Here is a 143680-nt window from a genome sequence, read left to right on the forward strand (position 1 = left end):
GCTCTTAGGCACCTGGTGAAGAAGTCCACTGCCTTCCAGTGGCTACCCACACATCAAGCAAAGCGGCTCGAGTTAAAGGCGAAACTCACCACTGCTCCGGTACTAACGTTTTTTGTCCAGGAGAGGGAGACAAAAATCTCCATGACGCCAGCCAGGACGGCATCAGTGCGGTGCTCCTCCAGAAGGATGACTCCTCCTCCTGGGCTCCATTGGCTTATGTGTCAAGGGTCATGACTCCTACTGAACACAGGTAAGCTGTGGTTGAAAAAGAGTGCCTTGACCTCCTAACGGCCATTGTAAAGTTCCATGACTATGTCTACGGTCTACCAAACATCACAGGAGAGACTGACCACAGACCCTTGGTCCATATCATTCATAAGGCCTTGAATGACATGATGCCCAGACTTCAGCGCATTCTCCTTCCACTCCTCAGGTACCATTTTGAGTTAGTGTATACACAAGGCAAGGAGCTGATAATTGCGGATGCCCTGTCGCGCTCCATCACCTCGCCCTATGAACAGGTTGAATTCATCCGCCAAATTGAGGCACAGGTGCCAGCAACCTCCCGGCCTCAGATGAAAGAGTGGTCAACAATCGAGAAGGGACAGCCAATGACCCTCTTCTGTAGCGGGTAATGTATCACCTTGCAAATGGTTGGCAGAAAGGGCAATGCCCTCAGTTCTTTAATGTCAAGGACGACCTGACAGTCATGGAGGGGATCCTCCTCAAGCTACATCGTATCGTTATTCCTCGCAGCCTCTAGGCCTTAGTACTCAAACAAATCCACGAGGGACACTTCGGTGTCTGGAAATGGAGGTGCAGGGCCCGGCAGGCTGTCTATTGGCCTAGAATCAACCAGGACATATCCAACATGGTCCTCAATGGTGCAACCTGCCAGCGTTTCCAGCCTGCTCTTCCCAAAGAAACACTGCAGCAACAGGAGATCGCAACCTCGCCGTGGTCTAGGGTGGGAATCGTCCTTTTTCACGCCAACGGACGCGACTATGTGCTTATCATAGATTACTTTTCATGTTACCCGGAAGTTGTGAAGCTGTCAGACCTCACATCAAGGGCAGCCATCAAGGCCTGCAAGGAGACATTTGCCAAGCATGGTATTCCGCTCACAGTCACGAATGACAATGGTCCCTGATTCCAGAGCCAAGGGTGATCCAATTTCGCCAAGCTGTAGCAATTCAAACACATCACCTCAAGCCCGCACTACCCGCAACCTAACGGGAAGGGCGAGAAACGGGTCCATATCGTGAAGCAACTGCACGGCAAGGCTGCAAACTCGGCTTCTGACTTCAACCTTGCGCTGCTGGCGAACAGGGCAGCCCCTCTTCCACCGGTATGTCTCTGGCACAACTCCTTATGAATAGGGACTTGCAAACGACTGTTCCAGCAATTCACTTACCAGACCTGGATCACGTCCCAGTGCTGCAAATGGTGCAGCAACTCAGGAACCAGCAAAAGCTGACATACGATGCTCACGCTACTGATTTGCCTGTGCTCTCTCCGGAAGATGCTGTTTGCATCAGGTTGGTCAGCTCCAGCTGTTGTCGTTCGGCAGGCCGCTCCCAGGTCGTTTATGGTTCGTATGGCTGATGGCTCAATTGTCAGGCGCCACAGAAGGGCACCACGCAAACCTCCTGCCCACCACCGAACCTCACCTTTCCAGCTGTTATTATGCCTCCTCGCTCCACGAGGCCACCAATCTGACTACAATCCCGCCCGTCAAGGCGCCGTCGTCCCCACCTCCACCTCTCAGGTGGTCGACAAGGATCGAGTTGGCGTCACGGCAACATGGCAGCATTGAATCAGTTGAATCAGCCACACTGCCAGAGATTTGAGACAAAGAGGGTTTGAGTCTTTAATTCATTGACAGACACAGAGGGAAGGGGCAGACGCCGTTTCACTGGCACATTCTGCAACACACACCCTTTAAACACACATTTATCTCAGAGCCCCATTGATCTGGGTTTGTTTCTGAGTTTTCCAAGAAGCAGCTCTGCTGGTGTAAGTTGTTCACCTTTTATTCCTCATTGTTCTGGAGTCACACTTTGTTACAATAAATCATCCAAAACGCTGAGAACAGTGTGTCTGCCTCAGGGGCCACTCCAAGCATCAACCTGGTCTTGCAGTGCTTCCAGGAATGGTGCCTCATCCCGTTTTGGGGAGCAAAACTGAGCAAAAGCAGATAATGGCGCATAATCAGCCTTCTCCTTTTCACTCATGTCAAGTTCTCTCATCCTGACCAATCTAAGGACTTTCAGACTCCAAAGCACTGCTAGATTATCTGCTGGCAGGCAACGTCGCGTACTAAAGTTGCGAGCCAATGGGCTTGCAGACTTGCGGCAAACCGGCTCCGTTTTCTGCTCATATGCCACACAGTTTTCCTGCTGATTTCTACAGGCCACTCACCTTCACTCCAGGATGCCGACTTGCGTTCTCATCACTTCCTTTTCCACAGCTCTTCATCCGGCACAACAGGGAAGTGCGGCGTCAGACTGAATGGACTCTCAGATTTGGATGGATGTATGCCTTCACGGCCTTCTCTTTTCATCCTCCTGACGCCACGGCCAAAACTCCAGGGTGGAGCTCGGGGAGCCTAGACATTGCCCCCTGTTCCATTTCGCCAGTACATGCTCACAGCTTCTTCCTTTCTTCTGGTGAGTACTGAGGCAGGCGGGTCAGACGATGACCCCCTGTTGGGACTCCACCGGGGGAGACACAGACGCCACGGCCAAAACACCAGGCGGGTCAGACGACGATGACGCCTGTTGGGGTTTGCTGGTACTGCACGCACAGACTCCACCGTGCTCGGCCAAACTGCAGATCTATTGACCAACCGTCACCGTAGACTAAAAGTTCCAAAGCACAGTCGAGCGCAGCAAGGTGCAGCTGAATGTCGGTGGACGAGGAGGACCAGAGCCACAGGCGGCAAATTGGGCTATCGCTTCTCGGCCTTTTGGCTCAGATCAGTTAATATCTGATATGTCCCCAATGTAGGGACGGAATATTAATGATTTTTGGGACTCGGAGATGGTCCAGGGGCTGCCCCTTTCTCTCCAAGCATCAACCTGGTCTTGCAGTGCTTCCCAGGAATGGTGCCCTCACCCCGTTTTTGGGAGCAAAACGTGCAAAAGCAGATCATGGCGCATAAATTTCCTTTTCACTCATGTCAAGTTAATTCATCCTGACCAATCTAAGGACTTTCAGACTCCAAAGCACTGCTAGATTTTCTGCTGGCGGCAACTCAGGTACTAAAGTTGGGAGCCAATGGGGCTTGCAGACTTGCGGCAAACCGGCTCCGTTTTCTGCTCATATGCCACACAGTTTTCCTGCTGGTTTTTACAGTCCACTCACCTCACTCCAGGATGCCGACTTGCGTTCTCCTCACTTCCTTTACCACAGCCCTTCATCCGGCACAACAGGAAAGTGTGGCGTCAGACTGAATGGCTCTCTCATTTGGCTGGAAGTATGCCTTCAAGGCGTCTCCTTTCATCCTCCTGGCGCCACGGCCAAAACGCCAGGGTGGAGTTCGGGGAGCCTAGACATTGTCCCCTGTTCCATTTCGCCATTACATGCTGTGTGCACAGATTGCATTTTGCTCGGCAAAGCTGGGGGTTTCTTCGATTCCCTGGGTTGGGTGCCACAGGGCCTTCACAGCGTCTTCCTTTCTTCTGGTGAGTACTGGGTCAGGCGGGTCAGACGATGCCCCCCTGTTGGGGTTTGCTGGTACTGCACACACAGACTCCACCGTGCTCGGCAAAACTGCAGGTCTATCGACCAACCGTCACCGCAGACTAAAAGTTCCAAAGCACAGTCGAGCGCAGCAAGGTGCAGCTGAATGTCGGTGGACGAGGAGGACCAGAGCCATAGGCGGCAAATATGGTCTATCGCTTCTCGGCCTTTTGGCTCAGATCAAGTTTAGTATCTGTTCTTATCAGTTTATTATCTGATATGTCCCCAATGTTAAGGACGAAATATTAAATTGATTTTTGGACTCGGAGATGGTCCAGGGGCTTGCCCCTTCCGCTCCAAGCATCAACCTGGTCTTGCAGTGTTTTCAGGAATGGTGCCCTCGCCCCGTTTTGGGGAGCAAAACGTGCACAAGCAGATCATGGCGCATAATCAGCCTTCTCCTTTTCACTCATGTCAAGTTCAATCATCCTGACCAATTTAAGGACTTTCAGGCTAGATTTTCTGCTGGCGGGACCTCGCATACTAAAGTTGCGAGCCAATGGGCTTGCAGACTTGCGGCAAACCGGCTCCGTTTTCTGCTCATATGCCACAGTTTTCCTGCTGGTTTTTACAGTCCAATCACCTTCACTCCAGGATGCCGACTTGCGTTCTCCTCACTACCTTTTCCACAGCTCTTCATCCGGCACAACAGGGAAGTGTGGCGTCAGACAAAATGGCTCTCAGGTTTGGATGGATGTATGCCTTCACGGCCTCTCTTTTCATCCTCCTGACGCCACGGCCAGAACACCAGGGTGGAGCTCGGGGAGCCTAGACATTGCCCCCTGTTCCATTTCGCCATTACATGCTGTGTGCACAGATTGCATTTTGCTCGCAAAGCTGGAGGTTTCTTCGATTCCCTGGGTTGGGTGCCACTGGGCCATCACAGCGTCTTCCTTTCTTCTGGTGAGTACTGGGGCAGGCGGGTTGGGGTGGACGAGGAGGACCAGAGCCATAGGCGGCAAATGTGGGCAATGGCTTCTCGGCCTTTTAGCTCAGATCAAGAGTAGTATATTTTCAAATCAGTTTAATATCTGATGTGTCCCCAATCTAGTGACGAAATATTAAATTGATTTTTGGGATTCGGAGATGGTGCAGGGGCTTGCCCCTTCCGCTCCAAGCCTCAACCTGGTCTTGCAGTGCTTCCAGGAATGGTGCCTTCACCCCTTTTTGGGGAGCAAAACGTGCAAAAGCAGATCATGGCGCATAATCAGCCTTCTCCTTTTCACTCATGTCAAGTTCGCTCATCCTGACCAATCTAAGGACTTTCAGGCTCCAAATCACTGCTGGATTATCTGCTGGCAGCAAGTCGCGTACTAAAGTTGCGAGCCAATGGGCTTGCAGACTTGCGGCAAACCGGCTCCCTTTTCTGCTCATATGCCACACAGTTTTCCTGCTGATTTTTACAGGCCACTCACCTTCACTCCAGGATGCCGACTTGCGTTCTCATCACTTCCTTTTCCACAGCTCTTCATCCGGCACAACAGGGAAGTGCGGCGTCAGACTGAATGGCTCTCAGATTTGGATGGATGTATGCCTTCACGGCTTCTCTTTTCATCCTCCTGACGCAACGGCCAAAACTCCAGGGTGGAGCTCAAGGAGCCTAGACATTGCCCCTGTTCCATTTCGCCAGTACATGCTGTGTGCACAGATTGCATTTTGCTCGCAAAGCTGGAGGTTTCTTCGGTTCCCTGGGTTGGGTGCCACTGGGCCTTCACAGCTTCTTCCTTTCTTCTGGTGAGTACTGAGGCAGGCGGGTCAGACGATGACCCCCTGTTGGGACTCCACCGGGGGGAGACACAGACGCCACGGCCAAAACACCAGGCGGGTCAGACGACGATGACGCCCTGTTGGGGTTTGCTGGTACTGCACGCACAGACTCCACCGTGCTCGGCCAAACTGCAGATCTATTGACCAACCGTCACCGTAGACTAAAAGTTCCAAAGCACAGTCGAGCGCAGCAAGGTGCAGCTGAATGTCGGTGGACGAGGAGGACCAGAGCCACAGGCGGCAAATATGGGCTATCGCTTCTCGGCCTTTTTGGCTCAGATCAAGTGTAGTATCTGTTCTTATCAGTTTAATATCTGATATGTCCCCAATGTAGGGACGGAATATTAAATTGATTTTTGGGACTCGGAGATGGTCCAGGGGCTTGCCCCTTTCTCTCCAAGCATCAACCTGGTCTTGCAGTGCTTCCAGGAATGGTGCCCTCACCCCGTTTTGGGGAGCAAAACCTGCAAAAGCAGATCATGGCGCATAAATTTCCTTTTCACTCATGTCAAGTTAATTCATCCTGACCAATCTAAGGACTTTCAGACTCCAAAGCACTGCTAGATTTTCTGCTGGCGGCAACTCAGGTACTAAAGTTGGGAGCCAATGGGCTTGCAGACTTGCGGCAAACCGGCTCCGTTTTCTGCTCATATGCCACACAGTTTTCCTGCTGGTTTTTACAGTCCACTCACCATCACTCCAGGATGCCGACTTGCGTTCTCCTCACTTCCTTTACCACAGCCCTTCATCCGGCACAACAGGAAAGTGTGGCGTCAGACTGAATGGCTCTCTCATTTGGCTGGAAGTATGCCTTCAAGGCGTCTCCTTTCATCCTCCTGGCGCCACGGCCAAAACGCCAGGGTGGAGTTCGGGGAGCCTAGACATTGTCCCCTGTTCCATTTCGCCATTACATGCTGTGTGCACAGATTGCATTTTGCTCGGCAAAGCTGGGGGTTTCTTCGATTCCCTGGGTTGGGTGCCACAGGGCCTTCACAGCGTCTTCCTTTCTTCTGGTGAGTACTGGGTCAGGCGGGTCAGACGATGCCCCCCTGTTGGGGTTTGCTGGTACTGCACACACAGACTCCACCGTGCTCGGCAAAACTGCAGGTCTGTTGACCAACCGTCACCGCAGACTAAAAGTTCCAAAGCACAGTCGAGCGCAGCAAGGTGCAGCTGAATGTCGGTGGACGAGGAGGACCAGAGCCATAGGCGGCAAATATGGTCTATCGCTTCTCGGCCTTTTGGCTCAGATCAAGTGTAGTATCTGTTCTTATCAGTTTATTATCTGATATGTCCCCAATGTTAAGGACGAAATATTAAATTGATTTTTGGACTCGGAGATGGTCCAGGGGCTTGCCCCTTCCGCTCCAAGCATCAACCTGGTCTTGCAGTGTTTTCAGGAATGGTGGCCTCGCCCCGTTTTGGGGAGCAAAACGTGCACAAGCAGATCATGGCGCATAATCAGCCTTCTCCTTTTCACTCATGTCAAGTTCAATCATCCTGACCAATCTAAGGACTTTCAGGCTAGATTTTCTGCTGGCGGGACCTCGCATACTAAAGTTGCGAGCCAATGGGCTTGCAGACTTGCGGCAAACCGGCTCCGTTTTCTGCTCATATGCCACAGTTTTCCTGCTGGTTTTTACAGTCCAATCACCTTCACTCCAGGATGCCGACTTGCGTTCTCCTCACTTCCTTTTCCACAGCTCTTCATCCGGCACAACAGGGAAGTGTGGCGTCAGACAAAATGGCTCTCAGGTTTGGATGGATGTATGCCTTCACGGCCTCTCTTTTCATCCTCCTGACGCCACGGCCAGAACACCAGGGTGGAGCTCGGGGAGACAAGACATTGCCCCCTGTTCCATTTCGCCAGTACATGCTGTGTGCACAGATTGCATTTTGCACGGCAAAGCTGGAGGTTTCTTCGATTCCCTGGGTTGGGTGCCACTGGGCCTTCACAGCGTCTTCCTTTCTTCTGGTGAGTACTGGGGCAGGCGGGCCAGACGATGCGCCCCTGTTGGGGTTTGCTGGTACTGCACGCACAGACTCCACCGTGGTCGGCCAAACTGCATGTCTATTGACCAACCGTCACCGTAGACTAAAAGTTCCATAGCACAGTCGAGCGCAGCAAGGTGCAGCTGAATGTCGGTGGACGAGGAGGAACAGAGCCATAGGCGGCAAATACGGGCTATCGCTTCTCGGCCTTTTGGCTAAGATCAAGTGTAGCGCACTTGATCGGGAGAAGCAAAGGATTTCGATCTTGATGTCGATCGTGGATTCGAGAAACTGAAGACTGAAGAGACGTTTAAGCTCAGCTGCTATTGGTGGATCTTCATGCTGGCCTAAACCTTGGTTTGGGCCTAACGCCGGTACAGTCAAGAGCCAACGTCGGAGCTATGACCACTGCTGCATCCCGACCACTAGGCTGGGGAGTGCGAAACACTGTCCGAGTCACAGTCAGGGAGTCGGAAGGGAAGTCGCCTGTGGATCGAATCTTCGTCGTGAAGCGGGTACTGATCGACTGCTGTGGGTTTCAACCAACAGATATCTGCGTCTTGCAAGATTTCCCCAACAACGGTTACTTCGATGTCACCTTCAGGAATGTAGCTGATTGCATCACGTTCTTGGATGTGTTTAAAGAAAAAGGCAACCAGAGCCCCCTGTCTATCCTGACTGCGGAGCCTCTGTTCACGCTACCATCGCAGAGAAACCGGGTTGTTACGCTGCACATGTACAACCCCCACGTCCCCGTGTCTGATGTGCTTACGTTCCTCGCCAGGTACGTCGACTTTAAAAGTGACAGCATGCAACTAAGGGACACCTTCGGCATCTGGACATGCGAGCACCAGGTCAAGGTAACCCTGAGAAAGAACGCCAATGAAACCATCTTGCACCCACCCTCCAGTTTTGCCATTGGAGGAAACCGAGGCTTCCTCTACTACGGGGGGCAGCCACGAGTATGTCACACCTGTGGCAAAGCGGGGCACATGGCTGCCAACTGCAACGTCACCTTCTGCAAAAACTGCAAGCAGGAGGGGCACATGACAAGGACTGTAATCAAGACAAGAACTGCAACCTGTGTGGGGAGGCCGGCCATCTTTACAGGAACTGCCCAAAACGTGGGGCAACCTATGCGCAAATCATCAACAGGGGAGTTAAAAAGGCAACCACACAGGAGGTACAGGCACCCTCCATCGACAAAGTCACCCCACCACAGAATGCCGAAACTCAACAGCCAGGCCCTCAACAGAATGTGGAGGCCCCAGCACAGCCTGACAAAACAACCCCACTCCCATCTGGCGAGGAACACGAGACAACCGATGATGGAACAAAGAGCGAAGAGCGCTGGGAAACGGCAGGCACAAGAAAAGCAAAGAGGAAAATGAAAAATGAATCAAAGAAACCCCCGACGGGGAATGGTAAAAAGCGGCAACTCAACAGCGCCGACAACTCCTGCGATGAAGGCGAGCAATCAAAGAATAGGCCTCAATCAAAGAGGCAAAGCACCAATGTGGGAGGGGATGCACAGAACCCCCAGACCACAGACAGGAACGAAAACAAAACTCAACCAGAGCACCAACCTCTGGACGATGGGAATCGGCCTACAACCCCTACACCCGCTGACTGCCACGCCGGGCACAACGGCTACACCCCCACCCCCCCCACATTGCACATCCATCAGGCTCAAGGCCACACTGAGGACAATGGCAGCTTCCTAAACCCTGATACGGTGAAGCATTTTGAGAACACCACCGGCATGATGGGGAATTTTGAACAGCTGGAACACCCAACTGGAATGGACTCTGAAATCTGAGACGGGTAATTCTACTCTTTTTAAAATGGGTTTTAAAATCGCATCAATTAATGTGCGAAGTATTAAAGATACTTCGCGGTGTGTAGCCACACTCGGCTACTTAGAAAATGTAAGAGCCGACCTACTGTTTCTGCAGGAGTGTGGGATTCCACACCTCAGCAACTACAGGCGCTGGTCGAGCTGGTGGTCCCACGGGCCATCCATCTGGTCAGGAGGAAATGACTGTCGTTCCTCCGGCCTGGGTATTCTGCTACGGGGAGGCAATTTCACCATCTCCGACGTTAAGGAGGTGGTGGGGGGACGCCTCCTAGTAGCAGACGTCAAATACAAAAACACCCCTATCAGACTTATTAACGTGTGCCCCAGCCGTAAAAACTGAGCGACTGGCTGTCCTTCAGCAACTACCACTGCTGTTGGCCACCTCCATGCCGGTCATCCTGGGCGGTGACTTCAACTGCATCATCGATGCGGATGGACGATCCGGCAGAGCCGGCAGCAAACTAGACGCTACGTCCAGACTCCTGATGGAAACGGTAAAAGACGCCAAGCTGCTCGACGTCTTCAGCAACCCTGCAGACGGAGCGCAGCGTAGATACACATGGTCACGGCCAGATGGGTCCATCCGTTCCAGAATAGATTTCTTTTTTGTGTCCCGTGCTTTCACGGTCAGGCCCACCGACATCAAGCCGGTGTTCTTCTCTGACCACTGCCTCCTACTGGCTGACTGCCACCTGCAGGAAAACCAGGGGGTGGGCAGGGGGACATGGAAGCTAAATGTAAAGCTGTTGACCCCAGAGAACCTCCAGGAACTCAAAAGGGATTACAAAGGTTGGAGAACCGTGAAACCCCTTTTTGAGTCTCCACATCTCTGGTGGGAAGCAATCAAGGGGAACATCAAAAGGTTCTTCATCCTCAAGGGCATACAAAAGGTGAGAGAGAGACGAGGGGTCACAACCAGGCTCCAGAAAAGCATGCAAAACTTGCTCCAGCTGCAGTCGATGGGGGTTGATGTCAAGGAGGATCTCCAAGAGGTGAAGAGCCAGCAGGCCTCTCTCTACACATCGGAGGCCTCCAAGGTCATCTTCCGGTCCAGAGTCCGCTCTGTGGAGCAGGATGAAAAGTGCTCACGCTTCTTCTTCCAAAAGGTGCACAGAGAGACCTCTGTGATCAGCAGCCTGAAGGAAGAAGATGGCTCTGTAAAGACATCGCAGTCTGACATGCTGAGGATCAGTCAATCCTTCTATGCCAGAATGTATGATCTGAAGCCAACAGACAGCACTGTTACCCAGACCTTCCTGTCGTCTATCACGGAGGTCTTGGACGACAACGAGGGGGAAAACCTGGACAAACCACTAACTCTGGACGAGCTGACAAAGGCCGTCAAGTCCTTTGAGACGAGTAAAACTCCCGGAAGCGACGGCTTACCGGCTGAGTTGTACTTGGCTCTGTGCGACTGGATGGGCCCAGACCTGCTGGAAGTGTACGAGAGTATGCTTCTGGATGGCAGCATGTCAGAATCCATGCGGAAAGGCATCATCACCCTCATCTACAAGCAGAAGGGGGAAAGGGAAGAAATTCGAAATTGGCGACCCATTTCACTGTTAAATGTGGATTACAAAATCTTAGCCAAAGTCATCGCCAATCGGGTCAAGTCTGCTCTGGAGTCGGTAATCCACCCCGACCAGACCTGTGCTGTACCCGGCAGGAAGATCTCTGACAGCCTCGCGCTGCTCAGGGATACGATCGCCTACGTGCAGGACAGGAGGGTGGACACCTGCCTCATCAGCCTTGACCAGGAGAAGGCTTTTGACAGAATATCGCGCACCTACATGATGGATGTGGTCTCCAAAATGGGGTTTGGGGAGGGAATTCGCAATTGGATCAAACTGCTCTACACAAACCTCTATAGCGCAGTCTCAATCAATGGGTGGGAATCAGAAAAGTTTCTGATCAAATCTGGAGTCAGGCAGGGCTGCCCTCTCTCCTCGGCCCTGTTTGTCTGCTGCATAGAACTTTTTGCCGAGTCCATCAGGAAGGATCCGGACATGAGAGGGGTGACGATCCCAGGCAGCGGAGGCACGCAAGTCAAGGCCTCCCTGTACATGGACGACGTCGCCGTCTTCTGCTCGGATCCCGCGTCTGTACGCAGGCTCTTGGACACCTGCGACCAGTTTGAACTGGCCTCAGGAGCCAAGGTAAACCACGGCAAGAGGGAGGCCATGTTCTTTGGGAACTGGGCCGACCGATCATTTGTCCCCTTCACGATCAGGTCAGATTACCTGAAAGTGCTGGGGATATGGTTCGGAGCGGCTGGGGCATGCACCAAAAACTGGGAGGAACGAATTACCAAAGCAAAACAGAAACTGGGCTGGTGGGAGCAACGCTCCCTCTCCATTGCCGGCAAAACCCTGGTCATCAGGTGTGAGGTACTCTCGGTGTTACTGTACGTGGCGCAGGTCTGGCCCATCACTCGGACCTGCGCCGCAGCAGTCATCCGGGCCATCTTCAAATTCATTTGGAGATCCAAGATGGACCGGGTCTGAAGAGACACAATGTACAAGCCTCTAGATAAAGGAGGGAGGAACGTACCCAACGCCGCCCTCATCCTGATGGCCACCTTTGTGTGCAGCTGCATCAAGCTGTGCGTAGACCCCGGGTATGCAAACACCAAGTGTCACTACATACTGAGGTTCTACCTGTCCCCGGTGTTATGAAGGATGGGCCTGGCCTCATTGCCGCGGAACGCTCCAAGTAGTTGGACTGTACCATACCACCTATCCTTCGTGGAAATTTTTTTGAAGGAAAACACCTTTGACCACAAGGCAATGAAGCAGTGGTCAGCACGTAATGTCCTCGAGACCCTCAGAGAAAAGGAGACTGTGGAGGACGTTGGATGGTTCCCTGAGCAGACTGTCAGAGCCATCTGGCAGAATGCCTCATCACCAGAACTTTCAAACAAGCACCAAGACCTCGCTTGGCTGGTGGTGAGAAGGGCCCTCCCTGTCTTATTCTTCATGTACACCCGAAGGCTCAGCATCAATGCACGCTGCCCTCGGAGTGGTTGTGGGGGAAATGAAACAGTCACACACCTCCTTGTGGAATGTGCCTTTGCAAAACAGGTCTGGAGTGAGATGCAGTGGTATCTGTCAAGGTTCATCCCGAGCAGCTCTGTGACACAGGACTCTGTGCTCTACGGACTGTTTCCGGGGACCCACACCGAGACAGATATCAACTGCTGCTGGAAGGTCATCAACTCGGTGAAAGACGCTCTTTGGTCTGCCCGAAACTTGCTGATCTTCCAGTGCAAAGAACTGTCCTCGACCGAGTGTTGCAGACTGGCACATTCCAAGATCCAGGACTACGTGCTGAGGGACGCACTCAAGCTTGGGGCAGCTGCCGCCAAGGCGCAATGGGGGAAGACCACAGTGTAAGGTCTTACCAGCAAATGTACACCGAGGGGTTGGTAACAGTGTAAAACCCCTCGGTCCGGAGTTCTTTTTTTCCATTACCAGAATGTATGTATGAAAGGACAAAGTAATGTAAATATTGAAAAAAGAACTGTAACTTATAGTAGGATACGTGTGCAACGTTATCCCAATGGAATTGACGACAAATGAATGTAACTGAGGCGGAAATGTACAGTCAAGGTATTTTGAAATGTTCTGTGAAAATTAAGATAAATTTTATGAATAAAGTATATTTTTTGAAAAAAAAATCAAAAAAAAATCTGTTCTTATCAGTTTAATATCTGATATGTCCCCAATATAGGGACCATATATTAAATTGATTTTTGGGACTCGGAGATGGTCTTGTGGCTTGCCCCTTCCGCTTCAAGCATCAACCTGGTATTGCAGTGCTTCCAGGAATGGTGCTCTCACCCCGTTTTGGGGAGCAAAACGTGCAAAAGCAGATCATGGCGCATAATCAGCCTTCTCCTTTTCACTCTTGTCAAGTTCTCTCATCCTGACCAATCTAAGGACTTTCATGCTCCAAACCACTGCTAGATTTTCTGCTGGCGGCAACTCACGTACTAAAGTTGCGAGCCAATGGGCTTGCAGACTTGCGGCAAACCGGCTCCGTTTTCTGCTCATATGCCACACAGTTTTCCTGCTGGTTTTTACAGGCCACTCACCTTCACTCCAGGATGCCGACTTGCGTTCTCATCACTTTCTTTTCCACAGCTCTTCACCCGGCAAAACAGGGAAGTGTGGCGTCAGACAAAATGGCTCTCAGATTTGGATGGATGTATGTCTTCACGGCCTCTCTTTTCATCCTCCTGACGCAACGGCCAGAACACCAGGGTGGAGTTCGGGGAGCCTAGACATTGCCCCCTGTTCCATTTCGCCAGTACATGCTGTGTGCACAGATTGCATTTTGCTCGGCAATGGTGGAGGTTTCTTCGATTCCCTGGGTTGGGTGCCATTGGGCCTTCACAGCGTCTTCCTTTCCTTTGGTGAGTACTGGGGCAGGCGATTCAGAAGATGACCCCCTGTTGGGGTTTGCTGCTACTGCACGCACAGACTCCACCGTGCTCGGCCAAACTGCAGGTCTATTGACCAACCGTCACCGCAGACTAAAAGTTCCAAAGCACAGTGGAGCGCAGCAAGGTGCAGCTGAATGTCGGTGGACGAGGAGGACCAGAGCCATAGGCGGCAAATATGGGCTATCGCTTTTCGGCCTTTTGGCTCAGATCAAGTGTAGTATCTGACTTGATCAGTTTAATATCTGATATGTCCGCAATCTTGGGACGAAATATTAATTTGATTTTTGGGACACGAAGATGGTCTAGAGGTTTGCCATTTCCGCTCCAAGCATCAACCTGGTCTTGCAGTGCTTCCAGGAATGGTGCCCTCACCCCGTTTTGGGGAGCAAAACGTGCAAAAGCAGATCATGGCGCATAATCAGCCTTCTCCTTTTCACTCGTGTCAAGTTCTCTCATCCTGAATAATCTAAGGACTTTCAGGCTCCAAAGCATTGCTAGATTTTCTGCTGGCGGCAACTTGCGTACTCAAGTTGCGAGCCAATGGGCTTGCAGACTTGCGGCAAACCGGTTCCGTTTTCTGCTCATATGCCACACAGTTTTCCTGCTGGTTTTTACAGGCCACTCACCTTCACTCCAGGATGCCGACTTGCGTTCTCCTCACTTCCTTTTCCACAGCTCTTCACACTGCACAACAGGGAAGTGTGGCGTCAGACAAAATAGGCTCTCAGATTTGGATGGATGTATGCATTCACGGCGTCTCTTTTCATCCTCCTCACGCAACGGCCAAAACATCAGGGTGGAGCTCGGGGAGCCTAGACATTTCCCCCTGTTCCATTTCGCCAGTACATGCTGTGTGCACAGATTGCATATTGCTCGGCAAAGCTGGAGGTTTCTTCGATTCCCTGGGTTGGGTGCCACTCGTCCTTCACAGCGTCTTCCTGTCTTTTGGTGAGTCCTGGGGCAGGCGGTCAGAAGATGACACCCTGTTGGGGTTTGCTGGTACTGCACGCACAGACTCCACCGTGCTCGGCCAAACTGCAGGTCCATTGACCAACCGTCACCGTAGACTAAAAGTTCCAAAGCACAGTCGAGCGCAGCAAGGTGCAGCTGAATGTCGGTGGACGAGGAGTACGAGAGCCACAGGCGGCAAATATGGGCTATCGCTTCTCAGCCTTTTGGCTCAGATCAAGTGTAGTATCTGTTCTTATCAGTTTAATATCTGATATGTCCCCAATCTAAGAACGAAATAATAAATTGATATTTGGGACTCGGAGCTGGTCTTGTGGCTTGCCCCTTCCGCTCCAAGCATCAACCTGGTCTTGCAGTGCTTCTCGGAATGGTGCCTTCACCCCGTTTTGGGGAGCAAAACGTGCAAAAGCAGATCATGGCGCATAATCAGCTTTTTCCTTTTCACTCATGGCAAGTTCTCTCACTCTGACCAATCTAAGGTCTTTCAGGCGTCAAAGCACTGCTAGATTTTTTGCTGGCGGCAGCTAACGTACTAAAGTTGCGAGCCAATGGGCTTGCAGACTTGCAGCAAACCGGCTCCGTTTTCTGCTCATCTGCCACACAGTTTTCCTGCTGGTTTTTACAGGCCACTCACCTTCACTCCAGGATGCCGACTTGCGTTCTCATCACTTCCTTTTCCAAAGCTTTTCACACGGCACAACAGGGAACTGTGGCGTCAGACAAAATGGCTCTCAGATTTGGATGGATGTATGCCTTCACGGCTTCTCTTTTCATCCTCTGACGCAACGGCCAAAACACCAGGGTGGAGCTCGCGGAGATTAGACATTGGCCCCTGTTGCATTTCGCCATTACATGCTGTGTGCACAGATTGCATTTTGCTCGGCGAAGCTGGAGGTTTCTTCGATTCCCTGGGTTGGGTGCCACTGGGACTTCACAGCGTCTTCCTTTCTTCTGGTGAGTACTGGGGCAGGCGGGTCAGACGATGACGCCCTGTTGGGGTTTGCTGGTACTGCACACTGACTCCACCGTGCTCGGCCAAACTGCAGGTCTATTGACCAACCGTCACCGTAGACTAAAAGTTCCAAAGCACAGTCGAGCGCAGCAAGGTGCAGCTGAATGTCGGTGGACGAGGAGGACCAGAGCCATAGGCGGCAAAGATGGGCTATCGCTTCTCGGCCTTTTGGCTTAGATCAAGTGTAGTATCTGTTCTTATCAGTTTAATATCTGATATGTCCCCAATATAGGGACGAAGTATTAAATTGATTTTTGGAACTCGGAGATGGCCCAGGGGCTTGCTCCTTCCGCTCCAAGCATCAACCTGGTCTTGCAGTGTTTCCAGGAATGGTGCCCTCACCCCGTTTTAGGTGCAAAACGTGCAAAAGCAGATCATGGCGCATAAACAGCCTTCTCCTTTTCACTCATGTCAAGTTCTGTCATCCTGACCAATTTAAGGACTTTCAGGCTCCAAAGCACTGCTTGATTTTCTGCTGGCAGCAACTTGCGTACTAAAGTTGCGGGGCAATGGGCTTGCAGACGAGCGGCAAAACCGGCTCCGTTTTCTGCTCATATACCACACAGTTTCCTGCTTTTTATTACAGGCCGCTCACATTCACGCCAGGATGCCGACTTGCGTTCTCCTCGCTTCCTTTTCCACAGCTCTTCATCCGGCACAACAGGAAAGTGTGGCGTCAGACTGAATGGCTCTCTCATCCTAACCAATCTATGGTCTTTCAGGCTCCAAAGCACTGCTAGATTTGGTGTTTGCTGGTACTGCACGCACAGACTCCACCGTGCTCGGCCAAACTGCAGGTCTATTGACCAACCGTCACCGTAGTCTAAAAGTTCCAAAGCACAGTCGAGCGCAGCAAGGTGCAGCTGAATGTCGGTGGACGAGGAGGACAAGAGCCAAAGGCGTCAAATATGGGCTATCGCTTTTCTGCTTTTTGGTTAAGATCAAGTGTAGTGCACTTGATGGGGGAAGCTGAGGATTTTAATCTTGATGTCGGTTGTGGATTGGAGAGACTGAAGAGTTTGAAGAAACGTTTGAGCTCGGCTGCTATTGGTGGATCTTCATGCTGGTCTAAACTTTTGGTTTCGGCCGAACGCTGGTACAGTCAAGAGCCAACGTCGGAGCTATGACCACCGCTGCATCCCGACCACCAGGCTGGAGAGTGCGAAACACTGTCCGAGTCACAGTGAGGAAGTCGGAAGGGAAGTTGCCTGTGGATCCAATCTTCTTCGTGAAGCGGGTACTGATCGACTGCTGTGGGTTTCAAGGAACAGATATCTACTGCTTGCAAGATTACCCCAACAACGGTTATTTCGATGTCACGTTCAGGAACGTTGCTGATTGCATCAAGTTCTTGGACGCGTTTAAAGAAAAAGGCAACCAGAGCCCCCTGTCTATCCTGACTGCGGAGCCTCTGTTCATGCTACCGTCACAGAGAAACCGGGTTGTTACGCTGCTCACGTACAACCCCCACGTCCCCGTGTCTGATGTGCTCACGTTCCTTGCCAGGTACGTCGACTTGAAAGGTGACAGCGTACAACTGGGACAAGCGGGCACCAGGTCAAGGTAACACTGAGAACGAACGCCAATGGAACCATCTTGCATCCACCCTCCAGGTTCGCCATTGTAGGAAACCGAGGCTACCTCTACTACGGGGCCAGCCACGAGTATGTCACACCTGTGGCAAAGCGAGGCACATGGCCGCCAACTGCAACGTCACCTTCTGCAAAAACTGCAAGCAGGAGGGGCACATGACAAAGGACCGTAAGGAAGATAAGAACTGCAACCTGTGTGGGGAGGCCGGCCATCTTTACAGGGCCTGCCCAAAACGAGGGGCAACCTATGCGCAAATCATCAGCGGTGGAGTCAAAAAGGCATCCACACAGGAGGTTAAGGCACCCTCCATCGACAAAGACACCCCACCACAGAATGCCGAAATTCTACAGAAAGGCCCTCAACGGAATGTGGAGGCCCCAGCACAGCCTGACAAAACATCTCCACTCCCATCTGGCGAGGAACACGCGACAACCGAGGATGGAACAAAGAGTGAAGAGCGCTGGGAAATGGTGGGCACGAAAAAAGGAAAGAGGAAAATTAAAAATGAAACAAAGAAACCCCTGACGGGGAATGGTAAAAAGCGGCAACTCAATAGCGCCGACAACTCCTGCGATGAAGGCGATCAATCTAAGAATAGGCCTCAATTAAAGAGGCAAAGCACCAATGTGGAAGAGGATGCACAGAACCCCCAGACTACAGACAGGAAAAAAAACAAAACTCGACCTGAGCACCAACCACTGGACGATGGGAACCGGCCTAATTGCATCTATTAATGTGCGAAGTATTAAAGACACTTAGCAGTGCGGAGCCACACTCGTCTACTTAGAAAATGTGAGAGCCGACCTACTGTTCCTGCTGGAGTGTGGAACTCCACACCTCTGCAACTACAGGCGCTGGTCGAGCTGGTGGCCCCACGGGCCATCCATCTGGTCAGGAGGAAACGACTGTCGTTCCTCCGGCCTGGGTATTCTGCTACGGGGAGGCAATTTCACCATCTCCGACGTTAAGGAGGTGGTGGGTGGACGCCTCCTCGTAGCAGACGTCAAATACAAAAACACCCCTACCAGACTTATTAACGTGTATGCCCCGGCCGTAAAGACTGAGCGGCTGGCTGTCCTTCAGCAACTACCACTGCTGTTGGCCACCTCCATGCCGGTCATCCTGGGCGGTGACTTCAACTGCATCATCGATGCGGCTGGACGATCCGGCAGAGCCGACGGCAAACTAGACGCTACGTCCAGACTCCTGATAGAAACGGTAAAAGACGCCAAGCTGCTCGACGTCTTCAGCAACCCTGCAGACGGAGTGCAGCGTAGATACACATGCTCACGGCCAGATGGGTCCGTCCATTCCAGAATAGATTTCATTTTTGTGTCCCGTGCTTTCACGGTCAGGCCCACCGACGTCAAGCCGGTGTTCTTCTCTGACCACTGCCTCCTACCGGCTGACTTCACCTGCAGGAAAACCAGGTGGTGGGCAGGGGGACATGGAAGCTAAATGTAAAGCTGTTGACCCCGGAGGACCTCCAGGAACTCAAATGGGATTACAAAGGTTGGAGAACCGTGAAACCCGTCTTTGACTCTACACATCTCTGGTGGGAAGCAATCAAGGGGAACATCAATAGGTTTTGCATCCTGTAATGTGTTCAGAAGGAGAGAGAGAGAGACGAGGGGTCATGTCCAGGCTCCAGAAAAGCATGCAGAATTTGCTCCAGCTGCAATCGATGGGAGTTGATTTCAAGGATGATCTCCAAGAGGAGAAGTGCCAGCAAGACATGCCCTATACATCGGAGGCCTTCAGGCCAGAGTCCAGAGTCCGCTCCGTGGAGCAGAACGAAACGTGATCGCGCTTCTTCTTCCAAAATGTACACAGACAGACCGCTGTGATCAACAGCCTGAAGGAAGAAGATGGCTCAGTAAAGTCATCGCTGTCTGACATCCTGAGGATTAGCAAATCCTTTTGTGCAGGACTTATCACACGAAATCAACAGACAGCACGGCTTCCCAGTCTTTCCTGTTGTCTATCACAGAGGTTTTAGACGACAGTGATCTGAGGGATACTGAGGGATAGGATCCATTCACATTTGGAAGAACATAGACTTTTCAGTGATAGGCAGCATGGTTTTGTGCAGGGAAGGTCATGTCTTACAAAGCTAATAGAATTCTTTGAGGAAGTGAAAAGTTAATTGATGAGGGAAGGGCTGTCATATACATGGACTTGATGGAAAAAGTGAAATCGTATGGGGTTCAGTGTGTACTAGCTAGATGGATAAAGGACTGGCTGGGCAACAGGAGACAGAGAGTAGTGGTGGAAGGGAATGTCTCAAAAAGGAGAAAGGTGACTCGTGGTGTTCCACAGGGATCCGTGCTCGGACCACTGTTTTTCGTGATATACATAAATGATCTGGACGAATGTGTAGGTGGTCTGATGAGCAAGTTTGCAATGATAATACGATTGGTGGAGTTGCAGATAGCGAGGAGGACTGTCAGAGAAGACAGCATAATATAGATATATTGGAGAGTTGGGCAAAGAAATGGTAGATCGAGTTCAATCTAGGCAAATGCGAAGTGATGCATTTTGGAAGATCTAATTCAAGAGCGGACTATACGGTCAATGGAAGAGTCCTAGGGAAAATTGATGTACAGAGAGATCTGGGAGTTCAGTTCCATTGTACCCTGAAGGTGGCAACGCAGGTCGATAGAGTGGTCAAGAGGCATACAGCATGATTTCCTTCATCGGACGGGTTATTGAGTACAAGAGTCGGCAGGTCATGTTAGTTGTATAGGAATTTGGTTAGGCCGCATTTGGAATACTGCGTGCAGTTCTGGTCGCCACATTACCAGAAGGATGTGGCTACTTTAGAGAGAGTGCAGAGGAGGTTCACCAGGATGTTGTCTGGTATGGAGGGTGCTAGCTATGAAGAGATGCTGAGCAGATTATGATTGTTTTCGTTTGAAAGACGGAGGTTGAGGGGGGTCCTGATTGAGGTCTACAAAATTATGAGAGGTATGGACAGGATGGATAGCAACAAGCTTTTTCCAAGAGTGGGGCTGTCAATTACAAGGAGTCACGATTTCAAGGTGAGAGGGGAAAAGTTTGAGGGAGATGTGCGTGGAAAGTTTTTTTACGCAGAGGGTGGTGGATGCCTGGAACACTTTACCAGCGGAGGTGGTAGAGGCGGGCACGATAGCATCATTTAAGATGCATCTTGACAGATATATGAACGGGCGTGGAACAGAGGGAAGCACATCCTTGGAAAATATGCTACAGGTTTAGATAAAGGATCTGGATCTCGCAGGTTGGGAGGGCCGAAGGGCCTGTTCCTGTACTGTAATTGTATTTGTTCTTTGTTTTGTTCTTTGGGAAAGCCTGGGAAAACCACTAACTCAGGACGAGCTGACAAACGCCGTGAAGTCCTTTGAGACAAGTAAATTTCCCGGAAGCGATGGCTTACCGGCTGAGTTGTATTCGGCTCTGTGGGACTGGATGGACCCAGACCTGCTGCAAGTTGACGAGAGTATGCTTCGGGACGGCAGCAGGTCGCAATCCATGAGGAAAGGCATAATCACCCTCATCAACAAGCAGAAGGGTTTATGGGAAGACATTCGAAATTGGCGACACATTTCACTCTTGAACGTAAATTACAAAATTCTAGCCAAGGTCATCACCAATCGGCTCATGTCTGCTCTGGAGTCAGTGATCCACCCTGACCAAACCTGTGCTCTACCCGAACCATCTTTAAGTTCATCTGGAGATCCGAAATGGACCGTGTCCGAAGGGACACTACGTACAAATCTCTGGATAAGGGAGGGAGAAACGTATCCAACGTCTCCCTCATACTGATGGGCACCTTTGTGTGCAGCTGCACCAAGCTGTTCGTGGACCCCCGGTATGCAAACACCATGTGTCACTACATACTGAGGTTGTACCTGTCCCCGGTGTTACGAAGCATGGATCTGGCATCATTGCCGCTGAATGCTCCAAGCAGTATCACCTGTCCCTCGTGGAAATTGTTCTTCAGAAAAACACCTTCGACCACAAGGCAATGAAGCAGTGGTCTGCACGTAATGTCCTCAAGGCTCTTAGGGAAAATAAGACTGTGGAGTATGTTAGATGGTTCCCTGAAGAGACTGTCAGAGTCATCCAGCAGAACGCCTCATTACCAGAACTTTCAAACATGCACCAAGACCTAGCTTGTCTGTTGGTTAGAAGGGGCATACCCGTCAGATCTTTGATGTGCATCCGATGTCTCAGCGCCATCACACGCTGCCCACGAAGTGTCTGCGGGGGAGATGAGACGGTCGCCCACCTCCTTATGGAATGTGCGTTTTGTTGTTGAAAACTCACCACTATTGTTAGAATTCCCCCTATACCAAAAAGGGCCGACGTTCTAAACGGTGAACAGGGATTCCCACTCCCTAACTCCGACCCAGGCTTCGGTGGGTGTTTCTCAGGTCAAACTATATTTTCAAGTTATCCCCCGGTATAACCCATACCTTCACCGAAGATTCCATCTACTTACCACTTAGCAGCATCGATCCTGGGTCCGGCATTGCTAAGTAAGTAAAGTAGACTTTACGAATAACCCACTGTTTCAGGTTAAATTAAGTTATTTTATTATTATACAATATTATTATTATAATTTATTATTATATTTTCTTTCAAAAGCTGCAATCACTTTATTTCCAGAAAGGTAAACCTATCTTGCTCCTGGATCCTTCCAGTTGGTTGAAGGGACCTTCAGGCCCAAATTGACAATCAATCTTCTTTTTAAAATATTGTCTTCTTTAGATGTATTCGCAGGTGAGCTCGGTTGTTGTTTCCTATCTTTTCCATGTACCGAGCTGCGAGAGCTGGCACTGCTGCGTGTCCCGTTTCTTCGGGTTTATGCTCTCTTTCTAACAGATATTACGTTTTTATTACCTTATTGTAAAGTAACTTATTTCACTTTGATTGTAAAAAGTATCTTTGATCTAAACATTCTAATACAACTAAGTATTCATTTTGACATAACCTCACCTCTCAGGTCTCTATTACATTGTTTCCTTTGTGATGTTCAAAGTTCCTTTGTGATATTCAAAAATGCTATGGTTTCAATTCCTTTTCAATTACTTTTAATTCCTTCATTTCTATAGTTAAATTTTCCAATTGTCTCACCAGTTCGTAATTTTGACTTTGATTTTGATTTTAAATTATGTTTCTCGTCGACGGATAGTCTCCAGTTTTCCTTAATTTACTTGGTGTTAGTCGCATTTCACACATAGAATTTTCAGGAAATTCAACTGAACCTCATCCTTTCCTTTCCAGCTGTTTACTAAGATAGTTACTTTCAATGAAGGTGTGAAACATTGCTTTTAGCTGTATGGTAAAAATTCACTTGGTTATGACTTGAAACACCTGCCTGTTTTAAACATTCGTCACTTAATTCAACTTAAACCTTCATCCATGCTTTTCCAGATGCTTAGTAAGATAGTTACTTTCAATGAAAGTGTGAACCATTGTTTTGAGCTTTATACAAGAATCCTGTGTGTTTGCCCAGCCTGTTTGAGATAATGAATCTGCATTTTGTAAGCCTGCTCTCTGTAGCTGCTATTAAGCTTTCGTGGGATCTTTTCCTGTATCCTCTCATGTTTCTGTCAGACCAGATATTGTCAGACGTCCATGTTTCAAATGACACATCTTTCCATATTATGAATTACACTTTACAAGAAGGTTTGGTGAGAAATGCAGTGTCATTTGTGGAGGTTCATCCCGAGCAGCTCTGTGACACAGGATTCTGTGCTCTACGGACTGTTTCCAGGGACACACACCGAGACAAACATCAACTGTTGCTGGAGGGTCATCAACTCGGTGAAAGACGCTCTTTGGTCTGCCGAAAACTTGCTGATCTTCCAGTGCAAGAATTGTCCTCGACCGAGTGCTGCAGACAGGCACATTGCAAGGTCCAGGACTACGTGCTGAGGGACGCACTCAAGCATGGGGCAGCTTCCACCAAGGCGCAATGGGGAAAGACCACTGTGTAAGGTCTTCCAACGGCTGTGCTTGGTAACCATGGAAAAACCCCTCGGTCTGGGTCACTAACACTCAAATTAATAAAACTATTGAAAGTACTGGACAATGTAAATATTTAAGTTTGAATTGTGACGTAAACAGGGAAATATCTGCAATGTGATCCCTGTTAAATTGAAAAAAGTCAAATTAATCTGTACCTTTGGAGGAAATGTACAGTCACGACAATTTTAAATGTTCTGCAATGTTTATGAGAGTTTTTATGAATAAAGAATATGTTTTGAGAGAAAAAAATCTGTTCTTATCAGTTTAAAGCTGATATATCCCCAATCTGGAGACCGAATACTAAATTGATTTTTGGGACTCTGAGATGGTTCAGGTGCTTGCTCCTTCCGCTCCAAGCGTCTACCTGGTCTTTCAGTGCTTCCAGGAATGGTGCTCTCGTCCCGCTTTGGAGAGCAAAGAGTGCAAAATCTGAAAATGGCGCATGAACTGCCTTCCCCCTTTCTCCCGTGTCCAGTCCTCTTACCTTGAACAATTTAAGGTATTTCAGGCTCCAAATTAGTGCTAGCGTTTCTGATGGCGAGCGCTCCGTGCACTGTTGTTGCGAGCCTGTGGGCTCTGGGCTCGCGGCCTTGCGGCAGCCAAGCTCCGTTTTCTGCTGATGTGCAACACCAATTTCCTGCAGATTTTTACAGGCCAGTCACCCTTACCCCAGGATTACAACTTGTTTTTTCCTGTGTTAACTTACCAAATTCCTTCATCCTGCACAACACCGAAGTGTGGCGTCAGACTGAACAATTCCCTGATTTAGATGTTGGTATGCCTTCATGGAGTCTCTTTTCGACCTCCTGACGACACGGCCAACACGCCAGCGTGCAGCTCAGGGAGACTCGACATTGCCCCCTGTTGGAGTTCACCAGTACTTGCTGTGTACCAGATTCCCCTTCGTTGGCAAAAGCAGGAGGTTTCTTTGTTACCCTGCGTTGTGTGTCTCTGGAACCACATTATCTCATTTTCTTTTGTTGACGGGAAGGGGAGGTGTCGCGGACGATTCCCCCCTGCTGGGTTTTACTGGTACTGCATGCACAGACTCCACCGTACTCAGCAAAGCTGGAGATCCCTTACCCAACCGTGACCATTGACTAAATTTTCCAAAGCACAGTGGAGCGCATAATGCCACGGCTGAATGTCTGTGGACGAGGAGGTCAAGAGCCCAAGCGGGAAAGTATGTGCTATCGCACCTCGGCCTCTGGATCAGATCAAATATAGTATTTGTTCTTATCAGTTTAATATCTGATATGTTACTGATGGAAAGTGACGTTTCTTTTCGGCTATTAGCATGAGAGTGAGGGAAAATGACAGAGGCTTAACTGAGAACTCATTATGGATAATTAACTACAACGATATTAAGCGTTACTTCAGTGCAACAATACAGTAAGAGTTCATCCAGACAAGACTCTTCTATTCAATTTCTTAGTTTTCACATTTTGCAAGTGCAAGATTGGTGACGTCAACTAGCTAAAATGCCCCATTATATCGCAAAAACTGGGCGGCTGTCCAGTACGAGTAGTCCCATTCATATATCTCAGTCAGTCTTGGGCTTATAATTTCTGAATGAAATCTGGATTTTTCTAATTAAATTGGCAACCGACGGAATGGGAAATTGGCACCAATATATTTATATACATATATCTTTAAAATTGATGGACAGACTGTTTTGCCGAATTGAGTGAATTACAAATAAGTTAAAGCCAATCGGAAGTAAAAAGAAGGCCAGACCTTAAGATAATAATCTCCTTAACAATCACTTACCGGGATGGAAAATCTCATTCTGGAATCACCCGATCTATATCCCTGAAACCTATTTCTTTGCTGCTTGCTTTTGCTAATCGCCATCGTTCTTTTGTTTAAATCACTTAGTTATGTTTTCCTGTGTATTTTGATTTGAACAATTACCACGATCTGTAATTGAATGAAAACCCAACTACTGGATTCGTCAATCTGACTAGATTGCTGCAGGGCTAGTCGGGACTTCCTAAATGTTGTATTGAAAATAAAATTACCAATGGCACAGCTGACAAGTAATGTGCAAGTGGACTTTGCCAAACAGTACAGACTTGACCTCTATTATTTGGGAAGTGAGAAGGGATAACGGATGTCCAGGGTTCGAATAGACATAGAGACCCAACAACTGGGGCTGCAAGACAAAAGGAGGGAGACGTGGACCGAAATCGACCGAATCGTTAACGAAGAGGCCCGAACACATAAGCACTGACCGGAAGACCGAACTTTGACTTCCATGCGAAGATCGGCGGGACTGTGTTAAGAAATCACCTTAACCTCATTAAAGTCCTAAGCCACAATGACTCGTGAACCCCCCTTACCAACAAAAGAACCTTACTGAAAAGACTGTGCAATTGGGTGAGGGTGCAAGTCTTTGTCAGACGTCTTATATCGGTGTCATATGGTATATGGTACGGCGCCACAGGTATACATATTACGACCTACGACTCACAGAGTCCTCGAATTGCGGCTCGGGTCAGAAAAATATTCGGAAGTGTAATGGGGGACGAGGAGTTTTTCAATACTTCTCCAGTGCGACTGGAGTACTTCTCCTACATGTAAGCGTGCTAAATCAGATGTCCCTACGGCTTCCAAGGGTCATCTACCTCTAAAACAGGTATACCGTTTTGAATACTGTTGACCTGGGGAAGGCAGCAGTAGCAAGCTTCGTGGCACCATGGCTGTCTCTGCTCCGGAGGAGGGCATTTAGAAGAATGGTGGAGCTATAGCGATAGGGGATTCGATTGCCAGGGGAGTATGAGTTAGGAGATAAACTAAACATTAGGACTTCAAATGTAGTAATCTCAGGATTTCTACTAGTACCACGTGATAGCAAGAGTAGGAATGACATGTTGGACAGGATGAATGCATGGCTTGCGAGATGGTGCAGGAGGGAGGGACTCAGATTTTTGGAATATTGGAGCCGGTTTTGTGAAGGTGAGACCAATACATATCGGACGGTCTGCACCTGGGCAGAACTGCAAACAATGTCCGAGGGGGTTGTTTACTTGCGCTATTGGGAAGTGTTTACACTAATTTGACAGGGTGATGGGAACAAATGCAGGATGTCAGACGGTAGTAAAGAGTGGACAGAAACAAAAGCTAGTAAGATGAAATGTGGAAGGCAGCGAAACAGATTGAACTACCTAGTATCGCAGGGGGTGGGAGCCAGGGCAATAGGTCAGCGGTAGACATAACTGAGGGAGAGCTGCAGACTAAGGCCAGTAAGATTAAGAGACGGCAGGCAGTGGTTGTTTACTGCCGCGGGGCTGGTGTGCTGAAGTCCATTAGTTTCAATGCGCGCAGTATTTCAGTTAAGACAGATGAACTTAGTGCTTGGATTAGTACGTGGAATTAGGATGTTGTTGCTATCATCGACACTTGTTTGAAAGAGGGACAGGATAGGCAACTAAATATTTCCGGATTTAGATGCTTCAGGCAGGATAGAGGGGATGCAAAATGTGTGGGGGAGTTGCATATTGGTTCAGGAGAATATCAGCTGTGCTGAGGGAAGACTTCTTGGAGGGTTCAAGCATAGAGACAATATGGGGAGAGCTCAGGAATAGGAAGGATGCTGTCACAATGTTGGGGGCTTACTACATACCTCCCAACATCCAGCTGCAGACAGAGGAGCAGATATTCAGACGGATCTTGGAAAGTTGCATCAACAATAGGGTTGTTTCTGTGGTGATTTTAACTTTCCCTATATTGACTGGGACACACTTACTGCTCGAGGCTTGGAAGGAGCAGAATTCATAAAGACTGTCTTCGAGGGTTTCTTGAAACAATATATAAATAGTCCAACACGGGAAGGGGCCACATTAGACCCGGTGCTGGGGAATGAGCCCGGACAGGTGACCGAAGTTTCAGGAGGAGATCGTTCATTTCGGGGACAGTGATCATAATTCTACAAGTTTTAAGCTGCGTATGGATAAAGACAAGAGTGGTCCTCAGATGAAGGTGTTGGACTGGGGAAGACTACTTACAGCTGCATTAACATGTTCTGGAGAGTGCAGAGTGGGCGAGGCTGTTTGAATGAACACCCAGTATCTGGGAGGCTTTCAAACGTCAGTTGATTAGAATTCAGGACCGGCATATACCTGTGAGGACGAGAAATAAGTGTGGCAAGACTCGGGAACTCAAGATAACGAGGGATGTTATGAACCTTGTGAAAAAGAAAAATTAATCATTCCCAAAGTCTAAGGGTGTTAGGACAAATGAACCATTGCAGAATATAAATAATATAAAGAAATAGGAAATACCTTAAGGGAGGAGTTCGGAAGGCTAAAAGCGGTCATGAAATGTCGTTAGAAAACAAGATTAAAGAACTTCCTAAGGCGTTTTAATACACACAGAAAGAACAAGAGTAGCCAGATGATCCATTCAAGGATATTGGAGGGAATCTATGTTTGGAATCAGAAAAAATGGGCAAGATTCGAAATGAATCATTTGCCTCAGTATTCACCAGAGAGAAGGAATTGGTGGGTGAGGGGTATTGGGTAGAGTGTGCAGGTATTCTCAGTCATGTTGATATTAATAAGGTGGAGGTGTTGGGCATCATAAAGAGCATTAAAGCAGATTAGTCTCCAGGACCTGATGAGATCTACACCAGAATACTAGATCTACACCTGAACACTAGATCTACACCAGAATATCATCATTGCTGCTGACCAGTTTGAGTTGCTGCATTAGGATTATGGAATGTACAGGTTTCAGGTTTCGAGCGGGAATTGGAATTGTTCCTTGCGATGCAAGTTTTGACTTCATTTAAAGTTTTGACCTGCTGTTTCACTCGGAGGATGGATAAGCTTGCTCAACTCTCTCCCTTGGACCTTCTGCTTCGGTAGGATGTTCTTTACTATTGGAAGGGTCTGTTTCATATTCAGTGTCTTTCAATTCCATTAGTTGGGGAGTCTCTATTGGTTGGAGTATCAGTACCGGCTTAAAGGTGCGTTTCCATTCCAGGATCTGTATCAGTTGGTGGGACTGCACATTTCGGGGATCGACATCTTTAGGGTTGTGATTATCGGTTGCGGAATCTGCATGTAGAGGGCGTAAATAAATTGTTTTTCACCATCTCTGAGCGTCTTCAAATGTTGGACAGTCTTCATCAGTTGGAGTGATGGCATTTGTCAGTGGGCCTGTCTACGTTGGAGGTTCTAAATCTGCTTGATGCTCTGCATCGCATGGGGAGTCTGCAAAGTTTGAATCGGTGTTCAGTTATATTGCACTTCTTCTGGAGAACCTGTATCATAGAACATAGAACATAGAACATAGAACAGTACAGCACAGAACAGGCCCTTCGGCGCTCGATGTTGTGCCGAGCCATGATCACCCTACTCAAACCCACATATACACCCTATACCCGTAACCCAACAACCCCCACCCTAACCTGTATCGTTTACAGAGTCCATATAAGTTAGACAGTCCTTATCAGGTTAAGGCAATGTATTCATCGCGTGCTCTGTATCAGCGACAGGACCATTATCGATCGGAGGTTCGAAATACTTGAATTTATTTAAACGTGTTATGTTAATTGGAAATAACTTTTGGATTGGAATGCCGCTTGACTTCAGCCTTGAATTCGTTGCAGATATCTTATTTTAATAACTTAACGTAATATCTATGTAAGAAGAGATCAGCAGAACGACCAAATATACACCGAGCTGCCCTGTGCTGGGGCTAACTGTTTGTGTATACTGGAATGCACAATGTTCATCACCATTCGCGACTCCTCACACATTGGAGCAATTCATTTCCAAATGCAACAAAACCTGGACAATATCCAGATTTGGGCTGAAAAATGGCATGTTCAATTCACGCCGCTTAAGTGACAGGCAATGACCATCTCCAATAAAAGAGAATCAAACCTTGATACTCGATGGCATTACCATCGCTGAATTCTCCCAACATCCTCGGTGTTACAATTGATCACAAAATGACCTGAACTCGCCAAATAAATACTGTGGCTCCAAGAAAATGTCAGAGGCCGGGGATCGCGCATCGAGTAATTCACATTGATTATTATTCCTGCACTTGGATACTGTGATCCAATCATCCTCAGTGATTATTAGGTTCTCAACTCTGATTTGTCCGTGGGGAGGCACGATGGTGCACTGCTACCTCACGGCGCCGAGGATCAGGTTGAATCCCAGTCCTGGATTGATGTCCATGTGGCGTTTGGACATTCTTCCCTTATCTGGTGGGTCATGTTGCCACATTTCAAAGATGTGCAGGGTAGCTGCATTGGCCACGCTAAGTTGCCCCATAATTGGAAAATAAGAATTACGTACTCTCAATTTATTTTTTAAAAACCTTTAATTTGTCTGTAAATGTAGAAATGAAAATGTTGCTTCTCGACCGCAAGGGTGTGATGAACGATAGTGAACCCAGCGGTCGTTTCTATTGAACGTCACTTCCCACATCCCAATAAACTGAATAAATCGCTGCACCTCCTCCTCCCTGTGTTAGAGAAACATATAAATTAGGAATGGCGGAGGACATTCGGCCCTTCGAGCCTTCGCCGTCCAACTAAATATTCGGAACCTGCCTTACCCTTTTTATTCCCTTCGCTCCAACTGCAATATTTCACTGCTTCTTGAAAACACCCTCGGTCCACCAGCCCGGTGTTCCTGGGTGATGCGCCCTTGCTGGCTGCGAGTTTCTCCGCTCCCGCTACCTGCCAATGGTTATGAAAACCCGCAGGAATGGCTGCTCTGCTGTGCAACGGAGAATCCCGCCGGCACAGAATACAGATTGGCTCAAAATTCTATCTGGGTTGCAAATTCCACAGGCCATTCATTCTCTGGGAACATTTTTGTTGCAACTAATTTTGTGACTTGTCTACATAAATCCACTTGCTCCGAGTTTAGTGCCGTAACTCCTGAGTGTGTCCTCATCGAATTACTTGATGAAATCAAATTACTTTACTCCCATCGTGCAAAGCTGATGCACAGTACAGCATTATAAGCCAATTGCTCCAATAAATGTACGGAAATATCATGTCCGTTTGCACTATTCGTCACCATTCCTGTGCTTCTTTGTTGCATCGGTATTATATTTTGATTCTGTAATTCTTCAGATGACTGGGGTTCTGTGACCTGGTCGAAGGTTTTTCCAGACGGAAATCAGGTGGAGGAGAGGTTGCGACATTAAAATTCTCTTGGGGAGCCAGATTGCAATGGCAGGTAGGCGATTACTCGGCCAAGCATTATCCAGTCTCATGTTTCTGACGCCAAATATCTCTTCCGCAGGGATAACTTGCCAGTTCTTCCCAGGTTGGGTGGTACCCATTAAACTATAAAGCAAAACACCAGAGTCTTACATTAACAAGTGCAGGACAATTATTAACACACCGTCCCCTGGCCTAAATTCACATCAGCGGCATTGGAATGGGGAAGATTATTTATTCGTTAAAAAGGAAAACGCACAAATAACAAGTCAAATTTGTTATTGAAGTCAATACCTGGAAGATCCTTTTACAGCATCCCATAATCTGATGGGAAACCCCCAGGGCCGAGGGGTTAGACAAACAAAGTGAAAGAGAATACATTATAGTTAATGGAGTGTGGTTTGACACATCCAAGTGTCCCCAACAAAACTGGGGAGTAAGGAAGGTGGAGGATATTTCTTCAGACACTATAGCACAGGCAGATTTTTGACAAAATACTAATAGCAAGTGTGGGAAACATTTGCAATAATTCTGTGCATAATTAAGGAGAATGAAATAAATAGTTGGTAAATCATTTTTACAACACATTGTGGGAAATGATCTGTGTGGGTCTGTTGTTACAAATGGATCTTCCATTCTTTCTTTTTAAAGAACAAAATGGAACGAAAAGTCCTTTCACGAGAAGGTTATATATGCGGTTGTGAAAAAAACATGTAAAAGGTTCTCCCATATACTTAGAGATCTAGCCTTTCCCCATAGCTTACATGTTACCATTCTGGCAATTCAGAAAAATGACATTAAAAGTATAAATTTCCACTTTGAGCATTGTATCTCAATCAGAATTCCGTGAACGTTTCGTGGTCAAATCCCGTGAAACGCCGTTGGCTTCATCAACAGACAGCCCCTCCCCACACCACCACCCCGCCACTCGCACCCACACAGGCACACCATCTGTGGTTAAATATAACGGCCTTTGCGATCATGCCCTATGCAATGTTCTGAAATGCAGCATGCAGTGGGACATTTCAGGCCTTAACACAGGGAGCTTATTGAGGGTCTGGTTTGGAATGATGGGACGGAGTGGTAGAGGGGTGAAGATGCGGTGCCCCAGGAAAAAGTGTGATATTGTCCAGAGTTGTCTTCATAAGGTACCGTAAAGCACGCTCAATGGTTGGAAATATGACGGTAGGGCTAGGGAATGGACAGAGCTGATTAAAATTGGCCAGGACGGGTAACAGAGAGTTTAATTGAATGGCTGTTGAGGTGATAGAAGTAAAACATGTGTTACTGTGTGAGTTCTGCTATGCGGAGCACTGTATATACTTGGGGATTTTAGTTAATACTGAGGTAGTTCTTGAGCAACGCATTAAAAAACTGAATTAAAAATCAATCAAATGACGACTATATTTCTGCCAGGAGATGTGAGACGTGATAAATTTTAGTTGCAAAACATATGTTAGGCATCGGGGTATTGCCAACTGGAAAGATAAATGCTAATGACGTCCAAAAGCAGCAAACTTGCTGAATCAACGTTCTTAAAGTGACACGACACAAACAGGACTGCTCAACTAACCAGCCAATGGCAGAAAAAAATGAGATGTCCCCATAAATAATAACAGTTTAATATCTGAAGCCATAATTTTCATAACATCCAGACACTGTTTCTGAATATATCTCTGAACAAAGGTAAAGAGTGCATCAGTGACCCTCTCGCTAATGAAGTCATACAGGAATGACCAGGTAACCGAGTGGTCCCAATGTTACTGACCTCACAGCTCGGAAAAGACAATGTGGTCAGTGTTTGTCATGCTGTGTGTTGAAATATATCAGAGAGAACTGACAAAAATATTGAAAACACACAGAAACCGCAATCACATCCTGAAACTGAAGGTAAGAGGAGGTCCTATCATCCCAAGTACTTTGCTGCTCTCATCTCAAACGGTATGTCTGGTATGGTCCATCCGGCCTGCTCCGTTCAGTGAGGAAGCACTGAAGGATCATAGATCGCAGCTGGGTCGTGGCTCCTGTACAAGGAGGATAAGGTGTATGTTGATTTTCACTTGAGGATTATATATAGAGGCCATCCTGTCGGAACATCCAGCGAATGGTTAAGGTGTTGCAGTTTAACTTGCCCCAATACATTGCCCCGTACAAGATAGAATGTTCAATAGCAGCATGGCAACACGAACGGAGAGCAGCGACTGAAATACAAACACAGACAGAACCAGAACGCCAGGTGCTTCCTGTCAGTTTCACAGAACAGGAAAACACACAGCGACTGTTCTGAGGCTCTGCAGACTTCAAGCTGCTTGAGCATGACCCAAAATATAACTCAATGCCAATTGGTCAGCTTCTCAGCAACACTTCTCTTCGTGTTTACAACAATATGCCAGTGGACTTTACATCTGCCACAAGCCCGCTACAGATTGCAGCACGTTTACTCACCTTTTGTAGATTTATGATTTGTAATGCATCTCTAAATCTTTCGTTATCCCTATACAGTATCACCGGCAATAACCCTCTGCATATTTCACCAACACAACCGATTTGCTGCTGCAGAGTAGCCAGGAAAATGTTATAAATTTGACACATCTATTTGAAATATATGGCAACATCGAGCCCCATCAAAGATCAGTTTAAAATCGGCCAGTTTGTACTTCAGGAAACAGGGAAAAGTTGGAAATAGACATTTCACTTCACAGTCTCTATCATTTTCCAATTGGATTGAGGACACGGAGAAGATGTCCATGTGCGTCTGGTTATGCTTTTACTTAGATTTTAAAAATGTACGGAACATGCAGTAAAAGATTTTGGATTCTGTGATGGACATTAAAAAATGAAAGCCACACTCTGTCAGCATAAAGACTGAGTGCAATCAGAATGTGGAAACATATATCACAAAAGGGTTCAAAGACGAAATCTGACAAATTTCAAATATAATCGATGAGCTGGCTCTGAGCTTGTTGACAGGCTAGATTTAATATAACATTTAAAATGAGGATCATAAAAAGATCCATTTCAAGTTTAATTTTTCATGTCTTCCTGCGGGTGTGCTGTTTCTCCATTATAAACCCCGCATTCAGGCGGAATAGCAAACACAATTTAGTGTTCAATTGCCTACTTCATTTCAAGTGAGGATTCCATCTCACCCACAGCTCTCTCTGACTGACAGAGCTGCAGTTTCAGTGCGAAATTCCCTTTCATCCGAATCTGGATTCTTTTGTGCTGAGAAGTCACCTTGTCATGAAAGGTTGCAGGTCTCGCTCCAAAGATGCTGCTGCATCATTCCAGTCACTCAAACACTTTATTTATCGTGTTTATAATTCAGTCCGTCAGGTTCAACATCATTGTGCTGATATGCTGCACAGGAACATTTGAGAAAGAAGCAAATGGCGGGCAATGGGCCACAAAGCAGCTTTTACGGGGTCCAAAAACGAATAATGAAATGAAACTTTGAAGGGGCATTAAAATCAAAAAGAATAAGTTTAGCAGCTGTACAATAGGAAAGCCGGCGGTCAGGTGCACTATTGGCCCGCGACAGACTGAAAGTAGGGATATTGTTAATGACTGCTACAACATTGCACACACGGTGAATAATTATTTGCCTCAGTATTCACATTAGGACAGTGTGAGGCCTCCCATTGTGGACCACGAAAGGAGATATCTGGGTACTTTCTAGATCTAGATGGCGCGAAGCTAAACTCAGTGGAATCCGAGAGGGGCCTGTGGGTTCAGCTGCATCGAACAAAGAACAAAGAAACGTAAGCACAGGAACAGGACCTGCGGCCCTCCAATGCTAAGCCAATAACGACTCCCCAACTAAAAAACAAATCCTTCTGTACTAGGTCCATATTCCTCTATTTCCTCCAAATAGACGCACCTAGCCTCTTAATTTTGCTAATATGCCTGCTTCCTCACATCCTCAGTCAACGTGAGGCCAGGCAACCACCTCCAGGCCTCTATCAGGTCTCCCCTCAGCCTCTGTCTTTCCAGTGAGAACTATCCTAGTTTATTCAACATTTCCTCATAGCCAAAACCTCTAGGCCAGACAACATCCGGATGACCCTTCTTTGCAATCTCTGCAAAGCCTCCATTTATCTTTTATACGTCTGGTAATGTGTTTACCAGAACTGCACGCAATCTCCAAAAGCGGCCTCACCAAGGTTTTATATAGCTGCAACATCAGTTCTGAACTCCTGCATTCAATGAAGTAGCTGATGAAGTCAAGCATGCTAATTGCCTTCTTAATCACCTTGGCCATCTGTGTTCCCACTCTCAGGGAACTGTCGACCTCCACGCCCACGATCCCTCGGTGTGTTAATGTGCTTGAGGATTTCGCTACTTACAGTATAATTCGTATCTCGATTTGATCCTCCAAAATGCATCACCTCACATTTCTCCGGATTAAACTCCAACTTCAATGTGTTTCCCCAAATCTCCAATCTATCTATATCACGTTCTACACTGACAATCCTCGTCACTATCAGCAACTCCGCCAACCTTCGTGTCATCTGCAAACATACTGAAAATACCACCCACATTTTCTTCCAGATCATTTATGGATACCATTAACAACAGAGGTCGCAACACTGATCCCTGCGGAACAGCCATAGCTACAGATCTCCGTTCTGAAAAACACAATTTCACAGCCAACCTCTGCCTTGTACAACCAGTTCTGTATCCACCTGGCCAGCCCACCCCGAATCCCATGTTTTTTTTTTTCGTTTTTTCACCACTCTGCCATGTGGGACTTTGTCAATAGCCTTACTAACGTCTACATAAACTACATCCACGGCCCTTACCTCATCAATTTTCATTGTCACGTTTTCTGAAAACACAATCTGGTGGGTGAGACATCACCTTCCCAGAACAAAACCATGCTGTCACTAACTCGTCTATCTTCGTCCAAACGTGCATCTATCCCGTCCCTCGCTACCTTTTCCAAAAGCTAGAGCTATTTCAAATTCCATTTGCAGACGTGCAGAATATAATCATGAAGGTTATTGGGATGCTGACCTTTCTACCTCGACGACTGCAGTATAAATACGCAGGATTTGTGCTGCAGCTTTACAAATCCCTAGTCATACCCCATTTAGAGTACTGTGGGCAGATGTGGCCATTACACTCCAGGCAGTATATTTTGACCTGGTAGGGAGTTCAGGGTCGGTTTCGGATAATGACACTTGGACTTCAGGGGATAAGGGGAGAGTTGAGACAAAATTCATCTGGAATGTGGAAGGTTAAGAGGTAATCTGATCGACATCTTGAATATCTCAAGGACAAAGGATAGATTAGATAAATTTGAAGTGTTTCGGCCGCTTGGAGATGTTAGGAATCACTGCGTCACAAAAAGTGTGGCAGAGATTTGGATCACCCTTCCAACAACGGCAATTGATACTCCATCAGCTGTTAATTTAAATCTAAGATAGAACACCTTTCGCAAAGTAAATATATTAAGGGTAATGGGCCACGGATTACTCAGTTAGCCCTCAAACCAAATCAGGTTGAGTCAGGTCCCGGATCAGCTATTTAATTACAGGTCAGTGTCGTGGGCTGAATGACCTTTTCCAGTTCCTATGTTGCATTGAAATTTCAGGGATAGCTATTTAGAAAGAGATACTAAGTTCGAAGTGTCGAACCAAAAACAGAAGGCCATATTACAAACATGCACACGTGCACAAACACACAAACAGCACCAACCTACGGAGAGATTGAGAAGAGATTTCGATAGAGGTGAGAGAGACGGATGGAAAGCGAACGGCAGACATCGATAGATAGGGTGATGGAGAGATAGATAGAAATAAAAACAGTCAGGAGAGTTAATTAAGTGCAGATGTAGACTATGTAGAATTCATATTCGTAATGCATTGCATTATTCCAATGTTTTCTCACTGTTGTACTAATTTTGTCAGATAATTTAGGCTGCATAATTGAAGTGCCTTCACAGGCTATGGATTATTTTTCCCAGATTAATACCATAGGGATGGGACTGCTGCTATGTCTAGAAAGTGCATCGTTTGGGCTGTCCCTCTTCGTGAATATAGTTCTCCAAACAGAGATGGTGGTAGAGTAGTATTGTCGCAGAGAGAAAAATCCTGAGACGCAGGGTACGAAACGGGGACCTGGGTTAGAATCCCACCATGCAAATTGATTGAATTTAATCTCAATACAATATCTGAATTAAAATGTCTACAGATGACCATGATATCAGTCTGTTGTCTGATAAACCCATCTTGTTCACTCATGTCATTTAGAGAAGGAAATCTGCCATCCTTACCTGGTCTGGTATTAGAATTAGAATTAGAATTAGAACAGTACAGCACAGAACAGGCCCTTCGGCCCTCAATGTTGTGCAGAGCAATGATCACCCTACTCAAGCCCACTCAAGCCTATACCAGTAACCCAACAACCCCTATTAACATTATTTTTTAGGACACTAAGGGAAATTTAGCCTGGCCAATCCACCTAACCCGCACATCTTTGGACTGTGGGAGGAAACCGGAGCACCCGGAGGAAACCCACGCACACACGGGGAGGACGTGCAGACTCCGCACAGACAGTGACCCAGCCGGGAATCGAACCTGGGACCCTGGAGCTGTGAAGCATTGATGCTAACCACCATGCTACCGTGGTGCCCCAAATTAGGTCTGACCTCCATGTAACTCCAGGCCCACAGCAACGTGATTGACTCTCAACTGCCCCCTCAAGAGCTTTTGGGGATGGGCAAGAAATGCTGGCACCACGAGCGACTCCTACGTCCCATGAATGCATAAAACAATTTCTGGGAGATGCTGTATGAGTAAGTAGGAAAGGTTTTAGTTCACCCACAAGTTGTTTATTATATTCAGATTGCACACATTTGAAATTGGTGATTAACTTGTTGCTGAACAGAAAGTTATTCACTCACCGAGTTGTTAAGATATGAACCTCGCGATGAGATTACAACTGAATTCAGACTCCACGGGATTCTGGAAATTTTGCTCGGCATTTACGTTAGGAACACTCACCTACAGACTTGTTACAGCCGCTATAGGTCTGTGGTGGAAGATTCTATGCTTCTCTGATGCTGGATTAGTCATCCATTTCCCTTCATGGGCCGCACAGGACAAGGAGGTGGATGAAACCGAGGCTCATCTCACGTGTTGTTGCTCTTGTTGTGTCTCATTGGTGCACTTTGCCAAAGGGCGGATTACCTTTTCCACAACACAGCATGAATTGGTTATGCAGAAGAGGACAAACTGTTCTCAAATAAATAATTGTCTGAGCAGCGTGGGTTTCAGATCGTGGAGGAAAGACAGTCTGGTGTCTGTGCACAACCTCTGGTTAATATTCCAGTCTGATCGCAGTCAGGGGGGTCGGACGATGCTGCGCTACTTTCTGACACTAATTACACTGCAGCTTCTGAACTGTGAGTTATTATTGACTGAAACTATTCTGATTCGGATTGGGAAATCAGCTATGATAAAGATTTGCAGCAAATGAAGAGATGTACTAATTATTAATCATGCAAATGTATATGTGCCTCATTGAGGAAGATAGGTGCTTGAATATTAAAATTGGATTCCGGAGTTAAAGGCATATTAATTTATAATAAACTGCATTGAGAGGAGGGGAGCTCACTGTCTGAAAAGCTGTGAAAGTCTCAGCGTTTTTCCATCTTTCCAGATTCTGGGTTTGAATTATTGTTTCGCACGAAGGAGGAACTAAGATCTGGGAACAGGCATATACTGGATCAGATTTCCTTCCGGAGATACACTCTGGCTGGACCAATAGGCCTATTTTTGTGCCTCAAATAGTTCTGAGTTCTCTAGACTCCAGCGAAAACTGTCTTTAATCTCCGTCCACCGGGGATTCTTGGTGCAGGCTGCAGAAACTGGAGTTAAAAATCAAAAGGGAGAGTTCACACTGAACCTGGAAGAAACAATTGACTTTTCCTCAGAGTTTCAGAGTCTGGGCTCCTTATTGGAAAGGTGACCTGGGATTTACATCTGTCCTTGAATGTCTTATGAATGGCCGATAAACCTGGGAAATTAACTGGCAGAAGTTCTAGTTATTTAATATTTTCCGTTAAAATCCATCCCTTTCAAGTAAGTTTAGAATATGGTACATATGATTTACTTATTTTTAAAATTTTCAGTTGAGATTTACATCAAATTGAGATTGAAATCTGTACTTGAACAGAAACACCGTAGCAGATGGTTTTATTTTGTCACCTTCCACTCCTGTACATATCCAGCATATTATGGAAACACATTGAAATATTTAAATTGAGCTTGTCCGTTTTAGGTGTGCAGCCGCTGATTGAAGCAGTTAAATCCAGGCGGCCGGGGGGCGCAGTGGTTAGCACGGTGCCGATGATGTGCAGGCTTTGGCCTCGCTAAATTTCTCCAGAATTTGATGTTTTTAATGTTGAATGGAAGCCGACATGTCCGCCAATGCAGTGAGTTTAAAACTGCACCAACATCGCCATGAATCTCCATACATATCTGTGTCAGAGATATTCCACAGTAGAAATTCCGCGTGAATCCCGTTTACGGGGAAAATAAATATTTTTTAGCAACCTTAGTGTGTTGTGCAAGTTGGATACACAGCGGACTGGATTCTCCAGAATCCAAGTCGCGTGTTTTTGGCAATGTGCCGTTCTCTGGCGGCGGGATTCTTCACTCCCGCCGCTTGCAATTGGGATTTCCCATTGAAGACATCTCACGTGGCAGGGAAACCTCCCGGCGGGAGTGCGCTGACGGCGCGAAAAGTGAATCGCCAGTGTATCTTAACACAGGAACTACAAGAGCAATTAATGCCGTTATTAATTACTTTTGTTAAGCGGAGGAACATTCTCACAAGCTGAAATTTACTCATTCTGTGGGAAATTTGCTTTGTGAATGCTGTTGCATAAGAGGCTCAGAAATGTTTTCATATAAAACCACGTCGTGTTAAATTAGTATTCCTGTGCAATGTTTTTACGTTCTGTTTGTCATGTCGTCACTAATTTTGCGCAAACCCATTCCACATTTTCACTTTTCCTCTGTCCCGCAGTGTTCAATGACATTTCCAGAATTGTTCCTTCATTCCCTTCCTCATCTCGGGTACGTCTGCTGAGTCGTATGTCGATGAGTCAGTTCAGTTCCTCGCTTTTCAAAATGAGTCTCTTCAGTTCAAGGTTTTCATCTCTAACTAATTAATAACAAGCGCCGACAAACGGCCCTGCATTGATATTGATGTTTTTGTCTTCAAATAGGGAATTAGTTTTCCAACTATAATCACAGCAGTGTCATATGTTGGGTGTCTTGCATCTGATTAATATAAACATTAAATGTGTCGCCGGTATTAACATCAAACGCAGAGTGAACACGGACTGTAACTTACAAACTGAGGTAGTTTTAAAATGTTCCTCTGTGGCTTTTGTGCAGACACATCAGACTGGAATTGAAATTCGAGTTCAACTGACCCGTCTACAAAGAGAGCGCTGCCATTGTTAGAATTGATTGTATCGCAGTCCTGGATGTCTGTTAAGTTGCTGACTCAAGTTGTAGTTACTGGCCACTGAGCGCACCCTCAGGTTAGGCGAAGCTGTATCTAAATGGAACCGCTGTGTGCCTGCTCTGCGGTACAGTGCAGTGAACTTCTTTAAACACCTTATTCTGGGTTATTTGATTATTGGACAAGGGGTATTAATATTGTAACTGTGGAAATTAAATTAAGCTGGAGCCAATGTTCCTTTAACTATTATCAGTATGATTAATATCAATTACAAACTCGAATAATGAGGTACACCCACCGTGCTGTTTGGCTGGGGGGAGGGGGTTTGCAGGTTTTTACTGAGCCACAGTGAAGGAATGGTTCACATATTTCCCAGTTCGGATGGTGAATGACTTGGAGGGGATCTGCCAGGTGTTGCTGTTCCCAGGAATCTGCTGCTGTCGTCGTCCTCCTCGATGGTAGTGGTCGTTGGTTTGCTCTCAGGAACGTGGCAAGTTTAATGTAACTGCCTTTAAGGTGATTTGCAGTCTTTATTGTGTCAGTAGTTGAGTGCGAATTGGCTGAATTCATGATGCTGGAGCCTCAGGTGCAGGCCGAGATGATTTTGCCACGGGACACTTATGTCTGATAATTGTTGTCATAACTTTTGCACAGTTGTTGCTGGGCTCCTGCATCACTGTGGATGGGGATAATTGTGGATACTCATTCTGCAGTGGTTGTTTAATGGTTCAGCATCATTCAGTGTATTTTTGACGAGTAAAGTGATGGTTGAAATGCCCATCGATAGCAATGTGCCTTTATCTGGAGGTACTCCTACTGATTCTGTTTTGTGGCTTGTTATTGTCTGTGGTAATGCACTCTTTGAGGAAACTAATGGAAAATAACTGAGGAAACATGACGAAGATTCACTCGGAAAGAGATTGTTATAACTGGAGCGGGACACGAAAAGACGGAATGAAATAAATACGTTTCGGATATTCCACTCAGACCATTGTGATTGTGACATTCCTGAGTAGCTATTGGAGTGTGTTCCAAACGTCTGGCAACGGGTGTCGAAATATGGATTTATAGGCGGTGTAACTATCAGGAATGATTTCTTAAGGATGGCTGAGGATTTCCAGGATTGGCCACACTGGACGAACACTCGATATTATAGAAAGCGGAGATACAGGAATTACAGTATCGTTGTTAATTCTGGTACCAAATGACACATTTCGGCAAACCAACAGCGCCCAGGAATCACTATCCAGTTTTAATAGTTTTTAATAGTTTTAATAGTGTATATACGAGCCGTTAGAAGCAATAAGGAGATTTGACAGAGGCTCGCTGACCAGTCTGGGAATAGATTGTTTTATTAAAAAAAAAAAATTTAGTGTACTCAGTTCTTTTTTTTCCTATTGAGAGGCAATTTAGCGTGGCCAATCCACCTACCCTGCACATCTTTGGGTTGTGCGGTCGAAATCCACACAAACACGGGGAGAATGTGCAAAATCCAAACGAACAGTGATCCAGAGTCGGGTTCGAACCTGGGAACTCGGCACCGTGGCTAACCCACTGTGCCACTGTGCAGTGCGTCTTGGAATATATTAAGGAACAATGAATAGTATTGAGCCAACACATAGAATGTGCCCCAATATTATGGGGGCGCCATTTTGAATAGATAGCCGATTCGTGAGATTGTCAACATCGCACGACGGTATTTCAGGGTGACTATGGAAAAAGTCATGATGATCTGTTGGAGACAATGTCCTCAGGAATATTGGAAACAGCTCAATATTTTTGCAGTTAAAACAATTCTGGGAAAATGTTGACACGTTATTGATATTTACCTTCTGCAGAGGCGCAACGGTGGTTTTGTTCGAACCGATATAATCACAATTCCCGATGTTCCATCTTCCTGAAATTCAGGAAAATCAACCCGAAAGAAAATATGGGATCCTCGATTTCGGTGAAATATTGTGTCATTAGATGGTGGTGAATTAGTACAACAAATCATCGTATTCTCATTGTTTAAATTTTTTTTTAGAGTACCGAATTATTATTTTCCAATGAAAGGACAATTTAGCGTGGCCAATGTACCTAACAGGCATATCTTTGGGTTTTGGGAGCGAAACACACACAGACACGAGGGAAATGTGCAAACTCCACACAGACAGTGACCCAGAGCCGGGATTCGAAACCAGATAGGCAGAGCCGCAGTATGAGTGCTAACCACTGCGTCATATGCCGCCCAGATATTGCCTTTGTGATGTTTCATATGGACAGTTTAATTCATGTTGTGGTTCAGTGAACAATAATTCTGAACTATTTATTCCAGGCAGACCCGGGAGCAGCCAGGCTGATTCAGCAGGTAATCGCTTTCATTCTCATAGCGGATATTGTCCTGCCCAAAGAATCCAACTGAATATTAAATATGTGAGACAATCTCAGTGATTTTCTGTTCAATTATTGACACGTTATCGATTAATTCATGTTGCGAGATTAATGCTGGATATTTCAGAACGACAATTGATTGTGTCCGTGGGCTTTGAGAAAATCCGACCCTGCTGTCGGTCTGAAACAGTCATTCAGTTTCCGAGTTACCAGCCAGCGCTGACATATCGCGGTATTTTACGGCCCTTCCACCGCCGAAATCTTCCGGTTCAACCGAAGGCTGTGGGTTCACCGAATTTTCCCTCCCGCCCCTCCCTGAGCGGGCAGCACATTACATGTCTGTCCAGTCGAGCCGTGAGCGGGAGGACGCAGCTCGCTCAGCGGTGATGGCAGATAACTTGTAACCTGCACTAGGATTGTGCTCGGACCGTGTGATAGACCGCTGACCATTCCTGACCTGTGTGGAGGGAATAATTGCTGAGCCTATCCACACTCCATGCTGACGCAGCCGTTCTGATTGTTTTTAAACATCCCACTATTCGCTCCTTGTTTATCCCGTTTATTAAGATCTCCTCTTCCATTTGCAATTTCTAATATTTGCTCCGGGTTCGTGTTCTCCTGTAAACGGCCCAGTGCTCCCAGTGATTCCGGTATTACCCGCTGCATCGGTGGCCATTAATTCTTCATTTTATTTATGTATTTTACAGAGTCGGTGAAGCTGAGACTGAGCAATGGCGGCAGTCGGTGCGCTGGGAGAGTGGAGATTCACTACAGGGGATACTGGGGGACAGTCTACCAGAGTAAATGGGACGAGAAGGACGCGGCAGTTGTGTGTCGGGAACTGGGCTGCGGCTCCGCGCGCGCTGCACCGGGCGGGGCTCACTTTGGGGAAGGCTCGGGACCCACTGTGACGGCGAATGTTGAATGCACAGGGAGCGAGTCCGCTCTGCGGGAATGTCCTTCACTTGGTTGGGATGCCTATGCCTTGCCGCACTCCGATGATGCCGGAGTACTTTGTTCAGGTGAACATCTTTCTTTGTCTATTCTCTGCCGAATTGGATCTATTCACTGAAAATAGAGGCAGTGAAATGCCAGCGGTGAAATTCAACGTTTAGGACATCTTGATTAATAAAATGGGTTACGTTACCGTCCAAGTCGTGCATCCTGTGCTGGGTTTAACGTGGGTCTGACGGGAGGGACATGATGTAGACTCCCATTCGCTTTCATGTGCTGAAGTGCAGGGTTAAATTTGCGGCTCCATCAGCGGCCACATTTCGACCCCTAGTTTATGAAGTACAACATGGACGTGAGAGACAGAGAAGAGAGACAACGGGGCTTTGCGTAGATACTTATCCTTAATCGGGCTTTCTATCAATCAATACGATAACTTTATCAGAGTGACGATAAAGTGCGTGTTTGCAACATGACACTAACGGCCTCTTGTAGACATACGGAAAATTAAATTAATCTGAAAGGAAATATTGTGGCCGAGGTAGAAGCAAAAACATTTGGTGGAAGGAGGTAAGTTGCTTGATTAGTGTTCGAGCGGAAATGAGCCAATGTCCCAACTAATCGTGACAGATTCTAATGTAGCAGATGTGCACAGATCTGTAAATCATTTGTATCATTGTCATCTATTGTTGCTCAGCCCACAGATTTCCCAGATTGGTACCCCAAAGTGCCCACTGCGCTGGAAGACTGGAGATTCAAGTCGGTATAACCTGGGGAACAGTGTGTGACCTTGACTGGGACTGGAATGACGCCATGGTAGTCTGTGCTCAACTTCAGTGTGGAGTCGCCGTGTCCGTGAGAAGAGGCGCTTATTTCGGAGAGGGCACTGGAAAGATACACAGCGATAGATTTGAATGTATGGGCAACGAGACAAGCCTCGTGGACTGTCCTCTTGTTCCAGTAAATCGGACCAAATGCACTCACAACAGCGATGTCAGTGTGATTTGTTCTGGTGAGTGTGTAATAATGAATAATAGATATTTTTGTCCGATATTTGAGTAACTGAGCAAAAGACAGACAAAGGGTCACCTCTAATCGATTATTTAGAGATCACTATGCTCTGTCAATCAGCGATTAATTTTAGATTTCTGGCGTGACATTACAAAGTAAGCACGGATATTGGGGATGGTAAATGTCGACGTTTTAATTGATCTTCTGAAAACAGTAAATTATCATTGTTAATTACATATTGATGTAACATTCTATATCAAACACTTCAATAGACATGCTCTGTCTCCCAAGTCATGATCCACAGTCGGAAATTTCGTAATTAACTGTGTTTACATCGTTGACAGAGACATATCTAGGGTATTGATAGAACGGAAGTTAGTGAAGTGGTATAATAACAGATTAATAGAATTTACAGTGCACAAGGAGGCCACTCGCCCCATCATTTGCCCACAAGCCCTTGGAAAGCGCACCCACTTAATCCAGCAACTGCACTCTATCCTCGTGAACCAGTGACGCCACTTAACATTTTTCGAGCACTTAGGGCAATTTATCATGGCCAATCCATTTAACCTGCACATCGTGCGACTATGGGAGGAACCCGGAGCACCTGGAGGAAACCCACGCAGACACGAGGAGAACGTGCAGACTCCGCACAGTCAGTGTCCCAAGTCCGGAATCGAACCTGAGACCCTGGAGCTGTGAAGCAACTGTGCTAACCATTGTGCCACCATGCTGCCCCTGATAATCATGACCGGCAATATTCCATGAGATTGATTTTCAGGATGAACACTAACCTTTGAGTTCATGCAGCTTCCTAAAAGTGTGCCGCACCATTTTAACTCCTTTATTTGGGAAGATGAGCAGTGGCTATAAGTGCGATGGTACAATTTACTTTCATTTATTTTGACGTGTGCTTATTCTAATTGATATCTACAAGTTATATGAGGCCGTCTTTATATCCAAAACAGGACAACATGGTCCCCGATTGGTTGGTGGCCAGGACAGGTGCTCAGGACGGGTGGAGGTGTTACACGGAGACCGCTGGGGGACGTTGTGTGATGTTGACTTTAGTTTAGATGCCGCCAATGTGATCTGTCAGCATCTTCAGTGCGGGTTGGTGAAGAAGATCACTAGAGGTGCTCCCTTTGGAAAGGGAACCGGCCCAGTGTGGAAGGAAAACTACAGGTGCGGCGGGAACGAGTCCCGGTTGTGGGAGTGCCAACTTTCATCCGTGGACGATTTTGGCTGTTCCCATGGAAATGAAGCCAGTGTCATCTGCTCGGGTGAGTGGCCTCAATCCAGATAATCAGAGTAAAGTAAAATCTGGTGTAGAAAATGAAGCGGCTATTTGGCCGCGACCGTGGAATCTCTTTGGAAACGTTACTGAGCTCGTAAAAAACCGGAGTGCCATCACAGACATGTGTTATTTCCCTTCCACAGAATTGTTCAGCTCTGTTTTCAAAGACATGATTGATCTTCACCTACCATGTACTCAAGACAGTCCATTTCCGATCCGAAACACCCACTGCCTATGAAAAGAGCCTGAGGTCACAATTGTTATTTTGTCAAATACCTTAAATCTGCCACGCCTCACATCGCGGCCTATCCCGCTTTCCATACTCCCACCGACGGGAACATTTCCTCCCTTTCTTGTTATACAGAACCCTCAGGTTTCTGAACGCGCGGTCAAATCGGGAAGTGAAAAGAATCCTCAGCACCACATTGAGGGGAATTAGCGGAAATGTCTCGCTTGTCCAGTTCAGGATTTTGCATTACACAACATCGCACAGGATCGATTATTTGCCACTCCACATCGCTGTTCGTGGGAGATTGGTCTCCTTCTTAATGGCTCTATTTGTTTTTCATTTTGCATATTCCTAAAACTCTTTGAGACAATTCGCCATTACAATGGCAGAATCATAGTTCTCGGTCTTCGGCACTGCAGGCAAATTCTTTCCCACGCTGTGACTTTATATCCCTGCACTACAATCATATTTAAAATGAGCTACATTCTCTGTTCCTGAAATCGCAGATAAAGCCGCAATATTCCCTCCTCTAGTGCTGGCTGCCTGTACCGATTCTCTGCACGTGATTGATTTCCTCCAATGTTACCTGATAGCTCCCAAATGTCTTCAAAATCTGTCCTGACCACACCGATAGAACTAGCCAGTCGAACCGGACGGATATGGGTCGCGGTTCAGTTGCAACCTACTCCAGCATTCCCTGTTCCCTCTTCCGCACAACTGCTGCCCATATTGGAGGAAATTAATGTCCAAAGCACAGCATCTAATCTCCAACTATGTGGACATGCGTTTGTTAATGTTAAAAAACACAGTGCCATTTGGTGCAGGAACTAATAAGGATCTTTCTACATATACCGCCCCACATGCCTGCGAATTCTGGCTTTCAATAAACACTATTTGCATGACTCTGTCCGTCTATCCACCTTTGTCATTGTTTCAGACACGGACCACGAATGCTGACCCTTCAGCCTCCTGCCTCACAGTGCTCAGCATCCGTTCAGTCACACCCGTCACTCTTGCACCAGAGAAGTAGTCATGGGTAAAGATGATCTAAATCTGCGTTAATTTGTTTCACTGGTGCCATTGTTCTCAATGTCTCACTTCACACAGATGAAAATTGGTCACTGAGACTGATAAATGGGGGAAGCAGGTGCGATGGGCGAGTGGAGATTTACTACAACCGCAGCTGGGGCAGAGTCCAGGACAGCCTCTGGGACCTGAATGACGCTAAGGTGGTCTGCAGACAGCTGGGCTGCGGAGCCGCGATAGCCGCTTATGACTCATCACAATACGGAGAGGGTGAAGGGTCAGTGTGGGTGAATGACGTCCAGTGTAAAGGGAACGAATCGCATCTCTGGAACTGCAGCTCATTCCCACCGAACCCGCCGAATCCTGACAGCATCGACGTAGGAGTTCTGTGTTCAGGTGAATAAACAGGTCACTTTGACTGAAATATAATAGGATTTGTGTAATGGGCAACGGGAATATGTCATTTTTTCCTCAGGGGTGTGTGGACTAGTTATTTAACACTGGCGCCAGGAAGAAGAACAGAACATGGGCAACAAGAAAAACATTTTGAGGACCATACTGACAGATTGAACAACATTATAAATATCTAGGTCCCGCCCACCAGTAAACACAGATTAAGCCAAAAAATGACCAATTACAACGGTGACAAATGAATTGGTCAAAGGGGTAGGTGTTAACAGCGCACTTGAAAGGACGCAGAGAAGTTTCTCTAAAGAAATTCTGATATTGTCTGTCAAAAGCCAATGTCGGGACCGTTGATTTTTTTTTCATTTCGTTCTTGTGATGTGGGCGTCGCTGTCTCGGCCAGCAGTTGTTACCCAAACCTATTTGCCCTTGCACTGAGGGGAGTGCGAGACTATTTCAGACTGGGGGAAGTTAAGACATAACCGCATTGGTGTGTGGGGCATGAGAGTCACATGTAGGTCAGAGCGGGTTGGCAGAGCTGATTTCCTCCCTGAAGTGCATTCGTGAATGAGATGGGTTTTTATGACAGTCGACAATGGTTACATGGTCATCAATAGACGTTCAATAACTGATTTTAATTGAATTCAAATTCCGCCATCTGGGAAGAATGGATTCGAAACCGCGATCCCAGTGCATTACCCTAGGTCTCTGCATTAGTTGTCCAGGAATAATACGACCACGAGACCGCCTCCTTATTAAGTATGGGGGAATGGATTGCTGCACTTATAGATCATAGAATTTACAGTGCAGAAGGAGGCCATTCAGCCCATCGAGTCTGCCCCGGCTCTTGGAAAGAGCACCCTACCCAACGTGAACAACTCCACCCTATCCCCATAACGTAGTAACCCCACCCAACACTAAGGGCAATTTTGGATACGAAGGGCAATTTGTCATGACCATTTCACCTAACCTGCACATCTTTGGACTGTGGGAGGAAACCGGAGCCCCTGGACGGAACCTACGCACAAACGGGGAGGATGTGCTGACTCGGCACAGCCAGTGACCCAAGCCGGAATCGAACCTGGGACCCTGGAGCTTTGAAGCGATTGTGCCATCCACAATGCTACCGTGCTGCCCCTTTTGTATTTGAACATGACAATGATATTCTAAAGATAAATTATATTGTTGGACGAGAGCGCAGTATTGATCAAATAGGTGATTTTGGTAGGGGGGGGGGGTGTGTGAGGGAATGTAATTGTGGTGGGCATTCCTGGTAAGATTAAATTAGCGCGGTTCACTTGAGAAAGTGGTGTTTGCATTAGTGTTTTTGAAGGGAGCAAGATTGGTTTCCCAGCAAGGCATTTGAGATATCTTTCTGTCTTAAAATAACAAGGATCTTCTGAACCTTTCAGCAGGAAGTGAGGTGCTTTCGCGTGGAGGGTCAGTTTTCCAGCGGTCAAGCCGCGTTTTCTCTCAAGAATGGTGCCAGCCCACTGAACATTTTCTGATTCGTACCGATAAGAATGTTATGACGACATCTGATGAAATATGGGTGGCAAATCAGTACGCAGTGCAAAGCATGACATAAAATATTTGCTTTAAGCGATTGTGTTTGGACTAATTAATTAGGACAAATAATAATTGCGGGTGAAACATTCTATCCAGCAGAGAATGGGTCAATCCCGAAATCCACGGTGCAGATTTTATCAAATAAATTTAGAGTACCCAACATTTTTTCCAATTAAGGGGCAATTTAGCGTGACCAATACACCATACGTTATTCATGTTGGGGTTCTGCGGGTTAGATCCACGCAGAAACGGGGAGATTGTGAACTCTCCACACGGACGGTGACCAACGTCCGTGATCGATCCCGGGACCTCGGCGTGATGAGGCAACAGTGCTAATTACTGCGCGCTTTATCAGCTTCTAAATGATTTGGATCTGTCGATTCAGATTTTCGGAACATACATTTCCCTATGTCCCATTGAAGATCAGTTTCACATTGCCCTCACAGCGATATTTTCCCGTCACCATATGACATATTTAGGTCAGACTACAAAAGTTTTGGACAACAAATACACATTTACCCGTGAACAGCAAGTTGAAAGGGAGATTTTAATCCAGCCGGCTATTACACAATAGTTTTAATTGAATAGTTATATGACTTTGTGTTCGATGTACACTAATACACTATTATTTTCTACTAGGACACAAACAGTTAAGGCTGTCTGACGGTGGAAGCCGATGTGCTGGCCGATTGGAGATTTATTACACTGGGACCTGGGGCTCAGTTTGTGACGATTCCTGGGATCTGATAGACGCCGACGTGGTTTGCAAGCAGCTGGGTTGTGGAAATGCATCGCAGCTTCCACTTCCTGGCCCGACTGGACCAGGCACAGGCACCATTTGGTTCGATGAGGTGGAATGCTCCGGGAACGAATCGTCTATCTGGCAATGCCCCCATGCATTGTGGGGGAACCACGACTGTAATCATAAAGAAGATGTGGAGATCATGTGCTCAGGTAAAAGTCTTATTTCCTTCAGTTGTAAGCGAAGTTTCATACTGAAGATATGTCCCCGAATTTGGTCGGAAAAGCACTGACGGAGGTTAGTCGGACTAACGCATTGAATGCCTTTTATTCTGCACACAAATAGCATTAAAACGTTGGTTCAGCCGACCGGATCTATTTTCCCTTCCGATTCTTTCTCCACTCATTTTATATTATCCTCTCAGTGCAAAAACATCTGTCCTGTCGGACTCAAGTATCTTATGTTTTCTGAGTTTCACTTTGTTCCACCTCTCTCGCCAGAAGTAAAACACGTTCTCCTGAACTCGCTGTGAAAGTTACTTGTACAACATATGGCAGTAACAGGGTCATAGTGATCCACAACACAGAAAATACCTCTCGGCTCATCGTGTTTGTTATATATAGTGCAGTCCTATTCAGAATTAACTGTTCGCCCCATTTTCTACCTCATATAAATTTGGTACTTTGACTTCCGAGTGCAAACTACGACGAGTTGATGTTTATTTTCAGGAACTGTAACACTAGCACCAATCCATGTGAACACCCAGTTCGAACTTCTGGTATTTAACTAATATAATAATTTACAGCTAATTTTACAGCAACGTTCCTTCTGACTCGCTCGTAACTCATTTTCTGACCTGAGTTAATGAGGGAAGTTATCAAAGCTCTGTTGACAATCCAGGCTAATTTAAAGTAACGCATTGGTCCGCCAACCATTACTGCACCGTTTCCTCGTCATTCAATGCAGTACATCATGTAAATGTCTGGGTTGGAATTCACAGTTACTTATTATGGACTGTATCGTTTGATTTAAGCTGCTCGTTTCTGTTAATTTTCTGAAATAATATCTATGAAAACGTTAACTCAGCTAGTGCAACAGATATATTTCAGTGCACTGTGGATACACAATTGGTCAATTGAATCAACTGGGTGTTTGTTATTTGTTTGATAGAGCACAAAGAGCTACGTCTGGTTAATGGAAAGCATCGCTGTGAGGGGAGAGTGGAAGTGTTCTACAGTGGGGCCTGGGGCACAGTGTGCTCTGAAACACTGGAGAACCGTGATGCAAATGTGATCTGTAAACAGTTGGAGTGCGGCACCGCCGATTTCATTGACTATGACGCTAGGTTATTTGGAATGGGATCCGGACATATTTGGCTCGATGAGATCAAGTGTTTGTCACATGAGACGACACTTTGGCAATGTCAGGCAGACCCGTGGGGTCATCACGACTGTTATCATCGGGAGGATGCCGGAATTGTTTGTTTAGGTAAAACAATTGATCTTTCTTTTGCAGATTTAATTTCAAATACTAATGTCATCTGTGTTCAACATGTCTGTCTGATCAACAGGGGGAAGCCCAATGAAGGGACCACACGATGGTCTGAAAAACTGTGGTGGAGCATCAGGTTCTCCTTCATCTTTTATAACCGCTACCTGATAGTATTCAGCGCTTGTGTCACATCAAGTGTAATAATTGCCTTTTCTTTGACAAATTCAGGACAAACCTTGCGGTTGGCTGCAGGTGACACCAAATGCTCCGGGAGAGTGGAGATATTGTGTAATAACACTTGGGGCACGGTATGTGATGATTCCTGGGATATGAACGATGCCAGAGTAGTGTGCAGGCAGTTGGGGTGTGGTCCACCTCTATTGGCCCCAGGAGGGGCCGCTTTTGGCCAGGGTAACGGTACGACCTGGCTGGATGAGGTGATGTGCACCGGAAATGAATCCTTTCTCTCAGATTGTCCTTTATCGTTGTGGCCTCAAGCTGACTGTGATCACAAGGAAGACGCCAGTGTGGTTTGTTCCGGTAAGCATCGCACAGAGTGGTGGGAGCTTGAGCTGGGGAGGGGTTTGGTTCTTGGTGCTGAACATGAAGCATGTTTATCAATTAAGAATAACAGCGAATTTTCGAACATCAAATCCAAATAGTTGTTTTTTTTTCTATATGTTCCGCAGATCCGCTTTTCTTTCCAACTTCTTCTCCGTCCACACCTGAAGGTACAACTCACTGATATATATCATTAAATATTATTGTTATTGTCACATTCGGGGAAATAATTGGACAGATTGGCATTGCCTTGTTGTGAGGATTTCTCAAAATGATAATCATGAAAACATTGAAAATTACAAGGTGAAAGCTTTATCTGTGAAAACTTTGCTAAATCTTTAATATAGCTCCTGAAGATGAAAACACTTCCATTCCTCTTGTTCTCTGCATTTCACTCGGAGTCCTGTTGATCTGTGAGTTACTCGCCCTCGTGACAGTAATGCAGAGGAAGATGTCAATAAAAGGTACGGCTCGATTCAGATTGTGCACCTCACACTGAATTTTGAATTTTGGTTTATCTTCTCTTCAATGTCTCTTTCCCCATAATGTACCCAGTCGGTGTGAGAAATAAATTAACTGGCTATTGGTCAGTCATTTCATTCAAGGTGTTCGAGAAAAAGTAAAATCATAGAATCATTGAAATTGCACAGTGCAGAGGGAAACCAGTCGGCCCATCTTATCTGACCCAACCCCCCGAAAGAGCATTCTACGTAGGCCCAATACCCCGCCATATTCTCGTGACACCACCAAACCATGGGGCACTAATGGAAATATCTAATGGCCAATCCACATAACCTGCTGATCATTGGATATATTTAATGCATTACATGCCGTACACGAGACTTGAAATTAGTTTAATTTTTGTCACGACAGATCATGACATTTCAGTGAAACACTTTGAACTCTGAGGTCAGTATTTTTTTTTAGAGCTTATGCATTTTTTCCATTCAGCATTTGTTGGAAACCTAGACAATCTATATATATATGTCCAGTATCAACTTCTCTGACCGGAATCCACATGCCATATTAGGATGTGATGTGACATTTTTTATATGTGTTCCCACAATTGTCAGTGCTAAGTCTAAGTCCCAGCACAACAAACACTCTGAGAACAGTGGATCTCTGCCGGTGGTGCAGTAAGTACCGTCCCCACATCAGAGTTAGAAGCTCCGATTCAAGTCTCAAGATTTAAGAACAAGTGCCATCAAATCATCCTGCAAATTCTTTCCAAACCAACAATGTCACACAGTTAAAGTTGGATAAAGTCCTGCTCCGTCATGCTTGGTATAGATTAGTGACCCTCTGGCGACAGGCGACATTTTCCATACAGTATTTGGCTATAAAATCTGATGAACCTTTGTGTTAATGGCCACTAGGATTGCGGCTGAACAAAGCTGCTCCCTGTATCTTAACTCGCACTAAGGTATTTTGATTCATATCTGATGCACAGAACAATAGTGGCCCTGAAATCCCTCAGTTACCGATACTTGAAATCGAGTCAGTGGAAATATCACTGGGCCAGTCATCTGAAGCCCAACGTCATGCTCTAGGTCCACTGGTACGAATCCAGTCTCGACAAAGAGAGAAATTTGAAATGAAAGTCAATGTGGAATTTAATGCGTAACTATAAATGTATCAATATGCTAATTGTCACGTTCTCCATCCAACAGGTCCTCCCACTGACGGCTGGGACTCACCATCTGGTTTCTACCAACCAATTTATGCAGAAATAGATATTATTCCACCTGACAAGGTTTCCATCCAGACCCGTGCTTCAGGTTTGCATTCTGTATTCATTTCAAACCCAAGTTAAAAGCCAAATATCGCTTCAGGTTTAACAAGTTTAATCGTCAGTGCACTGGATGTACAACAATATTAACTTCATCATTCTCGTGTAAAAAGGAAATCTGTCACATGCACTTATGCATCGTCAGATGACGAATGTGTTTGATTAAATGTCCACCGTCCTTAATTGTTCAAGCATGTTTTTAGCCGTCTGTGTAAACAATAGCGAGCAGACACGCAGTTTCCAGTTTCCCACAGCGCTGCACCCCGCCTACACCTGCCTCCATCAAAGTTCAGCTTCAAATAAGTATCGGTAAAGCGGCTGCTGGAATATATAAATGTAACATCTCAAAGTTTGCAGATGACACCAAGTGGGTGGAAGGGTGAACTGTCACGAGGATGCCGGGATACTAAAGAATGCACTGGGCAGGTTGGGCTAGTGGGCAAATCAATGAAAAATGCAGCATAAGTTGGATAAGTATAAAGTTATTCATTTTGGAATCAAAAACAGGAAGGCAGATTACTACCTGGAGGATTGTAAATTGGGACAGTGGAGTGTGCAGCGGGACTTGGGTGCCCTTGTGTACCTATCGCTGAAGGTAAGCTTGCAGGTGGAGCAGGCGGTAAAGAAATTTAAAGGCTGGTTCAGCTATGTGGGCTAGACAGTTGGTTTGTGATGCAGACGAAGGTCAGCAGCACGGGTTTAATTTCCGTACCAGCTGACCCGAACAGGCGCCGGAATATGGCCACTAGGGGCTTTTCGCAGTAACTTCATACTTGTCACAATAAAAGGTTAGTATTATTATTATATGGTATGTCGGCCTTCAATGCGAGAGGTCTCGAGTACAGAAGCAGGGATGTGTTGCTGCCACACCTAGAATATTGTGTGCAGTTTTGGGCTGCCTTTCTGAGGAAGGCTGTTCTTGCTCTCGAGGTACTATCTCGAATGTTTACCAGACTGACCCGAGGGACGAAGTGATCCCAGGGATGGCAGAACTGTCATATGCGGAGAGATTGACTGCGTTAGGACTGCCCTCGCTGGAGTTTAGAAAAATGAGGGGGGAATCTCGCAGAGACTTATAAAACTTTAATAGGACTAGACAGGGTAGATGCAGGGAAGATGTCACCAATGAAATATGGTATTGAATTCTGGTCGCCACACTACCAGAAAAATGTGGAGGATTTAGAGAGGGTGCAGAAGAGATTCACCAGAATTTTGCCTGGTGTGGAGAGCATTAGCTATGGGGAGCGGTTGAATAAACTCGGTTTGTTCTCACTGGAACGACAGAGGTTCAGGGGCGACCTAATAGAGGTCTAAGAAATTATGAGGGGCGTAGACAAAGTGGATAATCAGAAGCTTTTCTCCAGTTTTGAGCGGCCAATTACTAGTGGGCATAGGTTTAAGGTGCGAGGGGCAAGGTTTATAGTCGATGTACGAGGCAAGTGTTTTACACTGAGGGTAGTGGGTGCCTGGAACTCGCTGCCGGAGATGGTGGTGGAAGCAGGGACGTTAGTGACATTTAAGTGGCGTCTTGACAAATACATGAATAGGATGCGAATAGAGGGATATGGACCCAGGAAGTGTAGAAGTTTGTAGTTCAGTCGGGCAGCATGGTCCGCACAGGCACGGAGGGCGGACGGGCCTGTTCCTGGGCTGTACTATTCTTTGTTCTTGTTCTTTGATGGGTTTGTCCAGAACCAGAGGTCACATTCTGAGGATTCAGGGTAAATATTTCGGACAGTGATGAGGACTAATTTCTTCTCACAAAGAGTGGTGAATCTGTGGAAATTATTCCGACAAAAGTAGTTGATGCTAAAACATGAAATATATTCAAGAGGCTGCAAGATATAGTACTTGGAGGCAGTGGGAGAAAAGGCTCTGGGGACAAAGCAGGATTAGGTGATTGAGTTGGATGATCAGCCATGATCGTGATAAATGGCGGAGCAAGCTCGAAGGGGCAAATGCCCTCCTCCCCATTTCAAACCCAAGTTACAGGGGCAAATGTCGCTTCCGGCTTAACAATCGTCGGTACGCTGGAAGCACAACAGCATTATACTCATCATTGTCGTGCAGAAAGTAGATCTGTCACATGCAGTTATGCATTATCAGATGACGGATGGTTTTGATTAGATTCCCACTGCTCTTCATTGTTCAAGAATGTCTTTTGCCGTCCCTGTAAAACAGAGAGCAGAGTAGCTGTTTACAGTTTCCCACAGGGCTGCACCCAGCCTCCCTTTGCCTCCATCAATGATCTGTTTCAAATAAGTATCGGTATAGCGGTTGCTGGAATATAGAACACAATAACTGATATTACTGCTGGCAGTCTTCACAACGCGTCAATGCAGGAACTGAAAAAATGAAATGAAAATCGGTTGGTGTCACGAATTGGCTTCAATGAAGTTACTGTGAAAAGACCTTAGTCGCCACATTCCGGCGCCTGTCCGGGGAGGCTGGTATGACAATCGAACCGTGCTGCTGGCCTGCTTGGTCTGCTTTAAAAGCCAGCGATTTAGTCGAGCGAGCTAAACCAACCCCTCATTTTGGAGAACAGTGGCGCTACAACATTATTTTATTTCTAAACGGTAAAGTTTCAAAACCATTTTGACCTGAAGCCAAGAGAAAATATAATTTCATCAAATAACAGGAACACCAAAGCATGAACGCAAACCATTAAGTATACAGCAGCGATAATAATATGAATAAGTAGAGCTAGGGGTGAGGGGGCAGTGTTGGACTTGGCGGGATGGCAGAACAGGACAAGGGACATGATTAAGTCACAGAGAGCAACAATATAATGAGCTAAGATGACAAACGAGGAATATTAAATTAGTTAATCATGTAGCTTTAGCCAAATTAGCACAACAGTTTATAGAAAGAGAAATAAGATGGGCAATTGAACATTCTTGTCAGGTTTTGCGGTTAGGCACAGTCACGCGCAGCCATGGTGAAATGTAGAAATATTAGTCAGTTCCCTTGCTTCAGTATGCAGCAGGGATAAAACCTATGTATACATGACGTTGGTTATCACATATGCAATGAAAAAATCATATTAAAACAAATCAGTCATCGGATAATTCTAATCCTCCGAATACTTTGCTTCCATGCATCTAAACATTAATGGAAAAGATGGCAGAGGCACAATTGCAGTTATTTACAAATCATTACTGAAGGTGTAATGTCAGGCTCCTAGCGGAAAGCAGATATAAAGGGTATTATTAATAAATGATGAAGAATAATGTCTGGGAAACTATACGTCAATCCGCTGAACATTATTGAGAGGAAAATTGCGACTAAAGGAGTGAAGAATATCATTACAAATCCAACAATATTAGAACTGTCAGCCCATTTTTAAAATCGGATCTCTCATATAATCAACAACACCGAATTATTTTAAAGGCAACGGAGCAGATATGGTCAACAATGTGAATCTTGGTATTTAATATTACGTTATATGTTACCACTTAATACACTAATCAATGAGACTGGAGCACAGCTGTCAGCTCGGGCTCAGTGGGGGCAATCTGGCCTCTGAGAAACGTTTTCAGGTTCAGCAGCAGTTCAGAACGTGCACAAATAAATAAGGTCTGACACTCCGGGGCCGTGCTGAGTTGAAGCTGCGTGTCTTGTGATGTGACCTTTCAGTAGAGCTATTGAACCCAGTGACAGCATGTCCTCTCTTCTGGGTATAATGTATCAATTGACCTTGCTGAAGAACGCTTGAGGGTTTGCCGTTTTGTTCTGACCAATAATCACTCCTATCGCAAATTCACACAATCAGGTTAAATGCTCCTAAAAAAAATACTGTGATGTCCGTGGGAGATCGCAATCCACAAATTGACTGCTGGGTTCCCATATTGTGACAGCGATAATTTTAATTCTACACCTTTAGCTGCAAAGAGTTTGAAACCTGCTGATCATGAAAAACACGATATACAAATGGTTATTTAATGAGTATGGATACACGTTTCAAGCAGAAGAATTGGTCCAAGTTGGGAGGGGTAGAAATACGAAACTGGAGAAAATGCATCCGTTTAGACGGAAGAAAGTTAGGAATGTGTTCTGCATGATTCGGCGCTAACATGAATGTTGTTTGTAATTTCTTGGAACAACTTTGTGTTTGGAATTAAAACTACATTTTAACGATGGTCGGAAATTGTGGTAGGCGGAAATGTGCTGACTTGCAATAATAGATATACGACTGGAAATTGAAATTTCACATTAGTAACTCACATGAATGAAAACTTTGTGAGAAAAGGCACAATGTCATGCATTAAATGAAGAATGATTTAAATAGCATAGTTAATAAAAAGGATGAGGAACACAAAGAAAAAAATCCGATGTAAAGTGAAAAGGTAAAATAAAACCAAAGAAAACATGAATGTTCATTTCTGACACCGGGAAAACAGACATTTCCGGACAAAGTCAGCAGGTGTGGCAGGATTCTGGGAGAGACAAACAAATACAACACTTTGAGACCATGTGACTCTTCCTGCCGGACCTGCTGACTGTGACATTTTCTGATTTTTCGCATCCGCAGTATTTACCTTACAAACGTTTATTCTTAAATAGGTTGAACTGGAAAGTAGAAGATTTAAGATCAAAGTCAGTCGAACTTTGATTTGATGGAATTGGAGTAGATTGTGTGGCTTTGAACAGGATATTATTAGAATTGATAAAATTTCAATATTATTAAAATGCTATAAAAGTACAGGAGAGGGCTGAACACAATGTAGAAGAGTGTGAACAGTATTGAGGGTGATGTTTATCCAGAATGACTGAACAGAAAGGAAACAAAATGGTCCCATTTGGCGCATTCTGTCTCTTCCCTGAACCATTGCCCATGGGTTCCACGATCTGATCCCACAACCGATGTAGTTACCATCTGTGAAATTGAAACTGATGGGAATCATTGTGGAGTGGGAGCGGTTCTGTGTCATAAAACCCAACTGCTAACGCAGACTTCACGGATTATGCCTTATATTATTTGCTGGGTTACGTGTATCGGGTGGATACGTGGGTTTGATGAGGGTGATCATTGCTCGGCACAACATCGAGGGCCGAAGGGCCTGTTCTGTGCTGTACTGTTCTATGTTCTATATCTCACACATTATCTGTCCGTTTTTTAAAATGGATTTAGTGTACCCAATTCATTTGTTCCAATTAAGGGGCCAATCTACCTACTCTGCACATCTTTGGGTTATGGTGGTGAAACCGCCGCAAACACGGGGAGAATGTGCAAACTCAACACGACAATGACCCGGAGCCAGGATCGAAGCAGGGACCTCGGCGCCGTGAGGCAGCAATGCTAACCACTGTGCCATCTTGCTGTCCACAGTATATATTCGAAGGGACTTAACTCCTCGGTGACAGAAGTGACATTTATTTCTGAAGGACAGAAAAAACAGACCAGAAATTTTCTGGAGCACATGATTTAATGAAAGGGAGGAACTGAAGAAACGCAGTATTAGAAATTTTTCAGAGAGGAAAAATTGATGACAGTGAAGGCCGATAAATCTCAGGACTTGATAAGATCTATTCCAGGGTACTTACCGACTTCGCGGCAGATATAGTTGATGCATTGTTCGCCATCTTTTGTGATTATTTGCACTTTGTAATTAATTATTTGAGGATAGCTCATGTAATCACTCTATCCAGAAAGTGAGGCAGAGTGAAAACGGGAAATGATAGACCAGTACACCTGACAACAATAGTGGGGACAATTCTGGAGCCAATATGAAAGACATGATAGCAGACCATTTGTAAAACAGTGATAAAATCGGACAGTCAAAATGGATTTACGGTAGGAAACGCATGCTTAAAATATCGACTGCAATTATTTGAGTATATAACCTTTGGTGTTGATATGTTGGTGGGTCTGGTTTACTTGGCCTTTCATAAGGCTTTCGACAATATGTCTCATACGATTATTAGCAATTACTATTTAAGCACAAGCGATTAGGGGTAGGGTATTGAGACGGATGGAATCATGTTTGGCAGAAAAAAGAAGAGTCGGAATAAACATTTTTTTCAGAATGACTGGCATGTCCAGTGAGGTATGGCATGTTTCAGTGCTGGGACCCATGTTCACAATATACACTAATGATTTAGATGAGGATACGACAAAGCATTATGCCCAACATTGCAGATGAGATAAGCTGGGTGAGAGGGTGAGCTGTAAGGAGAATGGATACAAAGACGTTTCAGTGTGACTTTGCCGAGCTGAGTTGGAAAATGCATGGAAGATGCAGTGTTATGTGCATAAATATGAGGGTGGCAGCAAAAAATTAGAAAGCAGAATATTACCTGATTGGTTATAAATTGAGAGTGGGATATGTGCAACGAGACCCTGGTGTCTTCTCACAGAAGTCACTGAAGGTAATCCTGCAGATACAGCAGGTGGAACAGAAGGCAACTGGTTTTCTGGCCATGATAGCGAGAGCACTCAAGTCGCAGAACTGGATGTCTTGGTGTAATTCTAAAGTGCATAGAGAGACCACACCAGCAATACTGTGTGCAATTTTGGTCACCTTATCCGAGGCTGGACTTATTTACTGTAAAGTCAGTGAAGCGAATATTTACCAGATTGATCCCTGTAATTGTGGTGCAGACATATGAGAAAAGGTTGAGTCCTTTGCGATCATTTACGCTTTAGTTCAGAAGAATGGGGATATTTTGTTGCATCTACCTGAAACCTGTAAAATGCCATCAGTATTACTTCTTTCACTCGGTTATGATATTGTGTAATTTGCTACTACAAAACGTAGTTGATGCCAAAACACATTTGATGATTTCCAGAACGAATTAGAAGGGCCAAAGGGCCTACACCTGTCCTACGTTCCACAAATCTATGTTTCTCCATGTTCCTCTGGATAGTTGTCCTGACAAGTTGGTGTAGGTCCTGCGCATTTATCCCAACGGTGAATGTTCTCCCAAAGTGGCGTTATGTATCAATTCCTTGACATTGCCACATAGATGGTGAAGTTATTGATAGCTCGTCTCCGATTTGTTGAAGTATTCTGTGTCATGATGACATTATGATGACTCGACCACAAACAACTGACCCACGAACCAATCATTTTGTATTTAGCAGATTCTGCAACCATTGACTCTCTCAATCAGATTGAATATTACACCATCACAGTTTGGGTGACACTGATCCTGGATCCGCATATCCTGAAGTTGAATGTTCAAATATTCAGGGTAGGTAGACATTTACATTCCACCGTCTCGTTTCAGAACTTCACTCTGTAATATCTGAAACAGTATCTGAAAGAGTAAAACATATCGACCATTAAATGAGAGATCCAATTATCTGAGGCATTGCACAATTATTTCAGTAACAGAAACATCTCAGACACTTGGAGTCTGAAACAATGTCTCATCATGTCTCCCAGCAATGGAAATTAATTAAAAATAAACGATTTCTTGTGATTCTCTAGAAGCCTCAGGAGACTGTGAAATGTTGTAGGTTGGTGGGATGATTCATTCACTGGGAACAGTATGAATCTGAACTAAATTTGAAAATACTGCAGCACAACCTGGTCCATTAATTCTCTGCGCTCAAACTCAATGACGTCACATCGCAGTCAACCCACTTTCCTGTCCCAGAAGGATTAAAGTATATAATTCTAACTGTGCTTTATTCGCATCTAACCAATGGCAAACACTTGTGCCTCTAAGATCCAGTTTCGGCGGACTATGACGATGCTGGGACCGAAACCATTGACTCTCAGTGTGGACACTTGCTGCAGGATCCTGGGTCTGACGATCTCATCGCATTGGGAAATTTCGGCGGTGATCTCCACACTCTGGGTGAGATAAACCTTTGATTGTTCTGCTTCTTTGTCAATCGCTCTGCACCGTCGATAATTTTCTCCAGCTATGCTGAGATAGCCCTGGGATGAATGATGAGCCCAATGGTCGACCTGCAGACGTTGCTGCATCTGGGGCACGCGGCGATTGGTGGGCTGGGCAAAGCGTCTGCTTAACAGGAGGCGCATACGCTTTTCACGATTCAAGTTCGGCTTTGCGCGTTTCCTCGAAGAGTCTTGATGTGCTTCATGCCATTGGGGGTGACACTTCTACATTCTTGGGCTGTCTAATTCTACGACTTTCCATTGGTCATCGCGCATTTTTGAATTTTGGTGGATGTTTTGAGGACCTCCCTATACTTTTCGACGTCCCTCTTGCTGCCTCCTGCTGCACCTGCGTTCCTAGTATATTATCACCTCTGATTATTGCCTCAGTCACCCACCCTCTTATGTGGATTTGACTCCCTCTGGATTGAAGTTATTCCAATCGAACAAGGAACAATGTGGGATTTGTTATTGTTCATGTCGCGAATGCTAATAATTTAAACAAAGCATCTACTTTCAGCCCAATATTTATCTGAGGTATGCTTATCCCCACACTCTACATTAGTCATACCCTGATTGATGCCGCGTTATCGGTTCCTTCCACGCCTGGTCACAATACCGATGGTTTCTGTGTCACAGGCCGGGTTTCTACCGTCATTGGGCAGCGACCGTAACATCAACATTTTACACACCTGCATTGCACTGTTTAACTGCGATGGTTGATTCCGTTTACCTCTGTGTGTGGCGCGGTGCTGGGGAGTGATCTGTCCCGTATAATTTTAGGTCTCCTGGAGTATTCCCACTTGTTCACTGAGAGAGAGATTATGAGAGAGAATGTTTTGGATAGAATTTGAAAAGGCCAGTTGCATTTGAAATGTTACGAAAGAGGAAAAATATGGATGTGATTTCTTTAGATGATCTCTTCTTTCTTTTCACCCCTCTCAGATAATAGTTAACTCCACATCCCAGGTGACGTGAACAGATATATGACTCTGCATTAAATCTGATGGAAGGCGCCATTACTTTTCCGAAACTGCCATCGCTTCGATTATGCTTTGCTGCCCAGTATCAATATTGTATTTGAGTGAACGAGAGATTACTTCCTGTCGTGTTGATTAGAATGACAATTATCGCCTTATTTTGTGTGAAATAATCTGCATTGTGTCGCTTTAAGAATAAAAAACAAAATATGATGAATTTCCAGTATTGCACTGCCCATAATAAAGCTCTGTTAAATCGCACTGCATTGTGGAACCGAAGCGGTATTATAATAAAAGAACTGATGCTTATTCATGTTTGGTGTATTTGAAGATCATTTGGAAAAATCTCTCGCTCTTGCACCTTTACACTAAATTGGGAGTGATAAATGCATTATTTCCATGCTTTACTTCCAGTTATTGATGATGTAGAGATGCCGCCGTCAGACTGCGGTGAGCACAGTAAGACGTCTTACACCAGGTTAAAGGCCAACCGGTTTGTTTCGAATTACTACCTTTCGGAGCTCAGTTCCTTCCTCAGGTGAAGGAGCTGCACATCGAAAGCTAGTAATTGGAAACAAACCTGTTGGACTTTAACCTGGTGTTGTTGCAATTCTTGCTGCCCAGGTATTGAGTCTGTACGTCATGTATTCGTGGAGCAACGATCACTGCATTCTCCCTGTAGCTAAATCCCACACATCCATTCCAGCTCTGCCCCTGACAATCGGGTCCTGGAGGCTTTATTCAGAACTTAATGTTTCTTTCTCACTTTAATTCCACAAGTTATATATGTAGTATCCATTAGTGTTGCCTCACTCCAGAGATTCCCGGCAGTACCACTCAGAAAAGTTGATCATTCCTCGATTAGAATATTGGAAGCAGAAATATCAGCAACAGAACCACAATTGTTATCAATAAACAAAAAAAGTGGATAATCTCAATAAGTCAACAGAACTTGCTGAAAGAGGGTGAAGTTCAGAAATGAGTAAAGTTCAGCTCATCTCGCTGTCCCTGTTCTTCCTACCGGTGAATTTTTTACATTTTGCTCTCTCAAGTTCACAACTCCCCATGCTCAGTATAGCTGGGGTGGGGTTGCAGATTTGGGATGACTTCAACTGGTGGAAACCAAAGGGGAAGTGTGTGATAACATTTCCTGTCTCCAGCTGCTCATGATGTCAATAGTTAAATCGAGCCTTCCATCCCGAAATCCTCACTTACATTATATTTTTCAGAGAAATACTCTCCAAAGCCTGAAACTTTATCATCCTCCAAATTTGCAGAGCGTCTTCCTGCTCCGTTCCAACTTCCAGAAAAGTCAGGATTGTTGGCCATCGATGAGAAAGCAGCTCACTTAACTGACGTGCCATCGATCATAATGTGCATTTATTCACCCCTCACCCCGCCCCCTATTGACGCAGTAGCAGCAGTGTGCAACTCAACAATGTTAATTCGAAACCATCTCTAAAACCACGCATTCTACCAGCTTGAAGGGCAATGTTCACAGACATACCGGAAACAACGCCAATCAAATTCCTGTCTCACATTGAGAGGTAAATCCCTCCAATCCACATCCTGGGGATACCACTGACCAGAAACTGAACAGGACCTGGCATATAAACACTGTGGCTATCAGAGAAGGTCAGAGGCTGGGAATGCTGCGGAGAGTAACTCACCTCTTGACTCCCCACAGCCTGGCCACCATCGACAAGTCAGTAGTGTGAAGGAATGCAAAAGTGTAGAGGTCACAACTGGTTAGAGACGGATAATGTTCACAGATAAATTATATATTTTGGAAGCGTCTAATTCAGACAAAAGTGAACTTCAAAAAATGAAGAATAAATCGTGAAAAACGTTAAACCAGCAGAGCTGTTCCCTGAGAAACCCAGCGACAAACCCAGATCAATGAGGATCTGAGCTAAATGTGTGGTTAAAAGGTGTAGGTTGTAGAATGTTCCAGTGAAACGGCGGCTGCACCTTTCCTTTGTGTCTATGAATGCATTAAACACTCAAAACCCTCTCTGTCTCAAAGCTCTGTCAGTATTGCTGATTCAACTGCTTCAAAGCTGCCGCCTGCTGCCGGCTCACAGCTGCTGCAGGCGCTGCTCAGAACCTTTCACATTAATGATCTGGAAGAAGGAACTGAAATCACTGCTGCTAAATTTGCAGAAGATGCAAAAATCTGCAGAGGGACAGGTAGTATTGAGGAAGCAGGGGGAGGACTGTAAAATGACTTGAACAGGCTCGGAGAGTGGGCAAAGAAGTGGCACATGGAATATAATGTTGAAAAAAGCGATGTTATGCACTTTTGAAGTCGGAATGGAGGCACAGGTCATTTTCTGAATGGGGAAATGCTCAGGAAATCTGATGCACTAAGGGACTTGGGGGTCCTTATTCACGGAACCTTTAAGGTTAATCTGCAGGTTCAGTCGGCAGTTAGGAAGGAAATTCAACGTTAGCGTTCATGTCGAGAGGGAAAGAATACAAGACCAGGGATGTACTTATGACTTTGTATAAAGCTCTGGTCAGACCACATTTGGAGTATTTTGACCAGTTCTGAGCCCCATATCTAAGGGAGGATGTGCTGGCCTTGTAAAGGGTCCAGTGGAGTATGCAAGAATTATCCCTGGAATGAAGAAATTGTCGTATGAGGAACAGTTCAGGACTCTTTGGCTGTGTTCGTTGGAGTTTAAAAGGATGAGGAGGGATCTTATTGAAACTGGCAGGATTCTGCGAGGCCTGGATGGAGTGGATGTAGTGAGGATGCTTCGACTTGTAGGTAAAACTAGAACCACACAGTCTCAGACTGAAGGTACGATCCTTTAGAACAGATGAGGAGGAATTTCTTCAGGCAGTAGGTGGTGACTCTGTGGAACCTTTTGCCACAGAAGGCTGTGGAGGCCAATTTACTGAGTGTCTTTGAGACAGAGATAGATCGGTTCCTGATTAAAAATGAGAGCATGGGTTATGGGGCGAAGGCAGGAGAATGGGTTTGAGAAAAATATCAACCATGATTGAATGGCGGAGCATACTTCATGGGCGGAAAGGCCTAATTGTGCTCCTATGTCATATGGTCTCATGGACCATAAGTCGTTAGAGACTGATTTTCTGTTCACAGAGAAAGGATCCAACTGTAGGTCCACAACTGGTTGGAGACAGACACTGTCCTCAACCTTTCAGATGTTTTATTGTCACAAAGTCTGACTCCAGAACAATGATGAATAAAAGGTGACCAACCTTAAACCTGCTGAGCTGGTCCGTGAAAAACTCAGTGACAAAACCCAGATCAATGAGGCTCTGAGAAAAATGTGTGTTGAAATGGTGTGGACTGTGCCAGTGAAATGGCAGCTGCAGGTTTCCTCTGTGTCTGTCAATGAGTTAAAGCCTCAAACCCTCTCTGTCTCAAACCTCTGTCAGTGTGGCTGATTCAACTGCTTCAAGGCTGCTGCCTACTGCCGGCTCCCAGTTGCTGCAGGCGTTGCTCTGCGGCAGGAGAGACGGTGACGGCTGAGGGAATTTTCCCTTCCGGCCGAAAGCGGGCTGCGGTCACTCTCCCCCGCTGCTGCTGCCGCTCCTCCCAGTGTCACCTCTTGTCCGCAGCTCGGCACGGCCGCAGGCGGAGCATCCGTGTCCAGGCGTTGGGAGGGGCAGCTGCGATGTTGCCGTGACGTCACCTCGACCACCTCCCCTCCACCAACAAGTTATTTTAGATAAAAGAGGAAGAAGCGGCTGTTGGGAAAGGGGGACATTGACTTAAAATCTGAGCCGGATACCGCACCCCGTCCCACCCCCTGGTGGAGAATTCAAATTAAATCAATTTAATCACCCAGTGACGTCTGCGGGACTGCGCATGCGCCACCGCATCTCCCAGGGGAGGCCCCGGGCCCAGGTTTTAAAAATAAATCAAATTGTCAAAAACAGATCATGACGGGAAACGAAGCATGAGAACCGAGAGGGAGGAGGAAGTCTGACGGGAGAGGATGCGAGTAATTATAATCATCAGATACAAATTAAATATTCAAAAAGAGCTGCCTGTGCGCCTGTGTGGAGGGGCTTTCCCCTAGAGGGTGCGCCCGGGCCATCACTTCACTGAAGGTGTCACCCCTGGCAACTCAAGATGGCCGGAGGCCGTCTCACCAGGTCGGCGCAGGCTGTGAGGGCCGAAGGGCCTGTTCCTGTGCTGTACTTTTCTTTGTTCTTAATAATGTAAGGCACTGTTTAAATTCATTTAGTTTACTGTAGGGCACTATTTAAATTCATTTGATTTACTGTTGGGCACTGTTTAAGTACATTTGAATTACTGTAGGGCACTGTTTAAATGTATTGATTTGCGGTCGTGCACTATTTACATTCATTTGATTTACTGTGGGGCACTGTTTAAATTCATTTGATTTACTGTAGGGCACTGTCTAATTTCATTTGATTTACTGCAGGGTACTGTTTAAATGTATTGATTTGCCATAGGGCACTGTTTAAGTACATTTCAATTACTGCAGGGCACTGTTTAAATTCATTTTATTTACTGCAGGGTACTGTTTAAATGTGTTGATTTGCTGAAGGGTACTTTTAAAATTCATTGGACACAGTTTAATTCTGCAATGCCGTGCGAATTAACAGAGATTAAATATGGGCAGCGCAATACTAGAAGTACATTCTGTTTCGTTTTTCATTCTGAAAGAGACAGAATGAAGATGTTTTCACACAAAATAAGGAGAGAAATATGATTCGAATGAACAGAACAGGAAGTAATTTCTCATTCGTTCAAGTGCAATATTGATAACGGGCAGCAAAGCATAATCGAAGCAATGACATTTTGTAAAAGTTAAGGTGTCTTCCATCAGATTTAATGCAGAGTCATATATCTGCGGAAGTCACCTCTGGGAAGTGGAGTTGACTATTATTAAAAAGAGGAGTGAAAATAAAGAAGATATCATCGAAAGAGATCACATCTATCTTCTTTCTCTTTCAGCACATTTACAATGCAACTGGCCTTTTAAAATTATTTCGAAAACCTTCTTCATCTTCACTCTGCCATAGTTTCCCCATCAGTAAATCAGTGTCAATACTCCAGGAGACCAAAAATTATATAGGACAGGCCATTCCCCAGCACCACACCACATGCACAAGGGAATGGAATGAAACATCACTATTTAACAGTGCAATACAGATCTGTCAACGTTTGAGGCAAACGGTCACTACCCAATGGCGGCAGAAATCCCCGGCCTGTGTCACAGATAACATTGATATTGGGTGCAGACGTGGAGGGAACAAATAACGCGGGGTCATTGAGGGTCTGATTGTTGTATAATGTGGGGTTAAATATATGTCAGCTAAACATTGGGCTGGGAGTTGGTGCTTTATTTCAATTATTTGCATTCGTGACATGAACTGATGGCAAATTCCACTTTATTCCTTGATCGATTGGAATAGCTTCAATCCAGAAAGAGTCAATTCCGCACAATTGGATGGGTGACTGAGGCAATAAAAAGATGTGAGAATCTGCTCGGAACGCAGGCGCAGCAAGAGACTGCAAAATGGACGTGGAAAAGTATATGGATGTCCTGAACACATCTAACAAAATTCAAGTACGCACGATTACAAATGGAAAGTCCTGGAATTAGACAGCCCAAGAATATAGAAGGGTCACTCCCAATGGCATGAAGCACATCAAGAGTGTTCGAGAAAACGCGCAAAGCCGAACTTGAATTGTGAAGAGTGAATAATCCTCCTGTTAAACAGCTTGTTTACCCACCCATCATGCGTTGGGTGTCCAAGATGCAGCTCAATCTTCAGGTCGTCTATTGGGCTCATCATTCATCCCAGAGCTTATCTCAGCAAAGTTGAAGAAAATAACCAACGGGACAGGGCGATTGTCAAAGAAGCAGAAGAATGGAAGGCTTATCTTACCGAGATTGTGGAGATCACCGCCGAACTTCCCCAATGTGAGGAGGTGATCAGACCCGGGATCCAGCAGAAAGTGTCCACCTTGAGAGTCAATGGTTTCAGTCTCAATATCGTCATAGTCGGCAGAAACATGAGCTGAGAGGCACAGGTGTTTGTTATTGAGGTGAATTATGAATAAAGGACAGTTGGAAAGATGTACTTTCATCCTTGTCTGTCAAGTAATACCGGGGCAGGAAAGTGGATCGATTGCGAACTGATGTCATTGAGTTTGAGCGTGGAGAATTATTGGTACATGTTGTGCGGCAGTATTTTCAATTATAGATTAAATTCATGCAGTTCCCAGTGAAGGAACAATCCCAACATCCTGAAAACATTTCACAGCCTCCAGAGGTTTGTGGAGAATCACAAGGAACCGTTGATTTTTAATTAATTTCTATTATTGGGAGAAATGATAAGACGTTATTTCGATGTTTTTGTTACTAAAATCATTGTAAAATACCTAAGACCCTTGGAACTATCATTTCACATTCGATATGTGTAGGGATTTCATATCCTATTTTAGAACTTACCGAGGTGGTGGAAAGTAAATTCCTACCTACCCTGCATATCTGAGCATTCAACTGACATTCAATCTGATTGAAGGAGTCAATGAGTACAGAATCTGCTAAACACAAAATTAATGGTTAATGGATCAGTTGTTTGTGGTGGAGTCATCATGACGTTATAATGACACATGAAACTTCAACCAATTGGAGAAGAGGGATGAATAACGTCACCATCTCTGTGACAACGTTCTGGAATTGATGCGAGTGGGAAGCAGAAGTATGACGGGAAAGAATGCGAGTAATCATAATAATCACATACAAATTAAATATTCAAACAGAGCTGCCTGTGAACATGTGCGGAGCGGCATTCCCCCAGACGGCAGCGCGCGGACCATCGCCGCACTCAAACTGTCTCCCCGGAAACGCAAGATGGCAGCCGTCCATCACACCGAGGAACTCAAGGTAGGAGACATCTGCTGGATGTGGTTGTGGCTTAGTCACAGTGACGGCTCCTGCAGCCCATTTGTCCAGGTTCGATGTGATTGGATGGAGCTGGATATTGACAACAATTCCCTGAAACAGAGACTGGCCAATGACCAGGGGGCTGGTTTAGCTCACTGGGCTAAATCGCTGGCTTTTAAAGCAGACCAAGCAGGCCATTAGTACGGTTCGATTCCCGTACCATCCTCCCCGGACAGGCGCCGGAATGTGGCGACTAGGGGCTTTTCACAGTAACTTCATTGAAGCCTACTCGTGACAATAAGCGATTTTCATTTTCATTTCATTTCATTTACTGACACAACAAGCTCACATGACTGAGCTTCAGCTCAATCTCAACGATTACCATTGTCCACCTCCACATTGAATCAACCGTGTCCAGGGTGAAATGTCCTCCTCACAAAGCACACATTTATCCTCAGATTGGACATTGCCCAAGACCCACAGTATAACAGAGATTGCAAACTCAAATCACAACCGATGTGCAAGAGCCACCCTCAACGACCCCCCCCCCCAGCAGAATGTCCTGCAGCCGGTCCGAGACATCCTTGAACCTTGCACCAGGGAGGCAACATACCATCCTGGAGTCTGGATTGCCTCCGCAGAACCGCCTGTCTGTTTCCCTTACGATTGTGTTCCATATCACTATTCTCCTGCCATTCTTCCTGCCCTGCTGCGCAGCAGAGCCAGTCACGGTGCCATGAACCTGGCTGATGCTGCCTTCCCCTGGTGAGCCATCTCCTTCAACAGTATCCAAAGCAGTATATCTGTTTTGCAGGGAGATGACGGTAGGGGACACCTGCACTACCTTCCTACTCTTGCTGTCTTTTGGTCACCAAATTTCTATTTCCCTCAGTAACTTTCACCTGCGGTGTGACCAACTCGCTAAACATGCTATCCACCGCGTCCTCAGCATCGCGGATGCTCCAAAGTGAGTCCGTCCGCAGCTCCAGATACGTCAAGCGGTCTAACAGGAGCTGCAACTGGAAACACTTCTTGCACGTGAAGGTGCAGGGACAGTGGACATGTCCCTGATCACCCACATCACACACGAAGAGCATGACAGGTGTCTGGGTTCTCCTGCCATGTCTTAAACCTTCGGTTAACTTATACAAGTTTAATTCCAAAAAATATATATAAAATAAATATACCAATGAAAATTTAAAAAATAAATAAAAACTACTTACCAGTCACTTACCAGGGTTAAAAAGCACTTCCTCCCCACCCAGCTTCAAATTCCCACCGAACTTCAAAACCCAAACTCACTCTTAGCTGTGTCTCACTCTGGCTCTGTCTGCTCTGGCTCCTGGGAGAACTCACTGTGTTAAGTATCCAATAATTGACACTGATATGTGAACGGGCTTCAGGTGTACTTAGTGTCAGGTGATGTGATGTTAGAGTTTAATGCAGAGTCTGTTAAAGTGGAATAAACATGTTGGTGAAAAGGAGCAGAACCTTTGACTCTGAATACAACAGAATCTAAACGTCTAACATATGAAACTGCGGAGCAGGCGGAGATGATTGGCTTTGAAATGTTTGGCTCATTGGTGGAAAGTTTGAATCAAGGCATTCAGGAGGGCATTGGATGACTATTTGAATGGAAACAATGTGCAGTGACGCCTTGCTGTACCCCTGCTCCCAGCTAGAGTAACGAACATCCCTTCATCCAGCCTGTCCAGCATTGTCAGTTTTTTTTAGACGTTTCTATTCTATCCCCTCCCATTCTTCTCAATTCTAGTGAATGCAGGCCCAGTACCCAATCTCTCCCAGGCGACAATCGTCCCGCCCAAGAATTAGTCTGATGAGCTTCTGATACACTCCTGTGGCATATAACTCAAGTAATTTGTTTTTATTTCCATAGATGCTGCCTGACCTGCTTAGTATGATAACATTTTCCATTTCAGTGTCTGAGGAGTTGTGTATGGGCCTGAACATTGTACAATTATCAGCTATCATGATGGAGGGAAGGTCATTGATGAAGCGGCTGTTGATGGTTGTGCGACACAGGCGACTGAGGAATTGTCTTTAACGTAGTCACTGACTATTGTCGGGAATGTACTGCCTGACATTGAAGTGGATATCAAGAGCAAATTTTATGGAATCTCGTTGAACTCCTACAGGGCATACAATTCTCTGGGTCAAGTTCTGGAAAATGGGATTAGAATGGTTAGTTGTTCGTTTTTCACCAGCACAAGCGCAGTGGACCGAATGGCCTTTACTGTGCTGTATGATGTTATGATTCCAATTACACAGGGGAGCCATTTGGCCCATTGAGTTGACGCCAATGATCTGAAAGTATGCTGAACCGAGGTCCACTCCCCAATCCACCCCCACCGGTCCCCAATACCCCGTAACCTAACATGCAAAAAACATGGACATTAAGGGGCAGTTTTACATGGCCAATCCAACCAACATGAACGGCTGTCCACTGGCCGTGCTGTACCAGTTCGGGGACTCTCAGAAGGCGAGAGATTAAAAGGCCCAACCTCTCGTCTAATCTTAACCTGATGTTTCTCTTCCTCACAATGAGTCCACACCAGGTTAGAGTGCGCGCCACCAGAATCAAACAAACATTGGTGTTGGTCAAACCCAGCTCTGGCGTTGTGCCGGGTGGCCCTTGCACATCGGGCGTGATTGGAGTTTGGAATCTCTGTGATTATTGTGGGGCCCGGGCAATGTCCAATCTGAGGATTAACGTCTACTTTGTGAGGAGGACTATTCACCGTGGACACCGTGGATTCAATGTGAAGCTGGTCAATGTCCATCGTTGAGATTGAGCAGAAGCTCAGTCAATATGACCTGGTTTTGTCAGTAAGGATGCTGCCATTGGCCAGTTTCTGTCTCAGCGAATATTGTCCATCTCCTGCTCCATCCAATCACATCCAATCTGGACAATCAGGGCTGCAGGAGTCGCCACTGCACGTGCGCGCCAAAACCACATCCTGCCAACGGCGGCCATCTTGAGTTGACAGGGGAGAGGGCCAGCGGCCATCTTGAGTTGCTCGGTGTGACGGCTAACAGCCATTTGGAGTTGCCAGGGGAGCAGGCCAGCGGCACACTTGAGTTACCAGGGGTGACCGCAATGCAGCCATCTTGATTTTCCAGGTGAGACGGCCGGCGACCATCTTGAGTTGCCAGGGGGGACGGCTTAAGTGAGGCGATGGCCTGCGCGCTGCCCTCTGGGGGAACTCCCCTCCGCATATGCGCACAGGCAGCTCTGTCTGAATGTTTAATTTCTATTTAATTGTTATGATTACTCGTATCCTCTCTGTCACGATATGCACTCATGCACATAATGGGAGACAGACAGGTAGTGACAGAGACCCAGAACAGCCAATCAACACACAGGACAGAACACAACCAATCACCAGACAGAACACTAGAGGGGGTTTCCCACTAAAAGGCACACGAGGTATCAGCACTCAGCCTCTTTCCACTGGTGACAACTGTAGAGACAGTCAGGGTGCATATATCAGTTAGCTCCTTGTACACGTGACTCAGAGCTAGTCTGGTCTAGTTAGTATAGTTAGCACACTTAGAGTAGGAGAGTGTCAACCCACACAAAGCTGTGTGCACTGTTGCAGAAGTTCAATAAATCGTATTGAACCAACGTATAAGTTTGGTGCCTGCTTTCCAGTTCAACTGCATCCATTTGCAGTCCGTGTTACCCCAGGATGAATAACACGACAGGGTTCCAGTAGTCTACATCACCTGAGTTATTTACCTTGTGTGATTCAGTTACGACCAGCAAGTGCCTTCCAGCGGCATGGAGAAGACCCAGGCCCGTCCGCAGCTACGGATCTCCGGCAATCTCGGCGCCAACTGGCAGTTCTTCAAGCAGAAGTTCAGTCTCTACATTGAGGCCTCGGCCCTCGAGGATGCGACCGATGCCAGAAGCATCGCGCTGCTGCTATCGACTGCGGGGGACCAAGCCATCCAAATTTTCAACCCGCTCACCTTTACCAACAAGACCAAATACAAGACCGTTTAAGCCAAATTCTACAGTCACTGGGAAGTCGAAACGAATGAGAGCTTTGAGCGCTATGTCTTCCAGCAACATCTGCAGGTTAAGGATGAACATTTCTAATCTTTTATAACTCATCGCCGTATATTAGCGCAGTCCTGCAACTATCATGACACCGCTGATTCGATCATCAGGGATCAGATCGTGTTTGAGGTCCACTCCGACGGATTGCGGGAGCAGCTCCTTAAAATAAAAAACATGACCCTGCCAGTCACAATCGAGACATATAAAGTGCATGAACAGGCGAGAAGTCTGTACTCCTGTCTTAAATCGGCAGAACAGGACCAACTTGCCTCCCACGAGCAGAGAGTGTACAGGCCATCGCCAGGATGCGCCGCCTCAGTATCGATGAAGGTGGCCATTTTGTGCACTTTTCCCAGGGTCCCTCGCATGCACGTCACGAACGGGAGAACGAAGCGGCTAAAGACAAAACTGCGCAGGTGCGAACGATGGCTGACCCCACTGCGAATGCGTGACAACGCACAGAGTGTAACGACGTCAACGTCATGATGGGCGCGAACTGAGGCACCGCCCACTTAAAGCGGCAATGCCCTGCAAGAGGCAGGAGGTGTTTAAATTGTGGGAAGCCTGGACATTATGCAGCCTTATGCAGGTCTGCACCGCCAGTCGTGGGCAGGCGATCCCAGTTCCAACACAGACCCAGAAGACTGCCTGGAGTCCCCATATCGTGTGGGCATCATCACTACATGTGAACATGCCTCCTCAAATTCAGCAAGGCGCCTATCTATCCTCAACGTGGATTCTGTGGACGAATGGCGTGCTGTCATACACGTTAACCAATGCAGCATCCAGTTCAAGCTGGACACTAGTGCTTCAGCTAATCGCATATCTCAGGCACATCATAAACGCATCAAAATGCGACCAAAAATTTTTCTGCCGGCCTGCCAGTTTCTTGATTATAATGGCAATGCCATAACTGCATTAGGATCTTGTCATTTGTATGTCTCTAACAAAAACATCAATGCTGCACTGCAATTCGAAATCGGCAAGCTTGACAAGGCTTCCCTGCTTCGTGCCCATGCACGCAAGCTACTCAATCTCGTGCAGCGAGACCATGCCATGTCATCTGCCAATGTGGATCTTCAGGTAGACATTGATGAAATCCTGACACAACACCCGGATGTGTTTAGTGGAATGGGAACGCTGCCGTACTGCTACAAAATCTTACTCAGGAATGATGCCACGCCTGTGATCAAACAATGCAAACGGCCTCAAGTTGAACAAAGCCAAGTGATCCTTTGGCATGTCATCCATCAGGTTTTTGGGTTATCAACTGTCCCAGCAGGGTGTGCAACCAGAGTCGGACAAAGTCAAGGCCATAAACACCATGAAGACCCCGGAAGACAAAAAGACGGTACTACGCTTCCTCGGTATGGTTAACTTCATGGGGAAATTCATTCCCAACCTCGCATCACACACCACGGATCTCAGTCATCTGGTGAAGCAGTCCACTGCCTTCCAGTGGCTACCCACACATCAAGCAGAGTGGCTCGAGTTAAAGGAAAAGCTCACCACTAGCGTTTTTTGAACCGGAGAGGGAGACAAAAAACTCCATGGACGCCAGCCAGGACGGCATCGGTGCGGTGCTCCTCCAGAACATAGAACATAGAACAGTACAGCACAGAACAGGCCCTTCGGCCCTCGATGTTGTGCCGAGCAATGATCACCCTACTTAAACCCACGTAACCCGTATACCCGTAACCCAACAATCCCCCCATTAACCTTACACTATGGGCAATTTAGCATGGCCAATCCACCTAACCCGCACATCTTTGGACTGTGGGAGGAAACCGGAGCACCCGGAGGAAACCCACGCACACACGGGGAGGACGTGCAGACTCCACACAGACAGTGACCCAGCCGGGAATCGAACCTGGGACCCTGGAGCTGTGAAGCATTTATGCTAACCACCATGCTACCGTGAGGCCCAGAAGGATGACTCCTTGTCCTGAAGTCCATTGGCCGATGCGTCAAGGGCCATGACTCCTACTGAACAGAGGTAAGATTGAAAAAGAGTGCCTGGGCCTCCTAACCGGCATTGTAAAGTTCCATGACTACATCTACGGTCTACCAACCTCCACAGTAGAGACTGACCACAGACCCTTGGTCCATATCATTCATTAGGAATTATATGACATGACGCCCAGACATCAGCCCATTCTCCTTCGACTCCGCAGGTACGATTTTGAGTTAGTAGACACACCAGGCAAGGAGCTACTAACTGCGGGTTCCCTGTCGCGTTCCATCACCTCGCCCTGTGAACAGGTTAACTTCATCCGCCAATTTAAGTCACAGGTGGCGCTGTGTGCCAGCAACCTCCCTGCCTCAGATGAAAGAGTGGCCAACATTCGAGAAGAGACTGCCAAGGACCCTCTTCTGTAGCGGGTAATGCATCACCTTGCAAATGGTTGGCAGACAAGGCAATGCCCTCAGTTCTTTTATATCAAGGACAACCTGACAGTCGTCGAGGGAATCCTCCTCAAGCTACATCGTATCGTTATTCTTCACAGCCTCCACAGCTTAGTGCTCAAACAAATCCACGATGAACACTTCGCTGTCGGGAAATGGAGGCGCAGGGCCCGACAGGCTGTCTATTGGCCTAGAATCAACCAGGTGCGACCTGCTCAATGGTGCGACCTGCCAGCGTTACCATCCTACTCAGCTCAAAGAAACACTCCAGCAACAGGAGATGGCGACCTCGTCGTTGTCTAGGGTGGGAGTCGACCTTTTTCACGCCAATGGGCATGACTATATGCTCATTACATATTACTGTTCAAGTTACCCGGAAGTTGTGAAGCTGTCAGACCTCACATCAAGGGCAGCCATCAAGGCCTGCAAGGAGACATTTGCCAGGTATGGTATTCTGCTCACTGTCACGAATGACAATGATCCCTGATTCCAGAGCCAAGGGTGATCCAATTTCGCCAAGCTGTACCAATTCAAACACATCACCTCAAGCCCGCACTATCTGCAATCTGATGGGAAAATCGAGAAACGAGTCCATATCGTGAAGCAACTGCACAGCAAGGCTGCGAACTCGGCTTCTGACTTCAACATTGCGCTGTTGGCGAACAGGGCAACCCCTCTCTTCCACCGGTATGTCTCTGGCACAACTCATTATGAATAGGCACTTGCAAACGACTGTTCCGGCAATTCACTTACCAGACCTGGATCACGTCCCAGTGCTGCAAAAGGTGCAGCAACTCAGGAACCGGCAAAAGCTGACATACGATGCTCACGCTACTGATTTGCCTGTGCTCTCTCCGGAAGATGCTGTTTGCATCAGGCTGGTCATCTCCAGCTGTTGTCGTTCGGCAGGCCGCTCCCAGGTCGTTTATGGTTCGTATGGCTGATGGCTCAATTGTCAGGGCAACAGAAGGGCACCACGCAAACCTGCCTGCCCACCACCGAACCTCACCTTTCCAGCTGTTGTTATGCCTCCTCCAGACACCTCGCTCCACGAGGCCACCAATCTGGCTACAATCCCGCCTTTCAAGGAGCTGTCGTCCCCACCTCCACCTCTCAGGCGGTCGACAAGGATCGAGTTGACGTCACGGCAACATGGCAGCATTGAATCAGTTGAATCAGCCACACTGCCAGAGATTTGAGACAAAGAGGGTTTGAGTCTTTAATTCATTGACAGGCACAGAGGGAAGGGGCAGCCGCCGTTTCACTGGCACATTCTGCAACACACACCCTTTAAACAGACATTTATCTCAGAGCCCCATTGATCTGGGTTTGTTTCTGAGTTTTCCAAGAAGCAGCTCTACTGGTGTAAGTTGTTCACCTTTTATTCCTCATTGTTCTGGAGTCACACTTTGTTACAATAAATCATCCAAAACACTGAGAACAGTGTGTCTGCCTCAGGGGCCACTCCAAGCATCAACCTGGTCTTGCAGTGCTTCCAGGAATGGTGCCCTCATCCCGTGTTGGGGAGCAAAATGAGCAAAAGCAGAAAATGGCGCATAACCAGCCTTCCCCTTTTCACTCATGTCAAGTTCTCTCATCCTGACCAATCTAAGGACTTTCAGAATCCAAAGCACTGCTAGATTTTCTGCTGGCGGCAACTCTCGTACTAACGTTGCGAGCCAATGGGCTTGCAGACTTGCGGCAAACCTGCTCCGTTTTCTGCTCATATGCCACAGTTTTCCTGCTGGTTTTTACAGTCCACTCACCTTCACTCCAGGATGCCGACTTGCGTTCTCCTCACTTCCTTTACCACAGCTCTTCACCCGTCACAACAGGGAAGTGTGGCGTCAGCCTGAATGGCTCTCTCATTCGGCTGGAAGTATGCCTTCAAGGCGTCTCTTTTCATTCTGCTGACGCCACGGCCAAAACACCAGGGTGGAGCTCGGGGAGACTAGATATTGCCCCCTGTTCCATTTCGCCAGTACATGCTGTGTGCACTGATGTATTTTGCTCGGCAAAGCTGGAGGTTTCTTCGATTCCCTTCGTTGAGTGCCACTGGGCCTTCACAGCGTCTCCTTTTCTTCTGGTGACGACTGGGGCAGGCGGGTCAGACGATGTCCCCCTGATGGGATTTCCTGGTACTGAATGCACAGACTCCACCGTGCTGGGGCAAGCTGAAGATTTAATGACCAACCGTCACCGTAGACTAAAAGTTGCAAAGCACAGTCGAGCGCAGCAAGGTGCAGCTTAATGTCGGTCGATGAGAAAGACCAGAGCCATAGGCGGCATATGTGCGTTATCGCTTCTCGGCCTTTTGGTTCTGATCGAGTGCAGCGCACTTCATCGGGGGAGGCTTAGGATTTCGAATTCGATGTCGATCCTGGATTGAACAACACGGAGAGACTGGAGACTTTGAAGAAGCGTTTGAGCTCGGCTGCTATTGGTGGATCTTCATGCTGGTCTAAACCTTTGTTTTGGGCCTAACGCCGGTACAGTCAAGAGTCAACGTCTGAGCTCAGACAACTGCTGCACCTCGACCTCCAGGCTGGCGAGTACGAAACACTTTCCGAGTCACAGGGAGGAAGTCGGAAGGGAAGTCGCCTGTGGATCGAATCTTCTTCATGAAGCGGGTACTGCTCGACTGTTGCGAGTTTCAAGCAACAGATGTCATCTGCTTGCAAAATTCCCCCAACAACGGTTATTTCGATGTCACCTTCAGGAATATTGCTGATTGCATCAAGTTCTTGGATGTGTGTAAAGGAAAAGGCAACCAGAGCCCCCATACTATCCTGGCTGCGGAGCCTCTGTTCGCGTTACCGTCGCAGAGAAACCGGGTTGTTACGCTGCACACGTACAACCCCCACGTCCCCGTGTCTGATGTGCTGATGTTCCTCGCCAGGTACGTCGTCTTGAAAAGTGACAGCATGCAACTAAAGGACACCTTTGGCATCTGGACAAGCGAGCACCAGGTCAAGGTAACCCTGAGAACAAACGCCAATGGAACCATCTTGCACCCACACTCCAGTTTCGCCATTGGAGGAAACCGAGGCTACCTCTACTACGGGGGGCAACCACGAGTAAGTCACACCTCTGGCAAAGCGGGGCACATGACCGCCAACTGCAACGTCACCTTCTGCAATAGTAAAAAGTGGCAACTCAATAGTGCCGACAACTCCTACGATGAAGGCGAACAATCTAAGAATAGCCCTCAATTAAAGTGGCAAAGCACCAACGTGGAAGGCGATGCACAGAACCCCCAGACCACAGACAGGAACGAAAACAAAACTCAACCAGAGCACCAGCCTCTGGACGATGGGAACCGGACTGCAACCCCAACACCCGCTGACTGCCACGTCGGACACGACGGCTACACCCCCCCACCCCCCACACACAATGCACATCCATCAGGTTCAAGGCCACACTGAGGACAATGGCAGCTTCCTAAACCCTGCAACTGTGAAACATTTTGAGAACACCACCGGCATGGTGGGGAACTTTGAACAGCTGGAACAACCAACTGCAATAGACTCTAAAATCTGAAACTTGTGAATCTACTCTTTTTAAAATGGGTTTTAAAATTGCATCTATTAATGTGCGAAGTATTAAAGACACTTCGCGGTGTGTAGCCACACTCGGCGACATAGGAAATGTGAGAGCCGACCTACTGTTCCTGCAGGAGTGTGGAATTCCACACCTCAGGAAATACAGGCGCTGGTCGAGCTGGTGGCCCCACGGGCCATCCATCTGGTCAGGAGGAAACGACTGTCGTTCCTCCGGCCTGGGTATTCTGCTACGGGTACGCAATTTCACAATCTCCGACGTTAAGGAGGTGGTGGGTGGAAAACTCCTCGTTGCAGACGTCAAATACAAAAACACCCCTATCAGACTTATTAACGTGTATGCCCCGGCCGTAAAAACTGAGCGGCTGGCTGTCCTTCAGCAACTACCACTGCTGTTGGCTACCTCCAATCCGGTCATCCTGGGTGGTGACTTCAACTGCATCATCGATGCGGCTGGATGATCCGGCAGAGCTGACATCAAACTAGACGCTACGTAGAGACTCCTGATGGAAACGGTAAAAGACGCGAAGCTGCTCGACGTCTTCAGCAACCCTGCAGACAGAGCGCAGTGTAGATACACATGGTCACGGCCAGATGGGTCCGCCCGTTCCAGAATAGACTTCTTTTTAGTGTCCCGTGCTCTCACGGTCAGGCCCACCGACGTCAAGCCGGTGTTCTTCTCTGACCACTGCCTCCTACTGGCTGACTGCCACCTGCAGGAAAACCAGGGGGTGGAGAGGGGGACATGGAAGCTAAATGTATAACTGTTGACCCCAGAGAACCTCCAGGAACTCAAAAGGGATTACAAAGGTTGGTGAACCGTGAAACCCCTCTTTGAGTCTCCACGTCTCTGGTGGGAAGCAATCAAGGGGAACATCAAAAGGTTCTTCATCCTCAAGGGCGTTCAAAAGGTGAGAGAGAGACGAGGGGTCACGACCAGGCTCCAGAAAAGCATGCAAAATTTGCTCCAGCTGCAGTCGATGGGGGTTGACGTCAAGGGGGATCTCCAAGAGGTGAAGGGCAGCAAGCCTCGCTCGACACCTCGGAGGCCTCCAAGTTTATCTTCCGGTCCAGAGTCCGCTCTGTGGAGCAGGATGAAAAGTGCTCACGCTTCTTCTTCCAGAAGGTACACAGAGAGACCTCTGTGATCAGCAGCCTGAAGGAAGAAGATGGCTCTGTAAAGACATCGCAGTCTGAGATACTGAGGATCAGTCAATCCTTCTATGCCAGACTGTATGATCTGAAGCCAACAGACAGTCCTGTCACCCAGACCTTCCTGTCGTCTATCACGGAGGTCTTGGACGACAATGAGGGGGGAAGCCTGGACAAACCATTATCTCTGGACGAGCTGAAAAAGGCCGTCAAGTCCTTTGAGACGAGTAAAACTCCCGGAAGCGACGGTTTACCAGCTGAGTTGTATTTGGCTCTGTGGGACTGGATGGGCCCAGACCTGCTGGAAGTGCACGAGATTATGCTTCTGGATGGCAGCATGTCAGAATCCATGAGAAAAGGCATCATCACCCACACCTACAAGCAGAAGGGGGAAAGGGAAGAAATTCGAAATTGGCGACCCATTTTACTGTTAAATGTGGATTACAAAATCTTAGCAAAGTCATTGCCAATCGGGTCAAGTCTGCTCTGGAGTCGGTAATCCACCCCGACCAGACCTGTGCTGTACCCGGCAGGAAGATCTCTGACAGCCTCGCGCTGCTCAGTGATACGATCGCCTACGTACAGGACAGGAGGGTGGACACCTGCCTCATCAGCCTTGACCAGGAGAAGGCTTTTGTCAGAATATCGCACACCAACATGATGGATGTGCTCTCCAAAATGGGGTTTGGGGAGGGAATTCGCAATTGGATCAAACTGCTCTACACAAGCATCTATAGCGCAGTCTCAATCAATGGGTGGGAATCAGAAAAGTTCCAGATCAAATATGGAGTCAGGCAGGGCTGTCCTCTCTCCTCGTCCCTGTTTGTGTGCTGCATAGAACCTTTTGACGAGTCCATCAGGAAGGATCCGGGTATGAGAGGGGTGACGATCCCAGGCAGCGGAGGCACGCAAGTCAAGGCCTCCCTGTACATGGACGACGTCGCCGTCTTCTGCTCGGATCCCGCGTCTGTACGCAGGCTCTTGGACACCTGCGACCAGTTTGAACTGGCCTAAGGAGCCAAGGTAAGGCGCGGCAAGAGCGAGGCCATGTACTTTGGGAACTGGCCGACCGATCCTTTGTCCCCTTCACGGTCAGGTCAGATTACCTGAAAGTGCTGGGGATATGGTTCGGAGCGGCTGGGGCGTGCACCAAAAACTGGGAGGAACGCATTGCAAAAGCAAAACAGAAACTGGGCTGGTGGGAGCAACGCTCCCTCTCCATTGCGGGCAAAACACTGGTCATCAGGTGTGAGGTACTCTCGGTCTTACTGTACGTGGCGCAGGTCTGGCCCATCACTCGGACCTACGCCACAGCAGTCACCCGGGACATCTTCAAATTCATTTGGAGATCCAAGATGGAGCGGGCCCGAAGAGACATAATGTACAAGTCTCTAGATAAAGGAGGGAGGAACGTACCCAACGCCGCCCTCATCCTGATGGCCACCTTTGAGTGCAGCTGCATCAAGCAGTGCGTAGACCGCGGGTGTGCAAACACCAAGTGTCACTACATACTGAGGTTCTACCTGTCCCTGGTGTTGCGAAGGATGGGCCTGGCCTCATTGCCGCGGTACGCTCCAAGCAATTGGACCGTGCCGAAACACCTGTCCTTCATGGAAATATTTTAAAGAAAAACACCTTTGACCACAAAGCAATGAAGCAGTGGTCAGCACGTAATGGCCTCGAGGCCCTCAGAGAATAGGAGACTGTGGAGGACGTTGGATGGTTCCCTGAGCAGACTATCAGAGCCATCTGGCAGAATGCCTAATCAACAGAACTTTCAAACAAGCAACAAGACCGAGCTTGGCTGGTGGTGAGAAGGGCCCTCCCTATCGGATTCTTCATGTACACCCGAAGGCTCAGCATCAATGCACGCTGCCCTCGGAGTTAATGTGGGGGAAATGAGACAGACACACACCTCCTTGAGGAATGTGCCTTTGCAAAGCAGATCTGGAGTGAGGTGCAGGGTTATCTGGCAAGATTCATCCCGTTCAGCTCTGTGACACAGGACTCTGTGCTCCACGGGCTGTTTCCAGGGACAAACACCGAAACAAATATCAACTGCTGCTGGAAGGTCATCAACTCGGTGAAAGACGCTCTTTGGTCTGCCCGAAACTTGCTGATCTTCCAGTGTAAAGAACTGTCCTCGACCGAGTGTTGCAGACTGGCACATTCCAAGTCCAGGACTACTGGCTGAGGGACGCACTCAAGCATGGGGCAGCTGCCGCCAAGGCGCAATGGGGAAAGACCACAGTGTAAGGTCTTATTAACAAATGTACACCGAGGGGTTGGTAACAGTGTAAAACCCCTCGGCCCGGGTTTTCAATACCGCAATGTATGAAAGAAGCAAAACAATGTAAATATTCAAGAAAGAACTGTAACTTATTGTAAGATACGTGTGTAACGTTATCCCAATTGAATTGAAGAATGACAAATGAATGTAACTCGGATGGAAATGCACAGTCAAGACAATTTGAAATGTTCTGTTAGGTTTATGACAAATTTTATGAATAAAGTATATTTTTTGGAAAAAAAATCTGTTCTGATCAGTTTAATATCTGATATATACCCTATCTAGGAACGAAATATTAAATTCATTTTTGGGACTCGGAGATGGTCCAGGGGCTTGCCCCTTCCGCTCCAAGCATCCACCTGGTCCTGCAGTGCTTTCAAGAATTGTGCCCTCACACCGTTTTGGGGAGCAAAACGTGCAATATCAGATCATGGCGCATAAACAGCCTACTCCTTTTCACTCATGTCAAATTCTCTCTTCATGACCAATCTAAGGACTTTCAGGCTCCAAAGCACTGCTAGATTTTCTGCTGGCGGCAGCTCGCGTACGAAAGTTGCGAGCCAATGGGCTTGCAGACTTGCGGCAAACCGGCTCCGTTTTCTGCTCATATGCCACACAGTTTTCCTGCTGGTTTTTACAGGCCACTCACCTTCACTCCAGGATGCCGACTTGCGTTCTCATCACTTTCTTTTCCACAGCTCTTCATCCGGCACAACAGGGAAGTGTGGCGTCAGCAAAATGCAGATTTGGATGGATGTATCCTTCACGGCGTCTCTTTTCATTCTCGTGACGCAACGCCCAAAACACCAGGGTGGAGCTCGGGGAGCCTAGACATTGCCCCCTGTTGCATTTCGCCAGTACATGCTGTGTGCACAGATTGCATTTTGCTCGGCAAAGCTGGAGGTTTCTTCGATTCCCTGGGTTGGGTGCCACTGGGCCTTCACAGCGTCTTCCTTTCTTCTGGTGAGTACTGGGGGAGGAGAGCCAAGCGATGACCCCCTGGTGGGGTTTGCTGGTACTGCACACAGAGACTCCACCGTGCTCGGCCAAACTGCAGGTCTATTGACCAACCGTCACCGGAGACTAAAAGTTCCAAAGCACAGTCGAGCGCAGCAAAGTGCAGCTGAATGTCGGTGGACGAGGAGGACCAGAGCAATAGGCGGCAAATATGGGCTATAGCTTCTCGGCCTTTTGGGTCAGATCAAGTGTAGTATCTGTTCTTATCAGTTTAATACCTGATATGTCCCCAATATAGGGACGAAATATTAAGTTGATTTCTGGGACTCGGAGATGATCCAAGGGCTTGCCCATTTCGCTCCAAGCATCAACCTGGGCTTACAGTGCTTCCAGGAATGGTGCCCTCACCACGTTTTGGAGAGCAAAATGCTCAAAAACAGATTATGGCGCATGAATAACCTTTACCTTTTCACTCATGTCAATTTCTCTCATCCTGACCAATCCAAAGACTTTTAGAATCCAAAGCTCTGGTAGATTTTCTGCTGGTGGCAACTCACGTACCAAAGTTGCGAGGCAATGGGCTTGCAGACTTGCGGTAAACCGACTCCGTTTTCTGCTCATGTGACACACAGTTGTCCTGCTGGATTTTCAGGCCACTCACCTTCACTCCAGGATGCCGACTTGAGTTCTCTTCATCCTCCTGACGCCACGGCCAAAACACCAGGGTGGAGCTCGCGGAGCCTAGACATTGCCCCCTGTTCCATTTCGACAGTACATGCTGTGTGCACAGTTTGCATTTTGCTCGGCAAAGCTGAAGGTTTCTTCGATTCCCTGGGTTGGGTGCCACTGGGCCTTCACAGCGTCTTCCTTTCTTCTGGTGAGTACCGGGGAAGGCGGGTCAGACGACGACCACCTGTTGTGATTTACTGGTACTGCACGCACAGACTCCACCGTGCTCGGCCAAACTGCAGGTCAATTGACCAACCGTCACCATAGACTAAAAGTTCAAAAGCACAGTCGAGCGCAGCAAGGAGCAGCTGAATGTCGGCTGACGAGGAGGACCAGAGCCATAGTCGGCAAATATGGTCTATCGCTTCTCGGCTTTTTGGCTCAGATCAAGTGTAGTATTTGTTCTTATCAGTTAAATATTTGATATGTCCCCAATCTAGGGTCGAAATATTAAATTGATTTCTGGGACTCGGAGAAGGTCCAGCGACTTGCCCCTTCCGCTCCAAGCCTGGTCTTGCAGTGCTTCCAGGAATGGTGCCCTCACCTTCTTTTGGGATGCAAAACGTGCAAAAGCAGATCATGGCGCATAAGTAGCCTTCTCCTTTTCACTCATGTCAAGTTCGCCCATCCTGACCTACCTAAGGACTTTCAGGCTCCAAAGCACTGCTAGATTTGCTGCTGGCAGCAACTCGCGTACTAAAGTTGCGAGCCAATGGGCTTGCAGACTTGCGGCAAACCGGCTCCGTTTTCTGCTCATATGCCACACAGTTTTCCTGCTGGTTTTTACAGGCCACTCACCTTCACTCAAGGATACCGACTTGCGTTCTCATCACTTCCTTTTCCACAGCTCTTTATCCGGCACAACAGGAAAGTGTGGCGTCAGACTGAATGGCTCTCAGATTTGGATGGATGTATGCCTTCACTGCGTCTCGTTTCATCCTCCTGACGTAACGGCCAAAACACCAGGATGGAGCTCGCGGAGACAAGACTTTGCCCCCTGTTCCATTTCGCCAGTACATGCTGTGTGCACAGATTGCATTTTGCTCGGCAAAGCTGGAGGTTTCTTCGATTCCCTGCGTTTGGTGCCACTGGGCCTTCACAGCGTCTTCCTTTCTTCTGGTGAGTACTGGGGCAGGCGGGTCACACGATGACACCCTGTTCGAATTTTCTGGTACTGCACGCACAGACTCCACCGTGCTCGGCCAAACTGCAGGTCTATTGACCAACCGTCACCGTAGACTAAAAGTTCCAAAGCACAGTCGAGTGCAGCAAGGTGCAGCTGAATGTCGGTGGATGAGGAGGACCAGAGCCATAGGCGGTAAATATGGGCTATCACTTCTCGGTCTTTTGGCTCAGATCAAGTGTAGTATCTGTTCTTATCAGTTTCATATCTAATATGTCCCCAATCTAGGGAAAAAATATTAAATTTACTTTTGGGACTCGGAGATGTCCAGGGGATTGCTCTTTTCGCTCCAAGCATCAACCTGGTCTTGCAGTGTTCCCAGGAATGGTGCCTTCACCCCGTTTTGATGAGCAAAACGTGCAAAAGCAGATCATGGCGCATAAACAGCCTCCTCCTTTTCACTCATGTCAAGTTCTCTCATCCTGACCAATCCAAGGACTTTCAGGCTCCAAAGCACTGCTAGATTTTCTGCTGGCAGCAACTCGTGCACTAAAGTTGCGAGCCAATGGGCTTGCAGACTTGCGGCAAACCGGCTCCGTTTTCTGCTCATATGCCACACAGTTTTCCTGCTGTTATTTCAGGCCATTAACCTTCACTACAGGATGCCGACTTGAGTTCTCTTCACTTCCTTTTCCACAGCTCTTCATCCGGCACAACAGGAAAGTGTGGCGTCAGACTAAATGGCTCTCAGATTTGGATGGATGTATGCCTTCACGGCCTCTCTATTCATCCTCCTGACGCCACGGCCAAAACACCAGGGTGGAGCTCGGGGAGCCTAGACATTGCCCCCTGTTCCATTTCGCCAGTACATGCTGTGTGCACAGATTGCATTTTGCTCGGCAAAGCTGGAGGTTTTTTCGATTCCCTGGGTTGGGTGCCACAGGGCCATCGCCGCGTCGTCCTTTCTTCTGGTGAGTACTGGGGCAGGCGGGTCAGACGACGACCAGCTGTTGGTATTTTCTGGTACTGCACACAGAGACTCCACCGTGCTCGGCCAAACTGCAGGCCAATTGACCAACCGTCACCGTAGACTAAAAGTTCCAAAGCACAGTCGAGCGCAGCAAGGTGCAGCAGAATGTCGGTGGACGAGGAGGACCAGAGCCATAGGCGGCAAATATGGGCTATCGCTTTTCCGCTTTTTGGCTTAGATCAAATGTAGTATCTATTCTTACCAGTTTAATATCTGATATGTCCCCAATCTAGGGACGAAATGTTAAATTGATTTTTGGGACTCGGAGATGGTCCAGGGGTTTGCCACTTCCGCTCCAAGCATCAACCTTTTCTTGCAGTGCTTGCAGGAATGATGCCCTTACCCCGTTCTGGGGAGCAAAACGTGCAAAAGCAGATCATGGCGCATAAATAGCTTTCTCCTTTTCACTCATGTCAAGTTCTCTCATCCTGACCAATTTATGGACTTTCAGGCTCCAAATCACTGCAAGATTTTCTGCTGGCAGCAACTCGCGTACCAAAGTTGCAAGCAAATGGGCTTGCAGACTTGCGGCACACCGCCTCTGTTTCCTGCTCATATGCCACACAGTTTTCCTGCTGGTCTTTACAGGCCACTGACCTTCACTCCAGGATGCCGACTTGCATTCTCCTCGCTTCCTTTTCCACAGCTCTTCATCCGGCACAACAGGAAAGTGTAGCGTCAGACTGAATGGCTCTCAGGTTTGGATGGATGTATGCCTTCACGGTGTCTCTTTTCATCCTCCTGACGCCACGGCCAAAACACCAGGGTGGAGCTCGGGGAGCCTAGACATTGCCCCCTGTTCCATTTCGCCAGTACATGCTGTGTGCACAGATTGCATTTTGCACAGCAAAGCTGGAGGATTCTTCGATTTCCTTGGTTGGGTGCCACTGGGCCATCACAGCGTCTTCCTTTCTTCTGGTGAGTGCAGGGGCAGGCGGGTCAGAAGATGACCCCCTGTTGGGGTTTGCTGGTACTGCACGCACAGACTCCACAGTTCTCGGCCACACTGCAGGTCTATTGACCAACCGTCACCGTAGACTAAAAGTTCCAAAGCACAGTCGAGCGCAGCAAGGTGCAGCAGAATGTCGGTGGACGAGGAGGACCAGAGCCATAGGCGGCAAATATGGGATATCGCTTCTCGGCCTTTTGGCTTAGATCAAGTGTAGCGCACTTGATCGGGGGAAGCAAAGGATTTAGATCTTGATGTCGGTCGTGGATTGGAGAGAGTGAAGACTGACGAGACGTTTAAGCTCGGCTGCTATTGGTGGATCTTCATGTTGGCCAAAACCTTGGTTTGGGCCTCACGCCGGTACAGTCAAGAGCCAACCTCGGAGCTATGACCAGTGCTGTATTCCGACCACCAGGCTGCGGAGTGCGAAACACTGTCCGAGTCACAGTGAGGAAGTCGGGAGAGATGTCGCCTGTGGATTGAATCTTCTTCGTGAAGCGGGTACTGATCGACTGCTGCGGGTTTCAAGCAACAGATATCTTCTGCTTGCAAGATTTCCCCAACAACGGTTACTTCGGTGTCACCTTCAGGAATGTAGCTGATTGCATCAAGTTCATGGATGTGTTTAAAGAAAAAGGCAACCTGAGCCCCCTGTCTATCCTGACTGCGGAGCCTCTGTTCACGCTACCATCGCAGAGAAACCGGGTTGTTACGCTGCACATGTACAACCCCCACGTCCCCGTGTCTGATGTGCTTACGTTCCTCGCCAGGTACGTCGACTTGAAAAGTGACAGCATGCAACTAAAGGACACCTTCGGCATCTGGACAGGCGAGCACCAGGTCAAGGTAACCCTGAGAAAGAATGCCAATGTAACCATCTTGCACCCACCCTCCAGTTTCGCCATTGGAGGAAACCGAGGCTACCTCTACTACGGGGGGCAGCCACGAGTATGTCACACCTTTGGCAAAGCGGGGCACATGGCCGCCAACTGCAACGTCACCTTCTGCAAAAACTGCAAGCAGGAGGGGCACATGACAAAGGACTGTAAGCAACACAAGAACTGCAACCTGTGTGGGGAGGCCGGCCATCTTTACAGGGACTGCCCAAAACGTGGGGCAACCTATACCCACTCCCATCTGGCGAGGAACACGAGACAACCGAGGATGGAACAAAGAGTGAAGAGCGCTGGGAAACGGCAGGCACAAGAAAAGCAAAGAGGAAAATGAAAAATGAAAGAAAGAAACCCCCGACGGGATATGGTAAAAAGCAGCAACTCAAGAGCGCCGACAACTCCTGCGATGAAGGCGAGCAATCAAAGAATAGGCCTCAATTAAAGAGGCAAAGCACCAATATGGGAGGGGATGCACAGAACCCCCAGACCACAGACAGGAACGAAAACAAAACTCAACCAGAGCACCAACCTCTGGACGATGGGAATCGGCCTACAACCACAACACCCGCTTTACACATCCATCAGGCTCAAGGCCACACTGAGGGCAATGGCAGCTTCCTAAACCATGAAACGGTAAAACATTTTGAGAACACCACCGGCATGATGGGGAATTTTGAACAGCTGGAACAACCAACTGAAATGGACTCTGAAATCTGAGACTGGTAAATCTACTCTTTTTAAAATGGGGTTTAAAATCGCATCAATTAATGTGCGAAGTATTAAAGATACTTCGCGGTGTGTAGCCACACTCGGCTACTTAGAAAATGTCAGAGCCGACCTACTGTTTCTGCAGGAGTGTGGGATTCCACACCTCAGCAACTACAGACGCTGGTCGAGCTGGTGGTCCCACGGGCCATCCATCTGGTCAGGAGGAAACGACTGTCGTTCCTCCGGCCTGGATATTCTGCTACGGGGAGGCAATTTCACCATCTCCGACGTTAAGGAGGTGGGGGGGGGGACGCCTCCTAGTAGTAGACGTCAAATACAAAAACACCCCTATCAGACTTATTAACGTGTATGCCCCAGCCGTAAAAACTGAGCGACTGGCTGTCCTTCAGCAACTACCACTGCTGTTGGCCACCTCCAAGCCGGTCACCCTGGGCGGTGACTTCAACTGCATCATCGATGCAGATGGACGATCCGGCAGAGCCGGCAGCAAACTAGACGCTACGTCCAGACTCCTGATGGAAACGGTAAAAGACGCCAAGCTGCTCGACGTCTTCAGCAACGCTGCAGACGGGGCGGAGCGTAGATACACATGGTCACGGCCAGATGTTTCCGTCCGTTCCAGAATAGATTTATTTTTTGTGTCCCGTGCTTTCACGGTCAGGCCCACCGACGTCAAGCCGGTGTTCTTCTCTGACCACTGCCTCCTACTGGCTGACTGCCACCTGCAGGAAAACCAGAGGGTGGGCAGGGGGACATGGAAGCTAAATGTAAAGCTGTTGCCCCCAGAGAACCTCCAGGAACTCAAAAGGGATTACAAAGGTTGGAGAACCGTGAAACCCCTTTTTGAGTCTCCACATCTCTGGTGGGAAGCAATCAAGGGGAACATTAAAAGGTTCTTCATCCTCAAGGGCATACAAAGGGTGAGAGAGAGACGAGGGTTCCTGTCCAGGCTCCAGAAAAGCATGCAAAACTTGCTCCAGCTGCAGTCGATGGGGGTTGATGTCAAGGAGGATCTCCAAGAGGTGAAGAGCCAGCAGGCCTCTCTCTACACCTCGGAGGCCTCCAAGGTCATCTTCCGGTCCAGAGTCCGCTCTGTGGAGCAGGATGAAAAGTGCTCACGCTTCTTCTTCCAGAAGGTACACAGGGACACCTCTGTGATCAGCAGCCTGAAGGAAGAAGATGGCTCTGTGAAGACATCGCAGTCTGACATACTGAGGATCAGTCAATCCTTCTATGCCAGACTATATGATCTGAAGCCAACAGACAGCACTGTTACCCAGACCTTCCTGTCGTCTATCACGGAGGTCTTGGACGACAACGAGGGGGAAAACCTGGACAAACAACTAACTCTGGACGAGCTGACAAAGGCCGTCAAGTCCTTTGAGACGAGTAAAACTCCCGGAAGCGACGGCTTACCGGCTGAGTTGTACTTGGCTCTGTGGGACTGAATGGGCCCAGACCTGCTGGAAGTGTACGAGAGTATGCTTCTGGATGGCAGCATGTCAGAATCCATGAGGAAAGGCATCATCACCCTCATCTACAAGCAGAAGGGGGAAAGGGAAGAAATTCGAAATTGGCGACCCATTTCACTGTTAAATGTGGATTACAAAATCTTAGCAAAGTCATTGCCAATCGGGTCAAGTCTGCTCTGGAGTCGGTAATCCACCCCGACCAGACCTGTGCTGCACCCGGCAGGAAGATCTCTGACAGCCTCGCGCTGCTCAGGGATACGATCGCCTACGTGCAGGACAGGAGGGTGGACACCTGCCTCATCAGCCTTGACCAGGAGAAAGCTTTTGACAGAATATCGCACACCTACATGATGGATGTGCTCTCCAAAATGGGGTTTGGGGAGGGAATTCGCAATTGGATCAAACTGCTCTACACAAACATCTATAGCGCAGCCTCAATCAATGGGTGGGAATCAGAAAAGTTCCTGATTAAATCTGGAGTCAGGCAGGGCTGCACTCTCCTCGGCCCTCTTTGTGTGCTGCATAGAACATTTTGCCGAGTCCATCAGGAAGGATACGGACATGAGAGGGGTGACGATCCCAGGCAGCGGAGGCACGCAAGTCAAGGCCTCCCTGTACATGGACGATGTCGCCGTCTTCTTCTCGGATCCCGCATCTGTACGCAGGCTCTTGGACACCTGCGACCAGTTTGAACTGGCCTCAGGAGCCAAGGTAAACCGCGGCAAGAGCGAGGCCATGTTCTTTGGGAACTGGTCCGACCGATCCTTTGTCCCCTTCACGATCAGGTCAGATTACCTGAAAGTGCTGGGGATATGGTTCGGAGCGGCTGGGGCATGCACCAAAAACTGGGAGGAACGAATTACCAAATCAAAACAGAAACTGGGCTGGTGGGAGCAACGCTCCCTCTCAATTGCGGGCAAAACCCTGGTCATTAGGTGTGAGGTACTCTCGGTGTTCCTGTACGTGGCACAGGTCTGGCCCATCACTCGGACCTGCGCCGCAGCAGTCACCCGGGCCATCTTCAAATTCATTTGGAGATCTAAGATGGACCGGGTCCAAAGAGACACAATGTACAAGCCTCTAGATAAAGGAGGGAGGAACGTACCCAACGCCGCCCTCATCCTGATGGCCACCTTTGTGTGCAACTGCATCAAGCTGTGCGGAGACCCCGGGTATGCAAACACCAAGTGTCACTACATACTGAGGTTCTACCTGTCCCCGGTGTTACGAAGGATGGGCCTGGCCTCATTGCTGCGGAACGCTCCAAGTAGTTGGACCGTACCGTACCACCTATCCTTCGTGGAAATTTTTTGAAGGAAAACACCTTTGACCACAAGGCAATGAAGCAGTGGTCAGCATGTAATGTCCTCGAGACCCTCAGAGAAAAGGAGACTGTGGAGGACGTTGGATGGTTCCCTGAGCAGACTGTCAGAGCCATCTGGCAGAATGCCTCTTCACCAGAACTTTCAAACAAGCCCCAAGACCTCTCTTGGCTGGTGGTGAGAAGGGCCCTCCCTGTCAGATCCTTCATGCACACCCGAAGGCTCAGCATCAATGCACGCTGCCCTCGGAGTGGTTGTGGGGGAAATGAAACAGTCACACACCTCCTTGTGGAATGTGCCTTTGCAAAACAGGTCTGGAGTGAGATGCAGTGGTATTTGTCAAGGTTCATCCCGAGCAGCTCAGTAACACAGGACTCTGTGCTCTACGGACTGTTTCCAGGGACACACACCGAGACAGATATCAACTGCTGCTGGAAGGTCATCAACTCGGTGAAAGACGCTCTTTGGTCTGCCCGAAACTTGCTGATCTTCCAGTGCAAAGAACTGTCCTCGACCGAGTGTTGCAGACTGGCACATTCCAAGGTCCAGGACGACGTGCTGAGGGAAGCACTCAAGCTTGGGGCAGCTGCCGCCAAGGCGCAATGGGGGAAGACCACAGTGTAAGGTCTTACCACCAAATGTACACCGAGGGGTTGGTTACAGTGTAAAACCCCTCGGTCCGAGGTTCTTTTTTCCATTACCACAATGTATGATATTAACAAAGTTATGTAAATATTGAAGAAAGAACTGTAGCTTATAGTAGGATACGTGTGCAACGTTATCCCAATGGAATTGAAGACAAATGAATGTAACTCAGACGGAAATGTACAGTCAAGGTATTTTGAAATGTTCTGTAAAGATTATGATAAATTTTATGAATAAAGTATATTTTTTGAACAAAAAAAAAATCTGTTCTTATCGGTTTAACAAAGTAATGTAAATATTGAAGAAAGAACTGTAGCTTATAGTACGATACGTGTGCAACGTTATCCCAATGGAATTGAAGACAAATGATTGTAACTCAGACTGAAATGTACAGTCAAGGCATTTTGAAATGTTCTGTAAAGATTATGATAAATTTTATGAATAAAGGATATTTTTTGAAAAAAATAAATAAATCTGTTCTTATCAGTTTAATATCTGATATGTCCCCAATCTAGGGACGAAATATTAAATTGATTTTTGGGACTCGGAGATGGTCCAGGGGCTTGTCCTTTCCGCTCCAAGCATCAGCCCGGTCTTGCAGTGCTCCCAGGAATGGTGCCCTCACCCCGTTTTGGGGAGCAAAACGTGCAAAAGCAGATCATGGCCCATAAACAACCTTCTCCTTTTCACTCATGTCAAGTTCTCAGACCCTGACCAATCTAAGGACTTTCAGGCTCCAAAGCACTGCTAGGTTTTTTGCTGGCGGCAACTCACGTACTAAAGTTGCGAGCCAATGGGCTTGAAGGCTTGCGGCAAACCGGCTCCGTTTTCTGCTCATATGCCACACAGTTTTCCTGCTGGTTTTTACAGTCCACTCACCTTCACTCCAAGATGCCGACTTGCGTTCTCATCATTTCCTTTTCCACAGCTCTTCATCCGGCACAACAGGGAAGTGTGGCGTCAGACAAAATAGCTCTCAGATTTGGGTGGATGTATCCTTCACGGCGTCTCTTTTCATCCTCCTGACGCAACGGACAGAACACCAGGATGGAGCTCGCGGGGACTAGACATTGCCCCCTGTTGCATTTCACCAGTACATGCTGTGTGCACAGATTGCATTTTGCTCGGCAAAGCTGGAGGTTTCTTCGATTCCCTGGGTTGGGTGCCACTGGGCCTTAACAGCGTCTTCCTTTCTTCTGGTGAGTACTGGGGCAGGCGGGTCAGAAGATGACGCCCTGTTGTAGTTTGCTGGTACTGCAGGGACAGACTCCACCGTGCTCGGCCAAACTGCAGGTTATTGACCAACCGTCACCGTAGACTAAAATTTCCAAAGCACAGTCGAGCGCAGCAAGGTGCAGCTGAATGTCAGTGGACGAGGAGGACCAGAGCCATAGGCGGCAAATGCGGACTAGCGCTTCTCGGCCGTTTGGCTCAGGTCAAGTGTAGTATCTGTACTTATCAGTTTAATATCTAATACGTCCCCAATCTAGGGATGATATGTTAAGTTTAGTTTTGGGACTCGGAGATGGTCTTGTGGCTTGCCCTTTCCGCTCCCAGCATCAACCTGGTCTTGCAGTTCTTCCAGGAATGATTCCCTCACCCCGTTTTGCGGAGCAAAACGTGCAAAAGCAGATCATGGCCCATAAACAGCCTTCACCTTTTCACTCATGTCAAGTTGTCTTATCCTGACCAACCTAAGGACTTTCAGCCTCCAAACCATTGCTAGATAATCTGCTGGCAGCAACTAACGTACTAAAGTTGCGAGCCAATGGGCTTGCAGACTTGCAGCAAACCGGCTCCGTTTTCTGCTAATATGCGACAGTTTTCCTGCTGTTTTTTACAGGCCACTCACCATTACTCCAGGATGCCGACTTGCGTTCTCCTCACTTCCTTTTCCACAGCTCTTCATCCGGCACAACAGGAAAGTGTGGCGTCAGGCTGAATAGCTCTCAGATTTGGATGGATGTATGCCTTCGTGGCGTCTCTTTTCATCCTCCTGACGCCACGGCCAAAACACCAGGGTGGAGGTCGGGAAGCCTTGACATCGCCCACTGTTCCATTTCGCTAGTACATGCTGTGTGCACAAATTGCATTTTGCTCGGCAAAGCTGGAGGTTTCTTCGATTCCCTGGGTTGGGTGCCACTGGGCCATCACAGCGTCTTCCTTTCTTCTGGTGAGTACTGGGGAAGGCGGGTCAGAAGATGACGCCCTGTTGGAGTTTGCTGGTACTGCAGGGACAGACTCCACCGTGCTCGGCCAAACTGCAGGTCTATTGACCAAACGTCACCGTGGACTAAAAGTTCCAAAGCACAGTCGAGCGCAGCAAGGTGCAGCTGAATGTCAGTGGACGAGGAGGACCAGAGCCATAGGCGGCAAATGCGGACTAGCGCTTCTCGGCCGTTTGGCTCAGGTCAAGTGTAGTATCTGTTCTTATCAGTTTAATATCTAATACGTCCCCAATCTAGGGATGATATATTAAGTTTAGTTTTGGGACTCGGAGATGGTCTTGTGGCTTGCCCTTTCCGCTCCCAGCATCAACCTGGTCTTGCAGTTCTTCCAGGAATGATTCCCTCACCCCGTTTTGCGGAGCAAAACGTGCAAAAGCAGATCATGGCCCATAAACAGCCTTCACCTTTTCACTCATGTCAAGTTGTCTCATCCTGACCAACCGAAGGACTTTCAGCCTCCAAACCATTGCTAGATTATCTGCTGGCAGCAACTAACGTACTAAAGTTGCGAGCCAATGGGCTTGCAGACTTGCAGCAAACCGGCTCCGTTTTCTGCTAATATGCGACAGTTTTCCTGCTGTTTTTTACAGACCACTCACCATTACTCCAGGATGCCGACTTGCGTTCTCCTCACTTCCTTTTCCACAGCTCTTCATCCGGCACAACAGGAAAGTGTGGCGTCAGGCTGAATAGCTCTCAGATTTGGATGGATGTATGCCTTCGTGGCGTCTCTTTTCATCCTCCTGACGCCACGGCAAAAACACCAGGGTGGAGGTCGGGAAGCCTTGACATCGCCCCCTGTTCCATTTCGCTAGTACATGCTGTGTGCACAAATTGCATTTTGCTCGGCAAAGCTGGAGGTTTCTTCGATTCCCTGGGTTGGGTGCCATTGGGCCATCACAGCGTCTTCCTTTCTTCTGGTGAGTACTGGGGAAGGCGGGTCAGAAGATGACGCCCTGTTGGAGTTTGCTGGTACTGCAGGGACAGACTCCACCGTGCTCGGCCAAACTGCAGGTCTATTGACCAACCGTCACCGTAGACTAAAAGTTCCAAAGCACAGTCGAGTGCAGCAAGGTGCAGCTGAATGTCGGTGGATGAGGAGGACCAGAGCCATAGGCGGTAAATATGGGCTATCACTTCTCGGTCTTTTGGCTCAGATCAAGTGTAGAATCTGTACTGATCAGTTTAATATCTGATATGTCCCCAATCTAGGGACGAAATATTAAATTGATTTTTGGGACTCGGAGATGGTCTTGTGGCTTGCCCTTTACGCTCCAAGCATCAGCCCGGTCTTGCAGTGCTTCCAGGAATGGTGCCCTCGCCCCGTTTTGGGGAGCAAAACGTGCAAAAGCAGATCATGGCGCATCAACAGCCTTCTCCTTTTCACTCATGTCAAGTTCTCTCTTCCTGACCAATCTAAGGACTTTCAGGCTCCAAAGCACTGCTAGATTTTCTGCTGGCGGCAGCTCGCGTACTAAAGTTGCGAGCCAATGGGCTTGCAGACTTGCGGCAAACCGGCTCCATTTTCTGCTCAATTGCCACACAGTTTTCCTGCTGGTTTTTACAGGGCACTCACCTTCACAGGATGGATGGATGTATGCCATCAGGGCGTCTCTTTTCATCCTCTGACGCAACGGCCAAACCACCAGCGTGGAGCTCGGGGAGACAAGACATTGCCCCCTGTTGCATTTCGCCATTACATGCTGTGTGCACAGATTGCATTTTGCTCGGCAAAGATGGAGATTTCTTCGATTCCCTGGGTTGGGTGCCACTGGGCCTTCACAGCGTCTTCATTTCTTCTGGTGAGTACTGGGGCAGACGGGTCAGACAATGACCCCCTGTTGGGGATTGCTGGTACTGCACGCACAGACTCCACAGTGGTCGGCCAAACTGTAGGATTATTAACCAACCGTCACCGTATACTAAAAGTTCCAAAGCACAGTCGAGCGCAGCAAGGCGCAGCTGAATGTCGGTGGACGAGGAGGACCAGAGCCATAGGCGGCAAATATGGGTTATCGCTTCTGGGCGTTTTGGCTCATATCAAGTGTAGTATCTGTTCTTATCAGTTTAATATCTGACGTGTCCAAACCTAAGGACGGAACATTGAATTGATTTTTGGGCCTCAGAAATGTCCAGGGACTTGCTCTTTTCATTCCAAGCATCAACCTGGTCTTGCAGTGCTTCCAGGAATGGTGCCCGCATTCCGTTTTGGGGAGCAAAATGTGCAAAAGCAGATCATGGCGCACAAACAGCCTTCCCCTTTTCACTCATGTCAAGTTCTCTCATCCTGACCAATCTAAGGACTTTCAGGCTCCAAAGTACTGCTAGATTTTCTGCTGGCGGCAACTCGTGTACTAAAGTTGCGAGCCAATGGGCTTTCAGACATTCGGCAAACCGGCTCCGTTTTCTGCTCATATGCCACACAGTTTTCCTGCTGGTTTTTACAGGCTACTCACCTTCACTCCAGGATGCCATCTTGCGTTCTCATCACTTCCTTTTCCACAGCTCTTCATCCGGCACAACAGGAAAGTGTGGCGTCAGACAAAATGGCTCTCAGGATTGGATGGATGTATGCCATCACGGCGTCTCTTTTCATCCTCTGACGCAACGGCCAAAACACCATCGTGGAGCTCGGGGAGACAAGACATTGCCCCTTGTTGCATTTCGCCAGTACATGCTGTGTGCACAGATTGCATTTTGTTCGGTAAAGCTGGAGGTTTCTTCGATTCCCTGGGTTGGGTGCCACTGGGCCTTCACACCGTCTTCCTTTCTTCTGGTGAGTACTGCGGCAGGTGGGTCAGAAGATGACCCCCTGTTGGGATTGGCTGGTACTGCACGCAGAGACTCCACCGTGCTCGGCCAAACTGCAGGTCAATTGACCAACCGTCACCGGAGACTAAAAGTTCCAAAGCACAGTCGAGCGCAGCAAGGTGCAGCTGAATGTCGGTGGACAAGGCGCACCAGAGCCACAGGCGCCAAATATGGGCTATCGCTTCTCGGCCTTTTGGCTCTGATCAAGTGTAGGATCTATTCTTATCAGTTTAATATCTGATATATCCCCAATCTAGGATCGAAATATTAAATTGATTTTTGGGACTCGGAGATGGTCCAGCGGCTTGCCCCTTCCGTTCCAAGCATCAATCTGGTCTTGCAGTGCTTCCAGGAATGGTGCCCTCACCCGGTTTTGGGGAGCAAATCGTGCAAAAGCAGATCATGGCGCATAAATAGCCTTCTCCTTTTCACTCATGTAAAGTTCTCTCATCCTGACCAATCTAAGGACTTTCAGGCTCCAAAGCACTGCTAGATTTTCTGCTGGCAGCAACTCGCGTACTAAAGTTGTAAGCCAATGGGCTAGCAGACTTGCAGCAAACCGGCTCCGTTTTCTGCTCATATGCCACACAGTTTTCCTGCTGGTTTTTACAGGCCACTCACCTTCACTCCAGGATGCCGACTTGCGTTCTCCTCACTTCCTTTTCCACAGCTCTTCATCCGGCACAACAGGGAAGTGTGGCGTTAGACAAAATGGCTCTCAGATTTGGATGGAAGTATACCTTCACGGCGTCTATATTCATCCTCCTGACGCCACGGCCAAAACAACAGGGTGTTGCTCGGGGAGCCTAGACAATGCCCCCTGTTCCATTTCGCCAGTACATGCTGTGTGCACAGATTGCATTTTGCTCGGCAAAGCTAGAGGTTTCTTCGATTCCCTGGGTTGGGTGCCACTGGGCCATCACAGCGTCTTCCTTTCTTCTGGTGAGTACTGGGACAGGCGGGTCAGACAATGACCCCCTGTTATGGTTTGCTGGTACTGCACGCACATATTCCACCGTGCTCGGCCAAACTGCAGGTCTATTGACCAACCGTCACCGGAGACGAAAAGGTCCAAAGCACAGTCGAGCGCAGCAAGGTGCAGCTGAATGTCGGTGGACAAGAAGCACCAGAGCCATAGGCGCCAAATATGGCCTATCGCTTCTCGGCCTTTAGGCTCAGATCAAGTGTAGTATCTGTTCTTATCAGTTTAACATCTGATATACCCCCACTCTAGGGACGATATATTAAATTGATTTTTGGGGCTCGGAGATGTCCAGGGGCTTGCTCTTTTCGCTCCAAGCATCTACCTGGTCTTGCAGTGTTTCCAGGAACAGTGCCTTCACCCCGTTTTGGGGAGAAAACGTGCAGAAGCAGATCATGGCGCATAAACAGCCTTCTCCTTTTCACTCTTGTCAAGTTCGCTCATCCTGACCAATCAAAAAACTTTCAGGCTCTAAAGCACTGCTAGATGTTCTGCTGGCAGCAACTCGCGTACTACAGTTGCGAGCCAATGGGCTTGCAGACTTGCGGCAAAACGGCTCCGTTTTCTGCTCATGTACCACACAGTTTTCCTGCTGGTATTTCAGGCCACTAACCTTCACTCCAGCATGCCGACAAGAGTTCTCTTCACTTCCTTTTCCACAGCTCTTCATCCGGAACAACAGGAAAGTGAGGCGTCAGTCTGAATGGCTCACAGATTTGGATGGATGTTGCCTTGACAGCGTCTCTTTTCATCCTCTGACGCCACGGCCAAAACACCAGGGTGGAGCTCGGGGATCCGAGTCATTGCCCCCGGTTCCATTTCGCCAGTACATGCTGTGTGCACAGATTGCATTTTGCTCGGCAAAACTGGAGGTTTCTTCAATTCCCTGGGTTGGGTGCCACTGGGCCATCACAGCGTCTTCCTTTCTTCTGGTGTGTACTCGGGCAGGCGGGTCAGACGACGACCACCTGTTGGGATTTTCTGGTACTGCACGCACAGACTCCACCGTGCTCGGCCAAACTGCAGGTCTATTGACCAGCCGTCACCGGAGACTAAAAGTTCCAAACCACAGTCGAGCGCAGTAAGGTGCAGCTGAATGTCGGTGGACGAGGAGGACCAGAGCCACAGGCGGCAAACATGAGCTATCGCTTCTCGGCCTTTTGATTCAGATCAAGTATAGTATCTGTTCTTATCTGTTCAATATCTGATATGTCCCCAATCTAGGGACGAAATATTAAATTTATTTTTGGGACTCGGAGATCGTCCAGGGGCTTTCTCCTTCCGCTCCAAGCGTCAACCTGGTCTTGCAGTGTTTTCAGGAATGGTGCCCTCACCCCGTTTTGGGGAGCAAAACGTGCAAAAGCAGATAATGGCCCATAAATAGCCTTCTCCTTTTCACTCATGTCAAGTTCTCTCATCCTGACCAGGCTCCAAAGCACTGCTAGATTTTCTGCTGGCGGGAACTCACGTACTAAAGTTGCGAGCAAATGGGCTTGCAGACTTGCGGCAAACCGGCTCCGTTTTCTGCTCATATGCCACACAGTTTTCCTGCTGGTTTTTACAGGCCACTCACCTTCGCTCCAGGATGCCGACTTGCGATCTGCTCACTTCCTTTTCCACAGCTCTTCATCCAGCACAACAGGAAAGTGTAGCGTCAGACTTAATGGCTCTCAGATTTGGATGGATGTATGCCTTCAAGGCGTCCCTTTTCAACCTCCTGACGCCACGGCCAATACACCAGGGCAGAGCTCGGGGAGCCTAGACATTGCCCCCTGTTCCATTTCGCCAGTACATGCTGTGTGCACAGATTGCATTTTGCTTGGCAAAGCTGGAGGTTTCTTCGAATCCCTGGGTTGGGTGCCACTGGGCCATCACACCGTCTTCCTTTCTTCTGTTGAGTACTGGGGCAGGCGGGTCAGACGACGACCACCTGTTGGGATTTTCTGGTACTGCACGTTCAGACTCCACCGTGCTCGGCCAAACTGCAGGCCTATTGACCAACCGTCACCGTGGACTAAAAGTTCCAAAGCACAGTCGTGCGCAGCAAGGTGCAGCTGAACGTCGGTGGACGAGGAATACCAGATCCATAGGCGGCAAATATTGTCTATCGCTTCTCGGCCTTTTGGCTCAGATCAAGTGTAGTATCTGTTCTTATCAGTTTAATACCTGATATGTCCCCAATCTAGGGACGAAATATTAAATTGTTTTTGGGACTCGGAGATGGTTCAGAGGCTTGCCCCTTCCGCTCCAAGCATCAACCTGGTCTTGCAGTGCTTCCAGGAATGGTGTCCTCACCCCTTTTCGGGGAGCAAAACGTGCAAAAGCAGATCATGGCGAATAAATAGCCTTCTTCTTTTCACTCATGTCAAGTTCTCTCATCCTGACCAATCTAAGGACTTTCAGGCTCAAAGCACTGCTAGATTTTCTGCTGGCAGCAACTCGCGTACTAAAGATGCGAGCCAATGGGCTTGCAGACTTGCGGCAAACCGGCTCCGTTTTCTGCTCATATGCCTCACAGTTTTACTGCTGTTTTTTTACTGGCCACTGAGCTTCACTCCAGGATTCCGACTTGCGTTCTCCTCACTTCGTTTTCCACTGCTCTTCATCCGGCACAACAGGAAAGTGTGGCGTCAGACTGAATGGCTCTCAGATTTGGATGGATGGACTCCTTCACGGCGTCTCTTTTCATCCTCCTGGATGTGCAGTACCAGCAAATGGGCAAATGAGCAAATGTGCAGTACGAGCCAATGGGCATGCAGAATTGCGGCAAACCGGCTCCGTTTTATGCTCATATGCCACACAGTTTTCCTGCTGGTATTTCAGGCCACCCACCTTCACTCGAGGATGCCGAATTTCGTTCTCCTCACTTCCTTTTCCAGAGCTCTTCATCCGGCACAACAGGAAAGTGTGGAGTCAGACTGAATGGCTCTCAGATTTTTGAGATGAAAATTGCGACTAAAGGAGTGAAGAATGTCATTACAAATCCAACAATATTAGAACTTCAGCCCATTTTTAAAATCAGATCTCTTATATAATCAACAACACCGAATTATTTTAAAGGCAACCGAGCAGATATGGTCAACAATGTGAATCTTGGTATTTAATATTACGTTATAAGTTACCACTTAATACACTAATCAATGAGACTGGAGCACAGCTGTCAGTTCGGGCTCAGTGGGTGCAATGTGGCCTCTGAGTCAAACGTTTTCAGGTTCAGGAGCAGTCCAGAACTTGCACAAAAAAATATAGTCTGACATTCCGGGGCAGTGCTGAGGTGAAGCTGCATGTCTTGTGATGTGACCTTTTATTAGAGCTATTGAAACCAGTGACAGCATGTCCACTCTTCTGAGTATTATGTATCAATTGACCTTGCTGATGAACGCTTGAATGTTTGCCGTTTTGTTCTGAACAATAATCACTCCTATCGCAAATTCACACAATCAGGTTAAATGCTCTTATTAAAATTTTGTCATGTCCGTGGTAGATCGCAACCCACAAATTGACTGCTGGGTTCCAATATTGTAACAGCGACTAATTTTAATTGAACACCTTTAGCTGCAAAGAGTTTGAAACCTGCTGACCATGACAAACACGATATACAAATGGTTATTTAATGAGTATGGATGCACGCGGCAAGCAGATTTGGCCCCAGTTGGGAGGGATTGAAATAAGAAGTTGTGGGGAAAATGCATCCGTTTAGATGGAAGAAGGTTAGGAATGTGTTCTGCATGAATCGGCGCTAAGATGACTGTTATTTGTAATTTGTTGGAACAACTTTGTGTTTGGAGTCAAAACTAATTTTAACGATGGTCGCAAATTGTGAAAGGCGGAGATATGCAATAATAGATATACGACTGGAAATTGAAATTTCACATTAGTAGCTCACATGAATGAAAACTTTGTGATAAAAGGCACAATGCCATGCATGAAATGAAGAATAATTTAAATAGCATAGTTAATAAAAAAGGATCAGGAACACAAAGAAAAATAATCCGATGTAAAGTGAAAAGGTAAACTAAAACCAAACAAAACACAAATGTTCGTTTCTAACACCGGGAAAACAGAAATTCCGGACAAATTCAGCAGGTGTGGCAAGATTCTGGGAGAGATAAACAAATGCAACACTTTGAGACCATGTCCTCCCAGACCTGCTAACCTTGACATTTTCTGATTTTTAGCATCGGCAGTGTTTTGCTGATAAATGTTTATTTTAAATAGGTAGAACTGGAAAGTAGAAGAGTTAAGATCAGTCAATCGACCTTTGGTTTGGTGCAATTGGAGTATAATGTATGGCTCTGATAAGGATATTATTAAAATTAATTAAATTTCAACATTATTAAAATGATATAAAAGTACAGGAGAGGGCTGAACACAATGTACAAGACTGTGAACAGTATTGAGGGTGATGTTTATCCAGAATGGCTGAAGAGAAAGGAAACACAATGATCCCATTTGGCGCATTCTGTCTCTTCCCTGAACCATTGCCGACAGGTTCCACGATCTGATCCTACAACCGATGTAGTTACCATCTGTGATATTGAAACAGAGGTGAATCATTGTGGAGTAGAAGCGGTTCTGGGTCATAAAACCCAACTGCTAACGCAGATGTCACGGATTATGCCTTATATTATTTCCTCCGCTCTGATATCTGACACATTATCTGTCCTTTTTTTAAATGAATTTAGTGTACCCAATTCATTTTTTCCAATTAAGGGGCCAATCTACCTACTCTGCACAACTTTGGGTTGTGGTGGAGAAACCGCCGCAAACACGGGGAGAATGTGCAATTTCAACACAGACATTGACCCGGAGCCAGGATCGAAACAGGGATCTCAGCGCCGTGAGGCAGCATTGGTAACCACTGTGCCACCGTGCTGCCCACAATATGTATTCGAATGGACTTAACTGCTCGGTGACAGAAGTGACATTTATTGTCCACTTGAAGGACACAAATAACAGACCTGAAATTTTCTGGAACAAGGAGTTTAATGAAAGGGAGGAACTGAAAAAACTTAATATTAGAACTTTAGTGGAGAGGGAAAATTGATTACAGTGAAGGCCGATATATCTTAGGATTTGATAAGATATATTCCAGGGTACTTACCGACGTCGCGCTGGATATAGTTGATGCATTTTTTGTCATTTTTTATGATTATTTGCACTTTGTAATTAATTATTGGAGGATAGCTCATGTAATCACTCTATCCAGAAAGTGAGGCAGAGTGAAAACGGGAAATGATAGATCAGTACACCTGACAACAATAGTGGGGACAATTCTGGAGTCATTACGAAAGATATAATAGCAGACCATTTGTCAAACATTGATGAAATCGGACAGTCAGCATGGATTTACGGTAGGAAAAGCATGCTGAAAATATCGACTGCAATTATTTGAGTATATAACCATTGGTGTTGATATCTTGGTGCAGTGGGTCTGGTGTTCTTGGCCTTTCAAAAAGCTTTCGTCAATATGTCTCATACGATTATTAGCAATTAGGGGTAGGGTATTGAGATGGATGGAATCATGTTTGGCAGAAAAAAAGAAGTGTCGGAATAAACGTTTTTTTTTTCAGAATGACTGGCATGCCCAGTGAGGTATCGCATGTTTCAGTTCCGGGGCCCAAGCTGTTCACAATATACACTAATGTTTTAGATGAGGATACGAAAATGCATTATGCACAATATTGCAGATGAGATAAGCTGGGTGAGAGGGTGAGCTGTAAGGAGAATGGATACAAAGACGTTTCAGTGTGACTTTGCCGAGCTGAGTTGGAAAATGCATGGAAGATGGAGTGTTATGTGCATAAATATGAGGTTGGCAGCAAAAAATTAGAAGGCAGAATATTACCTAATTGGTTATAAATTGAGAGTTGGATATGTGCAACGAGACCCGGGTGTCTTCTCACAGAAGTCACTGAAGGTAATCCTGCAGATACAACAGATGGAACAGAAGGCAACTGGTTTGCTGGCCATTATAGCGAGAGCACTCAAGTCGCAGAACAGGATGTCTTGGTGTAATTCTAAAGTGCATAGGGAGACCACACCAGCAATACTGTGCGAAATTTTGGTCACCTTATCTGAGGGTGGACTTATTTACAGTAAAGTCAGTGAAGCGAATATTTACCAGATTGATTCCTGTAATGGTGAGGCAGACATATAAGAAAAGGTTGAGTCCTTTGCGATCATTTACACTTTAGTTCAGAAGAATGGGAAGATTTTGTGGCATCTACCTGAAACCTGTAAAATGCAGTCAGTATTACTTCATTCACTCGGTTATGATATTGTGTAATTTGCCACTTCAAAACGTAGTTGATGCCAAGACACATTTGATGATTTCCAAAACGAATTAGAAAGGCCAAAGGGCCTACACCTGACCCTACGTTCCACATATCTATGTTTCTCCATGTTCCTCTGGATGGTTGTCCTGATAAGTTGGTGTAGGTCCTGCGCTTTTATCGCAACGGAGAATGTTCTCCTAAAGTGGCGTTATGTGTCAATTCCTTGACATTGCCACATAGATGGTGAAGTTATTGATAGCCCGTCTCCAATTTGTTGAAGTATTCAGTGTCATGATGACATTATAATGACTCTAACACAAACAACTGACCCATGAACCAATCATTTTGTATTTAGCAGATTCTGAACCATTGACTCTCTCAATCTGATTGTATATTAAACTAGTCACAGTTTGGGTGACACTGATCCTGGATCCGCATATCCTGAAGTTGAATGTTCAAATATTCAGGGTAGGTAGACATCTACATTCCACCGTCTCGTTTCAGAACTTCACTCTGTAATATCTGAAACAGTATCTGAAAGAGTAAAACATATCGACCATTAAATGAGAGATCCAATTATCTGAGGCATTGCACAATTATTTCAGTAACAGAAACATCTCAGAAACTTGGAGTCTGAAACAATGTCTTATCATGCCTCCCAGCAGTGGAAATTAATTAAAAAGAAACGATTTCTTGTGATTCTCTGGAAGCCTCTGTAGGCTGTGAAATGTTGTAGGTTGGTGGGATGTTTCATTCACTGGGAACAGTATGACTCTGAACGAAATTTGAAAATACTGCAGCACAACCTGGCCCATTAATTCTCTGCGCTCAAACTCAATGACGTCACATCGCAGTCAACCGCTTTCCTGCCCCAGAAGGATTAACGTATATAATTCTAACTGTGCTTTATTCGTATCTAACCAATGGCAAACATTTGTGCCTCTAAGATCCAGTTTCGGCGGACTATGACGATGCTGGGACCGAAACCATTGTCCCTCAGGCCGCAGGATCCTGGGTCTGATGATCTCATCGTATTGGGAAATTTCGGCGGGGATGTCCACACTCTGGGTGAGATAAACCTTTGATTGTTCTGCTTCTTTGTCAATCGCTCTCCACCGTCGATAATTTTCTCTAGCTATGCTGAGATAGCTCTGGGATGAATGATGAGCCCAATGGTCGACCTGCAGACGTTGCTGCATCTGGGGCACGCGGCGCTTGGTGGGCTGGGCAAAGCGTCCGCTTAACAAGAGGCGCATACGCTTTTCACGATTCAAGTTCGGCTTTGCGCGTTTCCTCGAAGAGTCTTGATGTGCTTCATGCCATTGGGGGTGACCCTTCTACATTCTTGGGCTGTCTAATTCTACATCCTTCCATTGGTCAGCGCGCATGTTTGAATTTTGGTGGATGTTTTGAGGACATCCATATACTTTTCGACGTCCCTCTTGCTGCCTCCTGCTTCACCTGCCTTCCGAGTATATTATCACCTCTGAATTATCGCCTCAGTCACCCACCCTCTTGTGCGGATTTGACTCCCTCTGGATTGAAGTTATTCCAATCGATCAAGGAACAATGTGGGATGTGTTATTGTTCATGTCGCGAATGCTAATAATTTAAACAAAGCATTTACTTTCAGCCCAATATTTATCTGAGGTATGCTTATTACCACACTCTACATTAGTCATACACTGATTGACGCCGCGTTCTCGGTTCCTTCCACTCCTGGTCACAATACCGATGTTTTCTGTGTCACAGGCGGGTGTTTCTACCGTCATTGGGCAGTGACCGTTAAATCAAAATTTTACACACCTGCATTGCACTGTTTAACGGCGATGGTTGATTCCATTTACCTCTGTGTGTGGCGCGGTGATGGGGAGTGACCTGTCCCGTATAATGTTAGGTCTCCTGGAGTATTCCCACTAGTTCACTGAGAGAGAGATTATGAGAGAGAATGTTTTGGATAGAATTTGAAAAGGCCAGTTGCATTTGAAATGTTCCGAAAGAGGAAAAATATGGATGATATTTCTTTGCATGATCTCTTCTTTCTTTTCACCCCTCTCAGATAATAGTTAACTCCACATCCCAGGTGACGTGAACAGATATATGACTCTGCATTAAATCTGATGGAAGGCGCCATTACTTTTCCGAAACTGCCATCGCTTCGATTATGCTTTGCTGCCCGGTGTGAATATTGTATTTGAGTGAACGAGAGATTACTTCCTGTTGTGTTGATTAGAATGACAATTCACGCCTTATTGTGCGTGAAATAATCTGCATTGAGTCGCTTTAAGAATAAAAAACAAAATAGAATGTACTTCCAGTATTGCACTGCCCATAATAAAGCTGTGTTAAATCGCACTGCATTGTGGAACCGAAGCGGTATTATAATAAAAGAACTGATGCTTATTCATGTTTGGTGTATTTGAAGATCATTTGGAAAAATCCCTCACTCTTGCACCATTATACTAAATTGGGGGTGATAAATGCATTATTTATATACTTTACTTCCAGTTATTGATGATGTAGAGATGCCGCCGTTAGACTGGGGTGAGCACAGTAAGACGTCTTACACCAGGTTAATGTCCAACCGGTTTGTGTCGAATTACTACCTTTCGGAGCATAGTTCCTTCTTCAGATGAAGGAGCTGCACACCGAAAGCTAGTAATTGGAAACAAACCTGGTGGACTTTAACCTGGTGTTGTTGCACTTCTTGCTGCCCAGGTATTGAGCCTGTACGTCATGTATTCGGGGAGCAGCGATCACTGCATTCTCCCTGTAGCTAAATCCCACACATCCATTCCAGCTCTGCTCCTGACAATCGGGTCCTGCAGGCTTTATTCAAAACTTAACGTGTCTTTCTCACTTTAATTCCACAAGTTATACATGTAACTTGTGTATACATGTATGCATTAGTGTTGCCTCACTCCAGAGAGTCCCGGCAGGTCCACCAAGAAAATGTGATTATTCCTCGATTAGGGTATTGGAAACAGATAGATCAGCCAACAGAAACCACAATTATTATCAATAAACAAGAAAAAGTGAATAATCTCAATAAGTCAGGCAGAACTTGTTTTGGAGAGAGGGTGAAGTGTGTAAAGTTCTGCACACCTCGCTCTCCCTGTTCTTCCTGCCGGTGAATTTGTTACATGTTGTTATCTCAAGTTCACAACTCCCCATGCTCAGTATAGCTCGTGGGGGGGGGGGGGGGGGGGGGAGCCATCTATCCCGAAATCGTCACTTACATCATATTTTTCTGAGAAATTCTCTCCAAAGCCTGAAACTTTATCATCCTCCAAATTTGCAGAGCGCCTTCCTGCTCCGTTCCAACTTCCATAAAAGTCAGGAGGCTTGGCCATCCACGAGAAAACAGCTCACTTGACTGATATGCCATCGATCACAATGTGCATTTATTCACCCCCTCACTCCGCCCCCTATTGACGCAATAGCAGCAGTGTGCAACTCAACAATGTTAATTCGAAACCATCTCTAAAACCACGCATTCTACCAGCTTGAAGGGCAATGTTCACAGACATACCGGAGACAACGCCAACCAAATTCCTCACGTTGAGAGGTGAATCACTCCAATCAACATCCTGGCGATACCACTGACCAGAAACTGAACTGGACCTGGCGTATTAACACTGTGGCTATCAGAGAAGGTCAGAGGCTGGAATGCTGCGGAGAGTAACTCACCTCTTGACTCCCCACAGCCTGTCCACCATCGACAAGGTACAAGTCAGGAGTATGAAGGAAGGCAAAAGTGTAGAGATCACAACTGGTTCGAGACGGATACTGTTCATAGATAAATTATATATTTTGGAGCGGTCTAATTTAGACAAAGCTGGACTTATAAAAATGAAGAATAAATCGTGAAAAACGTTAAACCAGCGGAGCTGTTCCCTGGGAAGCCCAGCGACAAACCCAGATCAATGAGGCTCTGAGCTAAATTTGTGGTTAAAAGGTGTGGGTTGCAGAATGTGCCAGTGAAACGGCGGCTGCACATTTCCTTTGTGTCTATGAATTAATTAAAGACTCAAAACACTGTGTCTCAAAGCTCTGTCAGTATGGCTAATTCAACAGCTTCAAGGATGCCGCCTGCTGCCGGCTCACAGCTGCTGCTGGCGCTGCTCAGAACTTTTCACATTAATGATCTGGAAGAAGGAACTGAAATCACTGCTGCTAAATTTGCAGAAGATGCAAAAATCTGCAGAGGGACAGGGAATATTGAGGAAGCATTGGGGACAGTAGAAGGACTTAAACAGGCTTGAGAGTGGGCAAAAAAGTGGCAGATGGAATATAATGTTGAAAAAAACGAGGTTATGCACTTTTGAAGTCGGAATGGAGGCACAGGTTATTTTCTGAATGGGGTCCTTATTTACGAAACTCTTAAGGTTAATCTGCAGGTTCAGTCGGCAGTTAGGAAGGAAATTCAACGTTAGCGTTCATGTCGAGAGGGATAGAATACAGGACCAGAGATGTACTTATGAATTTGTATAAAGCTCTGGTCAGACCACATTTGGAGTATTTTGACCATTTCCGAGCCCCATATCTAAGGAAGGATGTGCTGGCCTTGTAAAGGGTCCAGTGGAGGACCCAAGAATTATCCCTGGTATGAAGAAATTGTCTTATGCGGAAAAGATCAGGACTTTTTGTCTGTGCACGTTGGAGTTTTAAAAGGTGAGGAGGGATCTTATTGAAACCTGCAGGATTCTGCGAGGCCTGGATGGAGTGGATGTGGGGAGGATGTTTCGACTTGTAGGTAAAATTAGAGCCACACAGTCTCAGACTGAAGGTACGATCCTTTAAAACAGATGAGGAGGAACTTCTTCAGGCCGTAAGTGTTGACTCTGTGGAACTTTTTGCCACAGAAGGCTGTGGAGGCCAATTTACTGAGTATCTTTGAGACAGAGATAGATCGGTTCCTGATTAAAAAGGGGAGCTTGGGTTATGGGAAGAAGGCAGGAGACCGGGGATGAGAAAAATATCAACAAAGATTGAATGGAGGAGCAGACTTCATGGGCGGAAAGGCCTAATTGTGCTCCTATGTCATATGGTCTCATGGACCACAAGTAATGAGAGACTGTTTTTCTGTTCACAGAGAAAGGATGCAACTGTAGGGCCACAGTTGGTTGGAGACAGGCACTCTGTCCTCAACCTTTCAGATGTTTTATTGTCACAAAGTCTGACTCCAGAACAATGATGACTAAAAGGTGACCAACCTTAAGCCAGCTGAGCTGGTCCGTGAAACACTCAGAGACAAACCTAGATCAATGAGGCTCTGAGAAAAATGTGTGTTGAAAAGGTGTGGGCTGTGCCAGTGAAAATGCAGCTGCACATTTCCTTTGTGTCTGTTAATGAATTAAAGCCTCAAACCCTCTCTGTCTCAAATCTCTGTTCAGTGTGGCTGATTCACTGCTTCAAGGCTGCCGCCTGCTGGCGGCTCACAGCTGCTACTGGCGTTGCTCTGCGGCAGGAGAGACGGTGACGGCTGAGGCTGGTTTCCTTCCCGGCCCCAGAGGGCTGCGGTCACTCTCCCTCCGCTGCTGCTTCCGCTCCTCCCAGTGTCACCTTTTGTCAGCAGCTCGGCCCGGCCGTTGGGAGGGACAGCTGCGATGTTGCCGTGTCGTCACGCGACCCCCACCCCTCCACCAACAAGTTATTTTAGAGAAAAGAGGAAGAAGCGGCTGTTGGGAAAGGGGTAAATTGACTTAAAATCTCATCCGGGCACCGCACCCCGTCCCACCCCCTGGTGGAGAATTCAAATGAAATCAACGACCGGTCATTTAATCACCCTGTGACGGCTGCGGGACTGCGCATGCGCCGCCGCATCTCCCAGGGGAGGCCCCTGGCCCAGGTTTTAAAATTAAATCAAATTGTCAAAAACAGATCAAAAGGGGAATCGAAGCTTCAGAACCGAGAGGGAGGAGGAAGTCTGACGGGAGAGGATGCCAGTAATTACAATCATCAGATACAAATTAAATATTCAAAAAGAGCTGCCTGTGCGCCTGTGTGGAGGGGCTTTCCCCCATAGGGTGCGCCCGGGCCATCACTTCACTGAAGGTGTCACCCCTGGCAACTCAAGATGGCCGGAGGCCGTCTCACCAGGTCGGCGCAGGCTGTGAGGGCCGAAGGGCCGTTCCTGTGCTGTACTTTTCTTTGTTCTTAATAATGTAGGGCACTGTTTAAATTCATTTGATTTACTATGGGGCACTGTTTAAATTCATTTAATTTACTGTTGGGCACTGTTTAAGTACATTTGAATTACTGTAGGGCACTGTTTAAATGTATTGATTTGCGGTCGTGCACTATTTACATTCATTTGATTTACTGTGGGGCACTGTTTAAATTCATTTGATTTACTGTAGGGCACTGTCTAAATTCATTTGATTTACTGCAGGGTACTGTTTAAATGTACTGATTTGCCATAGGGCACTGTTTAAGTACATTTCAATTACTGCAGGGCACTATTTAAATGCATTTGATTTACAGTAGGGTACTGTTTAAATGTATTTCTTTGCTGTAGGGCACTGTTTAAATTCATTTTATTTACTGCAGGGTACTGTTTAAATGTGTTGATTTGCTGAAGGGCACTTTTAAAATTCATTGGATGCAGTTTAAGTACATTTCAGTTACTGTAGGGCACTGTTTAAATACATTTGATTTACTGTAGGGCACTGTTCAAATGTATTGATTTACTGTCGGACACTGTTTCAATGCATTTAATTCACTGTAAGGCACTATTTAAATGCATTTATTTTACTGGTAAAAGCTAGTTATTCGAAACAAACCTGTTGGACTTTAACCTGGTGTTGTCAGAACTCTTACTGTGCTCACCCCAGTCCAACGCCGGCATCTCCACATCATCAATAACTGGCGATGAAGCAGAGAAATAATGCATTTTTCACTCCTAATCCTTATGTAGTGGTGCGATGATGAGATATTTTATAAAATTGCCTTCAAATTCACACTGTGTGAAGAACTAAGCAGCAGCTCTTTAATTATAATAATGGTTGGATTCTATAGTGCACTGCGATTTAACAGAGCGTAATTAAATATGGCCAGGGCAATACTGGAAATACATTCTATTTCGTGTTTCATTCTGAAAGAGACAGAATGAAGATGCTTTCACACAAAATAAGGAGAGAAATGTGATTCCAATAAACAGAACAGGAAGCAATCTCTCATTCATTAAAATACAATATTGATATCGGGCAGCAAAGCATAATCGAAACAATTCTATTTTGGAAAAGTTATAGAACATAGAACATAGAACAGTACAGCACAGAACAGGCCCTTCGGCCCTCAATGTTGTACCGAGCCATGATCACCCTACTCAAACCCACATATCCACACTAGACCCGTAACCCAACAACCCCCCCCCCCCCTAACCTTACATTTATTAGGACACTACGGGCAATTTAGCATGGCCAATCCACCTAACCCGCACATCTTTGGACTGTGGGAGGAAACCGGAGCACCCGGAGGAAACCCACGCACACAGGGGGAGGACGTGCAGACTCCATACAGACAGTGACCCAGCCGGGAATTTCAGCTCAATCTCAATGAAAGCCATTGGCCAGCTCCACACTGAATTCACAGTTTCCAATGTGAAATGTCCTCCTCACAAAGTAGACATTTATCCTCAGATTGGACATTCTCCATGATCCACAGTATAACAGCGATTGCAAACTCAAATCACAGCCGATGTGCAAGAGCCACCCTTCCCAACGCCAGAGTTATGTTTGACCAACTCCAAGCTCAGGTTCAGTGCATTGGCCATCTTAAATTGACCCATGGTAAAGTGTCCAGGGATGTGCAGGTTAGGTTACGGGGTGATGGGGGATAGGGCGGTGATGGGTAAGGAGTGGACCTCGGTACAGTGCTCTTTCAGCGGGTTAGAGTAGACTCAATGGTCCAAAGCACTTCTTTCTGTAATTGGAGTCACAGAATCTTGCAGCACAGAAAAGACCCCTCTGCCCATTGCGCTTTTGCTGGTAAAAAAACGAACGTCTAACCATTCTAGTCCCATTTTCCAGGACTTGTATGTGCTGTAGGAATTCAATGAGATTACATAAAATTATCTCTTGATGTCCATGATAGAATCTACTTCCACTTCAATGTCAGGCAGTACATTCCAGGCAATAGTCACTGACAATTGCTCATGTCGCCTCTGTCGCCTAACCACCTACAACCGCTTCATCAATGACCTTCCCTCCATCATCAGAGCGCTGACAATTGCACAATGTTCAGCACCATAAACAACTCCTCAGATACTGAAATGGAAAATGTGATAATACAGGTCAGGCAGCATCTGTGGAGAGAAAATAAATTAGCCGAGTTATATGCCTCAAGAGTGCTTCTCTCTGTTCTATGTCCGCCCTCAGTCTCTGCTCCAAGAAAAACACTCCACGTCTAGTCAATCTCTCTTTCAAACTAAAACTCTCCAGCCCAGGCAACATCCTCTCAAACATTTCCATTTCTATGACATCCGAGCTATATGGTGGATTCCATAACCCTACTAGTTTCATATTCAAACCTTTCTGTAAACCACAAAAAAAAACAAGGTCCCCATCACTGATCACTGCGGGCCCCATTGTCACACGCTGCCATTCAGAAAAACACCCCTCATATCATTGCCTGCTTCCTGACACTTAGCAAATTCTGGATCCAATTTGCCAAATTCCCTCTGACCCCATGTGCTCCTACCTTCGCCATGCCATGTGGAACCTTATCAAAAACTTTGCTGAAGTCCACGTAGAAACGTCAAATGTATTGAGCTCATTTACACATGTGGTCACCGCTTTGAAAAATTCAACCAGGATGGTCATTTATCACCTTCCCTGGTGAAAACCATGCTGACTGTTCTTGATTAACCTCTGCCAATCGCAGTGCAGATTAATTGGGTCCCTCAGGGTTGGTTCCAATAGTTTCCCCACCACTAAGGTTAGACTGACTGGTTTGTAGTTTCCTAGTTCAGCCCTCCACCTTTTGTGAATAAAGGTACCACATTGGCTACTCTCCAGTCCTCTGACACCGCTCCAGTGGCCTCAGAGGCATTGAAAATTATTGCCAGCCCCTTGTATTTCCTCCCTTGCCTCACTCAGCAGTATGGGATACATTTGTCTATCCGAGAGATTTGTCTACTTTTAAGCCTGCCAGACCAGTCAGGAACTCCTCTCTATCCCAGTTAATCGCTTTAAATTTTTGCAGTCCTTCTCCCTGGTCCCACACTGCCCCTCTCAGAGTGGCCTACCAGTATCGTTTCATGTCCCATTTTTGCTCTCCTAATTTCCTTTCTAAGTTCCCTTTCGACATTGCCTAATGGTGCAGTGATCAGAGCCCTGGATCACTGTCCGTGTGGAGTTTGAACATTCTCCCCGTGTCCTCGTGGGTCTTATTCCCGCAATCCAAAATGAGATATAGGTGGATTGGCTCCGCGAAACTGGAAAATAAGACTTGAATAATCTGAATTTTAAAAAATGTATCTTTATTGTAAAACAAGAAGGAGACCCGATTCGGGGGAACCACAGATTTGAGCGAGGGAGTTTGGATGGAAGTTTCCGGAAATGGTAATATTGGATTGGATTCGATTCGATTTGTTTATTGTCACGTGTACTGAGGTACAGTGAAAAGTAATTTTCTGCAAGCAGCTCAACAGATCATTCAGTACATGAAAGAAAAGGGAATTAAACAAAATTCAAGAAAATGCATGAGAATACAAAATAGGGCAACAAAAGATATACAATAAGCATTCGCATCAGTTGATGCATACAGGGTGTAGTGTTAATGAGGTCAGTCAATAAGAGGGTCATTTTGGAGTCTGGTGACAGTGGGGAATAAGCTGTTTTTGAGTCTGTTCGTGCGTGTTCTCAGACTTCTGAATCTCCTGCCCGATGGAAGATGTTGGAAAAGTGAGTAAGCCGGGTGGGAGAGATCCTCGATTATGCTGCCCGCTTTCCCCCGGCAGCGGGAGGTGTAGATGGAGTCTCATGGATGGGAGGCAGGTTCGTGTGATGGACTGGGCGGTATTCACGACTCTCTGAAGTTCCTTGCGGTCCTGGGCCGAGCAGTTGCCATACCAGGCTGTGATGCAGCCCGATAGGGCTGGTTTAGCACACTGGGCTAAATCGCTGGCTTTTAAAGCAGACCAAGGCAGGCCAGCAGCACGGTTCAATTCCCGTACCAGCCTCCCCGATCAGGCGCCGGAATGTTGCGACTAGTGGCTTTTCACAGTAACTTCACTGAAGCCTACTTGTGACAATAAGCGATTTTCATTTCATTTCTATAGTGCATCTGTAATAGTTGATAAGGGTTAATGTGGACATGCCGAATTTCCTTAGTTTCCTGAGGAAGTATAGGCGCTGTTGTGCTTTCTTGGTGATAGCGTCGACGTGAGTTGACCAGGGCAAATTTTTGGTGATGTGCACCAACTGCTAACCATCTCCACCTCGGCCCCGTTGATGCTGACCGGGGTGTGTACATTACTTTGCTTCCTGAAGTCGATGAGCAGCTCTGGTGTGAGATGCTCCGGAGAGTAAATGCATCCACATTATGTGCGAGGTTGGGGCTGACACAGCTGAAGGTGGTACACAGAGCACACCTCACGAGGGCGAGGATGAGCCTATTCTTTGAATGAGAAGACTATGTGTTTGAGCGTTGCGCGGGGAGGGGGGGGGGGGGGGGGGGGGGGAGGAGAGGCTCATCACGTTCATATGTTTTGGCACTGTCCAAAACTCAAGGATGACTAGAAGCAGGGTTTTACGGTAAGTTCCAAGGTGGTGCATTTGAAAGTGGACCCAGGTCCCTGGGAGGCCATATTCTGGGTGTCGGACGTTTGGAAACGGCTGCAGAGGCAGACATCGTAGTCTTCGCATCGATCGCCCGAAGGCGGATCTTGATGGTTTGGAGAGCAAACTCTCCACCCTGTGCCCTTGCGTAGCGGGGGGGGGGGGGGGGGGGGGGGGGGGGGGGGGGACTCTTGACTCTTGAGAAGGTTAAGTTTGAACTGAGGGGAAGGACGGAAGGGTTCCACAAGTCATGGACATTATTCATTGTGCACTTTGAGGAACTGGATAACATCGAACATTAGTTTTTTTGGGGGGATAGGTGGAAGGGTTGGGGGAAGGGGGTCTGAGTGTATTTAGGGTGAATATGGGTAATCCCTGATTCCTTTTTGTCTTTTGTTTGTGCAAACACGCTGGCAAAAGTTTAGGGGTTAATGGGAGGATGGGATCGTTGTTATTGTTATTGGCGATTGACATATTTGTTGCTGATCATTGTTTATTGTTCGTGGGTGTAAATTTGGGAGTAAATGTCAAAAAGGGGGAGAATAAAAATATTTTTAAAAAACAAGAAAGAGACTGTCAGAGATCCCAGACATTGTCCTGCACGGTGCATCTGCGCAGTGCAGAGTCCAGACGGCTGCAGTCCAGTGTCACAGTGGTTTGCATGCTTGCCTCAGAGCGCCATCCAGCCGGTATCATTCCAGCCTCGGTGTCTGTCCGTGTCGAGTTTGTACTTTCTCTGGCACGGTTTTCTCTGGTTGCTATGGTTTCCTCCCACAGTCCAAAGGTGTGCATGTTTGGTGGATTGGCCATGATTATTTACCCCTTAGTGTCCAAACATCTGTAGGTAGGTGAGCACTTTGGAAACAGTGACCACAATTCGGTGACCTTTACGTTAGTGATGGAAAGGGATAATTACACTCCGTAGGGCAAGAGTTATAGCTGGGGGAAGGGCAATTTTGATGCCATTAGACATGACTTAGGATGTGTAGGTTGGAGAAGTAGGCTGCAAGGGTTGGGCACACTGGATATGTGGAGCTTGTTCAAGGAATAGCTATTGCGTGTTCTTGATAAGTGCGTACCAGTCAGGCAGGGAGGAAGGGGTAGAGCGAGGGAACCGTGGTTTACCAAAGAAATGGAATCTCTTGTTAAGAGGAAGAAGGAGGCCAATGTGAAGATGAGGCGTGAAGTTTCAGTTGGGGCGCTTGATAGTGACAAGGAAGTGAGGAAAGGCCTAAAGAGAGAGCTAAGACGAGCAAGGAAGGGGCATGAGAAGTCTTTGGCAGCTAGGATCAAGGAAAACCCAAAAGCTTTCTATAGGTATGTCAGGAATAAAAGAATGACTAGGGTAAGAGTAGGGCCAGTCAAGGACAGTGGTGGGAAGTTGTGTGTGGAGGATGAGGAGATAAGCGAGATACTAAATGAATACTTTTCGTCAGTATTCACTCAGGAAAAAGATAATGTTGTGGAGGAGAATGCTGAGACCCAGGCTATTAGAATAGATGGCATTGAGGTGCGTTGGGAAGAAGTGTTGGCAATTCTGGACAAGGTGAAAATAGATGAGTCCCCGGGGCCTGATGGGATTTATCCTAGGATTCTCTGGGAAGCCAGGGAAGAGATTGCTGAGCCTTTGGCCTTGATTTTTATGTCATCATTGGCTACAGGAATAGTGCCAGAGGACTGGAGGGTAGCAAATGTGGTCCCTTTGTTCAAGAAGGGGAGTAGAAATAACCCCGGTAACTATAGGCCGGTGAGCCTCACGTCTATTGTGGGTAAAGTCTTGGAGAGGATTATAAGTGATACGATTTATAATCATCTAGAAATGAATAATATGATTAGGGATAGTCAGCATGGTTTTGTGAAGGGTAGGTCATGCCTCACAAACCTTATCGAGTTCTTTGAGAAGGTGACTGAACAGGTAGACGAGGGTAGAGCAGTTGATGTGGTGTATATGGATTTCAGTAAAGCGTTTGATAAGGTTCCCCACGGTCGGCTATTGCAGAAAATACGGAGGCTGGGGATTGAGGGTGATTTAGAGATGTGGATCAGAAATTGGCTAGTTGAAAGAAGACAGAGGGTGGTGGTTGATGGCAAATGTTCAGAATGGTGTTCAGTTACGAGTGGCGTACCACAAGGATCTGTTCTGGGGCCGTTGCTGTTTGTCATTTTTATAAATGACCTAGAGGAGGGCACAGAAGGTTGGGTGAGTAAATTTGCAGACGACACTAAAGTCGGTGGAGTTGTAGACAGTGTGGAAGGATGTTGCAGGTTACAGAGGGACATAGATAAGCTGCAGAGCTGGGCTGAGAGGTGGCAAATGGAGTTTAATGTAGAGAAGTGTGAGGTGATTCACTTTGGAAAGAAAAACAGGAATGCGGAATATTTGGCTAATGGTTAAATTCTTGGCAGTGTGGATGAGCAGAGGGATCTCGGTGTCCATGTACATAGATCCCTGAAAGTTGCCACCCAGGTTGATAGGGTTGTGAAGAAGGCCTATGGTGTGTTGGCCTTTATTGGTAGAGGGATTGAGTTCCGGAGCCATGAGATCATAATTCAGCAGGGGCATGGGAACCTGGATTGTAGTTTTGGGGTGCGAGAGATTGAGAGTAGAGAGGTCAGGAGCACAGTTTTGACTTCGCAGGAGGGCGGCAGTGTTCAGGTCTGTGGTTTGAAGTGTGTCTATTTCAATGCCAGGAGTATACGAAATAAGGTAGGGGAACTGGCAGCATGGGTTGGTACCTGGGACTTCGATGTTGTGGCCATTTCAGAGACATGGATAGAGCAGGGACAGGAATGGTTGTTGCAGGTTCCGGGGTTTAGGTGCTTTAGTAAGGTCAGAGAAGGGGGCAAAAGAGGGGGAGGTGTGGCGCTGCTAGTCAAGGACAGTATTACGGTGGTAGAAAGGATGCAAGATGGGGACTCTTCTTCCGAGGTAGTATGGGCTGAGGTTAGAAACAGGAAAGGAGAGGTCACCCTGTTGGGAGTTTTCTATAGGCCACCTAATAGTTCTAGAGATGTAGAGGAAAGGATGGCGAAGATGATTCTGGAAAAGAGCGAAAGTAACAGGGTAGTTGTTATGGGAGACTTTAACTTTCCTAATATTGACTGGAAAAGATATAGTTCGAGTACATTGGATGGGTCGTTCTTTGTACAATGTGTGCAGGAGGGTTTTCTGACACAATATGTTGACAGGCCAACAAGAGGTGAGGCCACTTTGGATTTGGTTTTGGGTAATGAACCAGGCCAGGTGTTAGATCTGGAGGTAGGTGAACACTTTGGAGACAGTGACCACAATTCGGTGACCTTTACGTTAGTGATGGAAAGGGATAAGTATACCCCGCAGAGCAAGAGTTATAGCTGGGGGAAGGGCAATTATGATGCCATTAGACATGACTTAGGATGTGTTGGTTGGAGAAGTAGGCTGCAAGGGTTGGGCACACTGGATATGTGGAGCTTGTTCAAGGAACAGCTATTGCATGTTCTTGATAAGTACGTACCAGTCAGGCAGGGAGGAAGGGGTCGAGCGAGGGAACCGTGGTTTACCAAAGAAGTGGAATCTCTTGTTAAGAGGAAGAAGGAGGCCTATGTGAAGATGAGGCGTGAAGTTTCAGTTGGGGCGCTTGATAGTTACAAGGAAGCGAGGAAGGATCTAAAGAGAGAGCTGAGACGAGCAAGGAGGGGACATGAGAAGTCTTTGGCAGGTAGGATCAAGGAAAACCCAAAAGCTTTCTATAGGTATGTCAGGAATAAAAGAATGACTAGGGTAAGAGTAGGGCCAGTCAAGGACAGTGGTGGGAAGTTGTGTGTGGAGGCTGAGGAGATAAGCGAGATATTAAATGAATACTTTTCGTCAGTATTCACTCAAGAAAAAGATAATATTGAGGAGGAGAATGCTGAGACCCAGGCTATTAGAATAGATGGCATTGAGGTGTGTAGGGAAGAAGTGTTGGCAATTCTGGACAAGGTGAAAATAGATAAGTCCCCGGGGCCGGATGGGATTTATCCTAGGATTCTCTGGGAAGCCAGGGAAGAGATTGCTGAGCCTTTGGCTTTGATTTTTAGGTCATCATTGGCTACAGGAATAGTGCCAGAGGACTGGAGGATAGCAAATGTGGTCCCTTTGTTCAAGAAGGGGAGTAGAGATAACCCCGGTAACTATAGGCCGGTGAGCCTAACGTCTGTGGTGGGTAAAGTCTTGGAGAGGATTATAAAAGATACGATTTATAATCATCTAGATAGGAATAATATGATTAGGGATAGTCAGCATGGTTTTGTGAAGGGTAGGTCATGCCTCACAAACCTTATCGAGTTCTTTGAGAAGGTGACTGAACAGGTAGACGAGGGTAGAGCAGTTGATGTGGTGTATATGGATTTCAGTAAAGCGTTTGATAAGGTTCCCCACGGTCGGCTATTGCAGAAAATACGGAGGCTGGGGATTGAGGGTGATTTAGAGATGTGGATCAGAAATTGGCTAGTTGAAAGAAGACAGAGAGTGGTAGTTGATGGCAAATGTTCAGAATGGAGTTCAGTGACGAGTGGCGTACCACAAGGATCTGTTCTGGGGCCGTTGCTGTTTGTCATTTTTATAAATGACCTAGAGGAGGGCGCAGAAGGATGGGTGAGTAAATTTGCAGACGACACTAAAGTCGGTGGAGTTGTAGACAGTGCGGAAGGATGTTGCAGGTTACAGAGGGACATAGATAAGCTGCAGAGCTGGGCTGAGAGGTGGCAAATGGAGTTTAATGTGGAGAAGTGTGAGGTGATTCACTTTGGAAAGAATAACAGGAATGCGGAATATTTGGCTAATGGTAAAATTCTTGGTAGTGTGGATGAGCAGAGGGATCTCGGTGTCCATGTACATAGATCCCTGAAAGTTGCCACCCAGGTTGATAGGGTTGTGAAGAAGGCCTATGGTGTGTTGGCCTTTATTGGTAGAGGGATTGAGTTCCGGAGCCATGAGGTCATGATGCAGCTGTACCAAACTCTGGTACGGCCGCATTTGGAGTATTGCGTACAGTTCTGGTCGCCTCATTATAGGAAGGACGTGGAAGCTTTGGAACGGGTGCAGAGGAGATTTACCAGGATGTTGCCTGGTATGGAGGGAAAATCTTATGAGGAAAGGCTGATGGACTTGAGGTTGTTTTCGTTAGAGAGAAGAAGGTTAAGAGGTGACTTAATAGAGGCATACAAAATGATCAGAGGGTTAGATAGGGTGGACAGCGAGAGCCTTCTCCCGCGGATGGAGGTGGCTAGCACGAGGGGACATAGCCTTAAATTGAGGGGTAATAGATATAGGACAGAGGTCAGAGGTGGGTTTTTTACGCAAAGAGTGGTGAGGCCGTGGAATGCCCTACCTGCAACAGTAGTGAACTCGCCAACATTGAGGGCATTTAAAAACTTATTGGATAAGCATATGGATGATAAGGGCATAGTGTAGGTTAGATGGCCTTTAGTTTTTTTTTTCCATGTCGGTGCAACATCGAGGGCCGAAGGGCCTGTACTGCGCTGTATCGTTCTATGTTCTAGCTGTACAAAACTCTGGTACGGCCGCATTTGGAGTATTGCGTACAGTTCTGGTCGCCTCATTATAGGAAGGACGTGGAAGCTTTTGAACGGGTGCAGAGGAGATTTACCAGGATGTTGCCTGGTATGGAGGGAAAATCTTATGAGGAAAGGCTGATGGACTTGAGGTTGTTCTCGTTAGAGAGAAGAAGGTTAAGAGGTGACTTAATAGAGGCATACAAAATAATCAGCGGGTTAGATAGGGTGGACAGTGAGAGCCTTCTCTCGCGATGGAGGTGGATAGCACGAGGGGACATAGCCTTAAATTGAGGGGAAATAGATATAGGACAGATGTCAGAGGTAGATTTTTTTACGCAAAGAGTGGTGAGGCCGTGGAATGCCCTACCTGCAACAGTAGTGAACTTGCCAACATTGAGGGCATTTACAAGTTTATTGGATAAGCATATGGATGATAATGGCATAGTGTAGGTTAGATGGCCTTTAGTTTTTGTCTTCCCATGTCGGTGCAACATCGTGGGCCGAAGGCCCTGTACTGCGCTGTATCGTTCTATGTTCTATGTATGTTTCCTCCCTGTTGAAAGGGTCCTGGGTGTCTCAGAGCGGCTGAAGGACAATCCAAAGAGGGCGAATAGCCAGCTGACGTGGTACAGATAGGCACCAACGATATAGGAATAAAAAAACGCGATGAGGACCTACATGCTGCGTTCAGGGACCTCGAGATAAACTAAAGATTAGGCCTTCAAAATTACTAATATCAGGATTGCTATCAGTGAAAGTGCTTGTCAGAGAGGTTGGACATGATACCACTGTGGCTTGAGAGATGATGCAAAAGGGGATATTGGAATCGGTTCTGGGAGAGGGGGTACATTACAAATCGGTAGGTTGACACATGGGCAGGACTGGAATCAATGTCCCAGAGGAGTTGTTTACTAGCGCTGTTGGGGTGAGTTTATACTAAAGTGGCATAGGGATGAAGGGCTGTTCCAGGGTGAGTCAACATCCGGCATAAGGAGGCTTTCAAATGTCAGTTGATTAGTAGTCAGGACCGATATGTACCTGTGAGTGAAAGTTAAGAGTAGCAAGTATCGGAGACCCTGGATGACGAGGGATATTATGAACTTTGTCAAAATGAAAAAGGTAGCATGTGTAAGATCTAAAGGGGTTAGGGCAGTTGAAGCCCTTGTAGAATATAAATAATACAAAGGAAGTAGGAAGGTACTTAAGGTCAGGAAGGCTAAATGGGGTCATGAACGAGGCCATTCGGCCCACCAGGTCTGCACCTGCCCGAGGAAAGTGCACCCCACCTGAGCCCACACCAGTCCCCGATCCCCACCATCACCATAACAACATCTAATCTTTTTTGGACACTAAGGGCAATTTAGCATAGCCAATCTATCTAACCTGTACATCTGTGGGCGTTGGGAAGAAACCGGAGCACCCGGAGGAAACCCACGCAGACACAGGGAGAACGTGCAGACTTCGCAGAGACAGTGACCCAAGCCGGGAATCGAACCTGGGACGCTGGAGCTGTGAAGCAACGGTGCTAACCACTATGCTACCGTGCTGCACTCGGTTTAAGGAAACTTTATACACATGTAAACAGCAAATGGGTAGCCAGAGTAAGGGTTGGTCAATTAAAGGACATTAGAAGGAATCTATGTATGGAATGAGAGGAAATGGGTGAGATAGTAAATTAATCCTTTGCCTCAGTACTCACCAAAGCAATGGACTTGGTGGATAAGGAATTTAGGGCAGAGGATGTAGATATTCTGAGTCATGTTGTTATTAATAAAGAGGACGTGTTGGTCATCGTAAAAACCATTAAAGTAGATCAGTCCCAAGGGCCTGATGGGATCTACACAGAATGTTGAAGGAGGCCGGGGAGGAAATTTCCTTGGACTTGGCAGTAATCTCCGTATCCTCATTGGCTGCAGGTGAAGTTCCAGACAGCTGGAGAGTGGCCAATTTTGTTCCATTGCTTTAAGAAAGGGAGCAGAGATAATCTCGGAATTATAGGCCGGTGAGCCTTTCGTCGGTGGCAGTGAAATAATTAGAAAAGATTCTGAGAGACAGGATTAACGCACATTTAGAAACTAAACGCCTTATTAGTGGTGGACAGCATGGTTTTGTGAAGGGGCGGTCGAGCCTCACTAATTTGAGTGGATTTCTCGTGGAAGTGATAACGCCGACAGATGAGGGAAAGGCAGAAGATACATGGACTTCAGTAAAGCCTTTGACAACGTACCTCATGGTTGGCTGGTACAAAAGGTGAAGGCACATAGGATCAGAGCAGAGCTGGCAAGTTGGATACAGAACAGACTTCGGTACAGAAGACAGAGGTTAGCAATAGAAAGGTGTCTTTCTGAATGGAAGGCTGTGATTAACGGAGTTACACAGGGATCAGTTCATAATCATTGTTGTTCGTGTAATCGTATCAACGATTTGGAATAAAATGTAACTGGTCTGATTAGTAAGTTTGCAGACGACACAGAAATCGGTGGAGTTGCGGATAGTAATGAGGATTGTCAGAGCGTACAGAAGGATACAAACTTGGGCAGAGAGATGGCAGATGGCTTTTAATCCGATGAAGTGTGAGGGAACGCATTTTTGAAAGTCTAATGCATGTAGCAATTACACAATAAATAGTAGAACTCTTGCGAGTACTGACAGGCAGAGAGATCTGGCCTTGCATGTCCACCGATCACTGAAAGTGGCAACGCATGTGGATAAGGTGGTCAAGAAGGCAGAGGGCATGCTGGCCTTCCTCGGTGAGGGCATTGACGATAAAAATGGGCACGTCATGTTGCAGCTACACAGGACCTGCTTTAGGACTCATTTGGAATACTTGTACAATTCTGCTTGCCACGCTACCAAAGGATGTGGATGCTTTGGGCATGAAACAGAAGCAATTGACCAGGATGTTGCCTGGTATGGAGGTCATTAGGAATGAGAAGAGGTTAGATAAACTCGGCCTGTTCCCACTCGAACATCGGAGGCTGAGAGGCGACCTGATAGAGGTCTACAAGATTATGAGTGGCATGGACAGAGTGGAGAGTAAGAAATATTAAACACTGGCCAAGTATGTCTCAGGAAACATTGCTTTAAACTGGTCACAGCAAATATAACTCAAGGTGAGACCAAATGGGAGTTGAAATTGATCCCGGTAACTACAATGATATACTGAAATAACTGAACCGAATAATCACAATTAGTTTTAGATGGATGCCCCAAAGATCACTGAATTCGCCACAGTTCAAAAAGAATTAAAAATGGCCAAAGAAAATGCATCAAACTTACAACAGCAAGTATTACGAGAAAGTCAGAAATCAAAAGTCACTTATTTAAAGCAGCAACCAATTATCTATTCACTTATGCAGACCAAAAAAATAGGTCCAGTTACCAAGACCAATGTCACTTTCAATTAAGAAGTCTTACAACACCAGGTTAAAGTCCAACAGGTTTGTTTCAAACACGAGCTTTCGGAGCACGGCTCCTTCTTCAGGTGAATGGAAAGGCTTGTTCCAGAAATGTTTATATAGACACAGTCAGAGATGCCCCGGAATGCGAGCACCTGCAGGCAATCAAATCATCAAAGATGCAGAGAGAGAGGTAACTCCAGGTTAAAGAGGTGTGAATTGTCCCAAGCCAGTTCAGTCGATAGGCCTCTGCAAGTCCAGGCTTGTTGGTGGGGGCCGAATGTAATGCGACATGAATCCCAGATCCCGGTTGAGTCCGCATTCATGCGTGCGGAACTTAGCTATAAGTTTTTGCTCAGCAATTTTGCGTTGTCGCGTCTCCTGAAGGCCTCCTTGTAGAATGCTGACCCGGAGATCAGAGGCTGAATGTCCTTGACTGCTGAAGTGTTCCCCAACTGGAAGGGAACAGTCCTGCCTGTTGATAGTCGCACGATGCCCGTTTATTCGTTGTCGCAGTGTCTGCATGGTCTCGCCAATGTACCACGCTTCGGGACATCCTTTTCTGCAGCGTATGAGGTAGACTACATTGGTCGAGTCGCACGAGTATGTGCCGCGTACCTGGTGGGTGGTGTTTCCACGTGTAATGGTGGTGTCCATGTCGATGATCTGGCATGTCTTGCAGAGATTACCCTGGCAGGGTTTTGTGGTGTTGTGGTTGCTGTTCTGAAGGCTGGGTAATTTGCTGCAAACAATGGTTTGTTTGAGGTTGCGCGGTTGTTTGAAGGCCAGTAGTGGGGGTGTGGGGATGACCTTGGCAAGATGTCCATCCTCGCTGATGATGTGTTGGAGGCTGCGAAGAAGATGTCGTAGTTTCTCCGCCCCAGGAAAGTACTGGACGACGAAGGGTACTCTGTCAGTGGTGTCCCGTGTTTGTCTTCTGAGGAGGTCGGTGCGGTTTTTTGCTGTGGCGCGGTGGAACTGTCGATCAATGAGTCGAGCGCCATATCCCGTTCGTACGAGGGCATCGTTCAGCATCTGTAGGTGTCTGTTGCGCTCCTCCTTGTCTGAGCAGATCCTGTGTATACGGAGGGCTTGTCCATAGGGGATGGCTTCTTTAATGTGTTTCGGGTGAAAGCTGGAGAAGTGGAGCATCGTGAGATTATCTGTGGGCTTGCGGTAAAGCGAGGTGCTGAGGTGACCGTCCTTGATGGAGACGAGTGTGTCCAAGAATGGAACTGAATTTGGAGAATAGTCCATGGTGAGTTTGATGGTGGGATGGAACTTATTGATGTCATCGTGTAGTCGTTTCAGTGATGTCTCGCCGTGGGTCCAAAGGAAAAAAATGTCATCGATGTATCTGGTGTATAGCATCGGTTGAAAGTCCTGTGTGGTGAGGAAGTCCTGTTCAAACTTGTGCATGAAGATGTTGGCATATTGAGGTGCAAATTTGGTCCCCATGGCTGTTCCGTGCGTCTGGATGAAGAATTTGTTGTCGAAGGTGAAGACGTTGTGGTCTAGAATGAAACGGATGAGTTGCAGAATTGCGTCTGGAGATTGGCAGTTGTCGGTGTTGAGGACTGAGGCTGTTGCAGCAATGCCGTCGTCATGGGGGATGCTGGTGTAGAGTGCCGAGACATCCATTGTGACGAGGAATGTTCCTTGTTCAACTGGTCCATGGGTGCTGAGTTTCGGTAGGAAGTCCGTCGTGTCGCGACCGAAGCTGGGTGTACCTTGTACGATGAGTTTCAAGATGCCCTCGATGTGGCCAGAGAGGTTATCACACAGGGTCCCATTGCCTGAAACGATAGGACGGCCTGGTGTGTTGGCCTTGTGTATTTTCGGGAGGCAGTAGAGATCTCCAATGCGGGGATTACGTGGGATGAGAGCACGTAGGGTGTTCTGAAGGTATGGATCTAAGGTCTTGATCAGTCTGCTGAGTTGGCGGATGTGTTCCTTGGTTGGTTCCGCATCTGTAGACTCAACCGGGATCTGGGATTCATGTCGCATTACATTCGGCCCCCACCAACAAGCCTGGACTTGCAGAGGCCTACCGACTGAACTGGCTTGGGACAATTCACACCTCTTTAACCTGGAGTTACCTCTCTCTCTGCATCTTTGATGATTTGATTGCCTGCAGGTGCTCGCATTCCGGGGCATCTCTGACTGTGTCTATATAAACATTTCTGGAACAAGCCTTTCCATTCACCTGAAGAAGGAGCCGTGCTCCGAAAGCTCGTGTTTGAAACAAACCTGTTGGACTTTAACCTGGTGTTGTAAGACTTCTTACTGTGCTCACCCCAGTCCAACGCCGGCATCTCCACATCATGACTTTCAATTAACACGTTTATGGTGTTGAATCAGTTCCAGATTTGTCGGAGTTTACATCGCACCGTAGATCAGTTGTTAGTATTGTCCCAGGTTCGATTCTTGGCTTGGGTCACTGTCTGCCGTGTCTGCACTTTCTCACCATGTCTGCGTGGGTTTCCTCCGGGTGCTCCGGTTTCCTGCCACAAGTCCCAAAAGACGAGCTTCTTCGGTGAATTGGTCATTCTGAATTTCCCCTCAGTGTATCCGAACAGGCAGTGGAATGTGGCGACGAGAGGTTTTTCACAGTAACTTCATTGCAGTGTCAATGTAAGCCTACTTGTCGTAATAAAGATTCCTATCATCTGAAATAAACAGTCACAAATGAACGGCATTAATAGAATGACTGAATTTTCACATTCAAAGACATAAATCCCAGAATATAATAGAACAACCCTGAGAGAGGGCCGCTAACACTTGGAATGTCATTACCGAATATTCCGAGTCGTGTGAAGGACACCTCCGTGAAACAAGATGAGATCTGGAGATGTGACTGTGGGCTTTTGAAAGCTAAAATCGCATTTCTGGGAGAAAAGATTGCATTTTATAAGTTAACTGATATGATCAGTGCTATTCAGTCCTTGGAACAGTAATTCACTCAATGAAATAAATATATGTTGTCACAGCACGGATTTAAGTCAATGTCATACCTGTTCAGATGTTGAAATTAATAATAACAATTTCAATAATGTTGCAACCTCAATGTTCCTGTGGACTTGCCGCATGATATATATTAAGGGCTTTATCAAATAAAGGTGAATACCCTAGATTTTCGGCAGCAGGAGGAGACGGATCAATTCACACAAAGATGCGTGATATATATGGAATTATTGATAAAATGCATTTTGTGATCCTTTCCATTATTGCTGTTCCTGGTAAGTGATTGTAATCATTGCAGTTCTGCAATTCTGGTTGTGAGCTACTCTCTGTGCTTTACTCGGTCACTTTAGTGGTGCCAGCCTATGTAGTGCGCACCGTTATTCAGGCATGCGATTAATAATTGTTACATCTCTCGAATTGGTTTAAAATGCGGTTTTATTCTGCTCGCCAGTTGATAATAAACTCAGTGTCCCTCTGAAGTATCAGGCTAATGATTTTCTTGGGATATTGTGCAATTTTGAATTATCCCTCGGGACAGCAAACGTCTAAGTAGTGAGTATCGATAACAGCCCGACAGTAAATAGGAGGCCATTGGACGAATATCTTTCTAGTGAGTATCCACGGCACCCTTACAGCGAAGAGGAGGCCATTGGACAAATATCTTACCAGTAAGGATCTATAGCAACCCTGCAGTAAAGTGGAGCTCATTCGGCAAATCGTGGCTGCATCAATACTCTGAACGAGCATCCTACCCGGGCTCACACCCTCACCCTATCTTCCTAACCCTTCCTAATCTGAATATTGTGGACACGAAGGGTGCATTTGTTTTAGCATGGCCAATCCACCCAACCTGCACATCTTTGGACAGTGGGTGAAAACGGGAGCACCTGGAGGAAACTCACGCAGACACGGAGATCGTGCAAACTCCACACAGACAGTGAACCAAGACAGGAATCGAACCCGGGACCCTGGCACTGAAGTGCTTTGTGCACATCCTTCATTTCAAAGTAATACTGTGTGTAAAACTGTCGTGAACCCCACCCAGTCCACCACAGAGACCCGCCTCCCGTCCATTGACAATGCCTACACCTCGAGAAAGCGGGCAGAAAAATCAAAGACCCTTCCCACCCGGGTTATTGTCTCTTACAACGTCTTCCATCGGGGAGGAGATAAAGAAGTCTGAGAACACGCACTAACAGATTCAAAATAGCTTCTTCCCCGCTGTTACCAGACTCCTAAATGACACTCTTATAGACTGAACTGATCTCTCACTCATCTTCTCTACTGTGTAGCACGAACTCCGTATGCTTCACTCGATGACTCTATCTATATATTTTCATTGTGTCTATTGTATGTCTTATGGTTTGCATGCATGGTACAATTTGGCTGGACACAATAGCAGAATTAACTGCACCTTGGTAGACGTGACAATAAATCTAAATCTGACTGTAGTCCCAGACCTTCTCCCAGTGACCATGCATTACACGGTGTAACTGTGTAGAATTGTACTGAGTGTGGGTCTCTCACCAACATAGAGCTCTAAACTCCAGTGACCAGGTATTGCTGGGAGAATCTCTCACTATAGAATATAACTCAATGTGGTTTACTCACTAAAATATGAGTAATCAGAACGAAACTATTGATGCAAATCACCACGTATTACTGCAAGGATATTTCAGTATAGAAGCATAGTGAGTTTAGGGTCACAAACTGGAATAAAATAATTTCGACTTCACTCCATTCTCGAATCAAACAAGTTGAAATGGGTGCAACTTCTTATGATTACCATTTGTATTGTAATATGGAGAACGGTCTGTTATCCATAAACTCAGTGTTATATAACCGAGTTGCTGTGATTTTAATATTTCCCTTTTCACTGAATTTGGATGTCGTTATCCCTTGGCCTTCAGAAGGTGGCGATGAGCCGCTTTCTTGAATAGCTGCATTCCATAGGTTCACTTACAGGATTTTAATTCCGTGGAACTAAAGGAACGGTGATAGAGTTCAAAGTCAAGATGATATGAGACATTGGGTGGAAACTGCAGGTGGCGGTGTTACCCGTCCATGTGCTGCCCTTGTCCATCTGGGTGCTGGAGCCCGTGAGTTTGGGATGTGTTCTTACTAATTCTTGTTTAGTTGCAGCAGTGAATCATGTCCATGTTACAATCTTTGCGCTACATTTTGCGCTAAGTGCAAGAAGTTAGCAATAATTTGATGGGTGGTGAGTGGAACAAGTGGTCCACATGATTCTGGATAGTACCGTCCGTCCATAGATTGTGGTGAGTGCCTGGAACCCGTTGCCAGGGAAGGCCGTGAAAGCAGGTACAGTAACGGTGTTCAAAAGGTATCTTGACAAATACGTGGATACAATGAGTGTAGAGGGATACGGCACAAGGGAGAGCTGAGGGCTTTGCTCAAGGGTGTTGTCATGACCGGAACAGGCTTGGAGGACCGAAGAGCCTGTTACTGTGCTGTATTGTTCTTTGTTCTTTGTTCACAGTATTGTTGTGAGAAGAGCATTTCCAGGAGAGTGTTGCCACATTTGACTTGTTCCTTGTAGATGGTGAACATGCTTTGGGAGGGCAGGAGGTGAGTAACTCGCTGGCAAATTCCCAGCACCTTAATTTTTTGTAGTTGCCGCATTATTTTGGCGACGGTGGTGCCGTTGAATATCAAGGGAGGCTTATTAGCCCCTCTCTTCTTGGGAATGATCATTTCCTCACAGTTTTCTGGTGTAAATGTTAATTCTGATACTGTTCAAAATCATAGTATATGTGTTTTCCTTTCTTAGTCATGTGTTTTAAATGCCATTCCTCTCGTGATGAAACCCATTCTGACCCTAAGTTCCCAGAATTATTTGCCATACTTGCTGTGCCTTTCAAAAACAGCACCTGATGTTTAGTTCTCCTGAAATGTCATTTTCAATGTAATGCCCACCCTGCCATTTCATACATTATTAAACTCATAATTTATTTTGTTGTATTCCTTCCGTGGCTTCACTGTACCTTCAATTTGGTTTGTCTGGAAATGTTGACATTGTGCTTTATTCCCCTATTCCCTGTTGTTCATACAAAGTATAAACAAGTGACGCCAGCCTTAATCCCTGCGGAAAATCACTTTCTCATGTTGTAAATCTAAGAAGAAACCTTAAATGCATACTCCCTGTTTCTGCTTTTGGAACCAGCTGCCTGTCCATTCTGCTGCATTTCCCCTAACTCCACTTGTATTAGCTTAGTCCTGCATGTCTATGTGGTAAATTATCAAAGGCCTTCAGCAAAACTGTGGGTTTTGCGTTTGTCAGGCTGATCTCCAGTACAATATTAGTTCAATAAACTTTGTTAAGTAAGGCCAGGGTTTTCGAATAAGTGCGAAATAATCTTTAAGTGCTCAAACATGAATTTTGATTATGGTTTTGAACTTGTATTCTATTAATTCCCTTTCCACTGACGCTGTGTGAACGGGTCTGCAGTTTATTGAACTTTTCAATGTCATATTTTATAGACACGAATAATAGTCTTTGGTTTTCAGTATGTGATAAGATTCTGATGAACGTTAATTCTTAAAGCATCCTGGGTGAGTGGGCGGTTAATTCCAGCCTCCAGACCCCGGAGTCCCAACATAAGTGAATTAACCAATAATTTATGATTTCCGACGATCTTTAACCGCTGACTGCTCCAGTGAGCCGCAGGCACCAGATTTATAAGGAAAAAATAACAAACGGCTCAGTAATAATAAGAGGTAAACATCAATATATAAAGAACTAACAGCACAGTGGTCTACCTAATCCCGTCCCTTCCGTCACGTTGACACACCAGACAGACATTAGAGGAGAATTAAAAAAGTGTAGGGGAAGATTAAAGCAAAGCAGTTTTCAAAGAAAAGTGTTCCGATGAATGCTCGCTGCTACGGTTGGGGCCCCTGGGGAATAGATGTATTCAAGAGATTTTGGTCGGCGCAGTACTGTCCTTTGACCACCGCATGGAGGTTTACACAAGGGATCCACGTTCGTGCAAATCAAACCTCCGATGACCGGATGGAGCTGGACAGAAGAGATTCAGTTCAATGTAGTGGAGCTCACGTCTCCCTGAGAAATCATTGCCGCTCAATTCCTGATGAATCACTGATTTTCCCCTTTGTCTGAATTTTGTGAGGAAACTCCACGACATCACCGATAGTCTTCAAGTTCGGTTCTTCCCAGTCTTTCAGCCAGACGATTTCAAGGTTTCAGAAAATGTTGAACGACTACATGATTATCTACTCTGCAAGTGCTATTCACAGGCATGATTGTTGGCTGTGTCTGCTCACTAGCGGAACCTTCACAGATCACCCTGGCATGTCTTCCTTGAAGCGCCTGGCAAAGAGAGAGCAGCAGAGGGAGAAAGTGCCTTTCAACAACGTCCTGACTGAATCTATTATTTGAACGCAGGACAAAATGAAGTTCTTCAGAATGTCTGCTTTTCTCCCGGAAGATACTGAATAGCTCCACCATATGCAAGCGACAACAGGAGATAGTTCAGAATTCCAGCCAGACTAATTGACTGCTTGCGAAGACTATCAAACGAACACGACGGCTCTGACGCAGAACCTCCAAGGGAAGCACTGGGCAAGTCCATTGGACCAGGGGTGTTTCCGTTTTCAGCAGCGCGCAGGAAGATTGTCGACTAAAGGCAGCCAGGACAGGAATTGAAGAGGCAAGGGAACATATGTTTTACAACAGTATCTGAACATACGTACAGATACTATGTCGCTGCCCTATGTGTTTCCCTATATTGTAATATGTTTAGCTACAATCTATAATAATTGGGGTTTTACTATCTCGTTAATTAAGGTGTTGAAGTATTATCCATGATTAGACATGATTACTACCCCCGTCAGAAATCTCTCTCCTTGCTCGACAACAGTTTCAGGGGTCAATGTTTCATTATGCCCCACCTGTACCAGTTCAGTCCCTTCCACGTGCCGAGCTCGGCGCCTGATGCCAATTTCCATTTATGTCCATGTCAGCCTGTCCCACTCTGTTCCAAAGTCCAGTAACCACGACCTGTTCTTTAACTCGAATTTCGTTCCAGTCTTGTGTCCAGGCCAGACATACAATAGAATAGGAATAGGATTAGGATATCCACCATACCTGGTCGCTGGTGTTATGATGCAGCAATACAAAACACTGTGCGAACAGTCCACACAAGTATCTCCTGCTACATCTGCTGGAGAACCCAAATTGAATTGATTATTGTCTTTCACTCTGATTTGCTTCCAACAGCTCTCCCAGCCCACGTTTCTGTTTTGAACACTTTATCTTCCTTACCCAAACTGTGATAATATTACCTTTGTCATGGACCTGGATCTCAGCAGCCTGATTAATCAAGCATGATGCTCAATATCTCTGCACATCTAAATAAGTTCACCATTAAATGAACCATGATGTGGAGATGCCGGCGTTGGACAGGGGTGAGCACAGTAAGAAGTCGTACAACACCAGGTTAAAGTCCAACAGGTTAGTTTCAAATCACTAGCTTTCGGAGCACAGCTCCTTCCTCAGGTAAATGAGCGGCACTGTGGCACAGTGGTTAACACTGCTGCCTCACAGCCCCAGGGATCCGGGTTCAATTCCGACCTTGGGAATATCTGTGTGGAGTTTGGAAGTACCCCCTTGTTTGCGTGGGTTTCTTTCGGGTGCTCCGCTTTCCTCCCATAGTCTCGAGATGCGCAGGTTAGGTGGATTGGCCATGATCAATTTTCCCTAGTATCCTGAGGGTTAGGTGGGTTATGTGGATCGGGTGGGGGCACTTCAGCGGGGCGGTGCTGAGTCGATGACTAACATGGCCTCATTCTTCACTAGCGATTATATGACTGCATCACTTCACCATTCCTCACAACGCGTGTTCTTGATAGGCGTTTTCACTTGTCAATTACACCCAGCATCCTCTCCTCTTCATTATCCTCTGAGGCTGCAGTAGATATATCACGTGTCCGCCATCACCTCCATTCCTTTCACTTTTCAAATTTCGGGTTTTTAATTCAGAATGATCAGTTTTGCCATTGCCTCTATTTTTGACCTCGCAAGATTTTATTTCAAGAATCGGACATTTCCCCTTGCCTCTATCTGAGTGAAATATGTCTTCTCAGTTCAGTCCGAAAATCCCTTATCCTGTCTTTATTGAACTCTTACCCATCTTATAGATTCCCAAGCCGAGGGAGTGGGAAGGAGGAGTGGAATATAGTGCGTTAAACACCAATGCATTTTGGCCACTTCAGTGAAATAGCAAGTCTATAATTTAATTCTTTGTGGAATTGGCCAATTTTACTCAATCTCTATTTATCGGAAAGGAATCTTATCCATGGAATCGACACTTATTGTTGTTGCAAACTTTCGAAGTGATTAATTTCTTTCCTCTTGTAAAGAGTTTGAAACTCACCCAGCTGATGTGTGGGAAGCGTCACGATCGAAAGATAATTACACCGTGATTGGTACAACAAAGATCTCGGGTATTGTTCTCAATCCACACGTTTGTTCAGAAAAGAGCAAAGCGTCCAGCTTCCCCCTCAATGGAATTACGTTTCCCAGGCCAACCGCCGTCCTCACAGGGAATGCGCTGACTGGTGATAGAGGTTTATAGGGCGAGAGGAGAAGGAGCTACTGGGGCCAGGTGGGTTGCCTGAAATGGTCAACTGGGGTAAAAAAGTTTATGATGTTTCGAACTGTGTTGTCTGGGAACACGGCTGGTTCCCCTCATCCTCCTGAAGAGATAGGTTTCTCAGTCGTAGTCGAAATGGCGTGGGCATTCACACGGAAGACAGTATTGCATTGGGAACGCTATCAATGATGTGTGACAAGACACACTCCAAACAGAAGACTTGGAAGCAATTGTTCAATACGGCTCACTCTTGCACAAAGTATACACAAAGGAAACGTAGGACCAGACCAGGTTCCAAAGTCGCCTATTTCGACTGGTCAAAATAACATAACTTCGAGTTCTGCGGGCGGGAAGTCACGGCGCACTTGCTCAGTGCGTTGTAACAATTCGGTGCACTGAATGTAATGTCCACACAACATTCGTACATAGCCTGGCTCAGCGCAGTTTCAGAGAACAGGGCAGAAATGCAGTTAAATATCCAATTACATCAATTATCATCTTCGCTGATAACACAATATCGATATTTATCCATTGATTTATCACTGAGAGATGGCTGTGCAATCCATCATTAGGAAATTAGTGGCAGCTTTCTCTCTAGATGTTAACGGCACAGGATAACTGGCAGAGGGGCTCCTGCAGGACCTGAGGGAAAAAAATCACAGACACTGTCTTCTCCAACTCCACTGGCTCTATTTCCAACCTCAAAGCCCAGTAAACGAATCGTGAACCTGCAAAAGATGACATTGTCCAGATGCAGGAATCCACCTATCTGAACGAGATTTTTTGTACTGATTATTGGAGAACGCTAATTGTTTCAATATCCTTTCCCTATTCCTACCGCCTTTCACTGGCTGATGATGCAGTGGGGGAGCTGGCCCATTCGGATAGTGTGCGGGAGGGTATGCATCCCACAGCTTCAGATGAGGAACTCCGAAGTTGCAATGCCGCAGGGTGTGCGGGATTGGTTTAGCTCACCCACATGATGTTCAGCCGGATGGAACAGCGTCCCTTCAGGGAGCCCAGCCAGGGTAATTTAGTTACCTGGTCGGTCTATTTGTTCGTTCTTTGTGCAACAAAAAGAGATTGAGTAAATTTGGCTAATCCCACAAAGGATTAAATTGTTGATATGTTATTTCACTGAAATGGCTAAAACGCATTGAACTTTTTAACAAAGTAGATGCCGCTCCTCCTTCCCACTCCCTCGGCTTGGATATCTAGAAGATGTGTAAGAGGATAAGGGATTTTCGGACTGAACTGAGAAGACATGTTTCACTCAGATAGATGCAGATCTTTGGAACTGTGCACCCCAAAACGCAGTGGGTCCCATCTTTGTTTAGCTCATGGCAAAGTACCTTTTAATAGTGCGGCGCTGAGGGAATTGTGGCAGTAGGCAAAGACTGAAATGTGTATAAAATTTGAAGATCATCCCGAATGGCAGAAGGGGCTGCAAGGGGAAATGGCAGATTGTTGAAACCAAATCTTGCGAGGTCAAAAATAGAGGAAATGGCAAAACTCATTTGTAGGCATAAAAAACCCAGTATTGACCTGACGTCTTTCACAATTCTCATCACTGCTGGTGACCAGTTTGAGTTGCTGCATTAGTATTGTGGACTGTACAAGTTTCAGGTCTCGACTGGGGATTGTAATTGTTCCTTCCGATGCAAGTTTTTACTTCGTTCAAAGTTTTGACCTGCTGTTTCACTCGGAGGATGGATAAGCTTGCTCAATTTAGGGGCTCTTTTAGCACAGGGTCTAAATCGCTGGCTTTGAAAGCAGACCATAGTAGGCCCGCAGCACAGTTCAATTCCCGTACGAGCCTCCCCGAACAAGCGCCGGAATGTGGCGATTTTCATTTCATTTCAACTCACTCCCTTGGAACATCTGCTTCGGTTAGATTTTTTTTTACCATTGGAAGGGTCTGTTTCATGAATTAAATGAAAAGAAAATCGCTTATTGTCACGAGTGGGCTTCAATGAATTTACTGTGAAATGCCCCTAGTCGCCACATTCCGGCCACTGTCCGGGGATGCTAGTACGGGAATTGAACCGTGCTGCTCGCCTGCTTGGTCTGCTTTAAAAGCCAGCGATTTAGCTCACTGAGCTAAACCAGTCCCTATTCATATTCAATGTCTTTCAGTTCAATTCGTTCGAGAATCTATGTTGGTTGGAGTGTCAGTTTCGGTATAAAGGTGCGTTTCCATTGCAGGATCTGTATCAGTTGGTGGGACTGCACATTTCGGGTATCTGCATCTTTTTGGTTGTCAATATCAGTCGGATTTCGACATCTCTGAGCGTCTTTATCTCTTGAACAGTCTGCAACAGTTGGGGTGACTGCATTCGTTGGAGTGCCTGTCTAGGTACGACAGATGCTTGATGGCGTCGGTCGGATGGAGAATCTGAAAAGAGTTGAATCGGTGTTCGGTTATATTGCCGTACTGGCTGGTGAACCTGTATAGTTTACAGGGTCCATATGAGTTCGACGGTCCTTATCAGGTTAAGTAAATGTATTCAGCGCGTGCTCTGAATCAGTGACAGGACCTTTATCGAACGGAGATTCTAAATACCTGAGTTTGCTGAAACTTGTTACGTTGATTGGAGGTAACTTCTGGATTAGAATGCCGGTTAATTTCAGCCTTGAATTTGTTGCAGTTATCTTATTTTAATGAATTTATATGTCTGTAAAAATACAACAGTGTAGTAACCAAGTGTACACCGCGCAGCCCTGTGCTGGGGCTAGTTATTTGTGTGTACTGGAATGTACAATGTTCATCACCATTCACGACTCCTCACACATTGGAGCAGTTTATGTCCAAACGCATCGACAATATCCAGGTTTGGGTTGATAAACGGCAAGTTCCATTCGCGCCTCTTACGTGCCAGGCAATGACCATCTCCAGTAAAAGAGAATCAAACCGTTAGCCTCAATGGCATCACCATCGCTGAATTCTCCGAAAATTCTATGTATTGAAATTGAACAGAAACTGAACTGGGCTAGCCAAATAAATACTGTGGCTACAAGACAATGTCAGAGGTTAGGGATCCCGCAGCGAGTAAATCACTTTGTTTATTATTACTGTACTTGGGTATTCTGACCCAATCACCCTCAGTGTCTATTATGTTTCCAACTTTGATTAGTCCGTGGGATGGCGCGATGGTTCAATGGTTAGCTCACGGCGCAGAGTATCAGTTCAATCCCAGTCCCGGGTTGATGTCGCTGTGACGATTGCACATTGCCCCCTTATGTGCGTGGGTTTTACCGCCACATCTCAAAGATGTGCAGGGTAGCTGGATTGGCCACGCTAAATTGCCCCTTAGTTGAAAAATAAGAATTACGTGCTCGAAATGTATATTTTAAACCTTTGCTTTGTCTGTAAATGTAGAAATTGTGATTTCTCCACTCCAGTGTGTGATGAACAGCAGTGCTCTCAGCGGTCATTCCTATTGAACGTAATTTCCCACATCCCAATAAACTGAATAAATCGCTGCAACTCCTCCTCCCTGTGAGAGAAACATATGAATTACGAAGGAAAGGAGAACATTCGAACCTTCGAGCCTTCTCCGTCGTTCGTTCTGATCATGGCTGATCGTCCAACTCAATATTCTGAACCAGCCTTGCCCATTTGATTCCCTTCGCTCCAACTGCAATATATGACTGCTTCTTGAAATCAACTCCGTACCACCATCCCGGTGTTCCTGGGTAATGCGCCCTCGCTGGCTTTGGGGTTCCCTGCTCCCGCCACCTGCCATTGATAAGGAAAACCCGCGGGAGTGGGTGCTCTGCTGGTCCAACCGAGAAACCCGCCGGCGCAGAATACAGATCGGCTAAAATTCTTTCTGGGTTGCGAATTGCCATCCACTCTAGGGGTAAATATTTGTTGCAATCCATTTTGTGACTTTTCTACATAAATCCACTGACTCCGAGGTTAGTTCCGTGTCTCCTAAGTGTGACTATATCCAATTACTTCATGAAATTACTTTACTCCCATGGTGCAAAGCTGATCCACAGTCCATAATAATTATTCAAGTGCTCAAATAAATGTAGGGAAATATTATACACTTTTTCACTATTCCTGACCATATCGTGTGCTTCGACTTTGCACCAATATTATATTTTGCTTCTATAATTCTTCAGATCACTGGGGTTGTGTTATCTGGTCGAAATTATTTTCAGAAAGAGATGAGGAGGAGGTGATATTGCGACATTAAAATTTTCTTGGGAGCCAGATTGCAATGCAGGTAAGCTGTTACTGGGCCAAGCATTATCCAGTCTCATGTTCCTGAACACGAATATCTCTGCCACAGGGATAACTTGCCATTTCTTCCCTGGTAGGGTGAAGCATCCATTAAACTATAAAGAAAAACACAAGAGACTTACATTAAAAAGTGCAGGACAATTATCAATTTACCGTCCCTTGGCCTAAATTCACATCAGCGGCATTGGAATGGGGAAGATTACTTATTCCTTACAAAACAAACCCTCAAATAACAAGTCAAATGTGTTACTGAAATCAATCCATGGAAGACCCGTTTCCAGCATCCCATAATCAGATGGGAAACCCGCAGGGCCGAGGGGTTTGACAAACAAGGTGAAAGAGAATACAAGGCCTGCAGATGAGAGTGAAACAACGCGGCCCCAAAGCACATCTGCCTGGCTTACTCCTAGCTAACGTCCAATCTCTGGAAAACAAGCTAGACAAACCTAATGCCGGACTCACTTTTCAAATAGAACTAAGGGACTGCTGTGTGCTCTGTTTCACGGAGACATGGCTCACCCCTGTTTCACCGGACTGTGCCCTACAACCAGAGGGCTTCTCATTCCACCGAATGGACCGTACGGCGGCCTCGGGCAAGACAAAGTGAGGTGGGGTCTGCCTCCTAATAAATACCTCCTGGTGCCTGCATGTCGAAACACTAGCGAGTTTCTGCTTCCCGGACGTGGAATATCTGACACTAAAATACCGCCCTTTCTACCTTCCCCGGGAGTTGAGCTCCGTTATCCTGACGGCGAATATGACAATCGCACTGGACGAAATATTCACCACTACAAATAGCCTTGAAACGAAACATCCCAAGGCCTTGTTCAGTGTCGCTGGGAACTTCAATCAGGCCAAGCTCAAGAGCATACAACCAAGTTACCTCCAATACGTCACCTGTTCCACCAGAGGCCCAAACATCCTGGACCACTGCTACACAAATATCAAACATGCCTACCGCTCTATCGCCCACCCACACTTTGGCAAATCTGTTTACAAGGCTGTGCTCCTGCTCCCGACGTCTTAGCAAAAACTGAAGCGGGAGAATCCGTCAAAGAAAGTCGTGCATTGATGGTCTGAGGAATCAGATGATCTCCTTCGCGACTGCTTAGGGTCAGTGGACTGGTCAGTATTTTAAAACTCTGCGACCATCTGAACGAGAACACAACTACAGTAACTGACTTCGTTAGTAATGTGTAGAAGACTGTGCAGAACAAACAAATCCGCGTGTTCCCCAACCGGAACCCTGGATTAACAGGGACATCCACTGCTTGCTGAAGGCTAGGTCTGAGGTGTTCAAGTCAGGCGACCCTGCCCTCTACAAGAAAGCCAGATATGATCTAAATAAATCCATCAAAGATGCCAAAAGATAGTACCGGACTCGAGTGGCAGGCTAGCCACACGGATCTCCGCCTTCTATGGCAAGGTCTGCAAGACACAATGGGCTACACGATGAAGGCATGTAAAATTGTCGGCTCCAACGCACTGATGAGATCAGTGCATTCTATTTTCGCTTTGAGCAAGAGGTTAGCGAGAGCGAGCCCTCCAGCCCAGATGCCGCTGATGAACTTCTATCTGAGATCACTACTGCAGACTGAGAGCAGCCTTCCCAAGGTCAACCGACGGAAAGCCACAGGCCCGGATGGAGTTCCCGGACGATCACTCAAGTCTTGCGCGGATTAGCTGGCGGGGATATATGCAGACATTTTCAACATCTCTTTACAGCAATCTGAGGTCCCTATCTGCTTCAAGAAGACGATCATCATCCATGTCCCAAAAAAAAAGTCAAGCAACGTGCCTTAATGTTTATCGTCCAATGGCTCTGACATCCATCGACATTAATGCTTCGAAAGATTAGTCATGGCACGAATCAACTCCAGCCTCCCGGATTGCCTTGATGCTCTACAGTTCGTCTGCAACAGGTCCACCCCATCTCCATGGCCCTGCACTCCACGCTGGAACACCGAGATGACAAACACGCCCATGTCAGACGCCTATTTACCGTCTATAGCTTGCCTTCAACACCATCATTCCGAAAACACTCATCTCCAACCTCTATGGCCTTGGCCTCGGGTCCTCCCTTTGCGACTGGATCCTGAACTTTCTAACCCACAGGCTACAAACAGTAAAGATAGGCAGCAACACCTCCTCCACGATCTTCCGAAACATCGATGCCCCACAAGCTGTTTCCTCAGTCCCCTACTATACTCCTTATACACCTATGACTGTGTTGCGAAATTCCCCTCCAACTCATTTTTCACATTTGCTGATGACACCACCGTAGTTAGTCGGAATTCAAACAATGATGAGACAGAATACAGGAATGAGATAGAGAATCTGGTGAACTGGTGCGACGACAATAATCTCTCCCTCAATGTCAACTACTTCAGGGAGCGTAATGGAGTATATGCCACTGTCTACAGAAATGAGAACGAATTAGAAAGGGTCGAGAGCTTCAAGTTTTAGGAGTACAGATCACCACCAACTGCCCTGGTCCCTCATGCCGACACTGGTTCCCCCATGCCGACATTATTTCTGGTTGGAACACAGCTTGGTATGGAGCCTGCTCTGCCCAAGACAGCAGGAAACTACAAAAGGTCGTGAAAGTAGCCCAATCCATCACGCAAACCAGCTTCACATCCATTGACTCTATCTAAAATTCACCCTGCCACGGAAAGGCAACCAGCATAATTAAGGGCCCCACACACCCCGGACCTACTCTCTTCCACCTTCTTCCGTCAGGAAAACGATACCAAAGTTTGAGGTCACGTACCAACCTTCTCAAGAACAGGTCTTTCCCCACTGCCATCAGACTTTTCAATGGACCTACCTCGTATAAGTTCATCTTTTCTCAACACCTTGCTGTAACTGTAACATTATCTTCTGCAGTTTCTCCTTCCTTCCCAATTTACGATATCCATTGTTATTACAGCATGCGTGAAAAAGTACTTTTCATTGAATACTAATACATAAGACAATAATAAATCAAATCAAATCAAACGTTATAGTTAATGGAGTGTGTTTTGATACATACAAGTGTCCCCAACACAATTGGGGCGTATGGAAGATGGAGGATATTTCTTCAGACATTATCGCAGAGGCAGATTTCGGTCAAAATATTAATACGTATGGGAAACATTTGAAATCATTCTGCGCATAATTAAAGAGAATAAAATAAATAGTTAATTGGTAAATCATTTTTACAACACACTGTGGGACATGGTCTGTGTGGGTATATTGTTACAAATGGATCTTGCATCCTTTTTTTAAAGGACAAAAAGTCCATATCACTAGAAGATTATATATGCGGTTGTAAAAAAATATATAAAAAGTTCTCCCATATATGTAGTGATCTTGCCTTTTGCCGTAGCTTACATATTACCATCTGACAATTCAGAAAAATGACAATAAATGTATACATTTTGGGACTGAATGCATTTTAGGATTATAGTTAAAACGGAGGTAATTCTTCTGCAACTCAAAAAACACTGATTTAAAAAACAATGAAATTAATTGTCAGAAAAATGACAATAAATGTATAAATTTCCACTTCCAGGATTTTATCTCAAAGAAAATTCCGTCAACATTTCATGGTAAAATCCTGTGAAACGCCGTTGGCTTCATCAACAGAGATCCCCTCTCCACACCACCACCCCGCCACTCGCACACACACAGACACAACATCTGCTGTCATAAATAACGGCCTTTGCGAAAATGCCCTACATAATGTTCTACATACCTCTCCATTCACCTGAGGAAGGAGCAGTGCTCCGAAAGCTGGTGTTTGAAACAAACCTGTTGGACTTTAACCTGGTGTTGTAAGACTTCTTATAATGTTCTAAGATGCAGCATGCATTGGTGGCATTTCAGGCCTGAACGCAGGGAGCATATTGAGGGCCTGGTTTGGAAGGACGGGTTTGAGCGGTAGAAGGGTGGAGGTGTGGTGCCCCAGGATATAGTGTAATATTGTCCATAGTTGTCTTCATCAGAAACAGTAAAGCATGCTCGACGGTTGGAGATAGGAAGACACGGCTAGGGAATGGAAAGAGAGTTTAGCAGCCTTCAAATAGTAAATTTATATGATTGTAAATTGGTAACAGAGAGTTATGTTGAATGGCTGTTGTTGCGACAGAAGTAAAACATGTGTTACTGTGTGAGTTCTGCTGTGCGGGTCACTGTATGTATTTGGGGATTTTAGCTAATAACTCTTCAGCAACTCAAAACACAATGACTTAAAAAACAATCAAATGGGAACTATATTTCTGCTTGGAGATGTGAGACGAGATAAATTTTAGTTTCAAAATATATATTATGCATCCGGGTATTTCCAACTGGAAAGAGAAATGCAGATGACATCCAAAAGCAATAAACTCTTGCTGAATCAACATTCTTAAAGTGAGTCGACACAAACAAGACTGGTCAACTAACCACGACATCGCACAAAAATGAGAAGTCCACATGAATAATAACAGATTAATATCTGAAGCCATAATACATAACATCGAGACAGTTTATGAATTCATCTCTGAACAAAGGTACAAGAGTGCATCAGTGGCCCACTCACTAATAAAGGAATACAGGGATGACCAGGTAACCGAGTGGTCCCAAAGTTACTGACCGAACACTTCGGAAAAGGCAACATGGTTAGTATTTGTCATGCTGTGTTATGAAATATTTCTGAGCGAATTGGCAACAACATTGAAATGACCCTGGAACTGTAATCACATCCTGCAACTAAAGGTAAGAGGGGGACATCACTTTCCAAGTACTTTTCAGTTCTTATCTCAAACAGTATGTGTGGTATGGTCCATCCGGCTTGCTCTGCGTGGTGAGGAAGCATTCAGGGATTTCAGTTGGATGGTGGCTCCTCCACAACTAAGCAGGACAAGGTATACGTATAGCTTGCTGGGATTTTTAATAGAAGCCTTGCTGTCAGAAGTTGCCAGTGAATGGTTACAGTTTTGCAATTTCCTTGTCCCGATGCATTGCCCGGCAAAATGTAGAATGTACAGTAGCAGCGTCGCAACACGAAGGAAGAGCAGCGACTGAAATGCAAACACAGACATGGCCAGAACGCCAGGTGCTTCCTGTCAGTTTCTCAGAACAGGAAAACACAAAGCGAGAGTTCTGAGGCTCTGCAGAATTAAAGCTGCTTTGCATTACACTAAATATAACTCAATGCCAATTGGTCAGAATCTCAGCAACGTTTCTCTTCGTGTTT

General features: G+C 46.6%; 1 protein-coding gene, 1 long non-coding RNA gene, 20 other non-coding genes and 5 pseudogenes across 22 annotated transcripts in view; 26 read left to right on the top strand and 1 right to left on the bottom strand.

The window, feature by feature from the left end:
- The first annotated feature begins 2952 nt into the window (after positions 1 to 2952).
- On the top strand, positions 2953 to 3118 carry LOC119957603 (annotated as a pseudogene).
- A 780-nt stretch (positions 3119 to 3898) lies between these two features.
- Positions 3899 to 4089, top strand: LOC119957663. The gene has a single exon (XR_005458890.1). It is a non-coding gene; the product is annotated as a U2 spliceosomal RNA (small nuclear RNA).
- Positions 4090 to 4715: 626 nt separating this feature from the next.
- LOC119957583 lies at positions 4716 to 4906 on the top strand. Its single transcript, XR_005458831.1, has one exon. It is a non-coding gene; the product is annotated as a U2 spliceosomal RNA (small nuclear RNA).
- An 858-nt stretch (positions 4907 to 5764) lies between these two features.
- On the top strand, positions 5765 to 5956 carry LOC119957621. Its single transcript, XR_005458849.1, has one exon. It is a non-coding gene; the product is annotated as a U2 spliceosomal RNA (small nuclear RNA).
- Positions 5957 to 6736: 780 nt separating this feature from the next.
- LOC119957664 lies at positions 6737 to 6927 on the top strand. Its single transcript, XR_005458891.1, has one exon. It is a non-coding gene; the product is annotated as a U2 spliceosomal RNA (small nuclear RNA).
- A 6091-nt stretch (positions 6928 to 13018) lies between these two features.
- LOC119957592 lies at positions 13019 to 13201 on the top strand. Its single transcript, XR_005458839.1, has one exon. It is a non-coding gene; the product is annotated as a U2 spliceosomal RNA (small nuclear RNA).
- A 786-nt stretch (positions 13202 to 13987) lies between these two features.
- LOC119957585 lies at positions 13988 to 14178 on the top strand. The gene has a single exon (XR_005458833.1). It is a non-coding gene; the product is annotated as a U2 spliceosomal RNA (small nuclear RNA).
- A 786-nt stretch (positions 14179 to 14964) lies between these two features.
- Positions 14965 to 15155, top strand: LOC119957658. The gene has a single exon (XR_005458885.1). It is a non-coding gene; the product is annotated as a U2 spliceosomal RNA (small nuclear RNA).
- Positions 15156 to 15938: 783 nt separating this feature from the next.
- On the top strand, positions 15939 to 16129 carry LOC119957637. The gene has a single exon (XR_005458865.1). It is a non-coding gene; the product is annotated as a U2 spliceosomal RNA (small nuclear RNA).
- Positions 16130 to 19036: 2907 nt separating this feature from the next.
- On the top strand, positions 19037 to 62657 carry LOC119957555 (deleted in malignant brain tumors 1 protein-like). Its single transcript, XM_038785703.1, has 16 exons — positions 19037 to 19179; positions 20709 to 21127; positions 43147 to 43461; positions 44088 to 44402; positions 45370 to 45684; positions 47035 to 47349; positions 49567 to 49881; positions 50840 to 51157; positions 51240 to 51296; positions 51389 to 51700; positions 51850 to 51891; positions 52069 to 52185; positions 53392 to 53499; positions 60595 to 60707; positions 61188 to 61319; positions 62309 to 62657. Exons 1-16 carry the CDS (start codon positions 19037 to 19039, stop codon positions 62339 to 62341), a joined length of 3369 nt encoding a protein of 1122 aa, XP_038641631.1. The 3' UTR covers positions 62342 to 62657.
- LOC119957605 lies at positions 23623 to 23795 on the top strand (annotated as a pseudogene).
- Positions 24587 to 24735, top strand: LOC119957611 (annotated as a pseudogene).
- A 20307-nt stretch (positions 62658 to 82964) lies between the features above and the next one.
- On the top strand, positions 82965 to 83136 carry LOC119957604 (annotated as a pseudogene).
- Positions 83137 to 83915: 779 nt separating this feature from the next.
- On the top strand, positions 83916 to 84106 carry LOC119957655. The gene has a single exon (XR_005458882.1). It is a non-coding gene; the product is annotated as a U2 spliceosomal RNA (small nuclear RNA).
- A 680-nt stretch (positions 84107 to 84786) lies between these two features.
- On the top strand, positions 84787 to 84971 carry LOC119957590. Its single transcript, XR_005458837.1, has one exon. It is a non-coding gene; the product is annotated as a U2 spliceosomal RNA (small nuclear RNA).
- Positions 84972 to 85757: 786 nt separating this feature from the next.
- On the top strand, positions 85758 to 85947 carry LOC119957579. Its single transcript, XR_005458827.1, has one exon. It is a non-coding gene; the product is annotated as a U2 spliceosomal RNA (small nuclear RNA).
- A 785-nt stretch (positions 85948 to 86732) lies between these two features.
- LOC119957584 lies at positions 86733 to 86923 on the top strand. The gene has a single exon (XR_005458832.1). It is a non-coding gene; the product is annotated as a U2 spliceosomal RNA (small nuclear RNA).
- Positions 86924 to 93037: 6114 nt separating this feature from the next.
- Positions 93038 to 93215, top strand: LOC119957600 (annotated as a pseudogene).
- A 784-nt stretch (positions 93216 to 93999) lies between these two features.
- Positions 94000 to 94190, top strand: LOC119957582. The gene has a single exon (XR_005458830.1). It is a non-coding gene; the product is annotated as a U2 spliceosomal RNA (small nuclear RNA).
- A 784-nt stretch (positions 94191 to 94974) lies between these two features.
- On the top strand, positions 94975 to 95165 carry LOC119957578. Its single transcript, XR_005458826.1, has one exon. It is a non-coding gene; the product is annotated as a U2 spliceosomal RNA (small nuclear RNA).
- Positions 95166 to 95949: 784 nt separating this feature from the next.
- Positions 95950 to 96140, top strand: LOC119957575. Its single transcript, XR_005458823.1, has one exon. It is a non-coding gene; the product is annotated as a U2 spliceosomal RNA (small nuclear RNA).
- Positions 96141 to 96831: 691 nt separating this feature from the next.
- On the top strand, positions 96832 to 97020 carry LOC119957591. The gene has a single exon (XR_005458838.1). It is a non-coding gene; the product is annotated as a U2 spliceosomal RNA (small nuclear RNA).
- A 785-nt stretch (positions 97021 to 97805) lies between these two features.
- Positions 97806 to 97996, top strand: LOC119957665. The gene has a single exon (XR_005458892.1). It is a non-coding gene; the product is annotated as a U2 spliceosomal RNA (small nuclear RNA).
- A 786-nt stretch (positions 97997 to 98782) lies between these two features.
- LOC119957571 lies at positions 98783 to 98972 on the top strand. Its single transcript, XR_005458820.1, has one exon. It is a non-coding gene; the product is annotated as a U2 spliceosomal RNA (small nuclear RNA).
- A 782-nt stretch (positions 98973 to 99754) lies between these two features.
- LOC119957581 lies at positions 99755 to 99945 on the top strand. The gene has a single exon (XR_005458829.1). It is a non-coding gene; the product is annotated as a U2 spliceosomal RNA (small nuclear RNA).
- Positions 99946 to 100716: 771 nt separating this feature from the next.
- Positions 100717 to 100906, top strand: LOC119957636. Its single transcript, XR_005458864.1, has one exon. It is a non-coding gene; the product is annotated as a U2 spliceosomal RNA (small nuclear RNA).
- Positions 100907 to 126955: 26049 nt separating this feature from the next.
- Positions 126956 to 143680, bottom strand: part of LOC119957335 — a 22523-nt gene continuing 5798 nt past the window's right edge. Inside the window, exon 3 of the long non-coding RNA XR_005458784.1 lies at positions 126956 to 127277. This is a non-coding gene — a long non-coding RNA (uncharacterized LOC119957335). The remainder of the gene's footprint in view (positions 127278 to 143680) is intronic.

This window comes from Scyliorhinus canicula, chromosome 26 (assembly GCF_902713615.1).
Source record: "Scyliorhinus canicula chromosome 26, sScyCan1.1, whole genome shotgun sequence".
NCBI classification, from domain to species: Eukaryota; Metazoa; Chordata; class Chondrichthyes; order Carcharhiniformes; family Scyliorhinidae; genus Scyliorhinus; species Scyliorhinus canicula.

What these genes read in the sequence shown, in the direction of transcription:
- LOC119957555 (XM_038785703.1), top strand. Translation starts at nt 19,037, where the DNA reads ATGCAGAATTTGCTCCAGCTGCAATCGATGGGAGTTGATTTCAAGGAT. An exon ending in TGCCGGAATTGTTTGTTTAG is followed by an intron (nt 51,158 to 51,239) that starts GTAAAACAATTG and finishes TCTGATCAACAG; the next exon opens with GGGGAAGCCCAATGAAGGGA. An exon ending in TTCTCCGTCCACACCTGAAG is followed by an intron (nt 51,892 to 52,068) that starts GTACAACTCACT and finishes TCTTTAATATAG; the next exon opens with CTCCTGAAGATGAAAACACT.